We start from the raw sequence: 121,896 nt of genomic DNA, 5'->3' as shown, positions 1-121,896 counted from the left end.
AAAAAGCCATATGAGCCCATGTTATTCATGTTAATATCCAAAAAGGTACGTGGGAATTTGTAGATAATTTAATTTTTCAAAAATCAAAAATTAAAATGTAACAAAAATTGTCCGAAAAATGTGCATAAAATCACTAACTAATTAATATTTAAAGTAGTTCATTTAAGCTTCCGTTCAGAATTTTATTGTGAATATAGAGTTAAAATTTTAGTTAATCGGTCTATGTTAGATTCGTTCGAATTATGAGACCAACCCAGTGGAAACATGCAGTTCTGAGAAAAAACCGTTGAAAATTTTCGATGCAATGCGCATCCACCTGGAAGAAAACTAATTAAGAATATTCAGACATTTTCTAAACTTAATATTTATATTCAATCCATTTTTTAAAGTACAAACTAAGCGCATAATTAGTCATTCAATTTTATTTCTCAATAACTTCTTTAGTAAATAAAACAAAAAAAAATTATTTTGAGTGATGGAAATCTTTATTTTGGCCATTACGCGCTCCCTTGCTTGTCTGTTTGTATACTGCAGCTGACAAGTGTCAAATATTTTTAACGTACGACGCCGCTTTCAAATATTATATATTTGTCGGTGATTACTTTTGCACCACCTTGTACACGGGCATCTTGTAAGCAAGAAAAAAACATAAATTTTTTGAAATTTCTACAGTGACCTCACTTCTAATTTCAATTTAATTTTATTTTGCATAATACCACCGCGGCCCGGAATGGGTGGTGCGTGACTATCTTTCAGAAGTGCACAGGTTCGGATCTCCGGGCATGAAATACCAAATGATATAAAATAGTTTTTTTCTAATGGTCACCCTCTACAGCTAAAGCTCCTAAAAAAAACCATATTTCGTTCGGGCTCGGCATAAAAATGTAGGTCCCTCCACTTGTGAAACAACATCAAGACGAACACCATAAATTGGATGAGAATTCGGGCCTAATAAAGATTGTTAGCTCCAATTATATATATATTATTGGTTTGGGATTAAGTATATTCCACTGAAAGCCACAACTTTACTTAATATTTCAGGCAGCATACGGATCCCTCTGACGAAAAATTCGAGCTCTTTTGACTTGATTCATTCATTGAACTGGTTTGCGATGCTCTCGTAAGAATGAACCGCCTCCAATAAGGGCAGACTGACTGCATTGATCGGAATAGATGGTGATCCGAAGGTGCAATGTCTGGGAAATACAGCCGGTGGGATAAGATTTCCCAATTCAATCTCTCTAAATATTTCTGGACCGAAGTAGCAATGTGTGGTCTGTCGTTGTCATGCCGCAAAATCAGTTTGTCATGTCTACTGTCCCATTTTGGCCACTTCTCTTTGAGAGTTCGATTCAAATGTATTAGGTGCAGTCGGTAGCAAACGCCAGTGATGGTTTTAGAGGAGTTCATAATGGATGACACCCTTCTGATCCCAACAGATGTACAGCATAACCTTTGAAGCATGAATATTTTTTTCACTGTCGATGGATCTCGTTCACCTGGCAGGCTTCAACTTTTTCGACGCTTGATTTATCATAATAGATCCATTTTTCATGGCCAGTGACGATGCGATGCAGAAAACCTCTTCTTATCTGCCATTCAAGAAGCATCTCACACATCACCAAACGACTCTAGATATCCCTCTCCGTCAATTGATGTAGCACCCAGTTACCCAGTGTGGAAATTTATTCCCATACCCACCAATTTTTTTGTTTGTTTTATTTTAACATTTCATAAGTGCATTTGCTTACATTCATAATGTGATATTCCAGCAATTAATACGTGGAAGTGCGATAGCAGAAATAATTCCCGAAACTTATCTTTGTGGCGTTCCAAGTTACTCGACTCTTTTCAATTTAGTAGCGTAGTGTTATTTTTGCCACCAGTAGGGAAATGGCAAAACATTGCATTATTGTTTTTGTACACATTAAACATAATTTCTATTGAATAAAATATGACTGCTAAAAATTATTTATTCAGCTGAATATTTAATATGAAAATGAAAAAGAAAGCGTTCGGGAAGTTTTTGCGGAAATCCATGACATGGAAATATTTGTGTTAATCCAATGAAAGCGTGGCAGAAAGGTTTTACCATAAGTAGAAGCGTATGCGAATCTTCATCTTGAACTGGGTCTTTGCATAATCACCATTTGCTACTGCTACTGCTTAGTACTTTCAATGCGCACTCACTTTTTTGTTTTACGGCAAGTTCTTGGCATCAGACGACTTTACGTCAAACCCAGCTTCGTTGCTACCACAGCACACGCATGAATACATACATACATTTCCCACATTTTCCACACTGCGAAACTCAACACTTCCTTATGCGGGCAACAACTCAACAGCTGGCTGACTGATAAGCGCATGCGCTGCTGTCACAAGTCACCATCGTAATCCGCACCAGAAGTGGCAGCTAGTTGGAGAGTTGGTGCAACATGAGCCGCTGTTTCCTCTCTCACACTCGGGTGTACGACATGTGACCAAAAGTGGGCGAGCAAGCTGCCACGGCAATGCGTAGCAAGTGACGAGCCGACGTAGAATGGGCAGCAGCAGCAAGTACATACTTGCACACATAGATATAGGTAGTTTGGTTTTAGCGGCAGCAACTATTGCACCACCACGGCGGCAACTGGGAGCAAGCCATCTAACCATCTAACTATCTAGGCAGCTAGCCATCGAGCCACTTAGACAACCAGTTGAATGAGCTAGTCAGTTAGCCAAGTACTGGCTGTTGTTGTTGCTGTGGTGCTCCATCTTCGACATTTACTTGTTGTCTGCAGTTGGAGTAATTTGTGGAGTGGTGTGAAGCTAGGCTGGTGTCGCTTTGGCCAACACCGCTTCACTTTAGTTAGTTCGTGTCTGAGTGCGGTCGTTGTTGCAAGTGCGCGCGCGCAAATTTATAACTGCGTTGAATACCCACAAATACATACCTAGGAGTGCATGCAGACATACATGCACATACTACATGCATACATACATATATGTATTTGTACCATATATAAATCTGACCTTAGCGCGATTCTTCCTGAGGTGACTAAAACAATTAAATGCCGCCGCGGCCATGCTTACAACTTTGTGCGTGTGTGTATGTGACTAAGTGACTGATGACACCTCAATTAACACGGCAATAAGAAACGCCATAAACAACAATTACTTGTACTATGCGCTGGTAGCTATGAAAGTTTAAGGATCGTTCCGCTCACAGTTCGACCCTACATCGTAATTGCAAGTCATTGAGAGTGAAGTGGAAAGAAGTGAAAAAACTATAATTAAACAAATTCGAAAACTTAATCAAAGTCAGCGAGATTAACTACACCGTCAAACTAATTAGCGACATCAACTATAGCAAAAAAAGTAGTAAAAACAACAATAAGCAAATTTTGAAGCGCTTAGCGAATGTATGAAAAATGCAAATGCAATTAAGCGCGAAGGATACATTGAACCTGTGGATTATATTCATCTGTAATTGCATCGTTTTAAATGCCTCAAATTTGGGGTTCGTACGAGGCAAGTTTAATGATGGCACGCCGCCGTTTTGCACATAATTTTGGTTTTTTTTTTACAATTAAAAGCTATTGCTTGTTCAATTTTGAACGATTTATGCACATACATACAAATACACATGCATATATATATTGCACTGAACTGTATGTTTGTTGTTGTATGTAGTTATATCATGATCTGCACAAGCGCTTGTGTCCGCATTTATTTAGCGCGCACGCACTTTTATGGTCAATGCCACAACAACGGGTACGAACGAGCTTTTAGCACCCTCACCCCACTCTCCGCACTTCTAATGCCTCTTCATGCATTTGTGGCGCATCTCAAGCATGCGGCATTAGTGCTACCGCGATCATGGCATTGACCACCGCAATCACCGCAACCACCACCAACACCACCACCACCACTACATCCACCATCAAACGTTCAACACAATGTTGCTAGTGCTTATGTTGAATGATCCGTTAAATAACCTCATTTTGAATTAAATGGCCGCACATCTTGTTTGACTTTTTGCTCCTCTTTGTGAGCTTTATGTTGTTTTTTTGTTTTTGTTTTTAATTTTTTTACTTTTTGTTTGGTCTCTTTATTGTTTATAACTTTTTACATACCTACTTACTCGTATAAATGTGTAGACATACGCGCTCCGTTTAATTTTTGCTCTTATTATGACACCTTCATAAAAAAAAAAACAAAATACTAGCACCTTTTTAATAACTACTTTTTATTGCCCACCCAATTTGTGGTTTATTCGGTTATGAACCCGATTTTTTAAGTGCACACATTCACATTCGGGAACTACTTATACATACAAACATACATACATACATACAACCATGTTAAAGCAGGAAAGCATCGAAAGCTCACGTATACTCATAATATTTCGCCGCCGGCAAGTGGGCTGGTCTGGTCAATTTTAAAATATTTTTTTTGCACATTTTTTGAAGTAAATTCAAATTATGAAAATTGCATGTTGCGGTTTTTCACTGAAAGGTGCAAATTCAGGAAAACGCCAATTAGTGTTCAGAGTTATTGGCTGCGTTAAAATGACGGAAGTTGTATAAACTAGTACACAAAAAACTATAGACCGAGCCACTGAAGTGAATTGAATAACAACGATGGAATCCTGTGTCCAGCTGCAGCATCGTTTTACACAAAAGGGTGGCAAAAATATAAGTTTTTAAACAATTTAATTAAATTTGTATCGCCCGTGATCATAAAATCGAACAATAACAGTAACAATCCTTATATATATATAATTGGCGCTTACACCCTTTCTGGGTGTTCGGCCGAGCTCCTCCTCCTATTAATGGTGCGCGTCTTCGTGTTATTCCACAAATGGAGGGACCTACAGATTTAATGGTAGATAATTTTTTAAGATGAGCTTTTTCATGGCACAAATACACTTGAAGGTTCGTCATTGCCTGCCATGGGGCGACCGCTATTAAAAAAACAGTTTTCCTATCATTTGATGCTACATGCCTGGAGGTTCGAACCTGGGCGCTTCCGAATTTTAGTCACGCATCAACCCATTCGGCCACTGCAGCCACCTCACTGCTAGTAATACGTTTTATCCAATTTCAATTGAAATGTGCAATGTAATAAAATAATGTAATTTTCTTCAAACCCTGGTAGCGATCCATAAAATGTATTTTAAAATTTTGAAATTTCCGTGGATTCACTTATTTTTTACACACGATATGAGATTTAAGTTTTTATAGGATATATCACTCCGCCTTTTCAGGTACCTAATGTTTTTTGCCTTAAGTACGGCATTCGTAATTTATGTAATTAACTGTATGAAATTGCTATATGAGCTATATGAAGGTTTCATTCAGGTGAAGCACTACTATAGGGTGGGCCATGTAAAATTTGCTTTTTGAATCGGCTATAAAAAAAAACCTAATCAATATTTTTTCAAACTTTTTTTTTATTTTGAATATTTAACATTGTCATTTATGAATGAAAAATAATATCGTTCAAATGACTGCCACGACTGGCTTTACAGTAGGCCATTCGATCAACCCAATTTTTAAGCACATTTTCGATTGTTTGGGATCCAATTTCATGAATGGCAACTTCGATTTCGTGTTTTAAAGCATCAGTCGTCTCTGGATGGTTCGCATAGCATTTGTCCTTAACGGCTCCCCACAAAAAATAGTCCAACGTGCTTAAATCACAGCTCCGAGGCGGCCAATTGATATCGGAGTTCAAAAACGGTAGCCAAAAGTTCGAGTGTAACTTTGACAGTGTGACAAGTTGCACCGTCCCGTTGAAACCAAATGTCGTCCATGTCATTCTCTTCAATTTTTGCAAACAAAAACTCGTTGAGCATGTCACGGTAACGCTCGCCATTTACTGTAACCGCGGAAGAAGAAGAAGACTCACCACTTTGGAAATAGGTTTTCAATATTTCCCAATTTTGTTCAAGCGTAGAGCGTCCCATTTCGTAAATGTCAAACCTTTAAGTAAATTATGAACATATTTGACATGTCATGTGTGTTCCCATTCTCAAAAAAATAGGTGGTTCAAAAAGTAAACGCTATATGATAAATTTAAAAAAAATATATATGTATATAATAAATTAAATAAAATTGGATTTCTGTCTATTTTTTTATGACAATTAAGCTTCAATAAGAGGAGAGTAGAGCGGATTGTAGAAAAAGGAACGCAAAGTTTTTGCTATTGTTGTAGCAACAGTATATGAATGAATGAATGAAATGGCGGTTTGTATTTCGACTTTAGGATCTTCTTGCTTTCTTCTATTCACAATATCTCATCCCGACCCAGTTTCAGTATTGAACCCAGCACGGAGCTTCCTTAGGCTGAGTCTCTGTCTCTCTTTTCCTACCGTACAAGGTCGATACTTTTACTGCGACAACGCATTCGAGAATCAAGCGTAATGGTTTTATATGTTATGATAGATCGCAGAATCGACATTAATCATTAGACCATACCCTGAGCCTATACATATAATGGCGCACTCCGCAACGTGATATATGTCTTTAGAGAGGCTTATGAGATATTTATATCGCTTTGGTTATTACATCTCAGTACGGAATTATCCTCGCGTAACAGAAAAGTCGAGACGACTCCAAACACCGATGGCGAAGGGCCGAAAAAGGAACAGCCAAAAAGGCTCAGTGGTGCGGGCAAGAGAAGGCTTGTACACTTCCTAAAAAAAGGGCTAACCAGGGAAGAAGCTTATGCTAAGGCTCTGGAACCCATGTGCAAAAACACAGGAAAACCAACGACGGGGCCGAAACGACTAAGGTCGGTTGAGGACACACCACCCGAAGCAACAGCAAAAAAGCGGCCTAAAGATGATGGTCCGTCCACATCGAAAGACGCAGCTCTAAAGAGCAAAAAGTGGCAGCCCACTGCCACATACAAAGACATAACAACAGGAGTCAGGTTAGCAGTACTTGCTAGGGACTACCCCAACACGGTACTGACAACCGAGCAAATGGACTCCATCCAACAACTCCTGTTAGACAAAATACTGGCGGGGAAAAACATGGCCACAAAACCAGCGTTCTTGGGCACTACTTACAAGGCAGGATACCTTGTCCTGCATTGTAAGGAGAGCACTTCGGCGGAATGGGTTAAGGCGGCCATTTCTAATGCGTCGCCGTGGGAGGGTGCAACACTGTGGGCCACAGAGGAATCCAAAATTCCTCACTCTCGGATCGCAGTGGGGTACTTTCCCAACTCAGTCAAAGTCGAGACAGCCAAGATACTGGACTTTGTGCAGGGGCAGAATAAAGGCCTCAATGTTGATTCCTGGCGCCTGCTAAGAAGAGCCGAAAAAGGCTCCAACGTAACGCTAGTCGTAGCGGTAGACCAAAAATCAGCCGCCAGCCTGAAGGAGTACAATGGTAGGGTAAACTACCGCTTCATACAAGTGACCCTCAGGCTGAAATCTGAAAATATAACGACCGAAGAGTTAGTTGACCAAATGGAGGCAGTGGAGTTACAAGAAGAGGACGAAAGTCCTCCCAAAGACTCCGAAAACCAACCGGCGAAATGAGGTGCCTCCAGGCAAATCTTCACCATGCTAAGGCTGCCACCACTGAGCTTAGCAGAAGACTTGCCGGAGGTATCAACATAGGGCTGATCCAAGAACCCTGGATCTACAGAGGCCGTCCTCAAGGCCTCAATGTCCAAAACACACAGGTAATTTATGACAAAAGCGCTGTCAAACCTAGGGCTGCGATAATCATAGATACCAATATTAAATTCTTGCCATTCACAGAATTCATGGATGGCGACACATCAACAATACTGGTCGAAGCGGAGTCTGGCGGAAGCAAGAGAGAGGTCGTAATCGCCTCAGCTTATTTCCCCGGAGACGCCGACATAGTACCACCAGAAAAAATCAGAGGCCTAGTGGAGTATTGCCAAACCCACAATCTAACCCTCGTAATTGGATGCGACGCCAACTCCCACAATGTGGCATGGGGAAGCACGAATACAAACAACAGAGGTGAGTCACTCCTTGAATTTTTATTACTTAGTAATATAACAATAGTAAACAGGGGTAATAAACCCACTTTTGTAAACGCAATACGACAAGAGGTACTCGACTTAACTCTAATCACTAACAAATCTTTGAATATGATCAGTAACTGGAGAGTCTCGGATGAGGACTCAATGTCTGACCACAAACACATACTCTTTGACCTAAATGGGGTGGTAAAGTTCTCCACACTTTACAGGAGCCCAAAAACAGCAAACTGGAAAAGATACAATGAATGTCTTTCAGCTAAGCTTAATAACAGCGTAAGCAAAATAACATCAACAGAGGAACTAGAAGAGGCAGTAACAGAAATGACTGACTCAATCATGGCCTCATATCAAGACTGTTGTCCACTAAAAATCAAATCCTCCACGAAGAGGGTCCCCTGGTGGAACAACGAACTTGACAAACTTCGGAAAACAACGAGAAAACTATTCAACACTGCAAAGAAAACAAACAAATGGGACGAATATAGGAAATCCCTAACTAACTATAACAAAGAACTAAGGAAATCCAAACGAAACTCTTGGAAAAACTTCTGCGAGGATCTAAAAGATACTCCAGCAACAGCTAGAATCCAAAAATCACTTTCCAAAGGCGACTCAAGTCCCATAGGAACACTAAAAGGTCCAAACGGAACTAGTACCAACACATTCGCAGAAACACTAGAGCTTCTTCTAAAGACTCACTTCCCAGATTGTAAAAGTCATGACTCATCAATCGACAATAGTCTAGACATGGTAACTCACCATCAACGGAGATCTACGGTCTCATTTGTCAACAAAATCATAAATTTCGAAAGGGTAGAGTGGGCAATTAACTCCTTTAAACCCTTTAAATCACCAGGGCCGGATGGTATATTCCCAGCACTTTTATCCAAAGGCACTGTGGAACTGATCCGAGTCATGGTGAAAATCTTCAGAGCTAGCCTAATATTGGAATACATTCCAAAGATATGGAGGAAAGTGAAGGTAATATTTATTCCTAAGGGAGGTAACAAACCCCCTGACTCTCCAAAATCTTACAGGCCAATCAGTCTATCATCGTTCATGCTAAAGACAATGGAAAAACTACTCGAATACCATCTAAGAGAAGAAGTAATCTTCAAAAAACCCCTTCATAAGCTGCAATTTGCTTACCAAAAAGGGAAATCCACAGTCACAGCACTGCACACACTCGTTGTCAATATAGAAAAGGCCCTAAATCAAAAAGAAATAGCCCTATGTTCCTTTATGGACATAGAGGGAGCCTTCGACAACGCAAATTACAAATCCATGGAAACAGCACTCGAAAAAAGAGGTGCAAACCCAATATTAACACACTGGATAAGCCAAATGCTTAATCAGAGGATTATTAAAGCCTCGTTAGGCCAAGCTGAACTCAATGTCACAACAGTAAAGGGATGTCCGCAAGGAGGAGTTCTCTCTCCACTGCTATGGTCCCTACTAGTTGATGACTTGGTGCAGCACCTAAACAACAAGGGATTCATAACCATTGGTTATGCAGATGATATATCTGTTATAATAAAAGGCAACCATGAAAGGACACTAACGGACTTAATGCAAAATGCCTTGAATGCAACATGGGAATGGTGTAAAAAGGAGGGGCTGTCGATCAACCCTAACAAAACCACAATAATCCCCTTCACAAGAAAAAGAAAGATAAAGTTTCCTGCATTGAAACTAAATGAAACAGTGATAGAACTAAAGGAAGAGGTCAAATATCTAGGTTTAACCTTAGATAAAAAACTCACTTGGGAATCACATATAAATAACATAACAAAAAAAGCCACGAAATCCTTGTGGACAACCAAACAATTACTAGGGAGATCCTGGGGCCTCAGCCCTAGTATGGCCCTCTGGATATACACCCAAATGGTTAGACCAATCATACTGTATGGGGCACTAGTATGGTGGGGCAAATCTATCCAACAAACAGCGATAACCAAACTGGGAAAAGTACAAAGGCTTGCTTGCCTATGCATCACAGGGGCTATGAAAACTACCCCAACAGCTGGCATGGAAGCACTCCTTAATCTCCCACCACTTCATATAGCAATCCAAGAGGAAGCAGCTACGCAAGCACTCATGCTACACATGAAAGTAAATTTCAAATTGGGCAACCTCACCGGTCACCTAAATATCCTAAACAAAATCAAAAACACCATAAGCATGGCTCAAGTTTCAGACCACATTGACCCAACCCTCTGTTTCACAAAAGGATACTCAGTTACCTTTCCAGAGAGGATAGAGTGGAAAACAAACCCGAAATGGATGAATGATGATTCACAAAAATGGTACACTGATGGATCAAAAACACCTTACGGTGTAGGAGCAGGTGTAGTGGGACCCAGAATCCACAAATCATACACTCTCACCAGGGACACCACTATATTCCAAGCGGAACTATACGCAATAATGGAAGCAGTAAACATCATGCAACGCAGGAACCACAAGAGAGTAAGGATTAAAATACTCTCGGACAGCCAATCAGTCCTAAAAGCTCTAGATAGCTATACATACAACTCTAAAACCCTCTTAGAATGCCACAAGGCACTCAATAATCTGGCATCCAAAAATAATGTTTCATTAATTTGGGTACCGGGACATGAGGGATACGACGGCAACGAAAAGGCAGACGCTCAAGCCAAAAAAGGGGCAGATGAAAACTTCATCGGACCTAGCCCTATGTTCGGATTCAACAAAAACAACCTAAAACAAAAAATAAAATACTGGGCCAAAACTCTATTAAATCAGCATTGGAACAATGTAGAGGGTCTTAGACACTCCAAAAAGTTCCTAAGTTTCAACGCTAAAAGAGCCAACATGGCCCTCACGTTAAACAAAAAGAGCATTCGCACTCTCACAGGCGCCCTCACGGGCCACTTCACCTGCAACAAACACTTACATAAATTAGGCATAACTAACACCAGCACCTGCAGATTCTGCTGCGAAGATGAGGAGTCTATGGAACATCTCATTATCGAATGTCCGGGGTTGACGCATAGAAGGAAAAGGTTTTTAAACAAGTTCATGCTTACAGATGAAGACCTTCAATCACTCCCTCAGAAGGAGCTGGTACAATTCATAAGCATACTTCACAGTCAATAGACAGCATAGGGTGCACAATAGATCAACATGGTCGCAGTGCTAAAGGGCTACTCCTTAACCCTTTACAACCATTAACCATTAACCATTAACAGAAAAGTATGATGCAAGCTTACATAAGGTCGCTAGCTCAATTCTGAGCTTTTCCTTGACGCCAGGGGATGGCTGTAGTCTTGTTGGTTTCGAGGCATCAACCTCTCTGGTCAGTGCATTCGCTCCCTCACTCATAGGTATAGCCTTATAGCCCGGAATCTATATAGGCGCAATGCGATTGCTTGTTCCTAAAAAGTTTAATATTACTTTGCACTCCAATATTATTGAGCACTTGACCTCTAAAGAAAATATGGCTTTGTGTGCAGCCTGACTATGGGTCAAAATGATAATCCACTAACTTAGAATATTATTTTCTTGATAAAACTCTACTCATAGATAAATAACATACACTTCCACCTGGAAACTACCCATTGGCACTGCCAGTTTTGTTTGGGGTGAATGAATAATTATCATTTTATGGCTTGTTTGTATTTATTGTGCCCTGAAACTCGCAGCAATAATTAACTGAGCTAACTACTCGGATAAATTTAGCAGCTCTGGAGGTTTAGTAGCAATAATCTTGAACAAAATAGCAAGCAAACAATGAAAATCTCCTTATAAAATGCAACCAACGTATGATATTATTTCCAATTAATAATTTCATAAATTGGTTGAGAATTGCACAAAAATGCTATTGGTAGCATTAATGCCATAACACGATTAATGAACCCAAGGCGCAAGAGATCGATTGACTGGTTGACTGTGAGATATAATGCGTCTTCTTGCTCACATCAAAGGTCGCCATGTTTCGGCGATGACACTTTCGATAGTATAAGGTTGTCAAAAAAGTCTTGCGGTATTTTTATTGAATTTTCAATTGTTCATAAAATTGGTTATAATAATGCGATTTAAGTCAAATATGCGCCGTTTTGTTCGATGACGAGTTCCCAACGAGATGCCAACTTCATAATGCCCCTCTTATAGAAGCTCGCTTCCCTATTGTCAAAAAACTCAGAGAGCCAATTTTCACAGGACTCTCTTGAGGACAACTTCCGACTACCAAGCTCGTTCGCCATGGACAGAAATAGGTGGTAATCACTTGGTGCGAGATCCGGACTATACGGTGGATGCAAAAGAATCTCCCATCCGAGCTCCCGGAGCTTCTGGCGCGTCACCAAAGATGTGTGTGGCCTGGCGTTGTCCTGATGGAATACATTTCGGCCTCTGTTGATCAAAGATGGCCTCTTCTGCATGAGTGCTGCATTCAAGGGGTTCAGTTGTTGGCAGTACAGATCCGAATTGAGCGTTTGGCCATAGGGGAGCAGCTCATAGTGGATGATTCCCTGCCAATCCCACCAAACACACAGAAGAACCTTCCTGGCCGTCAATCCAGGCTTGGCCACCGTCTGGGCAGCTTCACCGCTTTTCGACCATGACCGTTTGCGCTTCACGTTGTCGTAAGTGACCCACTTTTCATCGCCAGTCACCACCCGCTTCAAAAACGAGTCGATTTTGTTGCGATTCAGAAGCGATTCGCATGCATCCATACGGGAAAAATTGTTTTCTTGCGTCAAGTCATATGGCACCCATACATCGAGCTTCTTTTTGAATCCAAGCTTCTTCAAATGGTTTATAACGGTTTGATGACTCATGCCCAGCTCTTGGCCAATGCTACGGCTGCTACTATGCCGGTCTCTTTCGATCAATTCAGCGATTTTATCGCAATTTTCGACGACAGGCCTTCGGGGCCGTGACGCATCTTCGATCACCTCTGCACCAGAACAAAAACGTTGAAACCATCGTTGTGCGGTGGAAATGGAAACTGTATCGGGTCCATAAACTGCACAAATTTTATTGGCAGCATGAGACGCATTTTGGCCTTTTTCGTAGTAGTACTGTAAAATATGCCGTATTTTCTCTTTATTTTGCTCCATGTTTGCGACGCTATAACTCACGAACGACTAAAAGCAAACAACAATTAATCAAACACGTTTTAGCACGTGAAAAGAGCTTTCCAAAAAGCTCTAGCGTGAACCGATGCGACGAATGCAACTAGAACTACGCGCTTGCAAAGACAAGCTTACGGAAATACCGCAAGACTTTTTGGCCAACCTTATACTTTATAATAGCTGTTTTTTAACTTATGCGTTTAGAATTCTTATGTGGCAGTAAGCGCACAGTTGTATATGCGCTTTTTATACAGTTAATATTATATAAGTATATACAGATCAGTTAAATTTTTTGAATGCTTGCGCAGAAGGTCCTTTAAGAAGACAAAATAAAATCCAGTTGAGTGAGTCTGTTCTGTTAGATTATGTCGCGGTACGCTTCCTCTCATGCTTTTGATTTTGGTGCTTCGTTCCTTTCTTTTCCCCTTTAACAGCTGTGGTATTTGCACCTAAGACCATGCGAATGTATGGCTTATCTTAGGTTAGGATAGGTTAGGTTTGGCAGCCGCATGGCACATAGAGACATCGATGCCACTTAGACCACGAAATGGTTCCGTTGTGAGTCGCGGGGGCTGGGCTACATTTCCTTCTCCATATTGAACCATTCTGAACTTTTGAAAGCGTAAAAGGTTGTTGATACCTAAAGTGTATAGATTACCTATATTCGTTAAGAAGTAGGATTTTAAAAATCGGTTCCTGCTTCTGGCTAGAGCTGGGAATGTGCAAAAAATGTGTTGGATGGTTTCCAACTCCTCCTCATTTCTGCAACTACGTCAGAAATCATGCGTGTAAACGCCTGATCTCCTTGCATGATTTCCTATGAGACAATGTCCTGTGAGAGCCCCTGATTTGAAGTCTATTCAGTTTTATAATACTCTTGGATAGACGTAAATTTAGCCTTGGCCATGTTTGCCTAGCAATTTCGCAGGTGTTAACGCTAATCCATCTTTGATTTACAGAACTGATTAGTGCGTCCTTAATAAGAAGCTTACAAGTTGCGAGAGGTATCTCTATAAAATTACTTATGCCTGGCATACAGGCACCTCTCTTGCAAGTTGGTCTGCCCTACAGTTCCCTGGTATATCTCTGTGTCCCAGCATAAGATTACGCGATATTGCTTGGCCATCTCATTTAGAGATTGGCGACAACATGCATCCAGGGCTCGTAGGGCAGCTTGGCTGTCCGATAGAATGCAGATATCCGTTGATGATATTCTGTTTATCTTTAACTATTTTAACCATTTAACGGGTGTGTTGGGTGTTGGATCTTCTTCAAGCCATTCCAGTCTAGAAGGGATTTTCATTAGGAAATTCCTTTCGAAGCAAAGAATATCCGTGTAAGAGTTTAATGTGGTTGAATGGTCATGTGTGACACTCCTCCATTGTGAGCTCGCTTTGAACCTTAAAGCGGAGCAGGCCGCTGAATATTTGCAGAAGAGATCTAGGGGTGGCAGAAGTAGCATGATGTCCAAAGACATGGATGGCGTGGTTTTCATGACGCCACATATTGCTAATTCCGCTGATCTCTGCACCTTATTCCTTAAATTAGAATACGTTTTTTTCTGCATAGCATACCACCAGACAACATTTCCATATTGAAGAATGGGTCTGACAACAGCAGTGTAAAGCCAATGAGCAACCTTAGGTTTACTTCCCCAGGTCTTACCTAAATCTCTCTTATAGGCATAAAAGGTTAGGTTCGCTTTCCTAGCTCTTTCTAAGATGTTTGACTTCCAAGTCAGTTTCCTATCTATGTTTAGTCCCAAGTACTTGGTTTATGGTTTACGGCTTATCTTACTATCGGCTTTGCTGTTGTAACGGTCTTTAGAAACGGGCAAATAACTTTGAACATAAGTGACACTTAGTTTACGAAGAATCGATTATGTGCTAAACCGCCCAAAATAAATCTGGTTATTTTCATTAGAAAGAGCAGTTGCATGAGTTCGTCAATTGTTAGTAATGCCCATCCCACCAATAATAGGTCAAAATTCAGCTTTTAATTCAATGACGAAGTGAATAGTCGGTCAGCTTCAAAGCTTTGTAAGGCAGCTTGTAAGGCTTCAAAGCCAGCATGCGATTATTGTGGGTAGATCCAATTATTAAGAATGTCGAAGAATTGGCACATTTGGAACTTCTTAAAGTATTATGAATTTCACGAAATGTAACTTTTACATATCTACCAATTTCATAATGGATTTTTATTATTTTAGTGCAATTTTCGAGCCAAATTGAATTCATTGTAACAATTGCCAAAGCTTCTACTGTGCATAGGTATATCAAATAGTGGAATATCAAAACTGTTATGATATTGCACTTTGCCTCTATTGAAAAACCAAGTTCTTGTTGAAAAACTCTGTATAAAGCATCGGGCCTGACACATAGAGGGATAATAGGCTGTGTGCGATAATGCTTGTATAGTTTTAACCTAACATTGGGCCGATGACCCGGTAGTCAAGTTTTCATCTAATAAGTATGGAAATTAATGAAATAGTTTGATTTTCATTGCACTTTAGTCGGCAATATCACAAGGAAGCGTCTTGACCTGTATTTTACCTTTCTAACATTTTATAGAATATGTAGCTATGGCCAAATTCAGAAATATACAGGGAGCCCTCATACACATATACAGGAAACCTTCTCATAAGTATTACTATATAAAATAATTAAATACGAGGTTTGTTCAAAAAGTATCGCGAATTTTGTGTTTTTTCAAAAATTATTTATTTATTCATTAATATCTATTTTGTCCCCTTCAAAGTAATTCCCATGAGATATTATGCGCTTGAGCCAATGTTTTTTCCAATCTTCGAAGCACTTCAAAAAATCATTTTTTTTTATCTTGTTCAGCTCCTCCTTCGATGCCGTCTTTATCTCGTCAATCGTAGCGTAGCGTCGTCCTTTCATGGGCCTCTTCAGTTTCGGGAGCAAGAAAAGGTCACAGGGGGCCAAATCTGGGGAATACGGTGACTGTGGCATCATTAGTGTGTTGTTTTTGGGCAAAAAGTCACGCACAAGCAACGATGTGTGAGCAGGGGCGTTATCATGATGCAAGAGCCAATTTCTGTTCTTCCACAAATCCGGGCGTTTCTGGCGGATTGCTTCGCGCATAACTTCCAGGTATTATTCCTTATTGACCGTTTTACCCTGTAGAAATAACTCATGATGCACAACGTCCCTGCAATCGAAGAAAACAATAAGCAAAACTTTTACATCCGACCGAACTTGGTTCTTTACATCCGACCGAACTCGCTTTTTTCGGTCTTGGTTCGTGCGGCAGCTTCCATTGAAATGATTGAGCTTTGGTTTCCACGTCATAACCACAAACCCACGATTCGTCACCAGTTATGACCCTCTGGAGCAAATTCGATTTGTCGCGAACAAAGTCCAACATCTCATTAGCAATGTTCATGCGATGCTGCTTTTGGTCGAAATTGAGCAATGTTGGTACGAATTTTAGGGCGACCCGTCTCATGCCCAAATCATTGAAAAAAATCGAATGGCACGAGCCAATCGATATGTCTAGATCCTCAGCAGCTTCTCTAATGGTGATTCGACGATTGGCCAATACCATTTTCTTCACTTCCTCACTCTTTTCGTCTGTTGTTGAAGTGCTCGAGCGTCCGGCTTGCTTTTCGTCGTTCACATCTTCTCGGCCTTCTGAGAACATTTTGTACCACCGATAAACGTTGCTTTGGTCCAAAGTAGCTTCTCCATATGACACAGTCAACATTCGGAATGCATCCGCGCACTTAATTTCGTTTTTCACACATTGTTTGGAATAACAAAATTTCAAACAAATTCTTTGTTCAACTTGAATTTCCATCGTTAAATTCGAAGAACACACTCGAGCTTGACTTGTTTACAGAAAACAAACTATGTGACATATCACGTTGAAATTTTCCATGTAAGCTTATAACAGTCCTACCAAAAAACAAAAAATGTATTTTTGCCATATGTTATCCGCGGGCCGTTTTATTGATACCGTCTCGTTCATATTTGAGTAGAAGGTATGTTTTCTTTCAATACTTTACTTGTACAAAGTGAGAAAAACTTAAAAATAGACACGTCGGCATGGGTGAGAGACATGAGTACCAACATATAGCCACAAAAAAAACGAAATTCGAATATACGCAACCTGCGAAAATTCAAAATTCGCGATACTTTTTGAACACACCTCGTATGTTATATGTTTTCTTTCAATACTTTACTTGTACAAAGTGAGAAAAACTTAAAAATAGACACACACATATTCAGGTAGATAACAGAAGATGGGCACATAAAAGGAAATAAAAAATCATATATTCGCATGAAAGTAAGAACAAAATACTATTATTTCATTTCAACTCGTCGCTTGACCCATTTTTCTAAAATTCTTTCCACCATGGGAGTATTACGCCTTCAGAATAAAGGTGTTCTGCCCAATTCAACCGCTCTTACCCAATCGTACTTTTTGAATATGTTTTGAATCAACGAAGTAATGAAAAGGAAATGATAATGGGAAGAAATGCTAGAATATTTCATAAATTACATCTGTATATTTTAAATATGGACCGTTTTTTTAGATCTAAAATTTAAACTGCTAATTGAAAACTGGCGGCAGTACTTCATTGAAGATAGCCGATATTTCATTTTGTTTTCTCGTTCACTACCGGACAAATACAGTTAGCTTATTTTTAAAAGAGGTGAGGTTATTGAGGTAATGATATTAATATTGGTGGCATATGTTAGCCATTGTACGCTTTTCAATGTTTTATTATAGAGAAGATAGTGTATTTTTTCTACCTCGACAAATCTTATCCACCAACAGACTAAAGGAGCCAGCCGAAAACGAGTGACTCTGTCTCAAACCTCGTTTGGTGTCGAACAGTTCGAAGGGCTTGTTCTCAATTCTCAGGTTGGTGGTATTACTTAAAATCATTTCACACAGTCTTCAAAGCCCTGGGAGGGTACCGAGAGAAGGTATTGCAGTTTGAGGGAAATTTTTTTTGTACTTTCTGAATTGTATTTCAAGTTTTAGTGTAATATGAATATGCTTTCTAGTCTATGGTCTAAGGCCAGTCTAATAAGTTTCATGAGTTCATCAGTGGTGAATCTAAGCCTCGATACAACCGTATAGGTATGCAATATTAAGAAAGCAGATTAGGCAATTATTGGCGTAGGTTATAGGCCCACCATGGATTGAACAAAGTACGCTCAAATTCCAATCGCCGCTGGTACACGCATAGCATTTAATATCTTCAAAAAAATTATGTGTAAAATGTCTTCAAAAAAATATCTGTAAACAGATTGTACGAGGGTCGTTTGAAAACTCAGTGCAAAGTCAGAAAGATGGCACTACTGGTGCGTATGGAGATTATGTTTAGTTAGTAACATCTTTTGGGAGAACACGCACAAAGTTTCATTTAGATCGGTATATGTATATTTGTGTTTGCCATTCATTTGAATCGAGGGAGTCGAGTGATATCCTTTGGCGTCACGACAGCACGCCAGCTCACGCCTCAGCAGTTGTGGTCGCAAAATTAATGGAAATAGGGTTTCAAATCGTTTCACATCCCCTCTATTCTCTAGACTTGGCTTCCTCGGATCCCTCAGACTATTATTTGCTTCCCCATTTGAAGATATGGTTGGCGGGAAAAAGACTTTATTCAAGCGAGGAGGTGATTGCAGCAACGAATCAAGAACAGCGTTTGATGAAGTGTATAAACCTAAAAGGATAAACCTATGTCGATAAATAAAAAAGGCTTACTTCAAACAACTAAGTAGTTTTTTTATACACGGACTTTTCAAACGACCCTCGTATACAACACCTGCCATTTTACACCCGTATTATGATATTTTATTTGATTTTGGCTTGGCTTACGGCCTTCGACAGCATCCAACGCAACTGCATCTGGAGAGCACTTGCAGATTATAAAATCCCACCAAAGCTGATTGCTATGATTAAAGTCCATAGAGTGCTACACAACGGTCGCTTATCAGAGCCATTCAAAAGCAACGAAGGCGTCAGGCAAGACTGCCTAATGTCGCCTATACTTTTCCTGCTAGTCCTTGACAATGTTCTGCATAAATCTCTCGATGGCAAACTTCGCGGCATCCAAGGGACTTTCTCGGAGCATCTCGAAGATCTCGATTATGCTGATGGCATATGTTTACTCTTAACGAAACACACTGACATGCAAAGAAAATTTAGTGACCTAGCAAGCGAAGCCGCACTATATGAATTGAAAATAAACATTCAGAAGACAAAGGCAATGAAAGCAAATGCCAATATATCCTCAAATTTGTAATCAAGGAGAGAAAATTGAGCTTGCCGACTCCTTTCAATACCTTGGATGTGAAATTACGATGGATGGTACTGCAAAAAAAAGACATAGACTCCAGATTAGAAAAAAGCGCTGGAGCTTTCGCCAGCTTACGAGAAATCTGAAACTCAACCAGTTTATCTGTGAAGACAAACTTGAACTTCTGCAAATCCAATGTGCTCACAGTTCTTTTATATTGTGAGAAATGGCTAGTTAGCGACCACCTCACAAGCAAACTACAAGCCTCTGTAAATAGAGGACTGCGTCGCATTCTCAAAATTTGGTGGCCCAACACTCTAAGGAACTCGTCATTATACCAATGCTGTAACATCGAGCTAGTCGCTACAATAATAAAAAGGCGTAAATGGGGTTGGATCATTACGGAAACCTGCCGGGGAAATCTGCCGCTACGCACTTGACTGGAATCCCCAGGGCAGCCAGAAAAGGGGAAGGCCTTAAACGTGATGACGTCGCACTGTTTTGAAGGAGATAGAAAATGCTAGAATATCAAGGCTGGAGATAACGAAGTTAGCAAAAACTCGAACTCGGTTCAAATGTTTCACCTCGGTCCCCCCTCTGCTCCGCCAGGAGTTAGAGGAAAAATGATGATGATGATAATGAAGTGGTAACTTCTGAACTGAAATATAGTATATTTTCAGACACACCAGCTATCCCATAGTTTCCATACTTCATTTAATAGCATCTTTGAAAAGAGTTTTAAGATCTCAATAATATCTTTATATTGGTTTACATAGCACAATTTTCTGCTTGCTCTGCTTACAACACAGCAATGCGAAAAAGAGCGCAATAAAATTTGGCTTAGCAGTTAAATGTTCAAGTTTTTCCTTTCAATTTTGTTACATGCTGGATGTTAGATGTAGATGCATTAGTACATATACTTATTGTATATTTTTGTGTGCAATACCGCTGTGGCCGCCGTACCCGAAAGAGTACATGCACATGTGCTCACATAATTAAGTCACTTTATCATTTTAGAGTATTCGGAATATTTCACACGCTAAATTTTTTCTGAAAATAAAGCTAATAGTATAATAAAATTTTTATAGATCAAAGTTTCATATTTTTAAAAAAATTTACAAAAATTTCCCATACAATTTTTAAACTTTTTAATCAGAATTTTGAGAAGTGGACAGTCTTATAGCCAATGCAATTTTAGGGCAATAAAGTGTAAGTTACGAGAAGCTCGAAATTTCCATCGATTTTAGACAATTTCTTTTTTGACAATTTTCGCTTTTGTTGAAAATTTTTTCCATATAACAAACTTCCCAGCATGAGCTTTATATGAAAGAAAATTCTCAGCATAGTATGCAAAAAAACAAATTATCAAAAATCAGGGCGATTTTTGAGCGGCTTCAAACTTACACTTTTTCATAGTAACAAACTGCAAAACTGTCTACCGGGTGTATAAAAATGCTGATTACAAACTTGAAAACTTTATTGAAAATTTTTTTGAGCTGAGCTGAATTTACTTGAATTTTATACAGAGTTTGGAACTGTCATTTATATATTATATTTTAAAGGATGATCAGGTTTTTAAAGGATTGCACCAGTGGATTGGCCACAAAAATCGTGTGATATCAAATCTTTGGACTTTTATTAAAGGGGACATGCAAAGTTACGAGATACCGACTGAAATCCTTCAGCGAGTCATTCAAAATTGGTATCTACGGGAGTATCTTTAATCGGAGTATTTCTATCGGAGAACAAGCCGCCAAAATGGGCATCCCTCACAACACATACTGTCATAGTTGTAAACAACCGCAGAAAAAGGAAACAATCTTCCATTTCTTCTGTGAATGCCCTGCCCTATGGAAGGACAGAATGTTAACCCTGGGCAAACCGCTGTTCGAGAGTCTCGAGCAACTGTCTGGCATAGACGTCAACAGCCTAATAAGGTTCCTAAACCGCACAGATTGGATATAGTCTTGCTGTAAGTAACTGTTAAACAAGTTGGTAACGAGGATGTGGCAACAAAATGGTGCGGAAGCGCTAGTTGGATTCAGAATGAATCACCACTCTAACCAACCAATCTTTAAAAAATAAATGTCATGGATGGTTACATATACACAAAAATAATGAAGATCGCCCAATCAATTTGAGTTTTCGTTGCTTTATTTCAAAATCTGATACCGCCTACTTAATCGCCCTTTGTAATGAACTACGTTTTTATAAAAAGTGTACGAAACAATTTAGTTAAAACTTTCCGAATATTAAACAAATGTAAAATGATTTAATTATGTGAGCACAATTGTGGGTACGTTAGAGCGGGTCGATTTAAAAATCGCTCATTGCTCTGTGAAAATCATATTCTAGGGATCAAAATAAGAAACTTTGCCAAAGGAACCATACCGAAAAATCCCACTTTGACCCATTTAGAGTGCTCCAATCGAGTCCAAATGTATGACCGACCCCCACTAACTTTGGACGGCCGATCCACCCCTGACAGTGGCACACCCCGTAAACCTCCCCTGGGGGGTTCCCCATACAATCATTTCAAAATATCACCATTTTTGGCCTTTACATGAGAAAAGAAACTAAAAAGTTCGACCCAAATTGGGGAACATCAGAATTCGTTTTAGAGGTATGTTTCCTTCGGCAAAGTTTCTTATTTTGATCCCAAGAATATGATTTTCACAGAGCAATGGGCGATTTTTTTGCCTCCCTACAAATCGACCCGGCCTAATGTACGTGTTGCCCATTTGTTTGATCCTGGACTCAATACTCTCTGCGGATGTATGTAGATGTATATATCGGGTGACTTAAATATATGAGTACATTCGGTCCAAAGTTAGTTTATGGTTAGATATTTATATATTTTTTTTTTTTAATTTTTATTTTAGTAATCTAAAAATACAGTATTTCGTACGGGCTATGAAAAACAGAATAATACTAAAGAATTCAATCAAAAATAATTTAAACTTATAATTTACTTATTTCATTTTGAAACTCAACACCCCGTGGAAGAAAAATCTAGGCCCATATGGTTTGAAAGTGAATTAAATTCTCTCAAAGTTCTAGAAATCTGAGGATTAGAAGCATAATTAGTTCTAGCCACCACTAATCCGCAAATATCATGATTTCATAAGCTTCGCTGAAAAACATTAAATTTATTTTTGTTTTGCGTAATTATGGACCCCAGTTACTTTAGGAAATCGCTGAGAGCCAGTCTGATGTTAGCCAAACGTCTGCATTCTGTGCATCCTTTTATAGCATGGAATTGGATCAGTGGGATGTAAGGAACGCAAAGCATAACAGAAAAAAACTTTCTGGACACGTTCAAGCCTACTAATACATATATCATGCTTAATATGGTCTCCAAATAAAGACAGCACATTCGAAACCACAAGAGAGGAATATAACAGCTTGTGAGCATATGGATGAACAAAGTCTGAACTAAAACGTCGAACAAAAGCAAGAGCGAAATATGACTTTGAAATGTTGTGATTCAAATGTCTTTGAAAAGAGAATTATAGTCAATTACCGCACCAAAATCAATAATTTCACTTGGATCGGATAATCTAGGTCGATTTTCACTTGAACAAAGTTAGGCATCATTCAAAGGGGATTAATCAGCTGAAAAGTTGACGGCAAATTGACCATCTAGAAGCCGCTATTTGACTACCTTAGATAATTTTTTGTACAGTGCCATTGAGGATGAATGCTACGCCTACTATTTAAAGGCGATTAAAGAGTTCAAGCATGACATGGAAGTTGCCATTGGCGAGATAAGTGCCCATAATCGCCAGAATATATTGAAAAACTGAGTGGAATTTATTTGAATAAAATTATGTTTCATATTTGATGGAAAAGTTCAGTATTTCCAATACAAAAAGAATTCATTGGAACAATTTTGATGCGTATTTTATTTATAAACGAATATTTTTTAGACTTCCAAACTACAGATGCACCCCCTGTATATACTTATACTCTTAATAGCGTCGCTATGTTTTCCTCGCCTCGTACATTAACATTCACTTGCTTAGTCGATTAACTGTTCAAAATTGAAAGCAAAATTAAAACTCTATTGAAAGCAAAAATTTAATGCCATTTGACCAAGCAAGCAAGTATCAAAATATGAGTGGGTCGATGGAAATGTGTGAGGGTATTTAAAATTAAAAGTCAAAGCTTGATAGAGTATTTAACTCGCGAGATATTGTTGCAGGAGTTCGTCATTTCCCGTATTATTTTCCGATAACACTTTGAGCAGACAATGTTTTTTCTTGATTTTATTCTTTATTTATGACACATGACGTCATTTTGGATTTATTTAATCATACATTTTATAACCCGAAATTACTTTATTTAAGCATAATTTATGCATAAATCAGCAAGTGTATCCATGGCGTTATGAACTGGGAGGTACTTAATTTTATTTATCCTCAATTATTATTTGAGCAGATTGATGGTGATTTATATTTTATTTTGTTCGTAAATCGTTCAGAGTTCTTAGAGAAAAGCGCAAGATAATTTTTCAAATTCATTAGTCTGGGTAAATTTTCATATTTAGCGGCACCAATTTCTACATTCCCTTCGGCTATGAAATGAGAAATATTTAGACAGTTGGCAAGGTGTTGTAAAGTGGCTTTTTTATAAATAGAAATTGAACAAGAATACAACACTTGTGAATGACTCTTGCATTTTACGTAGAATATATTCGTATTTTATTCAGCTGACAAGGATAAAAGGTTAAGAAAACAAAAATGTCGGGGGAAAGTAATAAAGAAAAGCAGTTGATTCCAGTAAGTAGTTTACTATTTTTATACATTTCATGACTTTATATAGGACATCCTCAGGCGACGAAGATCAAATTAATGAGCTTTTCTTAATGGACTTGCTCTTTGCCATACCAAGATATTTATATTGGGAGCAGAATGCCAATATCATGAATATCTCAATCCTAAAACCAATCCCGAAATTCCGTGACTATAATAACAAGATCTCGAAAATCCCGGGATCACAGAATAGTTATAATCATCCGTCGGTGCGCAAAATAGACTCTATTTTTGGTGTAGGGGATGGGGGTACCACTAAAAATGTTACCAAAAATGTTCTGAACTGTGTGTTATGTATCCGGGATTTTTCCGGCAGTGAGAACTATCGATATCAATAACTATGGTTTGGCAGCTTAAAATGGCAAACTGTGTTGACATTTCTGTTCAATAAGGTTTGACAAGTCATCATGAATCATTTAACGTCAGAAAAACGCTTCCAAATCGTGGAAATTTACTTTGAAAATATAAATCTGTTCGCGAAGTTCATAAAGCACTTCGTCTATTTTACATGAAGCTCATTTCTAGTTAAATGGCAACGTCAATATGGAAAATTGCCTTATATGAAGCAAAGAAAGTCCTCAAGCCGTTAAAGAGTCACCATTACATCTACTAAAATTGACTGTTTGATGCCGTTTACATCATCGCAAACATCTGGTGGCTTCATCGGTCCTTATTTATTTTGAAATTAGAAAGGAGCTGTTGTTACGTTGAATGGCAAGCGCTATCAAGCTCTGAAATCCTGACAGAATTTTTATTTACAAAAATTAATCATTTGGTCCCACAAGATGGTGCAACTTGCTTAAAGCGCGCTTAACAATTGATTTATTGCAACATTGACGACATACGGCCAGATTTACTGGAAAAAGTAATATAGTAAACATTTTGAATTACTTGTAGCCGCTGCGTACATATGAAAAATAATTACCATGAAATTATCTACCGGATTATTATAAAAAAATTCGTTCCAACAATATTTCTGTTTTGTATCATTTTAAGTTCTCAAGCTCTTAAAAAAACACGGAATACTAGTGCATATTGACTAATTTAACATGCAGTCAAGTCATCAGTTTTATTTGTTGCTTCGACTTTGCTATCCGTTTTGTTTGCAAACATAAAACAGCTGGTTCTATAAATGAATTAGCATTGATTCCGGCAGTGATGAAATAGTAATTTTGGATATAGAAGTTATCTATATTGTTCAGATGGCAACGAAGTGACATGAGCAATGCCTGCATTGATTTTTTCACCAACACAATCTCAGTCGCGACTGTTACGTTACGTCAGCAAAGCAGATGACTCCTTCAAAATCCTCGAGAGGCGGTTAATGATCTGATGTTGGTTGCACTTTCTGAATTTGAATTGAAATCGAGAATGATAGATAATAAGATTGCGACATCCGTGAGAATATATTTGATTGTGAGTACAACAAGTACGTACAAAGAAAGAAAACAGCATGAATCAATAAATTCGCTTGTTAATAACAATAAACATTTAATATAGTACAGCAATACAAAAATTAAAACAAATGTCCACTTATTACGTCAACGCAACGCATAATGATCATTGTTGGCTGAACAACCCTGATCGGCTCTTCACCGGCTGTAGCATATACCTCCAATGTCTCGTTTTCGCGCCTGTGTCCTCCATGCCCGAAATCCTAATAAGCTTGCGTCTTCTTCTACGCCGTCAATCCATCTAAGCGGCGGACGGCCCCTTCTTCTCTATCTTACCGAAGTGTATTTGTTGAGGTGGGTGTTATCCCGCACTATGTGACCAGCATAAGGATTCTGTAGCCGATTTCTGCGGAATTTTTGTTGTCATGATTAATGATTACTACAAGGTATTTAAATTCCTTCACCACTTCGAAACCACCGATTTTTAGTATTTGACTCACATTGTGTCTGATAGAATCCGATGTAGTTGAAACTAGCGCTTTAATTTTGGCTTCGTTTATTTCTAAACCCAACCATTTTGCTGCTCTTTCAATACCCGCGAAGGCTTCTTTCAAACTCGACAGCGAGGATGCGATTATGTCTATGTCGTCCACGTAAGCCAGCAATTGAACCGATTTAAACAAAATAGTTCCCTTTATATTTACGTCGAAGTCCCTGATATCCTTTTCAAGGGCAATATCAAAGAGGAGACATGAGAGCCCATCCCCTTGCCGAAGTCCGTTCAAGGTGACAAGCTCTCGCGACGGATTGATCTGAACTCTTACTACGTTCCTTACATTCTGCGTGGTCGAGCATGTTAAACGTATTAACTTATCGGGAATACGGTATTCTGCCATCGCTGAGAAGAGCTGGTTCCTAATTATTCTGTCGTAAGCTGCTTTGAAGTATATGGAAACATGATACGTCGTAATGTCGTATTCGCGAAACTTTTCTAAAAGCTGTCTTAGTACAAAAATTTGGTCAGTCGTTGATCTTCCCTTCTGAAAATCACCCTGGTAGCCACCAATGATGCGTTTAGCATGCGGTTTAAGTCTAGCGCTTAGAAAATTTGAAAATATTTTGTAGATGCTGTTCAAAAGAGTTATGGCCGGTAATTTTCACAAATCAACATGTCTTCTTTTTTATGAGGAGGGCAAATCATTCCAGATTTTGCAAACCAAACTGATATGTGGTAAGGAAGTTGTCATTACTCACGTGTTTAAAGAGCTCTGCTGGGATCTCGTCAAAGCCACAGGATTTGTTGGGTTTTTTGTTCTTTAATAGCCGCCATAAACTCCTGCAAGGTAAGTTCTTTCGCCATTTCTGAAGACTTTAACTGTGGGTGTTCGGGTTCAATACCTGTAATTTTTCTGCTTAGAAGCTTATCAAAATGTATTGCCCACCTTTTAAGCATTTGGGTTTGTCCCGTTAAGAGTGAACCATCTTCATTTTTACAGTAGTATGTCCTTGGGTTAAGCTTACGTCTTTGTTCGTTGACGTCTTTAAAAAATCTTCGGGAAGTCTGAAGTCTGCTTCCAGTTGCTCAAACTTTTCCTTATCAAAAATTCTATTTTTTTCCTATGCAGTTCCTTCTCCTTGCGTGTTAAATTTTCATATATTTCTGTAACGCAATAGCTTATTTTCCTTCATTTTCTGTCAGAAATAAAAGGACACAGGATTTTCTTAGGACGTGAGCAAAATTTGCACCCTGGAATGTATAGTACCTATGGTCGATGAATAATACCTATGGTCGATACATTACTGGGTACATGACTATCTCCGACTGAAATTGAAATTGAAATTTGAAAAGGTCGAGCCAAGGAGCACAAGGAGATTTGGTGGCTCCTATAACACTCAGGCTAAAAAGTCCATTGTATTTAAAACTCTGGAAAGAGGGTTGATAGTCAAGGAGGGAAGGAGAAAAGTATCAGAGAAAGAGATAGGAAAGAATAGAGACAGAGACAGAGGTAGTTGGTCCTGTGAGAATTTTCCAGATTCTTTGGTAAATTTGTAAATATCCTCTAGTTTTAGAGAACGAATACTACTAATTCCCATACCATCGGAACCCAAAACTCGTAGTCGTGCTCTAGCAAAGGCAGGACACTCACAGAGAAAGTGTTCGGTGCTATCCGTCTCCTCCAAGCACGACAGGCATACTGGGTCCTCAATGATTCCAATGGTGGTCATATACTGACCCCATGGATTGTCTCCTGTAATGATACCGACCATCAACAGAATGTCTTTCCTTCTAAGTTTTAGTAGAAAGTTTCTCCGACTAGGGATCGTTGAAAAGTAACACATATGTACATCGCCATCGATATGTGATCGCTTCTTATACCTGAAACTATGTACGAGCCCTCGATTTCGTTGTTTTGCCTCTCAGGTAACTTCCAAAAAGTAAATTCTATTTACAATATTTCAAGTCTCTAATATATACTCGTATGTGCGATTAGTCAAAGACCAAAACCCTGACTCAGTGTCATGAATACAAGACACACAACCTTATCAAATCATGCGAAGGCTTGCTCAAATATAAATAAGTATTTTTGGGTTATGTATAATGCATAAATTTCAAGACAGTTGCCATTAAATTTATTTATTTTTCTTTTTAGCTTCCACGTAAAAAATACAGATTAATGCCATTGTAGATATTGGCACATCTATCACTATGTGCATTTGTAAAATATGCTTACCTACAATATAGGATATATTTTTTGTACTCTTGGTTTTCTTTATGATACGAATGTATTTATATGAATGAATACGGAAGAAAAGAAAAATCTTTTGATTTCACCAGAAGTAAAGCATTTCATGCTAAACTTGCCGGAAAAAACGTCGGCAACTGATGGAGCGTCGCGTGTCAATCTGCATCGTGTTGCAAATGCGTTGCCAACAACATGCCGCAACTCACACTCTCACACGAGGTATGTGCAACAATTCTTCGAATGCAAGAGACAGAATGCTTTGAATAGATTAACTTAAATCAAAACCACAAATAGGGGGCAAAAAATAACAATAATTGTAGCACTAAAACAAAACCACAGCAGCTCTAAAAATTTCATCAACAACACCACTCAGTACAAGTGTACGTATGTATGTATGTAAGTATGTGTTTACATACATACAGTTTGCACATACCATATGCCCGTACTAATGCCCCACTCGCGCCATAAAGAAAATTTAGTTAATTATGTCATGAGGGTGGGAAAAAATATTAAAATACTGCACATTCAATGTGGCCGCTGCAGATTTTCTTGTTGCATGCTGCATGTATTCAGCATGCTGGTGTTGGCATTGTTTCGGAAGGAGTAGAGGAGACATATACGCACGCATATGTTGCAAGCCAATTCAACAAAGCAATAACAATACTAGCACCAGGGCAAACAAGAGTGAAAAACTATCGAGGAAAATTAACAGTCAACAACAATTTCATGAAAAAGTGGGCGCAAAAAAATTAAAAATTGCTATGTGCAACCACACGCCAGTCAGCCAGGTGTATTATTGTATGTATGTACTTATACAAGCCCTAACACCCCTCCACTTCCACTGCATCTTTGCGTGCGATTTATTCCCATCCAAACGGCTGCTCAGTACCCAGTATAAGCATAATATGGCATTGGGAGCACGTCCAATTTCCACTGAAAACAAAATTGAAAAACAAAAAAACACAGAAGGCACTAAAGGAAAGTTTTTGTCATTTCTGCAACTATTGTTGCTATTGCAGCAACAGTTAAAACATCTGTTGACACGTTGCAGTGCATTGCAAGAAATGTTGGTTGCTTTTAGATTTGTGAGGGTGTTGCAAGTTTTTCGCACGAACCACACTTTTATTGAAATTTTTTATGGCGTTTTTCGTAGATTAGAAACTAAGATGCTTGGTATTGCTGCCACTAATTGATAATTGCTTACGCAGAAAAATTTTGGACTCCTTTTTTTTGTGTTGTGGTTATAGCAAAAAATACTCATCACATTTCTTTAACACAAAAAAAAAAGAATTATTTCATACTTCGTTACCCGCTCGACAATAATTTCTCTAAAAAGTGTCAAAGCAGCTTAGGCGATTATGGAATCATCCAAGAAATGAGAAGCAGTTCAATAAAATTAAGCAATTTGGTGGACGGCTATAAAACTTCTGGCTATTCAGCTACGCGAATAGATATTTTACTTAAGTAAATAATACAGCATACTGGGTCCGGCACTTAAAGTCTAACCAACTTCAGACAGCTCGCGCAGCTGATGCACGAGCATACAAACGCCCGGAACCATTTTGCCAAGAGTAAGCGCGAAAAAATAGCAGTAATGCGTTTCAAACAGAATAGTGTGATTGCATTTATATTTGGCTAGAAAATCATAACCATAGATTGTTCGTGAGCTTCAGCGCCTTTAAATAAATAAAGGTTACTCGTCACAATGATACTGGTAGCTTCGCGAAACGTCATGGAGGTGGTCATCAAAAGACTGTAACGTCACGTAAAATGTGAATAAGCGACTTGAATGAAATCCCCAGCGAAGTGCCAATGAAATGGAAAACGATCTGAAAACATCTGACCTAGCATCCGCTAAATACTAAAAAATGATCTCAAAGTCAAGCTTCACAAGATGTTAAATGCGCATGATCTCACACCAAAGCAGCAACAAGTCAACCTCGACAGAGTGGTTAATTTCCGAACATTGTGTTTTCTGACGAGACAATTTTACAAATTGACCAATCCGTAAACTCCCAAAATGATAGAGTTTATTTAACCGACCGTTCATACGAGAATTTGAGTCATCACCGATTGGCCACCAGGAGGCAGCACCCGCCGGCAGCACAGATAATGGTTTGAGCCGCTGTAACCGCAGCTGGGCGCTCTGCAATCGTTTTCATCGAGCCTGGCGTTAAGGTAAATGCGAAATATTATCGGGAGAGCATTCTGGAGGTTGGTTTGAAGCCGTGGGCAGACAAACATTTCGGTGGCAGACCATGGGCGTTTCAACAGGACTCGGCACCGTCTCATAAAGCTCGAGTGAACCAAGAATTCGAATTTCAAGATTTCGAATTTCATAACGTCCATACAGTGACTCCCAAATTCATGTACCATTTTGGAGAGCAATGTCCGAACTAAAAGATTCATCAGTCTCGAGGCGCTGTCCGCGAGTGGGCCAAAATACCAGCAAATACATTCGGGCATCTTGCGATTTGTTTTTGGACTGTCTCAAGGCCATAGTCAAGGCAAAGCGTGGTGATATCGAGTGAAAGTAAATTAATTCTTAATTTTATATATTATTTATTATTTTCACACATTTTTTACTTTGAATTGAATAACAGTAATTTTCCAAACTAAATTTATGGCCCAAATTAAAAAGACCACACTTCGAGTGCCGGACCCTGCATATTTATTCAAACTAATACTGATGCAGAGAAGTGTCATAACAAAATGTAATTGGTAAAATGTATGCATATTGTAAAATGATTCTTAGGTTAGTTTAGGTTGTAGCGTTTATCATGTGGGAAACACTCAGGCTCATAACCCCCTTGTAATGCCGCGTGGGAGCTCGTATTTATTTCTGCTACAACCAGTGTGTACTTTTTAAGTATTTCAGAATATCTCTGATTTCTGCAGAACTAAAATCTTTCAATTTATTAAAAATTTGACTACCTAAAATAAGTCTGGATATAGCAGGGCAATGTCACAGAAGGTGCGAGATCGTTTCTTTCTCATATAGACAGTTTCTGTAGAAATCATGTGTTTCCACGCCCATCCTCTGGGCGTGCCCACTTATAACCGAAATCAGTGTGCTAAGACTGTGCTTATTTTGTCTTAGCAGAAATTCTATGCGTTTAGCATTCAGAGTCGGCCACAGTTGTCGGGCGATTCTCCAGGTGGTTTCAGTATGGCATCTCTCATTCACTGTTCTTACGATTTCCTCAAAGATAAGTAGCTCACATGTTCGTAAGGGTATGCCTATGCCATTGTCTGTGTACTCATCGGCAATTTTGAGCCGAGTCTCGCTAGTTCATCGGCTCTGCAGTTACCCTCAATGTGACAATGGCCAGGAGCCCATGTTACCTTTAAGGTAAATGACTCAGCCATCTCATTAAGGTGCTTCTTTAATCAAGTTAAATTAGAAATTAAAAATTGCTTATTAGTATCCTTTTATATACATACATATACATATTCATATACAAATACAAATAAAAATGTGGAGGATTTCTTCGAAAGAGCATCACTTAAAAACTATTGCCATCTGTTTGTGCTTAAAAAATTTACATAAATATTAGAGCATCGGCGGCAAGGCAAATATGATTGAAAGATTATATTAAAAAAAATAATTTTTACTTTTTCATTAGCGTTGCCACCTGAATTTTATTACAAAAATAGCAATTTATCAAACGTTTCAATTGAATAATAAAATATACGTAACAAATAAAAGATGCTTAATTGCGCTTTAGTAAAATAAAATATTTTAGCTGGGGTTGCCATCTATTTTTTAGAAATTAAGAATTGATTACAAAATTATGTATAATAATTCAAAAAAACTATATACACAAGTATCAATGAAAATCTAAAAGTAGGTTCAGTCTAGTAGCATGGATTTGACATCTATAAGTAATTTTGATGAATAATTTTACTCAGTAGCAAAATTTAATTAGAGGGCAAGATATGGTTGTCAAACAAAAAGTATTCAAAGGAATGGACAATTTATTTATTTTATTTATGTATTATTAAATGGTGCTATAGTTACTCCTACCGGTCACAGTCTTGACAAATTCAGGAATTGAATTCCAGGACATCACAGCCTTAATGAAGAGAACTGGGAATATTTGGAGGCAATCAGAGTTCAATGCCTGTTAGATCTCATCAATCTTAATTTCTCGTAAAGCAACTTGGGAGTTTCGAATTCAATTAGCTTATACACAAATATACATACAATTTCTAGCCGCTAGATAATCGAAATCGCTGCATCATGGAATGTAAGGTCAGTTATGTTGGCAAAAATTGTACAAATTTGAATTGAACAGATATTCTTCGCAAAAAGTGATTAAGCTAATAAGCCTGAATTGGAGTAATTTTTTGTGTTTTATTTAAGAAAAGCTCTATACAGCTAACAAACAACGCAAATATTGAGATATCAGATAACAGTGAAAGAAGTTTCTATTTTAAAACTACATATTTGGGTTATTATCGTGGAAGGAAATATGGGGTTTCTAAGGGAGTGGTCTAGTGTTGACAGACAGTGGTGATCATGTTTTTGACAGCATTTGTCAAATTTCCTCTTTATTGTTCAGCACTGATTCCAAATCAAGCAAAAGTGAGCAGCACACGCAAAGGATGCACATTGCACAATGCTATATCTCATTCGTAATGGCTTATATGAGCCTTTCCAATAAAAACCAAGAATAATTTTCTTAATATCTCCTATCGCGCAATCCTTTTTTTTTAATATTTTGTTATTATTTTCTTCCACACAGCTACACCAGGATGTGCTTTTCACATGTACGATGGCGTATCCGCCGAGAGTGAAGGAGTGCGTTTCATACGCTTGCGAGAAGACGCCGAGATTGGTAAAGAAATACTGCTTCTACGCGCCTATCCTCGCTCTACAATAGCGCTAAGAAGTATCGATAATTCTGGTGATCATAAGTATTTTGGTCTCACGGAGTTAAACACCACTACAGTGCGCATAACTCTTACGCGCTCGATTGAGGATCTAGTGGATCGCGATGTGCCACGTAATTTGCTGAAATTTCGGGTGATTTGCGCCGGTAAAAATGAAAAACTAGAAGAGGTAAGTCAATAACAATGGCGGAGAATTTTGTAAATTAACTATAACTTCGTAGAACACAATTTATTGATGTCTATTAAATTTAGGGCAGCTACATGTCGATCACCGTTTACATCGAAGATGTCAACGACAATGCACCGGAATTCCTCAACACTCCCTATATTATCGATGTGGATGAGAATACGCCACCAGGCACAATTGTCTTCGAAGGTATACAAGCGTTCGATCGTGACAAACCAAATACACCCAACTCGGAGGTGCATTTCAGCATGTCCACAGTCCCGGAGCAGCTTTCTGCTGATGGTAGTCCATATTTTTCACTCAAAAGCCCACATCGTCCTTTGCTCATACTAAAGAAAGATTTGGATTTCGATAATGGCATACGACTTTTCAAACTGCCGCTTTTCGCTTGGGATCGTGGTACGCCAGCCAATCAAGTTAACACGACAATCACAATTAATGTGAGGGATATCGACGATTTACCGCCAAAATTTACCGAAGGCGTCTATCGCACCAAAATTAATGAATTTTATCCAATGACGGTGAGTAGAGGGAGACTAATTCTAGAATGCGAACGAAATACTTTCGAGGTGCACACTTATTTATATTAACTTCAACTTTTTCACATTTACAGGGCATACCCATCCGCATACCACTTTACTTTTCACCTCCCATCATGGCGTTTGATCAGGACTCGCTTAACGCTACGCTGGTGTATGAAATCATTTCCGGTAACGAGCGTAAACTATTTCGTGTCAATCCTAACAATGGGATTATGTACCTGCAAAAAGAAGTGGATTTGGAGGAGGAAAGTTTACCAGGCAACACTTTTGTTCTACAAGTGGAGGCGCGGCAACGTGAAAATCCATTAAAGAAAGCCGTAGCAAGGTACGCTAAAAACGACTATTACTCTTATAATTATCTGAATATAAAATTTCCTGCTCTGCAGAATTGAAGTGGAAGTGCTCGATCTTAACGATAATGTGCCCGAATTTGAGGCTGATTTCTACAACATTTCGATTGTTGAAAATCTACCCACCGGTTTTAGTGTACTCCAGGTGAACGCCATCGATCGCGATCAAGGCGAAAATGCTGAATTTTTATACCAGCTCACCGAAGAGCCGGAAGCGGCTGATGCTTTTCGTATTGATGCCAGAACCGGTTGGATTACAGTGAACGACGACCGTTTGCTTGATCGCGAGCAACGGAAGTCACTGCATCTGATGGTGGAGGCAATTGAACGTAATCCGCCATACATAACTGACGCTAATCTGCGGAAGCCTGGGCCGAATAGAGTCAAAGTGGAAATTACATTGCTGGATACAAATGATAATACGCCGAAATTTGAGCATGGCAATTTGTATGAATTCAAAGTACCCATTACAGCACCAGTGGGCTACCAAGTGGGACAAGTTGTGGCGCTAGATCCAGATGAGGGGCCCAATGGTATGTTGTTGTATGAGCTGCAACGGCCAAAGGGCAGTGGCTACATACCTTTTCGATTGGATATGAAAAATGGCACAATATACGTTAATGGGCCATTGAGACGTGGACGCATGGCAGTATTCGTGGAAGCGAGCGATCAGGTGAGTTGGAGATGCCTTTAGGTGTCCAGCTTTCAACACTATATAAAAAAATATTCTGTATTTAGCCCACGAATCCATCGGAGCGACGTTTTTCGCTGGCCGTTATAACGATCGAAGTATATGCCACGATCGATGATCAAGTTATTGATTTTGTCGGTGCGCCATATGAATTTTGGGTAGGCTCCAATGCGCCTCTAGGTACTTCGGTGGGCCAGGTACGCACCACGCTTATATACGAGGGAGAAGATGAAATCATGTACGATCTGTTGCACACATATTCTGAAGGTGTGCCGTTTGCGATCGAAGAGCGATCTGGCATTATAACAGTGATACGCGAGTTATCTGAGTTTACGCGGAAAGTCTATCTCTTCGAAGCGGTGGCTAATTATGTGAGTGATTAAAATATTGTACGCGCAAATCATTTTTGTTAACCTTGAATGCTTGTAGCTCTTTGCGAATTCTACGCAGACACTCATTATGTCGCGCAGCGCGCCTCCCGCAACCACTGCACCATCGCCGGCTGAGACGACAGATGAAGGTGTTCTTATAACTAATGTCACCATTCACGTGGTTATGAAGCCCGAGCAAAAAGTTCCCCTACGACCTGTAATCGAGTAAGTATTTCTGGTAGGAATCAAGTATTTTAACTACCTGCTATTCTACTATCGATTATTACCATAGGGAAATCAATATGAATGTCATCCACTTCCACATTGAGGAGAATCTTGTCGGTGGTATTATCGGTCAACTTCTCTACAAGAATGGCATCAACGTTCTTAATAACAATATGGGTACCTATCGCCAGCTACAGCCTACCAGCAACATAACTATGGGCAGCCGTTTCCGTAGTCGTAGTCGCAGTCGGAATTCCGTACCAGCAGCACGCGTGCGCTCACCCCGTCGTCTAGTCAGCGACTCGAATATCAAATTGCGATATATCATCGCCAATCAACAGGAGGTTGTTAACAAAATTAGCATTACCGAAGATGGCACATTACTCACACTAACCGGTCTTGATCGCGAGGACAAGGATCAGTATGATCTTACCGTAATTGTTGAGTACACAACGGGCTTGGTGAGTGGCGCCGGTATATATCAGGTGACCATTGAAGTGGACGATGTCAACGATAATGCGCCCAAGTTTAACAGCTTGTCTTATGTTGGTCTGATTAACGAAAACAGCGCCAGCGGTACAGAGATCTCTGTCAGTCAGCCAATTCAAATTACTGATAGCGATTTGGGCAAGAACGCCGAGTTTCAGGTAATATTACAAGGCGACTATAGCGACCAGTTTTCCATTGACTTCCATAATGGCAGCGCTGAAGCACAGAATAGAAGTCGCCACGCTCTTCAAACACCAGCCACTTTTAGCGTATTCAACTTAACTGACCAGTGGAATGAGGAATTCAAATTTGTGGAAATGCAAAATATGCTCATACAATCCAACATTAAGCTGGCGAGTACTCCATATTTCCGTGTCACCTACAGTGGCAAACGGCCACTTGATCGCGAGAAAGATCAAATTTATAAACTCAAACTTATTGCCATCGATACGGGTGGCTTGTCGACCTATTCCCATCTAAATATTCTTGTAGCCGACGTTAACGACAATGCGCCCATTTTTGAACGTATATCTGTGTTCAAGGAGTCGAAAGTGGAGATACGTGAGTACACTACTGATATGGAAATTTATTTTGTGGACAATTCTGCTGTCCAAACGATGGACGCAATACAATCAGCAATGGTTGTACCACCTTATCACATACCTGGTTCTCCACGCCTCAGCTCGGAATTTGCCTTTAACAACAGTTTTTCCGGTGTGCGCCAGCAACGTGGCCGTCGTTCGCGTAAGCGCCTGGGTCGTGGAGCTGCGCAACTAATAATGAAGTGCCCATTATTTGCCATATATGAAAACACCCCCATTACTACTAAGGTGCTGCAGATAATGGCAAGTGATGAAGACTATGGCAGCAACGCCGTGGTGCATTACGAGCTTACCGCTGAGCAAGTGGAGCGTCCTGTAGTAGGCACACAATTTCCATCACGTGTGCACGGTGTGAAACATTTCGCTGTTGACAAGTTGAGTGGAGAGTTGATGGTCAATTATCCGTTGTCGGCCAATTTGGATATGTTACTAAACCTTACTGCCACGGATATCGATGGATTAAAAGATATTACCTGCCTACGTTTTACTGTTGTTGATGTAAATGATCATGCGCCGGTTTTCAAAAAATCCTGGTATAGTTTCGATACCGAGGAAGGCGAGTACCAGGATAGCGTGTTGGGTCAAGTATTGGCAGTGGACTTAGATTATGGTGAGAATGCAAACATTTCATATAGCCTTAGTGAAACGGACTTACCCTTCAAGATCAAAACGTTATCTGGTGTATTAAAGATCACTGGGATATTGGATCGTGAAGTGCATCCGAAGTACAATTTCCAGGTTATTGCGACCGATAACGCTGAACTCTTTTATCGCATGTCGAGCACAGTTGACGTGGAAGTAAATGTTATTGACATCAATGACAATAAGCCCGAGTTTATTGGTTACGATGATATGGTGAATGCAGAGAAGTATATCGCCGACTTGCCAGATCGCACCTTAACGTTGCCAATCTATAAAGCTTACTTAGATCGAAGTACCACAGCGGGCATGTTTGTGAAACAAGTGAATGCTATTGATAAAGACTACGTCGGTAATGGCAACGGTTTGGTGCTCTATTCCATACTGCATCAAGACATACACAACCCCATCTTCCAGATAGATTCACGCGATGGCACCATCACAACTGTGGCGAACTTTCGTAGCTATAACGATTATGAGCATCTTAATGTGACTGTAGTTGCATCCGATTTGGGTAGTCCGGCACACTCATCCACCGCTATCGTACTAATTAATCTGCAAGGACAAGCTGTTACAGAGCCCTCGGTCGATGAGGAGGATCAGCTTATTGACCAACGCAACATTACCATATTTCAACATCAGTATCACGAGGTGCAAGTTCTTGAAAACAACAATGCTCCATTAGAGCTCATAAAAATTAATCTAACTATCGGTCTAAATCCCGAAGTCTTCCGTTGGAGCCTAGTTATGGAAGGAGACGACGAACAGGATTTCGACGCCCAACCACTATTCGAATTAGATCCAAAAACCACTACACTATTCGCTGTGAAGTCTTTCGATCGGGAATTGAAAGACCGTTACCAGTTACGCTTGCGTGCCGATCGTCTTAATCGTGAGCCTCGAAACTATGCACATATTTCATATCCCGTTACAGATGAGCGTGTCGATGGTTTGGATCCGAACGAGTGTCGCATTGTTGTGAATATCCAAGACGAAAATGATAATGAGCCCCGATTTAAATCCTCTGGCCAAGCCATCATTGCAGTAGTGCCGCGCACAGCTACTTTTGGTTACCCAGTAACGGTTGTAAAGGCGTTCGACGCGGATGAAGGGCTAAATGCTGAAATACGATATCGTTTGCTAAATGAGCCATCACGTCTTTTTGGCATCGATGAATTAACAGGAAAAATACGTCTTGTGGGTGTTGTGCCAATAGCTGAGCGAGTCTATGGGTTCGATGTGAAAGCTACGGATCGTGGTGGCGCAGATGATGGACGTAGTAGTATTGTGAACGTTTTTGTGTATATCATCGATGAGGGGCGACAAGTGCGTATAGTAGTGGCTGGAAAACCAGTAGAAGTGGAGCGGTGCATCGACGCTCTAATGCAGGTGCTAAGTGATGCTATACAGATGGACGTACGTGTGCGATTGCTGGAGCCACATGTGGGCGGCCTGGAACCAGCGTAAGTGAAATTCTTGAGTCTAGTTTTATAAAAGTTAAGCAATTGATATGTATGTGTGGTTTTCACAGCACTGACGCCTATATTTATGCAGTGGACTACCGCACGAATGCCATTTTGGAAATGGAGCAGTTGCAGGAGTAAGTATTCCTAAAATAAGTTACTTCACTGTTGATAGTGCATTCCAATTATCGTAATCCGATTTAGTACAAGTATCCCCTTTATGTAAATCACACTAGTGCAACTCTGATCTCGATTCTGGTCGTATATTGAACAGTGTGGGTTCCTGCTAAAAAAACTTCTCTTATGTCCTTGATTTTCAGCACAATTGCCATGTTAAAAGAGGCATGTAGTACAGGGCATTGTCTGACGAGTGGCTTTGAAAAATTCATTTGATAGGATGTTTTTACACTCATTCATTATTATAATATTAAGTTCCAATCAAAAAATAGATGGAAAGGTAAATATTAAGAATACTACACTCGATAAATCTTTTGTTTCTGGCCTATGCTAAGTATAACTAGAGCTGACCTGAAAAATATAATAGCATAATCCCGATCACAGGCATCTTCTCTACGTCATGTAGATAGTCCAAGTTATTGTATATAAAAAAAGCTTTTTCTCAGAAGTATTGGAGACACCGAAGTCAGATTGCGGCCATGATGAAAAGATTTTTGGAAGTGTGGCCAAGATCAGACTGTTAACCGGCTCTCAACGAACTGGCGTAACCGAGATCCTAGCAGGTGTTTGTTTGCGATAAAACTGAGACTGTGTTGGTAAAACATTACTCATGTTGCTTCGCTGCCATGTGAACAACTATTCATGGGACGATTGGATGAATACGTATGAAATGAGTGTGCAGAATTACAAGGATGATAGATTTACCAAGTTTGGCCCTTACCTATCTCAGTTTTTTCGTAAACAAACCGGTGTCATAACCTCGGTGATGTTCGACAAATAGTTGATTCCTCCAAATCCGCTGGGTGCGAATTCTTTACACCATGCAGAATTTACTGCCAAGTACCCAGTGACGTGAACACCGAAGTTTTTCGCTCAATTTCGTTCTACGCCAAATGTTTCAAGCAGAAATACGCTCGGAGGTTTGCCATTGCCTGCCGAGGGGCGACCGCTATTAGATGTTTTTCTTAATTTTCTGTCAACGTTTCTGTCTGTGAATTCTGTATGGTAATCACGCACCAACCCACTCGTCTACGGCGGCCGCCGTGGAACATCATCAAGACGTATACCACAAATAGGAGGAGGAGCTCGGCCAAACACAAAAAAGGGTGTACGCGCCAATTACGAGGGGTGCCTTTTATATGTCGGGATTTGGCAACCCTGGTGTTGCAATCTGGCAACTGACAGCTGTATCGCACAGTTTGACATTTTTTGGCTTTTACGTACTCAGAACGTTTTGAAATACCAGCGCTATTTGTGTTGTTTACAGTAACTTAAAAGATTCATCTCGGTCCAAAAATGGAATTAAATCGTGAACATTTTCGTGCGATTATTTTTTACAACTTACGACGTGGATTAACTCAGCAACATTGCATGGATGAACTTAATTCATTTTTTGGCGATGAAGCTCCATCAAGGACCAGTGTTTATCGATGGTATGGTGAATTCAATCGTGATCTTAGTTCACTCCAAGACGAATTTCATGAAGGTCGTCCAAAATCAGTTGTTGTTCCGAAATCCACTGATGCTGTGCGCGAACTGATATTGCAAGATCGTCATGTGACCTATCGTGAGATTGAGACAATCTTAGGCATTAGTGGGACCAGCATACATTCAATATTGCATAAACATTTGACTGACTTTGTTCGCGTTGGATCGCACACAATTTGTCAATCGCTCAAAAAAAGGCTCGTGTCGATTGGTCGAGGGAAATGCTCAAAAAAAACGACATCGTGACAGGTGATGAATCATGGATTTACGCGTATGAGCCCGAAAGTAAATAGCAGTCGACTGTTGGGTGTTTCAAGATGAGCCAAATCCAACAAAAGTTGTTCGCGCACGAAGCACTTCCAAGCAAATGGTCGCCTATTTTTTCGGAAAAACTGGACATGTCGCAACTGTACCACTAGAACAACGCAGAACAGTAAATTCTGAGTGGTACACAACCATTTGTTTGCCAGTTGTCTTCCAATAAATTAGGAAAACCAATCGCCAAAGACGGATCACTCTTCACCAGGACAATGCGAGCTCTCACACATCGGCTCAAACAACTGCATTTTTGAGCACCCAAAACATCGAATTAATGGGTCATCCGCCGTATAGTCCTGACTAGGCACCGAATGACTTCTTTTTACTCCCGTTCGTAAAAAACAAACTGAGAGGTTTTCGACACCTGAAGAAGCGGTTGCCGCATTCAGAATGCATGTTTTGGAGATACCTCATTCAGAGTGGCAAAAGTGCTTCGACAATTGGTTCAAACGCATGCAAAAGTGTATAGAGCTTCATGGAGAATATTTTGAAAAACAATAAAGTGATTTTCGATGATTAAAATTTGTTTTTGTTCTCTAATCCCGACATATAAAAGGCACCCCTCGTATATATATATATATATGAAGGCCAAATGTATCAAACCTGGTAATCTATCATCTTTGAAGTAGAGTGAGTAGACGTCAAGCACACGGCGATTCTGTAAAATTCGCCGAGAACAAAGTAGCGGTCAGAGTCGCTCACAGGCAAGAATAATAAATTGCAAACAACAATGATAGCATAAAGAATAACGCCGATCAGATAAGATGTTTGATTCTAATTTTAGAGTGATACACACAGGTTCTAAAAAGCTAACTATGTACTATTCGGATGAGCACGTGTTCGAACCCACGGGCAGCAAGCACCAAATGATAGAAAAAAAGTAAAAAAGTTTTCTAATAGCGGTCGACCTTGGGCAGGCAATAGCAAACCTCAAAGTGTAATTTTGCCATGAAAAATCTCCGTATAAAACACCATCTGCCAAACTAGTATACGAGTATTCACCTGGGACATTGTACTATAACTATGGCCAGAACTTAAGATTAAACGTACAGGTCTCGCAACAGGTTGTGTGAACTATTAAGATAAGTTAAGTTACGTGATTAAGTCTAGACTATATGATCAGTAAATATATCCAATTATTAGCTTAAGGTATTTATGTTATTATAGAACGCTGGCTTTCTAAGAAACCATGCCTGCCGACTTATCGTACATACAGTCTGTCTACCAAAGTCGTGATCACCATAATTTGGAAACTATTTGACTAATTCGATTCAAACAAACCGCATTGTATGGGATTATAATATTTATTTATCGGCTCGAAATCAGCCGAACTTGCCTTGATAACTGTTTAAGCGTTCATATTTTGTTTCGTATAAGTTTTTGCTTAACTCTAGTAGAAACCTATGAAATGAGACTTTCAGCTATTAGTCCATAGGTGTCGCTAGGAGTATTCTTAAACCTTCCCAAATGTCTTGTTTTTTTCGTCTGTCATCTCTCAACAATATTCAGTTCATTGTTTGTTACCCTTCATACAACAATGAATTTTTGTCGCTCTTAAAAATGTCGAATTTCGTGCCTTCAAACTACGATTTGCGGACATCGTTGATTTTCTGTTATCAATTGAAGAAAAACGCTTCTCAAGCTCATCAAATACTTATAGGGCATCCTCTAAGTAGAACACAGTGTATCAGGTGGTTTGAAAAATTCCGAAGTGGTGATTTTAGCATGGAGAACGAGGACCGCGGTAGGCCACCGAAAAAGTTTGAGGACGCCGAATTACAAGCATTGTTGGATGAAGATTATGGTCAAGTCTTTTTTGCATCGAATCGTTACGGGTGATGAAAAATGGGTGTATTTCTCTAATCCCAAGCGTAAACGATCGTATGGTCCGCCCGGCCACTAGCCAGAAACAACGGCCAAACCAAATCGCTTCGGCCGCAAGGCAATGCTGTATGTTTTCTGGGATCAGCGTGGTATGATTTAGTACGAGCTATAAAAACCAGGTGAAACATTTGACGGTGCACGCTTCTTCAATTCTCACGAAGAAGCCAAAAAATGGCTCGATGATTGGTTTGCGGCCAAAGACGGACAATTTTTTTTGGTGCGGCATCCACAAATTGCCTGAGAGATGGGAAAAATGTGTCGCTAACGATGGCTATTATTTTGAAGATTAAATTTGTAACCATTTTTTGTTAATAAACGTTTGAAATTGAAAAAAAGTCTCATTTCATAGGTACCGGTACTTGGGGTTGTAGTAGTCTTGTAAAATCCAAAGTTAGCTAGTTCTTCCCAATATCTTCGCAGCTGATGACAGTGATGCTTTTTGGTACATTTTATTCATCATTTTGTTTGCTCAATTCCTTTCTGAATTTGTCTTATCCCATATGAGAATTTTTTCAATTTGGTTCGGAATTTTAAGTCTTCTGCACGTAAACATCCTCGAATCATGTCTTTTGATACATTAGAACTACTTTTCTATAAATTTGCTTCAGCTTCACTCACCGATAAGTTCGACTTTACCACAAACAAATCAATTATATATTTTTGGACCTCGTTCGACAAAGTCGTCAACATTTTTAAATTCGTTATAGCGTTGCACCCATTTATTTATGAAAGCATTCAACTTCTTCCAATATTTTGCTGTATATGCACGTGACATTTTTGAACCTTTAGGGTGTATACATAAGAACGATGTTCAATGCCATATAGACCAGTGTTGCAAGGAGAGTGCACAGGGATATGGGTTCCAGTCGACTGTGAGGTCCTGTGGGCCTTAGTCTAATGACTGATATATTTTCGAGTCAGGAAAGAGATCATTGGGAGCTTAGCAGGACTGTGAATGAAGTCTAGGCACTTCAGAAACTTTAATAGTGCTGTCATAAAGGCATGCCAAGAATTTCGTAACAGAGAGTTTTTAAATCTGCATCTAATTTAACTGCCTCCAGCGATTTGGGTAAAAAAATGTCCCGTGATAATTGCATGAAGGGGGCACAGTCAATCTTTGAGGTCGTAGTGCTAAGTGGGCTGTTTTTGATGTGTGTATCTCCATCTGGAAGAGCGATCTGTTCATTGTAGACGTGATATCGCAATTGTGCGTGTGAGATCAGTAACATAAGAGTTCGTGTGGGTCTATAATTTATTGAGATATTTTTCTCCATTATTTTGTTTATTTCGTCAGCGAACGTTAATTTGAAGATCTTTGCATGTTCGTGTGGTTCACACCATGGGGCTGCAGTACCTTACCGACATCATTCTAAGCATCTTGTATTGTACCTTTTGTATGGTTTTGATGCAGACCTGCGGTTCTGCAGCTGATGTAACTCACTGAAACTTTTGGTTTAAATTTTGGTATTATAGTTTGTACAAATTGTTGATGCATTTAAACTTATTTTAGGAGAGTTTAGAACGTAGGTAAATGTTAGCCATGATAGGACAGTCGCAACAACCTAGTAATCTGTTCGATGTTTATTTAAATATGAGGGTGTACATTTATTATTATTATATTATTATTATTATTATTATTTAGTGACTGGTATGAATACCAGTACTAAAATTATGTTTGAGCATTGGCTGCAGAAGCCATCAGCTCTGTGTCGTCTGTGTGTACATTTATATTGTTGGCCAAACAATGGAAAAATGAGCATTAGTGGATGGCTGAAAACTATTTTATTGTTTTTCAAAATATTCTCCATGATTATCAGTAGACATTGCATTCGTTTAAACAAATCTATGTACGAAGCAGGGCGTTTTTTAAATTCTATGAAGTCTAAGAGAGGTGTGTTCATACCTCTTTCATCACAAGGTGATCATACAATACATATCATCGATTTTGGCGCCCTGTGGCAGCCATTTTGTTTTGGTGACATCTGTCAAATCTTTTGTTTATTATTCAGTTGTTTATGCCAAATCATCATGGCAAGTTACACGATTGAACAATACGTTCAAATGATAAAACTTTATTATCAAAATGAGTGTTCATTAACGCAAACGTTGCGCCCATTTTTCGGTAGACGTGGTGGCCCTTCCAATTTCTTATGGCCCATACTGAACCATATGGAACTAGACGACATGTGGTTCCAGCAGGACGGCGCTACGTGCCACACAGCAAACGCAATTTTATTCCATTTCAACATCTACCCGCCCTTATTGAAAAACCCTTTATATAGGGTGATCAATCATGAGGTGCTTTTTTCAATAGTTAAAAAAAAACAAAAATGTAAATTATGTTCAAAACCTTTATTTATCATTTGAAAGGACATTCTTTGACATTTACTTTTTGAATATGACTTCATTCAAATGTTGGCCGCAACTACGCTTAAGGTGGTCCATTCTGAAGGTCCAATTTTCAATCACTCGTTCGAGCATTTCGTGAATAACACGCGTAATGTTGGCTTCCAGAGCTTCAATCGTAGCTGGTTTATCAGCCGTTGTTTTCTCTGGGTGTAAAGGTAGCTCTTGAACCTGTTCTGGTTGCTCTTCATCCCAAATACGGCAATTTTGCTTATTGACGTAACCATTGAGCCAGAAATGCGCCTCATCGCTGAACAAAATTTTGCTCGAAAACAGCGGATCTTCTTCAAACGCTGATTTTCATAATACAGTTGAACAATTTGTAGACGTTGTTGCGGTGTGAGTCTTTCCATGATGAAATGCCAAACGCTGTTCAACAAATCCACGATGACAGTTTGCCACAACTCGCGCGCGATCTGTAAAAAAAACGCAAATGAAAAAAACTCCTCTTAATTGATCACCCTATATAAAGGATGGCGGCCGCCGTAGTCGAAAAATTGCCACGTGACTACCATTCGGTAGTTCCCAAATTCGATATCCCAGGCTTGAAACACCTAATAATAGAAAACGTTTTTTGTTATAGCAGCCGGGTGTATTTCTGCCATGAAAAAGCTCCCCAAAAACATCATCTGCCATTCAAAGGCAGCGTGAACCTATAAGTCCGTCTATATATGGAAAAATTTCCAAGACGCACACCACACATAGGAGGAAGAGCTCGACCAAACACCCAAAAATGGGGTGTACGCGTCAGTCATATATAGGGACTTGCCCGCCCTCATAAAGATTTTAGATCTACGTATATAGTAAAATCGTGAAACTTTCCAATGGAAACGTCAGCTGCCGCCTGGCAACACTAAAAGTGTCCAAATATAAATAGCAACCTTCGTACGTTTCTATGAATGTACTTACACCCATAATATTTACACAAAGCTGAAACTGTCACACTATTTATTGGAAAGCCTTTGGTTTGTTATTCAAACAAGCGCTTGAATTTATGCCTCCTGTCGTCAAAAGTAATTACACAGCATTAAAACATGTTTATTATTACTTTTTTATGATAAAGTATGGTTGTTGTTGGACTTATTAGTGAGAAAAACTATTTCTTCAGAAAATGAAGTTTTAAAATGGTGAAAACAATGGAGCTAAACATTGAAATACGAGCGGAAATTTCAGAATGGCATTTCGTCTTCAGATTTGGCAATATCTTACCGAATTTCACGCAAAACCGTTCACCATTTAATACAAAAGAAGGAAACTAGAAATTCAGCAAAAAAAGTAAGGACTGGTCGCAAGCCAATTACTAACTATAGAGAGAGCAGAATACTAATGAGGGCTATCGCCTTTGCTAAGGAATACATAAATAAGCCAATTGATGTGTTTTGGCCAGATCAGTCCTCATTTCATTTTCAGGGTGCATTTGAAAAAAAAAAAAATCATGCATTTGACACAACGTAGTAGAGCCGTGCAACCTCTTAACAGATTCGGAGGCAGTTGAGTTATGATTTGGCGGTGCATGTCTTTGTACGAATATGGAGAGCTCGTACCCATTGACGGTACTCTAAACCACTCCGCTTACATAGGCATTCTTACTAATCATGCATTCGTATCAGCCAACAACCTTTTGACAACCATCGACATGATAATGCACCATTTCACTAGGTGCTACAAGATTTTTGAATGAAGTAAATCAAACTGTTCCACCTTGGCCACCTCAAAGTCCAGATTTTAACATTTTTGAAAATGTTTGGTCTTTTATCAAACAACAACGGGCAGTCAATAATAATACATGATACACTTGAAGAAATTAAGAAAATTTGGGATGAGCTGACAATACCATTTCTACACAAATTTATTCACACCATTCCTACCAGGCTGCAAGCAGTAATCGATGCCAAAGGCAATGAAACGGAATATTAGTCCAGATTCTTACAAAATACCTGTTGGTTTGCTTGTTTTTTCGGTCATGTTGATGTCATTGAGGGATTGTTAAAGATTAAAAACTCTTCTCAATCGGATGTTGACGGTCTTTCCGTAACATTGCTAAAAAATTGTCGCTCTATGGTGCAAACTTTTAAACTGATTTTTAATAAATAGCTGAAGATTTTGTTGTTTATATTTATTGATGAAGGAATATTTATTGATTTCAGTCACTCCAATTAACAAAAGCGGCAGTAAGAGCGATATTGCGAATTACAGACCAATTCCCAAATTATCTGCCGTTTCAAAACTTTTTGAATGTGTTGTCAAAGCAAGTTATATTTTAGCGTAAAACGTGGGATAAGTGCTAGACAGCATGGTTTTGTAGTTGCAAGATCTACTTTATCCAACTTACCAGTCTTTTCTGAAGATATCCCCACGGGCTTCCATAATGGACTTCTCTAAAGCAATCGATGAAATCTCCCATACGATTTTAGTAACTAAATTGGCATGTCTCGGTGTTCATGCGACTTTCCTTGATTAGATTGGATCCTATTTAATAAAGAGGTGTGGTGCTGCAGTTATCGATGGGATTTCTTCGAAACAGTTTATTGCCACCTCTCGAGTACCTTAGGGTATATTTTAGGACCTTTGTTATTTGTTTTGTTTAGTGATGATAACTGTTCGTGATGATTTAAAAGTTAATGCTGAAATAAGAAATTCTAGTGATTCAGCTGTCCTGCAGTCTAAGCTGAATAACTTATTTTCTGGTGCCTTATGATTCGTTTATTTATTAACATTGAAAAATGTCATAAAATCACATTTTCTAAGCTTCCAAACCTCCTTAATAACTCTTATCATATTAATTATACATATCTTGCTTCGTCTGGTGTGGTTAAAAATTTAGTGGTTTTCCTCTAAGCTTAATTTTATCACGCACTTAAATTATGCCGTTTCCATTTATCGCACTTCACTGACTCATATACTCTTAAGCTATTATACTCTGCGTTTGTTCGAGCAAATTAGATTACGCTGCATTTATTTGGAGACCTTATCATGCAGTCCATATAAATCGAGTGAAGGGGGTTCAAAAAATTTTTGTGCGCTTCCCACTACACTCACTCAATTTGTCAGACCGCAAACCATCATATGAATCTCGCTGTCGATTGATTAGTCTTTTCCCATTAAGGGACAGAGGTACTATCCAGGCAGTATCATTTATCTTTGATCTCGTTAATGACGAAATTGACTGCGCGGCTCTTCTGGAAAGAATAAAGTTTAATGTTCCTTGTAGAAATTTTCGTGGTTTAAAGATTTTTTGAGTTGGCTTTAGTAGGATATGATAAAGGGTGGTTAACTTTCAAGGGTCGATGTTGATTTCGAATAAAATAACAATTTTTTTAGGAAATTATTATCATTTCTCTTTATTATATAATATTGGCATGGCTCAATTACGTATGGAATAAAATATTGGCCAAATGGCCGCCGCGGCTTGCGCGGCACACCTCCATCCGATGGTCCAAATTTTCGATGACGCTGAGGCATAATTGAGGTTCTATGCCGTTAATGTGCCGAATTATCTCATCCTTTAGCTCTTGAATTGTTGCTGCCCTATCGACGTACACCTTTCCTTTCAAATAACCCCAAAGAAAGAAGTCTAACGGTGTCGTTGACGTTTAGGTGTGGGTCACATTCAACATCGGCCCTTGAAATTTAACCACCCTTTATAATGCTAATGCGCCATCCGTAGCCGAATGGATTGGTGCGTGACTACCATTCTGAATTTAGAGAGAATATAGGTTCGAATCTCGGAGAAACAGCAAAATTAAGAAAAGCATTTTTCTAATAGCGGTCGCCCCTCGACAGGTAATGGCAAACCTCCGAGTGTATTTCTGCCATGAAAAAGCTTCTCATAAAAACTATCTGCCGTTCGGAGTCGGCTTGAAACTGTAGATGCTTCCATTTGTGGAACAACATTAAATAGGAGGATTTGGTGATTGGATTTGTACCTTTCTAAGGCCAAGCAGGTGTTTCAAATGCAATTAAAAAAATACTTTCTATGTAAGAAATTAAAATAATACTTCGAAAATATTTGTCATTTTACTTTCATAATTATTAATTTTGTTAAAATTCTGTTTTAACTTGTATTTATATATTTTTAGCAATTTAATGGTTTCTCAGGTCGAGAATCTTATTGTTCTACACTTTTTAATCTTAAATATTTTAAAATTTGTATTCTAATTTTGAATTCATATCTTAAATGTCTGTTCGGAATTTTGTTAGACATTAATGAGTAAATAAATATTTATATAACATCTTAAAATATAATTTAATTTCACAAAGAAATAACCTTTTAATGCTGCGTAAATACTTTTGACAACAGGCGGCATAACTGGAGGCTCTTGCTTTCATTTGAAATATACCATTGTTTTGTTTGAATTTGCACGAGTTACCTTTGCATACTCTAAAGATTTCAACAACAAACACATTTTTAAATATAGTTATTTAACAATAACAAACAAAGGCTTTCTAGTAAATAGCTGTATGTTTTTTTGTTTTTTGTATAACTATTTTCGACTGCTATTGCATTCCTCTCCTTTTTTCTCTTCTCAGGTTACTGGCTAGTCTGCAACTAGACGCATTGCAGTTCCAACGGCAACAGCAACAGGAAGAAAGTGGCCAATACGACAGCAACAATATAATGCCACGCATTATAGAATTGGCTGAATTTGGACAATTGGCGCGCAAAACACCGCATTCGGCGAATTTCATCAGCGGCTTGGAGATAGTGAGCATTGTGTTGATTGTGTTGTGCGGCATTGGAGCGGCAATGACTGCGCTTTGCTTTTTGTGCCTACGTCAGAAACGGTAAAGAAACAATAAAAAGAAGCAATTAAAACAAATATTTTTATGAGAACTTTTACAATTATGCGCACACGTACTTTTACATGCATACATATGTGGAGGCATTATTACGTTATTGTAATTGGAAATACGTTAAGACTGATATGTGAGAAAAATATAATATTATTAAACCGAATAGTTTTAAAGATAGCATAGTCACCATTTAGAGATTTAGGTTAGCTATAGTCTATGTTAGTGCAAGTATTTAGTACAAAACAAAAACAAGAACACTTGGAACACATGGAATAATAAATGTGAAGTAATGGAAACGAGTTGGTTGTTTGTTTATTTTCTATGATCCAGCGGTCAAAAGCTCGTCAGCTAATTAGCACAGAAATACCCACATAAATATTGGCCTAAACTGTTTGCCATCAGTCAACAGGCGCTCATTAAAAATATTTATTGGCTCGGGCTGGTGAGCCTTCTTTTTTGTCACATGACAACTTGTTTTTGCCACTTGCACCTGCACACAAAAATTTATAACTGTAAAATAAAATCATGTGCATAAGGAGGTTTACAACAACATCACTCACATTGCATTACATAGCAAGTTCAGCATTACCACTAAACGGTGCATTGCTATATTAAACCCATATTTGTCGTGTTTCTTTTTAGCCATGACATTCCCAACCAACTCAGTAGCAACCTGTTATGCGCGATTTGAACAAAACTGACCAAAGTCATGTCTGAGGCCAAGTGTAGTAGAACAGCGTACAGAATTATTTAGAGGGGCAGAGTAGTGTAGCAAAAAACTGGCATTTAAGTAGAACAAATATTTATATATGTATGCATGTATGCATGTATGTTTATGTAGTAATTATATATATACATGTATTGTATGTATGTATGCACATGCGCAGATTACGAAGCATTCGTTTCAAGTCCTTGCGCAAATCGAGCACATCAATTCACATAAGCCAACAAAATCACGTACACGCGCATTTATTTCCCTTACTTATATTTTCTTTTATATTGCCATTAAAATACACATATAACAACAACAACAACAACCACTTTGCCGCCATTGACTTTGATCGCTGCCGTTCGCCTCATTAGCAGCACTATTTGGACGCAGCCGGAATTTCCCTCATCGGAAACCGGTCTAACTTATAGTGTCGCTCGCACAAGCCTTATGGCGGCCGGCAATTGCCGTACACATCATAGTCGCCAACGTCAATTGCAACACAAGCAACAGCAAAAGAAACAAGTGCAGCTGCAGCAACAGCAACAACACCAACAAGTGCAACTATGCGGTAAGTCAGTCAAGACCACAAGTTCTTTCATTCCAGAATCGGTATGCTCATCCTCGTCGCAGACACAATCGACCGCTGTTGCTGCCTCACCAAATGGCGATCCTCAGCATTCGCAACAACAACAAAAAGATCATCAACAACAGTCTCTTCACCAACATCATCATCCGCACAATCATAATCATGCACTTCATTCGCACTTAAATCATTACGCTCTCAATGGGCATGGGCAACAACAACAAACGCAACATCAACAGCATGTCGAGTAAGTTCTACAAGTAGTTTAAAAATATCTAGGTTAAATTCTTACTAAAAAATGTTGTCCACTACAAGCATTGTTACATATAGTAAGTACACACATAAATGGGTCACTCCGAAGTTGTTATGAGAGTTGCACCTTAAGTACATTGTTGCCTTCTTATAATATACAAGGTGGCGCAAAATCAAAGGAGCTATCGGATGATTTATAATTTTTACAAATTACATCGTACATCAATCCTATTTAGCACTTGTGAATATGACAGCTGAGTGAATAAACAAGTTGTCAAGGTCAAAATAAAGATTTCTAGCACTCAAAATTAATTTTTGTTATTTAGTAAAAAAGTTATTCAGAAATAAAATTAAGACTTCTATTTTTTTTTTTTTGTTGTATTTAAGACTTCTACATCGATCAGATTGATATATGATAGATATGAACATACAAGCTGGTTAAATTACAAATGTGTTTTCAAAACTTTTGTTATTTTTAATATATTTTAAGATTTTTTTCCTTCCTATTAAATTTTTCCCTCCACTGGCTAAGCCTGCATCCGCTTATCGGTTCTTTCTTTAGTTTATCTTTTTTAAGCTTTTAAAATAGTTTTCGGTACAGCTTACATCCCAGATTACTCTTTTATGGTATAAAGTAGGAAACTCTTAGTGAAGAATCGTAAATTCCAAATTTTATCAAGCAGCCATTTTTACTGTTTGTTCAAATTTCATTGCTGATTTTAATTAATTTCCATATTCTTTAGATAAGGTTAGGTTGACATGGCTGGCTGAAAGCCATCACATAGACCTATTGGTCCTTACTGTTACCAGATTGAGCTAGGCCTTTACGTTTCTTTGTAGTAGACATCTTGTAATATGTCTGCGTCTTTTGCGAATCTAAGTAAACTCTGAAGCTCTATCCCCGAGAGGCATTCTAACTTCTCATATTGTAAAGCTCACAAGCATTTTAATATGGTTCCAAGTAACGCAGGGCAAGAACATAGAAGGTGTTCTAGCGTTTCCCTCCCTTCCAGTTCATTGCAAAATCTGCAGCTATCGTTGTGTGTAACTCCTATCTTGTATGCGTGCGCCGCTAGCAAATTGTGGCCTGTCAGCATACCTACGATAGTTCTGCTTTCTTTTCTGAACAGAGCTACTACGAATCGGACATATTTATCTGCATTCTGTGTACAGATAATTTTCGATGATGAAATTTCATATGAGCTTATTGCTTTTATCGCCGCTTGGCTGTCAACGTATTTATTTATTTTGGCGTTGCTTGATGTCTTAGCGAATGCTATGCCGCAGCCTTACCTACAGCAAAGACTTCTGCTTGAAAGATACTGCAGAGATCAGGGAGCTTAAATGGCTGCCTGATGCCCAGCTCTGCGCAATACATCCCTACCCCTACTCTGTCTAACATTTTCGAGCCATCAGTGAATACATATATGTATTAAGAGTATTTGGGTTAGGTTTCATTCCTCTTTTCCATCCATCTTCTTCTATTGTTGTTCGGAATTTCTTCACCCAACTGCATTTTGGAGTCATATAGTCCGTCTAGACCCGCTATAACTCAAGCATATTGAGCTATGTCCGAATGTTTTACAGGTAAATTCGCCTGTCACGCTGAGTCTTACGGCCGATTTATCTGCTAGACATTCCGCCGCAATATCAATCGGTGACAAGTTGAGTATTCTTTCAAGCGCTGCACTGGAGTAGTTCTCAATGCACCTGTGGTGCAGAGTGCATAAAGACGTTAAATACTTTCCATAGGTTTTTTATATTTCGGTTTTCTTATCGCAGTCCACCACACCAGAGCACCGTTAGTAATATTGGCTTTACTATGGCTGAGTAGCCCCAATATATTATAGCAGGAGATAGACCCCATGTAACTCCCAGCATCTTTTTACATGCGTATAGTGCGCTACTGGCCTTTTTCTTCCTCTCTAATACTACTGTGGGCAAAAAGTAAGGTGCATTTATTTGTCAAACTTCACGGGATTAAAATTTCGCTCTAGTTATTTTTTTCATGAGTTGGCAGCACTGTTAATAACATCTGGGCCAACTTTTATGTGAATGTCATTATCAGTAATATATTTACGACCAAGAGTGCATTTTTCGATTTTTACAATGTCTGATTTGATTGAGCAGAGAAGTGCCATCAAATTTTGTTTGCGGAATAAAGTTTAGGCTGCGGAAACGTTTAGCATGTTGCAGAAGGCATTTGGTGAGTCGACCATGTCGCAGAAAAATGTTTATAAGTGGTACAAAGACTTCAAAGAGGGTCGAGAACGTGTTGATGACTTGGAGCGCTCCGGACGACCATCGACGTCAACAGATGACCAACACGTCAATAAAGTGAAGGAGTTAGTGCTCAAAAATCGTCGGTTGACTATTAAAGACCTTACTGATATGATCGGAATATCAGAAGGATCTGTGAAAACCATTTTGAAAGACCATTTGGGCCTACGAAAAGTCAAATCACGTTTGGTACCGAAAACTCTCAATTTCTTGGAAAAAAGTCGTCGCGTTGATGTGTGTGAAACAATGCTTTCAGACTATCAGGACAAGCTCAAATGCATCATTATGGGAGATGAGACTTGGATTTATGCTTACGACTCTGAAACAACCGAACAATCAAGCGAATATCGTGCTAAAGGCGAGGCCAGACCGATAAGAGCACGTCAAAGTCGTTCAAAAATAAAGGTCATGATGAGACTTTTGTTCGATTTTCGTGGTGTGGTGCACTATGAATTCCTTCCACCTGGCCAAACTGATAATAAGGAATATTATTTGAGCGTTATGCGTCGTTTACGTGAAGCAATTCGTCTAAAAAGACCAGAATTGATTTTTGCATCACGATAATGCACCGTCTCGCACTGCACTCGTTTTTCGTGACCATTTCTCCAAAAATTCCACGCATATCGTTCCGCAACCACCGTATTCGCCTGACTTGCCTCCGTGTGACTTCTGGCTATTCCCAAAACTCAAGAGACCACTCCGGGGAACGCGTTTCGAGTCGATTGAGGAGATTAAAGCTGAATCGAAGAAGGTGCTGATGGCTATACCGGAAATGGAGTATTTGGCATGTTTCGGGGATTGGAAAAATCGTTGGCATAAAGGTATTTCATCGAGAGAGGATTATTTTGAAGGGGATGAAATTGATTTACAAGAATAAATAAAGATTTTTCATTTTACAACCAAATTCACCTTACTTTTTGCCCACAGTAGTATATTGCACTTCTATGATAGTTTACTATCCGAAATTATTCTAAGGTACTTTGTGGTGTTTTTAAGAGTTAGTAAAAGAGTAAAAGTATCATATCCGTCTTATCAGCATTTATCCCTAGGCCTGCCTGTGTTACCCATTCGTACACTGCTGCGAGTGTATTATTCATTATGTCACTCACGGTGATTAGGTATTTGTCTGTCACTACTATGGCTATATGATCTGCATATGCTACTAATTTCTTCCTTTCGTACCTTCAAATTTCTTAAGTAACTCATTAAATGCGAGTAGCCAGAAAAGTGGCGATAGAACACCACCTTGTGGCATACCCTCGCATGCTACTGAGTTTAATTTCATTCCATTCCGCCCTTATTATTCTACAACCTAACAGGTTCTTTATCCATGAATAAACAGCGGGTTCTGTATACTTTTTAACAAATTTCAGAAAAAAGTAATTTAAAAAAAGTGGGCGTACAGCAAAACTATTGTTTTTAAATAATCTTTGACTTCAAATATCTCAACACCAATTGAGTTTTGAATATCATGTAACCAAATTAATAAGAAATGACCATATGTATCTAAAACGATTTTCCCAGAATTTTTTTGGGTGTTTGGCCGAGCTCTTCCTCCTATTTGTGGTGTGCGTCTTGAACTTTCCTGCAAACGGAGTGACCTACAGTTGTATGCCGTCCAGTGCCGTACCAATACACTGAGAGGTTAGCTATTGCCAGTCGAAAACCGACTCTATTAGAAAAAAATCATTCCCTCAACAGATTTCAAATTCCGCTCTACCAAATGGTAGTCATGCACAAACGACTTCAGGTACGGTGGCCGCTAAGTATCTTATTTCTGTAAAATTAGATGACTACGTAAATTCAAAGAAGTCATCCAAAGTTTTATAGAGACAGCTCGAAGCATAACACGGCCGATGATCCAAGACATTTATTCAGTCACTGCCAACGAACGTTCGCGAGAGACCAAACCGACGACGCTGACAGCGAAGTGTGCTCACCTGCAATCGTTCCGGACGTTCTCATTCTTTTTTGAGATATCGTAAAATCCTTCTGATTCGCAGCGCAACTCTCCCATTCATGGTAACTCGTAAACAATAAATAGTAAGTCGCGATTGATCACGAGAAAGAGCTTGTATCGATCGTTCACCAGCCCCTGCTTGTAAGTCGTAGAAGCCATTGTATTGAAAATAGTAAGGTGCTAAAAGCCCTTATTATTATTTTTTATGTCACCTACAAAAGTATTTCTTTCAACCGTGTCTCTAACAGTTTACTTAATAAAAATCCTTCATTCAGTATAGAAACTTACATACGTACATATGTATGTGCGCGCTCACATATTATATAAAACTAAAATGCATATTATTTTTGTTCTGTTCTTACACAGCCAACGACAACGCGAATACATCGATGTGCCACTTCCCAAATCCATTGCCAAGTCAGTGGCAGCTAATCGCTGTGCAACATTTGAGAACGAGCCCACGTCGCTGCCATTTGTGCTCAAATACAATTCATGCCAACCGGTCAATAATCTGTAAGTTCAAATACAAATCTTTAAAAGAAAAAAATGAAAAGCATTGATAAAAAGAAATAACAAAAATTTGAAAGGAAAAAAAAAATTTGTGGAACTACAAACAATGCATTGGAATGGAATGTTGTTGTTCAAACACAAACTGGGTTTTACCAGAATATTTTACACATAAAAAATGCATTATGTGCCACGTACATACCTACATTCATAAATTATTTTTTATAGTGGTACAAGTATTTATATGAAGGGTGTCTCTTTAAGGCCGCATATTTTAAATTTAGCGTAATCTGTTTTCGATTATAAAATTTAGTTATGGATTAGATTTCTTTCTTTGGGGTTTTCTGAAAGTGAAAGTCTATGATAATAACCCCTTTCTTGAAAGACGACGCTCAATGTGCTATTGATGAACTTGAGCTGATACTCTACCACAATATGTGGTATTTATGGCAACTATTAATTATAAGCATACAATTTTGCCTCCGCCGTAATTCGATAGCTGACCGTAGTAGTAAACGCTAGTCGAAATCGATAGTTGTAAATTATTACACAAAATGCTGATGTTGCTTTAAGAATTAGTTCCCGTTCAAAGGTATGAGTTGTTGTGCCGAATTCCCTGTTTTCGTTAATTTTCGACTTTCATTCAAGTAAAGCTCAGGCCCACTGAATGGTATTATGCAAATACTTACGGTGAGACCTTAATTAGTGAAAGCACGGGCCGTAAGTTGTATGACTGCTTCAAAACCGGTGATTTTAATTTCGCACACCGGCATAGAGGTGGAAAGCAAAAAATTTTCAAATATTCACTCTCTATAAAAACGAAGTGAAATCCCCATAGAGGCCGATATCGAATGCTATTTATGCATTTGAGCCAAGAACTGAACTGAAAAACGACCACAGTATCAAGGGAGATACGACAAAGTTGGCCTCCAGCTCAATAACGCTAAACAGCTTGCCAAAGGTATAAGCATATGCTTAGAAACACTGAAATGCGAGATCATCTTAACGTACCCTCCAGCCGTTGCTCCTTCCGAATACTATTTGTGTCGATCGACATTTTCGGAATGAAGAAGTCAAAACATGATTCCCCTCAAAAGTCGAGGAATTCTATTGTTGCGGAACTTGTACACTTCTCAAAAGACTGGAAGAAGTAGTGGCAAACAACGAGCAAGTTCTTTTAAATGTAAACATTAGGCTGGGCAAAAAGAAATCCATTATTTTTCGGTAGATGGCTGTGGTGATCAAAGTCGCGTAAATTATTTAACAATCAATTTAAATTTTATACTCGTTGTCAAGGGGACATTTCGCACTAAAAATATTATTTTGCTGTTTTTTGTTTATTCCATTCAGTTGTGAGTTACAGGGTGTTAACAATGGAAGTCAACAAAATTCGGTGCATTTTAAAGTTTTTCTTTGATAAAGATGAAAGTGCTAGCCAGGCCGCTGAAATTGTGAATGTTATTATGGTGCCGGTATGGTAACAGCTAATTACGGGCAATTTTGGTTTCGTCGATTCCCTTCAGGCATTTTTGATGTTAAATAAAATGTCGATAATGTCAAAAATGTAGATAAAATCACACAATTAATCGAAGTTGACCGGCATGTTAGTAGTCGTAGCATCGGCAAGAGTTAAAAATTGGCTATAAAACAGTTTTAAGCCATTTGCGCCAAAATGTTACGCAAAAATAATGGACTACTTTTTCTGTACACTACATACGGCGGCCGCCGTGGCCGAATGGGTTGGTGCGTGACTACCATTTGGAATTCACAGAGAGAATGCAGGTTCGAATCTCGGTGAAACATCAAAATTAAGAAAACATTTTTCTAATAGCAGTCGACCCTCGGCAGGCAATGGCAAACCTCCGAGTGTATTTCTGCCATGAAAAAGCTCCTCATACAAATATTTGCCGTTCGGAGTCGGCTTGAAACTATAGGTCCCTCCATTTGTGGAACAACATAAAGACGCAAACCACAACTAGGAGGAGGAGCTCGGCCAAACACTCAAAAAGGGTGTACGCGCCAATTATATAGTATATAACATTATTTAAATTTTATTTCTATTAACATTTTTATTATGTAAAACAGTTAAAGATTAGTTACAAGCATAAAACTTAAAATCTGTGTTATATGCAGTTTATTACAGGGTCCGGCAATCGAAGTGTAACCAATTAAAAAGGCCATAAATTTAATTTGGAAAATTACTTCTATTCAATTCAAAGTAAAAAATGTGTAAAAATAATACCAAATTAAGAATCAATTTACTTTTGCTGGATGTGACCACCTCTTGCCTTGACTATGACCTTGAGAAGGTCCAGAAACGAATCGCAAGCTGGCAGAATGTCACTTGCAGCTATTTTGCCCAAAATGGCCCAATGAGAATAATCCATCGGATTCGCCTCCGAAGACTTGCAAGGCTTGACTTTGTCATCAATTTTGAGTATGCAGCGGATGCTACGGTCAGATATTTTCAGTTCTTTCGCCATTTGATTGGCACTTCGTCGGGGATTTCGCTCAAGTCGTTTCTTCACGTTTCGCGATGCTACCAGTATCATTGTAACGAGTACTGGTGCGATAAACAAAACCTTTATTTACTTAAAGGTGCTGAAGCTCACGGACAATCGCTGGTTGTGCTTTTCCAGCTAAATATCTATAGGGTGGGCCATGTAAAATTTGCTTTTTGAATCGGCTATAAAAAAAAACTTCAAACTTTTTTTTTTATTTTGAAGATTGAACATTGTCATTTATGAATGAAAAATAATATCGTTCAAATGACTGCCACGACTGGCTTTACAGTAGGCCATTCGATCAACCCAATTTTTAAGCACATTTTCGATTGTTTGGGCTCCAATTTCATGAATGGTAACTTCGATTTCGTGTTTTAAAGCATCAATCATCTCTGAATATTTCACATAGCATTTGTCCTTAACGGCTCCCCACAAAAAATAGTCTAACGGGCTTAAATCTGTATAATGCAATCACACTATTACGTTTGAAATCCATTACTGATTTTCTCTTTTCGCGTTTACTTTCGACAAAATTCTTCCGCGCGCTTGTAAACAATACTCTTGACTGTCATTTAGCCAACTAACAGACAGCTGATGCCGAGGGCCGGACTTTGTAGTATATAATAAAAGTCCAAATACTCGTAATATCTCTCCACCTTAATATACGAGCACACACTTTGCCTAAAGAGCAGAGCAGCACATACTGGTTATTTGCTACTATATTTATATGTATTACTCCTTTTTTCACCCAGCGGATATGAGACCTCCATGTTTTCGTTACATTCAAATGGTCAAGATTCTGGAGTTGACTTCCTTAGCAGCCGTGAGTTATATGAAACTTCGCCGGATTCTTTTAAAACCAGCTCACAGCACTCACAAAGTTTGAATAAATTAGAATTGCTATGTCCCAGACATGCCAAGCATAAGCATAACGGCAACAGTAACAGCAACGGCAATAGCAACAACAATACGAGTGGTAGTGGCGGAAGTGTGACAGCAACGATGGGAAACGAAAGCAGGTAATTAAGAATTTCGTTAAACTTACATGCTCTAATATGCTCGTATATCTGGCATTTTTATTCTATCCCAAAATATTACAAACCAAATACTCTCTCCTTCATATGATCAGTGACAACTACGAAGACTCACTTAAGAATGATGAGCCATTGGTGGCATCCAATTGTCGCAATTCGCATGCCATGCATAATTCACTATGCGATCACCATCGGCACGACTATCAAAATACGAAATTCGAAAAGCACTCGTGCGCACGACACTCCTTCTCCGGCGTGAAAGATGACTTGGTGCAGAATTCGCCGCAGATTTCTTTGCGTCCTCGCGGCCATATACTACGCAACTCCATGAATGATCTGGAAGAGCGACTACATAATTTGGAGCAATCGTTTCGACGACCGATGGACTATGCAAAGTCTAGTTCGATTTTTTAAAAGATTTTAGTGAATTGCAAAAAAAAAAAACGAAATACTAAATTATTAATATAAATGTGCGTATGAATGTAATTAGTATTTAAATTGTAATTTTTATTTTATTTACGAGTACATAGTAGCAAAGTACCTGTTGCAAGAGTATTTTAAAGAGTAAAGAGATGTGCAATAAATAAGAATTTTACCAAAAAATAGTATAAACATTAAAACATACTAGTTATTATTTGACATTACAAACTATTTTTGAACTGCTTTTGAAAATTTCTCCTTGAACTCCAAACAGCCCTGCCAGTTCTCATCGAAGCCGGGCACCTCCTTCTTCGCATTCGCATACCATTTGTTCACATTAGCATGTTTGCTGAAATCAAAATTGAGCACTTCAAATGAGGACACAGTGGAAACAACAGAAATGTCGGCTAAACTGAATGTGTCACCAGCCACATAGGTGTGTCCCTCTAGGAAGATGTCTAGCAATTTGAAGGCATCATCGGCTTTCGCGTGTAGCTCGGGAAGAGGAGGGGAATTGCCAAACATTTGCGGAAAATAGTAATCAGAGAAACTCTTATACAACGTGCCCACATCGAAGTACAAACGTTGGTTGATCACGGCCTTCTTCTTAGGACACTTGGGATACAGGGAGTCGTCTTTGCCGTATTTCTCAACCAGATAGATCATAATGGCGCGTGATTCCAACAGAACGAAACCATTGTCCACCAAAGTTGGAACGCTGTGTTGTGGATTCAGTTTCAAATAATCAGGTTTGTATTGGTCGCAGCTCGTGAGATCTAAATGCTTCTTATTCAGCTCAATATTAAGTGTTTTCGCGGTCATAAGGGCACACCGGCTGGGAGCGGAACCGGCAGCGTAATAAAAGTCCATATTTGCAGTTACTGAGCTGTTTTAGTATTTGCTGAAAAAGAAATCAAGAATTATTGCGTGCAAGTAATGGAGTGAAGAGCCCTTTATTTTGTTTGACTTTTGGGCAAATATGTACAAATCCATATACAAGGTGGCCAAAATGTACGAACCTATCGGAAGATTTATAATTTTCGGAAATGACGACGTACGTCAATTTGACACTTGTGAACTTGACAGATGCAGTATAAAGAAAGTCAAAATCAAGATTATCATTACTAAAAATATTTATTTTTTGTATTTAGAAAAAAAGTTATTGAAACACAAGATTGGTTGATTAATTTTGCGCCACCGTGTATTTAAAAACTGCTACATAGCTTTCGGAAATGAAAAAACGTTAAATTTTAGCTTTGCTTCCGAAAAAAGTCATTTCGGGATATATGATACATAGGCCGTCTACCCGGAAGAAGTGATTGTATCGTGCGAAATTAAAAAAAAAAAAACAAATATTGAGCTTCAAATAATTAGCGTGGACGAAAATAAATTGTAAATACCTGTGTAGTGCGTAAAGTTTTTCAAGTGGTACAAAGAGCTTACGTGATATCAAGGCTGATTGTGGGCTCAGTTTTTCTCGGGCCACTTTCAGTCGAGTTTTAAGGCCTTCGGGTTTTAAGTTCTCCAAAACTTACGGCTGAGTACAAAATGAAATGGAAAACCTTCGCTCGTTATAATATAGATCGTAATTGGAATCTGGGAGTTTAAAATAAAAAAACAATTTCCAAATTTTACCAATTTTTTTACGCTTATCTTAACTGATGAAAAGAAATCTAACTTAGAGGGATCAGATGGATTTTAAAAATATTGGAATGATTCGCGTGTTTTCAATTCCTAAGAGAACATAAGCTTGAAATTGAAATTTGAATTGGTCCAGCAAAGGAGCGGCAAGAGATTTGGTGGCTCCTAAAACACGCAGGCTAAAAAGCCTATTGTGTTTAGAGCTCTGGAAAGAGGGTAGATTGTCAAGGGGGAAAGGTGAAAAGTATCAGAGAAAAAGATCGGAAAGAATAGAGACAGAGACAGAGGTAGTTGATCCTGTGAGAATTTTCCAGATTCTTTGGTAAATTTGTAAATATCCTCTAGTTTTAGAGGCCGAATATTACTCATTCTAACGATATCGGAACCAAAACTCGTAGTCTTGCTCTAGCAAAGGCATGACACTCACAGAGAAAGTTCTCAGTGCCTCCGCCTCCTTCCAAGCTTACTTTCGGACAAATTGCTGCCATTTCCCAATGTGAATTCGGGCGAAAAGCTTGTTTTCCAGCAAGATAATGCGGCCTGTCATACATCTCCTCGCACTTTGAGTACACTTGCTGAACAATGTATTGACTGACTTTTCTAGAGTGGCCTGCAATTTCTTCAGATCTCAGTATCACGGAGAATGTGTGGTATGCAATGGTTCGAGCAGTTTATGAAGGAAATAAGCAGTACTCTACAAAGGAACAGTTGAAAGGTGTCATTATTGGTTCATGGGACTCCCTTAGCACACAACTAAAGCAAAAGTCATTCGATTCAATGCCAAACAGAAATTTTGAAATTATTGAAAAGAGTCGAAATTCCACGCATTACTAGGGGGAGTAAATAAAAAATATTTTGGTCGAGTTCCCAAAAAGCGTTTATTATTTTGCAACAGTTATATTTGTCTACTCTCTTCTTGCCTAACACAAATGATGATGTTTTTGATGCCTGTAAAGTGAACTTGAACTCAAAGCGCTTGCCCAAACAGTGCATGTAAAAATAATATCTCTAAAGCACAATAAAAATAGAAATAAAATTATTGTGCGTTTATAACGGGTGTATATGTAAGTATGGGGTGTATATTTAAGTATGGCCAGCCAAGCTTGGTTTCTGTTTAATTAAAAAAAACCTTCAAAATGACCGTGAATTCAAATAAGCTATATTCGAAACTGTTATTAGTATTTAGCAAAGAGCCCAATTTCCGGCATTTAGGAGAAGGACTGGCAATCGAATAGCATAGATTTGTAGGCTTACATTTCAAATTTCCAAGTCGCCCGATAAATAAGAAGTTCACGAAAGGAAGAAACAAAACTCGCTTAAGGGGGAACGCCAGTGTGAAAATTCAAAAAAATCGATTTTTTTTTACATAAATTGATTGTTAGTATAACTACTCAAGAAAATGTGGTAAAAATTTTAAAGCGAAATTCGCGTTATTCCCGATTCTATGTGCACTTAAGTGAGTGCCCGTCGGTTTGATACGATGCTTTATTTCGAACGCGTTTTTCTCGAAACGACTTTTTTTTGATACGGTGGCAACGATTTCTCGAAGACTAATGAACCGATTTTAATTTCTTTTTTTCCAAAATTTTTAGTTACCGCATTGGCTATCGTTGTACGTAGTCGTAGCCTGTTGACAATAAAAAAAAATGGTGAAAACCACACATCGAAATTCCAATCACCACCATTTTGTCAAAAAAAAAAAAACAAAAAAAACAGGCTACGTACAACGATAGCCACTATTGTGTACATTAATAAAATTTTTGGTTTTTTGATTTCAGATGATTATTCATTGCTGTATCGCTGCCACCAGATGACGTCATTTCTTTTAACTCGTTATGTTTATTTACACAAGTTTGTCAATTTTCAATATTTTTTAATAAAAATTTACCTCAACATAAATAATTTAATACATATACATACATATAATAAATTGCCTTTTGTCTGATCCTCTAATAATCATTCCTACTTACAAAAACAAATTCCCGAAAATCGAATATTTTTTGACCCCCTACAGTGCCGTTCCCCCTTAATCCTTATATACCATTCGGATGATAGTTCCTCTTAGAGAGTTATTACTAACAATACTAAAAATTATTAAAAAATAATATTCTTTGAAATATTACAGAAGTCATGGAAATAAACAAAATGGAAAATTACCAGATTGAAAGCAGCGGATATTGTAATGGGAATACAAAAAAAAAACTATATCGGATCTATTCGACCCGGGCAGTATACAAAGGGTTATACTTTCATCTTGAGTTTTAGATAAAATCTTTTTTTGGACTACTTTCTTACATAAAAATCTTTGTTCATAGCCGAGTGATCCTGTACGTGCTCACATTTTGATTTGTGACAGATTACACTCGTATACCCGCTAAGTGTATGAAGCAATGGAATGAAGTTACAATTTTTTTCTAACTATAGGGTCACTTATCAGCAGCCAAACTCCGAGAGCAAGCGGTAAGGTGATAAACAGTCCCAAAGATGAAGTGTAATTCAATGTTCAACAGAGCGATAACCGAACTGGTTTAAAGAGCGAAGGAAGAAAAGATTGGGTGAACTGCGTGGAAAAGAAAATATTTCACACTAGTTGTGATCTACATACATATATAGGATTTCTTATACCCAGAAAAGTCGTTTGTAACAACAGCATTTCGAACAACAGTAGTTTCTTCAATTTCCAATTTCAGTTCACTTCAACCTTTAATAGTGCTTGTCTATTATTGGCGTATTATTATTGATAAGTTCTTTTTATTTCTTATTTAATTTTAAGAGTTTTTTACGAAAATATAGTTCATTCTCCCCAAAAACCACATTAATCCAAAGTTTGAAACTTGATGTAAATAAAAAAAAAATTTATCAAATTTTTATAAAAGTTTCACACATTTTAATGAATATTTTTACAACTATTTACGCAGATTATATATATTTTGATATAATAGAGTGCAAATTCGAAGTTAAATTTTTATTTATTTATTTTTTTTGCGCAAAAAGTCTTGGGTATTTTTTCTATATATTTAAATAAAACTCTCGAGCATTTGTTATAGCGAGAAAATGAATAAGTCCGCCAGTAAAAGTGAATAATCAGCGTGGTTTTTGCGTCACTTAAAACCTACACATAACTATATTAGAACTCAATTATTTTAAAAAATTCTAAAACTTCTTATAAAAAGAGTGAAATTTTTATGAAAATTTTTTGAATATTTTTTTTCACAAAATTTGGAAATCAAACTTATATGGTTTCTGTTGGAGAATAAATTTATTGAACTAATGCATGATATTTTCATAAAAAAATTGCTAAAATTAAATAAGAAATAAATAAATTATCAAAACTTACAATAGAATAGAATAGAAATATTATCGCTATACGCTAAGCCGTGGTGCTATAATTATTTAATGCACTGTAGTTACATATACATATGCAATATGGTCACCCTTTCCACTTCAAGTCTGTTTGCCCTTGACAGCGGAAAAAGAAATATAATTTTTCAATTCAAATTCATTGCTCACTTTTCGACGTCTCGGACAGCCTTCATAGTTTCTATGCTATTCAAAGTGTTGCAGCAGCTGCTCAGTAAAGGCTCTCTGCAAATACTGACCGTTACTTCAGTTGTGGTCATTTTGAGTGGGTGCAGAAGAACACTCTCTCATTGCACTTTACATTTGCGGCATTGATTACAATTTACATATGTACGAAGGTGATTTTATTACAAAATAACTTTTTTGCAAATTTTCATCATAGCGCCAAAGCCCAAGGTTCCCCTCACTTACTAAATGAAGGTTGTTTTTAATTACAACAATGAATGTATGCCGGTGCGCGCTCTCTAAATCAATTAACGATTGAATCGATGTAAGCTAGTTTTCTCTCTATATGAATAAAGCTTAAAATTTTTGTATTTTCGCTTTAATGGTAATCGTGTAAAGAATATAGTTAAGGGTTCATTAAATTGCCTAATTCTTTTCAAGAAACAATGTAAACAATGACAACGAAATTATTTTGTTGGTATTAGATTTCTTCTACCGGCACTTCGCTAGAAGCTACGAACCGAAAGCACACTCAGCCTTGTTTATTGCCTTCAATAATATGCAAATAAATTTTTCTGTTAGCAAATTTAAATATAACCAGTCTATGTACCATCACGCCCTTTTTCTTTCACTTTATCTAATTAACGTTTTGAAAGGCATGAAGCATAGGTCTATATTATACTTTTCTGTACAAGACACTAATCTCCAATCACTGGCATTTCAAATACATACATACACCATTGGCCGCCCTCTTCAATATTTCCAACTTACCTTAACGTTAAAAGCACCGAACTATTGTATTAGTAACTGATACCGCAGCATCGACCTCTTACTTTTTATACTCGTATTAAACTTTAGCTTGCCTTGTTTCTTTAACGTTCGATCACTTTTCGATAAGCCGCTCTAAGCAAATGGTATGAAGTGAGTCACTCCTTTGTAGAGAATAACATTGGGGTTTATACGAGTAATAAGAGAACCTCCATCGCTGAGTTTCTCTTCCACTATTTCTCTTTTACAACAAGCCAACATAATTTGATTTAAAAGAAATATGTAAGCTCATAGTTAAACATATCATACTTATGTATAATGCATACACAATACTTATGTACTGTAACCATATCAACATAAAATGACGAATAGCATTCATCTTATAAAAATATATTATTTATGGTATTTTAAAGTAACCACAAATATTTTACGAACGAAAAATAAGATAAGCTGGAAAGGCCTGTATGACACACACTGTTGAATGCTCAATACCCAACCAGGAGTCCGTTAATAATCCCGTTATTGTCCTATTAAAATAATTTATTTTAACTTACTCAACAGATAAAATTGAGGATTTCTTCCAATTCAACTTCTGTTATTTCTGTCAGAGCAAATAAAAACACATAGTACCTGAGACGTTACAACTGCAGCTCTGGGCATTGTCAGAGAAAATAATAAATAAATATCATTCCTATTCATTTTGACAACTTCTGTAGAGAGAACTTATAGGAGTATTGATACAACAGCACTTCGCCCAGGGATGAACTCTTATGGCCTGATTATGCATACTTCTCACAACTTGGAATACCGTTTTACAACCTCACACAACTTAAGAAGACTTAAGGCTATAATCGAATATAGACATTAGTATTTCTTAAAAAAAATAATCATGTTATATTTAAAATGTTCGTACATTAATTAATATAATATAATAATATGCGTTTTATGCAAATCTCTAAAAATATGTATTCCTACTGGTGTCACTGTATTTGAGATGTTGTTAAGCAACTTTCTAAATTCAACAGATTCTTACTAATTTCCCGGTAATCAGGCATATGCAGAGGCATATTTTAATTGACAGTTTAAAATTTATGCGAAAATGGGCGAAGTATATATAGTCACACATTTACTGTAGTTTGGTTAAATCTCGGGAGTACAAACGACCTTTTCAGATTGAGACTTTACCATGAATACTTTAAAGCCTTACAGTTATCGTTTTTGTTCTCTGTTCTTTAGATCGCTTATTACAGCTATGGTAGAAACATAAATTATGGCTTGAAAAAGAGGTTTGAGTATCTGAGCCATGCCTTCCCATTTCAATCGCTATTTCTTTCTCTTCAATTTTGTTGTAGCTGCAGATCCAGCAAAGATTGTGCGACCTGTTCTTAACTCGCAAATGAAAGGCTGGTAGCCAGGGTGTTTGGCGACTTACCGTAGAGCAGTTATTTTTTTATGCAAATCATTTACATAGTTTGGATATGCAATGTTGTATGGCGGGCTTTAATTTGTAAGTGTGTTTGTTCCCAGAAGCGTTTTTCAAAATATCAAATAAAGATCTATTAGTGGAGGTCAATACCTTCGGAATGAGCCTTAAAGTAGTCATTTGTACATTTCGAGGATTTACGGCAAACATAAATTTAATTAAATACAATAGATTAACGTAATTTCAGGACAAATGTCTTATCGAGGCCCTATGCTCCCGAGAGGAGTGAAAAAGGAAAAAAACCTAATGCGGACAGCTCTATTCTGATTATTGATTTTGTTTTGTATTTCTTACACAGTATTTATCGTATAATTTGTTTACGACAACTGATTTCCTTTGCCTTAAGCACGCGAAGGCTGCAGAGATTTCTCAATGCACACATACATATGTACATATGTACTTGTGCCAACATTCTTAATAATATTTTTATTTCTGCACATAAGAGTCAGTGACTTTTAGTTCATGGTTGTATACATACATATGTAAGTATGTGTGCACCTATGTTAGTGCTGGGCTATCACTTAGTAAAGCTCCACACTCATCGCTGACTAAGTAAATGAAACATTTTATGGTTTTCCCACATTTTAGGTATTCCCATTTGGGTATTTCCAATATTATTTTAAACCTCATATTTTTGCACAAGGAATTTAGGCAAGATGATTCAGTGCATTCTCGTTTCTAATCAATAGCAGGCGTCAAAACTAAAATTCGATCAGAGTGCAAATGCTATGCGATATAGTTCCCTTACGAAGCTATAACATCTTTTTCTTGGTTTTGCTTTCAATTGGATGAAATAGTAAAACTATTTCCTCTCTCTTCTCCATATCGAAATTAAATTGAAAGCAAGAAATCGTCTACTCTCTTTCAGTGTGACGTATGCCGTTTGGTTGACCGTGAAATTCGCGAAAAAGCACTAAATGCTTTGTGAAAGTTTCTCTGTGAAGATGTCGCACACAGTTATTACACATTATACATGTACAGCTGTTGACAGCTAATTAGAAACGACACTCATTTCAAAATAAATTTTCCATTTTCCTTTTAAACACGTATTTTCATAACTTTTTGCCAATTTTATTTAAACATACGATAAACTTAAAAACTAGTGGAAAACAATTTAATCGTAATTTTTTTATTAAATACATACATATATACATTTTCTTTAAAGCATGTGAAATGCACGATTTGGATAGAAACAGTAATGTATTATCAGATCAACATAAAGATTATGTTAGTATTTGGTTCCATAACCCTTTTGCTTCAACACTGCCTCACATCGATTGCGCATTGATGTAATGAGATTCTGACAGCGCGCCACAGGTATTGCTTGCCATGCCGTTTTTACTTCGGCAAAAAGGACATCCATATTTGGGATATTTTTGGCACTCACGGCTTTTTTAACGTCACCCCAGAGATTCTCTATTGCGTTTAAGTCCGGACTGGATGATGGCCATTCCAAAACATTGATGGAATTTTCGTCGAAAAACTGTTTCGTCAACTTTGCCGTGTGCTTTGGATCATTATCCTGTTGAAACTTCCATATAACAGGCAAATTCTCCTCAGCCCACGGCAACATTACATTTTTTAGTATATCGACGTATTTCTCCTTATTTAAAATTCGATAAATTCTATGGATTGGGCCAACACCATTCCACCAGAAACATCCCCATACCATGATTGATCCTCCACAATGCTTCACTACCCATGAAACGTAGCGAGGATTGAATTCTTGGTTGATTGGCCGTCGAACATACCTTCTACCATCTGGGCCTATGCGATTTATCTTGGTTTCATCGCTCCAAACGATATATTTCCATTGATTTGGAGTCCATGACCAATGGGATCTCGCAAAGACTACTCGCCGTCTCCTTTGTATCTTGGTTAGAAGGGGCTTCTTGCGTGCTGCTCTACCATGCAGTCCAGATTCGACCAGACGCCGAGCAATTGTCCTCTTGGATATTTCGAAACTATATTGATCCTGAATTTCCCGTTGGATGTCAGTGGAAGTCTTTTTTGGGTCTCTTTTGGAGATGATTGCTATCTTGCGGTCAATTTCTGCTGAAGTTTTCTGGGGCCTTTTCTTACGTGGAACATTGTCAAAAGTCATTTGACTTGCTTAGAAATTTCACTGTGCGACTTTCCAGCTTTACAATTACTATTAAAATTATATTACTATATTATTAAAATAACACAACTCGCCGAATATGCTTCCATTGAACAACTGTTTCTAATTACTCGTCTCACTGCGTTGGATAATATTAACGGTACTTCAATTTCACAACTACAAAACTAGGCGCATTGGGTAGTAAATAGAGTAACAAAAGCAATGCAAATGATTTTAAGAGAAAAAATAACGGTAAATTTAAACAGTTTAATATTATGCTCATCAAGCGTTTATCAAAAGGGAGCGTTTCTAATTAGCTGACAACAGCTGTATGTAAATATGTACATACATGTAAATGTAAAACATATCGCCCCCTCATGCTTGAATGTGTAAAAATGGCAAAAAACATACACTAATGTATATTATTGTTGGGAAATCAAGCTTGAGAGTTAAATTTTCTTGTAAATTAAAAACTTAGAAATTTAGAATTTGTGGTTTCCTTGTACGCCTGGTATTCTGAGTCTTGGTATAGCATAGGTCAAACAATTAAAAACATTAGAAAATATGCATATTTTTCCTTCTGGCATGAGAGGGTTGCCAATTTTAGTGTTTTTTTTTTTGTTTTGACTCCGTGATTTCGGCATATTTCTTATGTTAGCCCGAAATGGCGGGATTCGTCAATAATCAGTGGTTTTTATAAACACTAGATATACAAGGTGGTGCAAAATTAATCATCCGATTTTGTTTTTTAATAACTTTTTTCCTAAATAAAATCAATATTTTGAATACTAGAAATCTTTTTGACCTTAAGGGGTTACATGAGTTTCGTCGGGTAAAAAAAGGCCTATTTTCAATATTTTTTTTCTATGTAAAAAATATTTATTTAATTCAAACCTTTTTCTGTCTTATAGATACATATTTAAAGAATAATTTCTGATATTTTCAAAAAAAAAAAATTACAACTCCTCGATTGTGATGTCATTTCCGGTGACCCCTCGAAAAAAGGTGCGCCGCGTTGTCAGCATAACTCCTGACAGGATCATCCAAATGAAAAAACAAAAATAAGTGTTTTAGCTAAGACCATAAACTCGTGCTTGAACGAAGGAAAGAAAAAAAGTAACAATTGAAATTTTGGCAGATATTTTTCCAAAAAAAATGAAAATTTCGGTCAAATTGGCTTGACATTTTGTTTTTTTTTTTAAATAGTTGCAACTGAAAAAAAAATCCTTCGTTCAAGCACGAATATATTGTATCTCGAATGCCTGTGTAAAATTTCATCAAGATCGGTTGAGTAGTGTTCGAGAACATTTGACAACCGACTTTGCAAACACGGTTCCGAGATAAACGCGTTTAAAGTTTTGAGTAACAATAAAAGTGGAAAGAAATGTTTTTTGTAACTAACAGTGGGCCATAAAGTAAAGATCCTTCAGCAGTTGCAATGTCCAGGGCATTCTTTTGCTCCTGTCGATGACGGATTCTGGCTGGCAGATTTTTTTTCCGGCTGTGCACACACGGTTTTCATCCGAAATTCGGGCATATTCATGGGAGTTTCGGCCTAATTTTAAATCCATACCGTGCATAATCAATAATATAGCTGAGATTGCTTCATTGAAGATACAAGCAGCGCCCAATACCGCAATATTAACAATCTTTGAACCACCAGGAAGTATTTTTGGAGTCATTTTCCAGATCAACTGGTTGAAGCTCTCGTTGTTATTTTGTGTGAAACCACCAACACACCGTTCGAAGAGCTCATCCTTACTGAGATCATCATATATTGGTTTCATAGCAATAAAACTTCATCTGGTAATGGATCGCACCAAGAGTCTGGACCTTTTGGGCAGTTATCGTAATGAGGTTTTGTATCTGTAGAGCTAAAGTGATAATAGGTAGCCCATATAGCGTCTTTCATTTTTTCTACTGACTCACAGTTTCTTCTTATCGCCAAACCATAGTACACAGTTAATTTGTTTATTAGTTTACTGGTCAGTTTACCTTTGCCAGAAAAAGTTTTTTTTTTTGTTTTGTGTTTCTTAACCTTGTATTATTTTTTTCTCAGTTGTTTTCTTTACTAACTCATGCAAGTGAGTCCCCATTCTTTTTTGCACGTGCCCAACGCATTCTTTTTTATTAATAACAAAATCGTCACCGTATGGTTGGGCTTTGAGAAGACCAGAGTAGGTTTTTGAGTCCCCATCTCCTATATAATTTACGAACCTCAGTCCATATTTGGCAATCGAGCGTTTAAACATTTCAATAATCGATAGAACTTCCATGTTTCCTGATGGTCCAGAGTGATTGGCGATGCATTGATTTGTTTCAATGTGTTCTTCTTTCCATTCTTCATATTCTGCAGTATCTATTTTTTTTTCAGCTTTCACATAACTTACAATAAGAAACATCCAACCCTTTTCCCGAATAATATCCGATTAGTGAACTCACACCATATAGTGATGAGAAAGAAAATGGACAAATTTTGAAAAGAGCAAAGATCATTATGGACTCCGTGAATGTTGTGGAGTTAACTATACTTTTGTTCCATCAAATATGTACAAAAACCAAAAAAAATGTTTGTAGTCATTATTTTTTAATACATCGAACATGGAAGATTACACAAATTGATGGATAAGCAATAAAAATTACATATGTGCGCGCGGAAGCAATAGTGAAAAAATTAATTATTGTAAATGATGCAGCCGAAAGGTTAAACAATTTTGTAACAAATTTCAACAGGTGTTAAAGTAGGCAGATTGGTAACTTTTAAGATATGATACATATGTACATATGTAGATGTAGTAAAAACCCAAGTACGCCATTCAGTTAAACGGCTTATTTTAGATAGGCCTAGACATGTTTTTTCCATATAGGAACCCAAATCTATCGCAAAACATTCTTTTCTTTGAATTTCGTTTGGTTTTTAGTATACTATTTTCATATTCTGGAGCCCACGGGAGGACCTCTACGTAAGCAAGAAAAGCCAACAATTATATGCATATGTACATATTATACATACATATGCCCCCGATGCCTTTACTCGTATGCTGTTATAAGTTAACACAAAATATGTTGAAAACTCTTGATATATCTTGGCACATATGAATTCAAGTCATATTCATATTTGTTTCCCAATATTTAGTTTACACGCGCGGTCATAAAAACTATGTTGTCAGCGAACATCGTTGACAAGTGTGTTGACGACATCCGCTGCCCATATTCTCAGACAAAATTAAAACGAAATTTGAAAACGCATTTCCGTTCATAAAACTGCAGCGTCTGACTTACAATGCGAAAGCATTAACTGCAATGCTTTCGCAAAATTCCATGGAAATCCGAATAGACAGCTTATGGCTCAGGTAGTTGATAAGTTTAACATATTGTCTAAAATTAAGTCACTCTGTATTTGAACTTTAAAGAATAAACTTCGTTTTGATAACGGAAAGCATTTTTATTTCAAACATTGTCCGCGATCTTTTTCGAGAAAAGTTCGCGTTAGTTGTATTTTTTTTTTTAAGATCTTTGTTTAAAAAGATCTAACTTATATGAGCAAAATTGCAATACCATTGGACACAGTGGGCGTTAATTGATTGGTGAATATTTCTCTGGAGAGTCGAGACAGAGCGAACTGACTTGTCAACCAACCAAATTGATTTTTTTCATTTTTTTCATTTGAAGGAAAACAATAACTTTATTCTTGGAATTCCACCTTAAAACTAAACCTACAATGCTATAAAGAGCAAAAACAAAGTGCATGAAGAAAAATAGAGATGACAAGGCACATCAACAAGGTAGCAGCAGTAGAGCAAGAACAACAATAGCGTGTATTTTATTGCTTGCTTGAATTCTCTTTTACACAACAACAGAGTACAAAGTAAACAAAGTGAGGGAATTTAGAGAACACATAAAATTATAAGAAAATTCAAATTAACTGCTCACAACTGCTTCTCTGCTGGTACCTTATTTACATACATATGTACATACATTGAGAAATTATATCAAATATAATATGAACTGGTTTGCCTAAAAGTGGTTTGATTTCGACGCCCTTATGTACTTGTAAATGCGCAATGTGTACAGCCTGTATGTTGGATTATAAAGTGAATTATCATATGTACAGTTGGTCAAGGAAGTGTTTTGACATCTACCTTTTGAATGTTTTTTACAACTTTTTCTTTAAATGTACCCACAAATTTTCTTTTGGATTAATATTCGCGCTTTGGGCTGGTGTATCCAATACTTAACTGATATTAAAAAGAAGCCGAAAGCCTCAGTCACTGGTGCTTATCTTCAAACAAAAAAAAATAATTGTATTATAATTATATTATTTTCTCTATCTTAATAATAATAATAATAAATAAATAAAAGCCAGCCACATTTTGATCATTCTGAGCATTACATTTCGGACCATTGTCCTGGTGAAATTTAAACTGAGGTTTGTTTGCTATTGCATAGCAGTGCAGAATATTCAAATATTCATCTTATATTCTATAAACACCAAATCATCCATTCTGCTGGATATGCATCTCCACACCATGACTGAAAGTTTCCAATATTTCACTGTCAGTATAATATTCCGCCTTTCCAGTGCTTTTAACGGCTGCCTCCACACGATATTTGGCCCATCGTTGTAATACAGCGTGATTTTAGTCTTATCGCAGAATATCATATCACGCTAAGGTGCAAGCAAGCAAACCCTTACATGCACCTATCAACAATCCCTTACGTCAAAAATAAACACCCATTGGGGTAGCCATGTACATACAGATATACTTTAGAACTATGAGTTAATAAAGAAAGTATTTTTAAGCTAAATATAAATATACATATTTATACATTAAACACATTTATTAAGTTACATATGTATAATTCGAGTTTTTAGGAAATTAAAACATTTCCATGATTATTCAGTCACAAGCACTGGAACAATTTTACCAATATTTCTTAAACAACTCACAACCTTCTTTATTTTCTTCTGCGCCGGGCAGAGTTCTTTTGCAATGATTGTACCATTTAAGTAGGTGAGGATATTTACACAAACCAATGCCGACCGCATCGAAGGTCGAGATGCTAGCAAGTAAAGAGAAATCGGCTATAGACAAAGTATTATTAGCAGCGTAGGTTTGCCCCTCCAGAAAAAGATCCAAAAATACCAATCGAGTTTTAAATTTTGCCAAGCGGTCGGGCACAGGTGCCTCCTTATCTCTAACAATAGGGTAATAGTAATCAGCAAATAAGGAATACATGTTCAGATCGAAGAAAAGTTTCTGGTTGATCGCTGCCCTCTTTTGTGGGCATTGTGGGTATAACTTATCATTTTTGTCATACTTCTCAGCCAAGTAAATGAGAATAACACGCGCTTCCCAGATAACGAAACCATCGTCCACTAAAGTGGGAATAGTATGCTGAGGGTTGATTTTCAAGAATTCAGGTGAATAGTGCTCTTTCTCCTTCAAGTTCATCAACTTTCGATTGAGTTCAATCTCCAAAGCTTCAGCGACCATTATTACGGAGCGGCAGTGCGGCGATTCGAGGATATAATAGAAATCCATCTCGATTTGATATTTATAAATTCTGTATGGAAGTTTTTCAAATATTTACATTCCATATTAACATTGAGTGCGGAATAATCAAAAATATGTGATATTTACCAGTGGATTCTGTTGACTTGTTCTCTACTTTCAGCTACTTACAGTCTATCGAGCGGTAAAAAACTAAAAGCGGTATGACAAAATGTGCAAAATTAAAACAGTCAACTTAAATAATGAGTGTATATGTGTGTATGTGTGTATATGACGGTCTACATTAGGGCATATATAAATAAATGTGCATTCTGTCATGAAAGTTCCTGAGTATTGATCATTTAAAATATTCGTTTGGGGAAAAAGAAATCCATTATTTTTGTGAAAATTTTTTGCACAAATTATTAAAAACTGTTTCATGGTTGATCTTTAGCTCCTGGACGGTGCAACGACTACTAACATGCCGGTCAACTTCGATTATTTCTTTAATATCGAAATTGCCTGAACGGAATCGACGAAACCAAAATTCCGCATAATTGGCTCTTACAGTATATACAACATAAACACCATTCACAATTTCAGCGTGGAACAAACAAAAACCGAAAAGAACTTTTTTAGTGTGAAATGTCACCTTGACAACGAGCATAAACTTTAAACTGTTTGATCGATACATTACGAGTTATCGATCACTAGAACCACTTACCGAGAAAATAATACATTTTTTTTCCAAATCCTTTTATTTCAAATTTCAAAAAGATACACGAATGAAACGGTAAATATAAATATGATCTTGCCCAACTTTTCAGATAGCAAATGTGTTTAAAAAAGTTAATTTACAAGAAAAAATAAAAAAAACATGCAGAAACACTTTTTCTGTTGCCAAAATTTGAATTGAGGCACCTGTTTTATTACTTTGATTGATGGAAATCTTTATTTTAAAGTTTACTTCATTGCTCCTTGATACTGCAACTACCAAATTCACAAATGTCAAACGTTGTTGTTAAAAGTATATATTTTCCGATAATCGGATTAATTTTGTATAAAAGCAAGTTCGCGGCAAGAATCGAAGTTGATTTCAGAAAATGAGTTTGAAAAATATGTTGTCTAAAATTATTGGAACACTCATTCATTCCGAAACGGCCCACTTTGAAGACGACAAAATAAATGAATAAATATTTTGTGTTTTATTGACCAAATCCCAGTACTTTTTTGACAGAATGTATACTTCGCTCTCTCAAAGGACCAAACTAGCACTCCACAAAACACTGATCATTCCATACATGGACGATGTCAATGACAGATAAGAAAGTTTTGGAAGCCTTTGAGAGAAAAATTCTAAGTAAGATCTTTGGTGCCCTCTGCGTTGGTGAGAAGTATCGTGCACGGTGGCACAGTGAGCTATCATATATGAGCTATATAGGGACATGAACCTAGTTAAGCGCTTGAAAATAAAGCGGCTACGATGGCTGGACGGGTATGAATGAAGACGCTCTAGCGAGGCGAGTCTACGACACGGTACCTCAAAAAGGAAGACGAGGAAGAGGAAGACCACATCTCCGTTGGAAGCATCAGCTTCAAGATCAAGTGAGAGTTCTTTCAGCTCTCGAGATTTTTAGCTGGCCCGGCGACACACGGTTGTAGCGCCACATAAGTAAGTAAGTAAGTACAGGGTTGGCCATCTTAAACTGACCCATGTGATTATTAAAAAAATATGGAAAAAGAAACATTTTTTTGTGTTTCATTGTGAAAAACATTTAATTTAGTTCAAGGAGATTCGTTTACATCACTTTTTGAATATGATATCGCGCAAGTGGTCGCCCTTAGCTCGTATAGCGTAATGTGCCCGTTTTTCGGCGTTTTCCATAGTTTTGGCCAGCTTCTCGGCCGATATGGCGGCTATTTCCCGTCGGATATTGGCCTTAAGTGCGCCTAGTGTCTTTGGCTTGTTGACGTAAACCTTAGATTTCAAATAGCCCCAAAGAAAAAAGTCCGGTGGCGTCAAATCCGGTGATCGTGGCGGCCAGTCAAAATCGCCGCTTTTTGATATCAAACGGCCAGGGAACAAAGTCTTCAATAAGTTGACGGTGGCTCGTGCTGTGTGTGGTGGTGCGCCATCTTGCTGAAACCAGAAGTGCTCCATACCATTTTCACGAACAATCGGCATCACAAAATCGGTTATCATGGCCCGATAACGCTCTTGATTGACGGTCAATGGTTGGTGTTGACCATTTTCAAAGAAGAACGGCCCAATGACCATATCAGCGCAAATGCCACACCAGACAGTAACTTTTTGGTCGTGGAGAGGTACCTCTTCAATAATTTGAGGGTTTTCAGTGGCGTAGAAACGGCAATTTTGCTTATTTACGGTTCCGTTCAAGGAGAAATGGGCCTCATCACTCATAATGATTTGATGCCAAAAATCCTCATCAGTTTGGGCCATTCGGACGACAAAATTGGCATATTCCAAGCGACGAGGCTTATCGGCCGGCAACAGTTGTTGATTTAGTTGTATTTTGTACGGGAATATCCCCAAATCCAAACGAATGATACGTCGTAGAGTGGTCCGAGGGATGTCCAACTGAGCAGAACGACGATTACCTGACGTTCGCGGCGATGACTCGATACTGGCTCGTACGGCCGCGATATTTCGATCGGGTATTAGCCACAGTGCCGGAAGACAAAAATCTTTTGTGCATTTGCTTGATTGCGTTCTTTGACGGCGCACTTTTCACTTTATTTTTTTTTCTCCACGCACGTTGCGTTTTTACAATCGAGAAGGAATTTTGAATGTACAGCTGAACAATTTCAGCGCGTTCTATTGGGGTGTACTGTTTCATGGTATAAATCTCCTTCGACTGACGCTTCCAACGCGGTATGTCATTAGCTGATCTGAAATTACAGTAAAAAGTTATAGGGTTACTCAATGGGCCAGTTTAATATGGCCAACCCTGTATACTTCGATGAGGTTAAGTTGACTCCTTTGTGGATCAATCAATATTTGCGGTCAAAACAAATCTGAAAATGTTCTTTTAACTCGAATTTCAGCAAAAAGTGCGTATTTTCGTTATAGATGAAAATATTCGGAAATATTTGGGAACGAAACTTTCCATTATTATCACTTTTGATGTGTTGTAAAGTAGTACAGAAAATCTGGTAGCTATAGCATTTAAGTACATGTATTAATAATTTCAATAATATTTTCACTGATAATAAGTTTTTTACTTGTTCACTCCGCTCGGGAGCATAGAGCCTCGACAAGACTCTTCCATCGGGCTATTGTTTGTGTGCCATCTCATGTGATGTCAGCATGTGCCAGCTCGCGAGGCATCGACCTTCTTCAAGTATTCTTTGGCCGACCGCGACTTCTGCTCCCTTGCGGGTTCCAGTCCAGTGGCATTCTTGTGATACTATTTGGTACTTTTCTAAGCGTGTAACCTATCCATCACCACTTTCTAAGCTGAGTCCCAGAGATTTGCGAACCCGCCCATAGGTAGGTAGGTAGGTGGGGTGGTTGTCATGAAGACGCACTTAGACCTTTCGCAAGTCCATTGTGATACCACTGGAGCTTATCCTTACTCTACGTGTTCCTTTTCAAACCCTCCGGTTGCTTTAATAAACGAGCAGAGCTTCGTTAGTTTTAGATGGGCTATGTCCGCTACATCGGTTAGAAATGTTGTATCAAGAGTGCGCAGCCTTCTCATAGCTTCACAGCTTCTACAGAAATCGAAGTACGGGAGTCCTAACCTTCTAGCGTGGCTGCCTATTAAACAATGACCATTTAATAAACCTATCATTTTTCTTATAGCTTCTCTGTTAAATCTTAGCAAGATCTTCGATCGACCTCTGTTTCAGTTCGGCCATGTCTGTCTGCTTAGTTCGCATGTTGTGAGGTTTTGCCAGCTTGTATTTACCTTTTTAATGGTTTCCCTGTCTATAAGTAATTTACAAGTGGCTATGGGCATGGGTATCAGCGCCTTATCCGATTCGCCCATACTGTATGCAATCGCACGAACGCCGCTATTGTTTTGTTCAGCCTGCAGTTGACATCTTCATCTACTCTGCCGTTTGCCGTGATATTGCAGTCGAGATAGCAGACGCTTTCGACAAATGCCACCGGGCCACCATTATATGCATTGATAATAAGTAAACGTAAGTAAATATAAATGAAGGACGATGTCAAAACCGATTGTGGGCGCGCAAAACTTAATGGCTGAGGCACAATTTATTGTAGGAACGTACAATTTCTGGCTTATGTCGAGGACGGCCTTAACAACGGCGCTGTTATTTCCGCTTATTCTAAGCAAAGCGAATTGGTCTGGCAATGAAAGAGGGCAAGTTGAAGATGACCACCTGCCATCAAACAAGCACCCGGCGCAGTCGCGCGTCGGCACCCACGTCCCTGTCGACAGTTATGATTTTGAAGTTGTAAGAGACTCCATGTATTCAGTAACCAGCATTCTTTTTCTTCTATTATGCCTATACGATTTCGAAGCTTAAGCGATCATACAGATTCCATTTCTTAAATAAATAAATATAAATTTCAAGGATAATAATTTCAGCCCTGAAATCCAGCGCAGAATCTATCTTGCAAACAAATGCTACTACATATAAACGAAATATGTACCTAATTGAGTAGTAAAGTTTAACGAGCAAATCTAAAGTTCATAAGTCTCTTATCATGCACGTCCTAACGCAGAACCTTGGCCAACGATAACAGCCGATGAGGCGACGCTTGAAGTGTGTGAGAGAAAGATTCTGCTTAAGATTTTTGGACTTTTGCACGTTGGCAACGGCGAATATCGTAGACGATACAACGATGAGCTGTATGAGCTTTACGACGACATAAACATAGCGTGGCGAATAAAGATCCATTGGCTTCGTTGGCTGAGTCATGTCGTCCGAATGGAAACAAACGCTCCGGCTCTGAAAGTATTCGACGCAGTACCAGTTGGTGGTAGCAGAGGAGGGGAAAAGCGTACTCTGCGTTAGAAAGGTCAGATGGAGAATAGCTTGAATACTACTTAGCTTCTAATTGGTCCCGGTTAGCACGAGAAAGAAAGCACAACGGAAAGCCGTTATTGCACCAATCGAGAAGAAGGAGAAATAAAAACAAATAAATTGCATAATACTTCAAGCGGTAAACACAAAAAAAAATGTTTGAGTTTGCCGTTTGTTTCTTTTTTAATTTGAAGCTACCAAAATTGTAAGTTAAATGTGTATAATTAAACACAAAAGGGCTAAATAAGGCCACTCTGAAATGATCATTGTCCTACTGACAATTTGTTGGTTCTTATAAAATTTGATATTTTGAAAGTAAAAACATAATTTTTTGCTCCTTTTAAGATTATGCAATACGGCGGCCGCCGTAGCCGAATGGTTGGTGCTTGACTACCATGCGGAATTCACAGAGAGAACGTTGGTTCGAATCTCGGAGAAACAGCAAAATTAAGAAAAACATTTTTCTAATAGCGGTCGCCCCTCGGCAGACAATGGCAAACCTCCGAGTGTATTTCTGCCATGAAAAAACTCCTCATAAAAATATCGGCCGTTCGCAGTCGGCTTGAAACTGTAGGTCCCTCCATTTGTGGAACAACATCAAGACGCACACCACAAATAGGAGGAGGAGCTCGGCCAAACACCCAAAAAGGGTGTACGCGCCAATTATATATAATATATATTATATATAAATATAAATATTAAATCTTCTTCTCCCAACTCTTCTTAAGATTGAAAACCTTTCTACAAATTTTAAAGAGCGTTTGAATTTACTGAATGCGAACTAAAGCCATCGAGGTGTAATCGATTCTTCCGGTCATCAATCCTTAGTGGCACAGAGGGCATGAAGAGGTGTATTCATAATAAAAACAAGCAACAAAATACCAATAAATACTGAAATAACCATAACGACATTTTTACATAAAGAGTACTTTATGTTGTTACATAACCTAAAATATAGCAAAAAAGTCGTTCCTTTAACAAAAAACTCATAAATTAAATTGTATATAACCATAACACATTTATTTAAAAAAACGCACATTTTAAAGACAATTTTTCATGCATACAAAGTACTTTAAGTAATTCAACACAAATTTGGTATTTCATTTTCTCTAAATGGGCATTTTAGTGCGTTTTTATATCCAAAGCTAGGCAACACTGTCGTAGCGAGAGAGAGATTTGACAGCTGAAAGGAGAAGAACATTAACAATAACCGCCATCGCGAGCAATGCGTCCAGATGTTAAAAAAAGCAAAGCTAAATAAAACTGAGTGAATTATTGAACTAACTTTAAAAGAATGTATGTTTTACAAAATTATAATCATTACATTATAATTAGAATAGGCTAGAAAAATGTCATAAAGAGAAAAGTAAAGCTCCGAGACTAAATAACAAAAAAATGCTAAATCAAGTTACGAAAATGGTAATCTGGACATACTGGTGCTAATACGACGTCACTCATTGTCAAACTTGCTGAGAACAAAGCAACGGTACCACGATAGGGACCATCTCATTATTCTTTCCGTCATATATTACTCCCATAGCTGCTATTTGAGCAGTGTTCGTTTTTGCTTTGTTAGAATAATTTATACGCGTTTTGTGTATTGTATACATCGTCTTCTCGAAAAGTCCTTGGGCCATATTATTGTTTTCTTACGAATCGAAAACATCACGCGAGTCTAATATATCGTACATGCGCCAAAGAATACAGGAGCACGGCCAGTAATATTTTCTCCCAGTGCCTTTTTAGTAATTTTTTGTAAGACACGCGATTCTTTAATTAGCAATTGTTATATTTCTTTTGTCGTGATGGGAAAAACTCCCAATTAGCGCTAGTAAAAAATTAGATTGTAATATTGCCTTTGCACCAAAACTACTGAGCGCAAATCCACTCCACTACGATGGCCACTAAATATTCTGCTTTCGATAACTTTTGCTGAGTGGGTAACTAAGATGTTACGTAGTCGTAGTCTATATTATATACATATTGTTGTTTAATCAACACACGTGAGTTGATAACCAAATATGTATTAGGGGTATTCATCTAGACGCTTAAATGCTGCGCAAATCACGTAAACCTCATCAACTCCGCAGATTAAAAAACTATCAAAATTTATATGAGAATTGGTAACCGACGATTTAAATTTAACCATAAATGTAACCCTTTGTATACCGGCCGAGTTCAATGGATCCGAAAGAGATTATATTGTATTCGCATATCATCATCTGATACTTTTCAGCTCTGTATCTCTGTAACTCATTCACTTAGTTCATTTCTATGTCTTCTATGTAATATTCAAACAATTCGAGTTGCATCTTTTTTTGTTAAATAATTGGTATTTCATTCGCTGCAGCCGAATGCGTTCGTGCTTGTGCCTAAGAGCACAGGCTCGAAAGCCCGAGCATGAAACATCGAATGATAGAAACATTGTTTTCTAATAAAAGTAATAACAAATCTCCAAGAGCATTTCTGCCCTGAAAAGCTCCTAATAAAAAATCATGTGCCGTTCGGAGGCGGCATACAACTGTCTGTCTTTCCATTTGTGGAAAAGTACAATATCAAGACATCTTTGAAAAACACTTAATAAAATAGCTCGAACCTATAATTGCTCAAAAAAGTCATATCCATCGATTTATGTAGAATCAATGAACATAATTCTAGCACCGAGCAGAGTAACTCTACATATAATTTCGCCAGAGAAGCACTCGAAAATGAGAATACTGTGTGGTCATCTTCCTAGACAAAAGCTAAGCATTTGACAAGGTATGACAGGAGAGGCCGCTGTACAAACTAAAACTTTATCTTACTCATAATTTTCTTGCGCTACTAAAATCATACTTACAAAGTACATATTCTCGAGTTAAAATAAATGAAGAAGCAGGTGTGCCACCGGGAAGTGTCCTGGGACTAGTACTTTATACGCTTTTCACTGCCGATTTACTTTTAACAGTAAGCACATATACAGCTACATATGCAGATGGCTTTGCATTAATGACTAGAAATAGTCACACTTCTACTGCATTTAATCTGCTTCAACAAAACCTCAATAGCCTTAGCAAATGGCGTATAACAGCAAATGAAACAAAATCAGGGCAAATTTACTTTTCCACTCTGCAAGGATTCTTGTCCCTCAGCGCATCTTAACAACTGTCAGATACCACAAACGCACCTCGCTAAATATTTGGGCATTCATCTTGATCGACGTCTTACGTGGCGAAATCATAAATTTTCAAAGCGGAAGCAGCTTGGAATAAAACTTCGTTTCCTTTATTTGCTACTTGGTTAAAAATCAGTGCATTCACTAGACAATGAGCTGCTCATTGATAAAGCAATATTGAACCAATATGGACATATGGAGCGCAAATCTGGAGCTTAGTTTCAAAATCAAACCTTGACGTCATACAGATTTCAAAAATATAATTCATCACCAAACCAAACTCAAAACGTGTGAGCCTACTGATCTACCACAAAGATTTAAAATATAAACTTGAAGCAATGAACTCTAATGGCAGTTATTACATATTCCATCTTTTCAAAATAACTTATCTGTCAATTCTTTCTTTGTTTACAAGCCATTTAGTATCGACGAGTCCGAGCATTTTCTACAATGGAAAAAATCAAGTATCGTGCAGTGATTGAATTTTTATATTTGGAAGGTTTAAAAGCAAAGGAAATTTATGAACGAATGTTGAAAGTGTATGAAGACTTTTCACCATTAATTAGTACAGAAGAAAGATGGGTTGCTGAATTTAAACGTGGTCTTCCGAGTCTTGAAGACGATCCACGTCAAGGGCGTCCAAAAACAGCAGCAACACCAGAAAACATAAAAAAATACAGGATCTCGTATTGGAAAATCATGAAACTGGTAAAGTAATGAATTCTGAATATTATTGTAGCCTCTTATGACAGCTGAATGAAAAAAGTCGTTAATAAAAACCCCAGTTTGCAAAAGATGAACATTTTTTTAATCAGAACAATGCACCGTGTCACAAGAGCATTTTGACAATGACTAAAATCTATGAAATAAAGTTCGAATTGTTGGAGCATTAACCGTATTTGGCCCCTAATGACTTTCATCTGTTTTCAGACCTAAAAAGATGCATGCGTGGAAGCGTTTACCATCAAATGACGAGTTCATAACAGCTTTGGAAGCGTATTTGGCAACTCTTGCATATTCTCACTTCAGGGATGGAATTCGTAAATTGGAATCTCATTGGAACAAATGTATTGGTGTTCAGGGAGACTATACTGAATAATAAAGTGTATTTCAAAAATTGTGTTTTTCTTATCGAACCGCAAAACTTATTGTACAACCTAGTACAGGTACACATAATATTAATTTTCTAGGGGGAACTACCATGCGAGCGCTAGGTAGTGCTAGTTTTTTTTTGAGGTAGACGAAGGGCTAAGCGTAGGCAGAAAGCTAACTTGCCTGATGGAATTAGACAACAAATTTTCGGGATGCGTTCAAGTAATAGGGCGGGTAAAAATTTTAACATCAGCGTTTCATAAATTTCGACGCTTAGATGAATACCCCTATTATATGTAGTATGTATATATGTATTGTAAAGGGTGATCAATTAAGAGGAGTTTTTTTCATTTGCGTTTTTTTTACAGATCGCGCGCGAGTTGTGGCAAACTGTCTTCGTGGATTTGTTGAACAGCGTTTGGCATTTCATCATGGAAAGACTCACACCGCAACAACGTCTACAAATTGTTCAACTTTATTATGAAAATCAGCGTTCTGTGACAAATGTTTTTCGTGCGCTTAGACCGCATTATGGTCAACATAATCGGCCTGCCTTAAACACTATTCGACATACCATCAACAAATTTGAATCCGAATATTCATTGGTGGATAATTCTCGACCGAATAGACCACGTCCAGCAAGAAGCATTGAGAATATAGCGGCAGTAGCAGAGAGTGTACGTGAAAACCGCGATGAATCGATTCGGCACCGTTCTCAGCAACTTGGACTGTTGAATGGAAAAACTTGGTCAATTTTACGGAAGGATCTTCATTTAAAAGCATACAAAATACAGCTCGTACAAGAACTAAAGCCAAATGACCTTCCTGCACGTCACCGTTTTGCTGATTGGGCTCTTGAAAAGATTGAAGAAGATCCGCTGTTTTCGAGCAAAATTTTGTTCAGCGATGAGGCGCATTTCTGGCTCAATGGTTACGTCAATAAGCAAAATTGCCGTATTTGGGATGAAGAGCAACCAGAACAGGTTCAAGAGCTACCTTTACACCCAGAGAAAACAATGGTCTGGTGTGGTTTATGGGCTGGTGGAATCATCGGTCCATATTTTTTCAAAAATGATGATGGCCGCAACGTAACTGTGAATGGTGCTCGCTACCGTACCATGATATCGGACTTTTTGCTACCTGAAATTGAATCTAGTGATCTCTACGACATTTGGTTTCAACAAGACGGAGCCACTTGCCATACAGCTCGTGAAACAATGACTTTATTGAGAAGTCATTTCGGAGAGCAGCTGATTTCACGTTTAGGACCTGTGAGTTGGCCACCAAGATCTTGGTGGTCCTTTGGACTTTTTTCTTTGGGGATTCGTGAAGTCCAAGGTCTATGCTGATAAACCAGCTACGATTGAAGCTCTGGAAGCCAACATTACGCGTGTTATTCACGACATACCAGTCGAAATGCTCGAATGAGTGATTGAAAATTGGACCTTCAGAATTGACCACCTTAAGCGTAGTTGCGGCCAACATTTGAATGAAGTCATATTCAAAAAGTAAATGTCAAAGAATGTCCTTTCAAATGATAAATAAAGGTTTTGAACATAATTTACATTTTTTTTTTTTTATAACTATTGAAAAAAGCACCTCATGATTGATCACCCGTTATATACCGGTCATACTTGGAAAAACAGGCGGTAAGCAATTCTATAAATATACAAATTGATTATCATTAATTATACTGAATGATAATAATTAATTATTCCGTATATCACCTGCTATGAAATTAATCAAGTTGCTGATATCAGTTTAGATACGAGATGAAGTAAGTGAGCAAGTATTGTACTCAATAATTGCATTTCTCTGGAATTAAATAAATTTCATTAAATGCAGTACCTTCATCAATATAAAGGGTGGTTAAGTTTCAAGGGCCGGTGTTGATTTTGAATAAAATACAATTTATTTAAAAAAATTATTGTCATTTTTCTTTATTATGATAATATTGGTATGGCTCAATTACGTATAGAACAGAATATCGGCCAAGTGGCAGCCGTGGCCTCGGCGGCACACCTCCATCCGATGGTCCCAATTTTCGATGACGCAGAGGCAAAATTGAGGTTCTATGCCGTTAATGAGCCGAATTATCTCATCCTTTAGCTCTTGAATTGTTGCTGGCTTATCGATGTACACCTTTTCTTTCAAATAACCTCAAAGAAAGAAATCCAACGGTGTCAAATCACATGATCTTGGCTGCCAATTGACATTGCCGCGACGTGAGATTATTCGGCCATCAAATTTTTCGCGCAAAAGAGCCATTGTTTCGTTAGCTGTGTGACAAGTGGCACCGTCCTGTTGAAACCACATATCGTCCAGATACATATCTTCCAATTCGGGCCATAAAAATTTCGTTATCATCTCACGATAGCGAACACTATTCACAGTAACTGCCTGACGGGCCTCATTTTGGAAAACATACGGCCCAATGATACCGCCGGCCCATAAACCGCACCAAACAGTCACTCTTTGTGGGGGCATTGGTTTTTCGGCAATCACTCTTGGATTATCATTCACCCAAATGCGGCAATTCTGCAAAGTACGTATGGCTGAAAAACTTCTACAGAAGCGTTAGGCTTCTAATAGTATCATAGAATGTATGTATGAATGTATACACATCAAGGTGACATTGGTTTAAGGTACGATATATAGGGTTTTCCAAACAGAGGTGTTCATTATCAAGAGGAAGGCATGCCGTTAATAGCGGAAAATAACATCAGGCAAATGACCACCACGACCACGCTTACAGAACCATATCCTTTTGATGGAATTTTCCATAACCGAATTGCAAAGTGGCTGCCCTATTTCCTCGATAGCCTCACGAATTCCATCTTTGAGGTCTTGAATCGACCCTGGGCTGTTGGCGTAGACCTTCTCTTTCACGTGGCCGCAAAGAAAAAAGTCACAAGGTGTTAAATCACAAGATCTCGGTGACCCCTTCGAGAGATAACTCGGTCCGGAAACGTTTCCTTTAAAGTAAAGAAATTACAATAAAATTTTTCGCTATCCACGTACCTTTAAATTGAAGTGTTAGTTGTGATTTTGAAATTAAAAACATGTTTAAATTCATATGAGCCAGTAACCAAAACTAAAAAAAAAGTGATTTTGTTGGAACTGTTACTAAAGGTCATACAAAGGGACGCAAAATTAGTCATCATCAATTTTGCTTTTGAATAACTTTTTTACTAAATAAAAAATGATTTTTGTCCTTTACGCCCACTATTGATTGCCTGTTTGTATGCTGCAGTGCTGCGAGTTCACAAGTGTCAATTATGATTGACGTACGACGCCATTCCCAAAAATTATAAATATTTCTGTAGGGTAGCTAATTCTGATAATTATTATTCTTCTTCTTATTGATTGGCGCGATAAACGCTTAAGCGGTTTCTTTTCGCGCTAACCGATGCCAGTTGAATTATTGAATTTATTGAATGCGAATTAAAACCATAGAGGTGTAATCGTTTCTTCCGGTCATCAATCCTTAGTGAGACATAGAGTTATATTCATTGTAAAAATAAACAAGAAAATACCAGAAAATACTAAAGAAACCATACTGACATTTTTACAAAAAGAGTACCTTATTTAGTTACATAACCTCAAATATAGCAAAAAAGTCGTTATCTTAACAAAAGAGTCTCGCTTAACAAAAAAACCTCATAAATTAAATTGTACATAAGCATGCCACATTTATTTAAAAAAACGCACATTTTAAAGACAATTTGTCACGCATACAAAGTTCTTTAAGTGATTCAATAAAAATTTGTTGGGTTATTTTCTTTGAATGGGCATTTTAGTGCGTTTTTATATCCAAAGCTAGGCAACACTGCACTAGCGAGAGAGAGATTTGACTGCCGAAAGCAGAAGAACACCAACAACACCTGCAATCGCGGGCAATGCCACCAGATGTTAAAAAAAGTAAAGCTAAATAAAACTGAGTGAATTATTTAAATAATTATTAAAAAATGTATATTTTACAAAATTATAAACATAACATTTTACTTAGAACAGCTAGAAAAATGTCATGAAGAAAAAACTAAAACTCCAAGACAAAAAATAATAAAAATAACAAAAAAAATGATAAATCAAGTTACGAAAATGGTAATCTGGCCATACTGGAGCTAAAATCACGTAACTAGTTGTCAAATTCGCTGAGCGCAAAGTAACGGGACCACGATAGGCGCCACCTCATTATTCTTTCCATCATGTGTTTTCATGCCTAAATCGACAACTGCCGTCTGTGTCCGTTTACCATTTACTTTATTAGGTACACCTTTGCACACTAGAGAGACTAATAAAGAGTTAGTTTTGATCGTCGAGAGAGGACTTTGCTACTCAATTGCCTACTTAGTAAAAAGTAGCGCTAGTTCGCAAGAGAGATTCTGTGTTGGTTTCAGGGCTGGCATTGTTATCGGTGTTAATGCTCGGTGTTAATTAATTATCTGCTAGAAAAATGGTGGCGTCATAATATAAAATTAAAAAAAATCGTATTTTATACACCATTTTTTGTTTCAGTAGTACTTACCCATCAGATCTTAGTTCCTACGACCCTAACGTGCCACCTTATTGCCAGTAAATTAAAGCTCGCTAAAAATCATTAAACTTTATCTATTTTATTTTTACGCACGGCCTTTTTTAATATTATTGTTTTATCCTCGACATTTATATTTGAATTTTGAGGTATAATACAAATATCGACGTTTGAGCTTCAAGAAGAGTGTTTTCTTTTTTGGTTCAAAGTTCCTTCAAGCAAATACTCTTTTTAATAAAAGGCGTGCCTGGATGTTGTTTTAAAATAAAAAACGTAAAAATGTAGATTATTTTAGGTTGCACAATTTTTATTCAAAATATGTATGGCTCCTAACAATTATATGTGAAAAACAATATCATTGAAATGTCCACCATAAGCACATCTGCTGGTAAAATCCGCCAACAGCCGATTCATGAATGCTTAATAGTTGATAACGTTGAGATATCGATGTTGAATCTTGTTTAGCAACACTTGGCACTACAACAGCAATATTCTTAACAGAACGTCCAGTTTTTGGTCTGCCAGTCTTTTCTCTATTCTCGACAGAACCAGTTTCTTGAAATTTGTTCACCACCCTTTGAATCGTCGCCTCATTCGAATGAATATTTCTGCCAAAAAAATTTCGCAATTAGCGATATGTTGTTCTTAAAGATCGACTATTTTCATAATAACTTTCAATAATTTTAACCCGTTGTTCTATCGTGTAAAATTGTACATCAGTCTACAGGATAAATGTCGAGTACTACTGACAGCTAAGCGTCACTTTTAAAAGACTCTTTACTTACCTTCCATGATTCAATGATAAAAGGTTTACTCACTAAGCAGCTTTCTCGTTCTCTCTAGACACTGGGTTGCTAACTCTAGAAAGTGGAGGAAAAGTAAAATTTGTAGAAAAAACATTTCATTTTCAAAATGGTCTGCTTACGAGCAACAACTCGCTAAAGAGTTTTCATCGATATGTTCAGGACTATGATAGTACGACATGAAATACATACCGCTTAAGTCAGGACATGATAGAGTTATTGACGCAATCCGAGATCGATGAGTGGAGAATTTACAAAGCTTTATCTCTTATGATGTGGTGATTTAGACGGAATTCATGTTTTGCAAAGAGCTAGCGTTTGCTAAAGAGTTACGGCAAGGAGAATAATTGGATAGTCCCGACGCGACCGATAACATCATTATAAATAAGTTGGGATTGACGGAACTTGTTTCCAAGGAGCCCACCTTACCATGGATGGATGAAGTGTCCAGAGGAGACTTAGCAAAGCACAGTACCAACATGAGAAAATTCCTCATAAAAAACCATCTGCGTGAATCGGCTTGAAATTGTAGGTCCTTCCATTTGTGGAACAACATCAAGACACGCGCTACAAATAGGGGGAGAATCTCGGCCAAAGAACTAAAAGAATTGTACGTGCCAATTATTTATTTATTTTTAACAAAATAGTTTCATATTGGTGAAGCACGTAATTTCGCGATGGGTTTTAAATTGAGTAAATAATTCACAAAATAAAATCTTGGAATAAGTGAAATCATTTCTTGTTTTAATATTAGACTTAGCAATTTCCGCTAATAACTTCAAATATTAATTAAAATTAATTTTTAAAACCGTTCGTTCCGTTTGTTTCCAAGGTAGTACGGTCTAGTGTGCACCTGTACATATGTATGTACATATGTGCATAAAGTTTTTTTTTTTTTTTTAATTGGAGAGCAAATATGAAATAAAATTCAAAAAGTACTTCTCGAACTCTGAAACATGTTTTTGTTTTTGTTTTGCAGTTACACTAGCACCACTTCTTGCACTGTTCATATCATTGCCTATATTTGCCCGAGAGAAAACAATTGGCAATTGGCAAGAGTTAAAATTTTAAATCAAGCCAAAGAACTGAACATACTAATATCACCTATACTCGTAGAAAAACCATCTCATCCAGAATGGGTCATACCAAGCTATTTAGTCATAAATAATTTACTGCACCATCAAAAAAATTCTTACTGCTCAATCTTAACAGCCGAAGTTGCTGCGTTTCTTGAAGCCGTACACTTCGCTTCCCATTAAAAACCATGAATACATAATATGCAGTGACAGCAAACCGGCAATCGAGGCTATTCTGAACCAAACTCCCTAGTAATCACTCAAAATGCGCAACATGCTCACACAACAAAAAGGTTCAGTCTAACCTATGTGGGTTCTGGGTCACAGTGGCATCAAAGGTAACGAACAGGCCAATAGTAGATCCTGCAAGATCCCACGCTCTTCAAAATTATTTCGAAAATGAAAATGAAATCGTTGATAGTTCACTCGAAGAAGGGATAATTTTATGTTGTATGCTGTATGGCGGCCGCCGTAGCCGAACGGGTTGGTGCGTGACTATCATTCGGAATTCACAGAGAGATCGTAGGTTCGAATCTCGGTGAAACACCAAAATTAAGAAAAACATTTTTCTAATAGCGGTCGCCCCTCGGCAGGCAATGGCAAACCTCCGAGTGTATTTCTGCCATGAAAAAGCTCCTCATAAAAATATCGGCCGTTCGGAGTCGGCTTAAAACTGTAGGTCCCTTCATTTTGTGGAACAACATCAAGTCGCACACCACAAATAAGAGGAGGAGTTCGGCCAAACACCCAAAAAGGGTGTACGTGCCAATTATGTATATTATATTATTATGTATATATATTATATATAATATATATGTTGGACGTTGCAACTGAACGACGCCGAAGAAGAATACAAAATATGGATACTGAGATTTCGATTGATGCAGGCTTGAGTGCCATCGAAGAAATGAAAAAGGTCTTGAAAGAAACAGTTGGTCGAATATTTCAAGAAATGAATGGTTGAATGAAATCGATAAAACATTTGGATTCTTTCTCCATGTCAAAGGTCTTATTTATCAGGAAAAAGAATACGATCTCAAAAAAAGTGCAACGAGCTAGGTCAATTCTACGTGAGTGATATTGATGGAAATGAACTTTACGAAGAAATTCTTGACTGCAGGATGTTGCTCATGAGCCGAAAAAGCACCATTTCAAGTCCAGAAACACTCCTCGAATTCATTGTACAGTTCGGAGATGAAAGCGTGGTCCCGAATCTTCGCGTCGCAATTCAAGTTTACGTTATAGCCTACCTACAACATCAAGCAATCGTCGGCATTAATATGAATGAAACGACGGGACGCCTGGAGACTAACGGCAGCCATAACTGGCTTCTGGTCTGTGGGAGAACAAGCAGCCAAAATGGGCATCCCTCCCAACACATACTGTCACAGTTGTAAGCAACCGGAGAATAAGGAAACAACGTTCCACGTCCTCTGTGAATGCCCTGCCCTATGGAAGGACAGAATGTTAACCCTGGGTAAACCGCCGTTCGAGAGTCTGGAACAGCTGTCTGGCTCAGATGTCAACAACCTAATAAGGTTCCTGAACTGCACAGACTGGATATAGTCATGCTGTAAATAACCGATAAACAAGTTGGTGACGAGGATGTGGCAACAAAATGGTGCGGAAGCGCTAGTTGGATTCTGGAAGAATCATCACTCAAACCAAACAGCCAACCTTAAACGTGTTACGTAATTATTGAAAACCTACATCCTGAAATAATAAATTATCTTGAAAATGCAAATTTAATTTCCATTCTTTAGTATTATGATAATGAAACAAATTATGAAGTACTTCTCATTAAATTATTATACTTTTTTTTTAATTCATAAGAATTAAAAATGAATTCTACTGAGTAAATGCAACACATTCATAACTTTATAGAGAAGGGAGGAGTGGGGGCCGGCATAATTTTCGCTACCATGGGCGCAACGTCCTCCAGGTACGCCTCTGATCCACATACCTTCGATTGTACTAGCTTCATCTTCCCCAGTATAGGTATAATATATTATTATCTTAAACCTAGCATCTAGTAAACTTAATATAATATAATTATTTCTTTCTTTCTTCTTTATCTATATAATTTACCATTTAAATCAATAGCCGAAAGCCTTAGCAGTTGTTCCTTTTTTTCTTACCTTTTAAGTGGAATAATTATTTATAATTATTACTCTTTTCAATAAATAAATAAATAATAAAAAAAATTGCCGTCGCATTATAAAGAATAGGAACTCTGGAAATAATTTATGTAAAAAATAACTTTTTTTCTGCTTTCAAGCCAATGATGCTTGGATCAGCATAAAAAATGCTGAGATATTCAGCAAAGAGCAAATCCAAGCACTCTTAATAACACAACTGACATAGATTTTTTCTCTTTTCTACCTGTCGACACTCATATCTTGAGCTTTAATATGAGATGGAATCGATTAATATTTCGACACACAACCTCTTAAGAATTAAATGAAAAAAAAAAAAAATTATCCGAAATATTGTATGTATTATAAATAAAATATAAGATATCGCTCATTTGCTGCAAGCGTCATAATCCGAAAAAAATGTTTAGTTAATTATGTAGAAATGACCACTAATGACTTCTTGTTCTATAAAATCTACAAGGAGTGGTGGAAAAACTTCTTTTCTAAATAAAAAAAATTTGGAAATCTTTATTTTGACCATTACGCGCTCCAATGTTTGTCTGTTTGGATACTGCAGCTGTCCAGTTCACAAGTCTCAAATATAATTGACGTAATGGGCGACTTGTATAATTAATTTTCCTACAAAGGCATGTGGGGGCTTTGTTATTAAAATTTTATAATTTGAATTCATTATAGCGGCATACGAAATATTCTGTAAGTTTCAAACCCTACTCACCTCTAAAGTAAGAGAAATCCGAATGCATATTCAGAAAGTCACAATTCTAAATTCTTATTCTGTTTCGTAAGTTTCAGCCAAAAATCAATTGAAATTTTTTTATTTATTAGGGAATTATTATTATTTTTTTTTTCTTTATTTATCTATATCTAAGTTAAACATTAAATAAATTTGTGTACAAAATATTCTTTTAATTTTAATTTTATTACTGTTTTCGTATAAGATAAATCTAAATCCAAAAAAATTGTTTGCTCTGGTTGTGTTATGCTAAATGAAAAATACTACAAGTAAAATTTACTTTACTTTAATTTATGTACCAAAAAAATGAAAAAATACATACTAAGTTATCAATTAAATTTATATCAGAGTAGATTATCACTAAAGGTGTGTAGAGCATTTTGCGCCACTGCGCTTGCAATTATACGAGTACATATCATGCCGGGTGGTCATTGTCAATTATATACATGAAATTTCACATACATATCCATATGTATACTAGTAAGCAATCAACACATTTTTCACAGAGACTTATTCAGCTAAAGAGAGTGTAAAAAGAGTATAAACTGTGTGTCCTAATAACTACTTTATAAAAGCAACAGAAAATGTACGTTTCATTTCTCACTTAAACAACACAGTAAAAGAATTCAAATACTCATTGGCCACTGAAGAATTTCTTAAACTCCAAACAACCTTCGTAATTCTCTTTGTATCCAGGTGTAACGGCCTTCATGTTCTCATACCATTTTTTAATATTCGCATACTTCTTGACATCAATATTGGCACCTTTCGCGAATGAGCTAACATCTAAAGTGCTGATTGTGGCCAAAAGTGACAAATCAGCCAGAGTGAGTGAATTGCCAACAGCAAAGCCATTTCCAGCCAATAAAGTGTTCAGAACTTCCAACTGTGCTTCCAACTTCTTAAGCTGCTGTGGATCAAATGGAGTTTTCTTCATTACAGCTGGATAAAAATATTGACCGAATTCCATATACAGATTCATGTCGAAGTATAAACGCTGATTGATGAGTGCACGTGTTTCCGGATTTTTCGAGTACAGGGAATCGGTCTTGGCATACTGCTCCACCAAATAAATCATAATGGCACGTGATTCCCATACCGCAAAGTCATTATCCACCAGGGTAGGAATTGTGTGTTGCGGATTGAACTTCAGAAATTCCGGCTTCAAGTGTTCACCAGCACTCAAATTCAACAATTTTTTATTCAAATCAATGCCAACACATTGAGCTGTCATTAGAACGGCACGACAAGGTGCAGAGCCAGGCAAGTAATAGAAATCCATGCTAAAGTGGGGAAAAAAACAAAATTGCTTTGAAAATAAAATATATGAAAAGTGTATGTGGCAGTAATTGCTATACCCGTAAAACAACCAGACAGATGTTTACATTTAATTGCTATAATCACAGTCGCAATAATATTAGGAATTGTTGTTGATTTCTCTAACCATTGTTATTTCCCCTTAACATACCTGTTTTCGAATTGATCTTTTTTTATTGTGCCGCCACAAAAAACCGGTATTCGTGCCCACACTCAGCTGTTCAACGCTCGACTGAATTCTTTTTATGACTGTGTGTCTATTTAAGCCATTTTCGGTAAAAATATAAAATCATTTCTTTACTGTGGAGAAACTAAACATAAACTTATTTAAGAATTAGGCACGTAGGGTTATGATGAGAGCAGAAATAATGGAGAGAAGCTAAAACATTGCTTCTGCTTTTGTGAGTGCAAAAAACTGATGCATTCGAAGTTCGCGGAGTTAACTCTACGTTAGTAAACACATTCAGATAACGAGGAATTGGAAATTATTTATTAGAGTTAATGCAGTATTCGGTATTTTACGGTGCATAGTAAATTAATGGATATGTAGACTAGATATGTAAATATGCTTATAGACCACTAGTAGTACCTGGTGAACTACGTACGAGAAATGATGCAGAAGTCGCATTCGCATTTCGCATTCGCGTTAATCAGTGTGGAGCTATTGCGAACGCGAAATTTGTGCAAGTTATGAGGCGACAAGAATTTGGGGGCACTAATTACCCACAAAGAATTCCAATACTACTCTACTTTAAAAACAATTACTTATTGTGTAAATTTAACAGATTGTACAATAATTTGAAAATTGACAAAAAAAAAAATACACATCAAACATCAAGACGGACACCAAAAAATGTGTAAGTGCCAATTATATATAGGGTTTGATTGAAAAGTAATGAGCCTTCCCGCGCGGAGCGTCTGCCAAGCGATCAACCGAATCGGTCCCAGTTCGCTGGCAACAGCAGTGCAGTCAACATCGCTTCGCGCGTGAAATCTGTTTTAAAAGTCTGTTAGGATTTTGCAGTGGCGAAAATGCAGCGATCGTTGAAGCAACGTTACTCGATCAAATTTTGCATAAAGCTAAACAAAACGAGTACCGAAATCATTGGGCTAAAAAGGCTTACGGGGACCAATCTCTGTCCAGTGCCCAGGTAAAACGGTGGCCAGTCGCCACGACCCAAGAAGGCGCGCATGTCGAAATCCAAGGTCAAAACCATGCTGATCATCTTTTTCGACTCTCGAGGCATCGTCCACAAGGAGTTTGTACCTCCAGGAAGCACTGTAAACGCGGCATTTTACAAAGAAGTGCTCCTTCGGCTGAAAAACCACGTCGCCCGGGTTCGACCCGACCTCGTCAACAATTGGACCCTTCATCACGACAATGCGCCGGCGCACACCGCCTTCCTCTGCACCTCTGCATTGGCCAAGATGGGGGTTCCGGTGCTTCCCCACCCTCCCTACAGCCCACTTTTTCTTATATTTTAAATTATGTGTGTCTGAAATTCCACTTTCCACTAAAATTTATTCATACCACATGATGTGAATTATCGTAGCAAAAATAATGTATGACGCAGCTATTAAATGATAGGGCCGACATTGAAGGTACTTGTGAATGAAAGTAATCTGAAGTGGATATTTGCATGAGTGCTCATTATCGAAATATAATATTTATTGGTTTCTTATAAAATTTTTCTGCAAAACACCCATTTCGTTTTTTTAGATTTTGGACTTTGAAGAATTTGTTTAGGGCTTCTCCGATTTTTATTTTTTCGCCTAAGCCTATTTAATCCACCAAAGAAGTCGCGGCTTTTTCTTATGTTTTTTCCACTTTTTGTTTTCCAGCCAATCAAACTAAAAAATAATCATTCAAACCGGCTACCCCGGCAATTTATTTTTATACAGTCGACTCTCGTTAATTCGAAATTCGAGGGACTCTTAAGGGGTTAGGGGTAGTCAGAATTTTCAAAAAATCGATTTTTTTTGCATTTTCTTAAAGTATAATGTTTTAAAAATATTGTGTAAAAATTTGAAGTGAATCCGACAAATACTTTTCAAGTTATTCAACAATTAACAAAGGGCGCTCGGCCGCTCCGGAGCCGATAGCAAAACTTTAAATGCGTTTTTCTCAAAACTATGTTTTTCAAACTGGTGAACACTGTAACTTAAAAACCGCTACGTAGATTTCAATAAAATTTATACAGCTTTTAAAAAACATAAAAAACTTGTGCCTGATCGAAGGATTTTTTTTTCAAAAATTTCGATTTTTTTTTAACAATTAACTGTTGGTTTTTCCTTCTAAAATCTGGAAAAAATTTTCTGAGGCCGCCATTTTGTTCATTTTGAAAAAAAAAAGCTTCGATCAGGCACAAGATTATCTATAAATAAAACTAATTTTTCTTGTCCGATTGGTTTTGGATGAATCTGCAAGGACTTGTGATGTTCACCGCAAGGGACTTCTGGAGAAACGGGCTTCGCACAAACAGCGATAACTTTTGCAATTATTAATTTTTTTTTTTGAAATTTTGGTGAAGTCAAGTTAAAACATGATGTTTTTATGCTATGTTTTTATTTTTGTTAAATAAATTAATTAAGTAGCAAAAAAAAATTCGTGAAAATCATCATTTTTTCGGGCCTCTGACTACCCCTAACAACTTAAAATATTGTATTACGAATTATCGAGTGTTTGAAATATTAAATGGTTCGAAAGTTTTCAGAGTTTTTTCGGGCCTCTGACTACCCCTAACCCCTTAAAATATTGTATTACGAATTATCGAGTGTTTGAAATATTAAATGGTTCGAAAGTTTTGAGAGAAAATAAATAAAACTTCGAATTATCAAGTGTTTTTATATAACTGCTAATGCTCTACATATTCATAATGTGTATTAGTTAATCTTTGAAAATAACTAATTTATACGTGTTTGCTCCGAAGCACATTGCTGCTGCTCAGACGTTTCAATAATTTTTTGAAGGAGAAAAAGTGCCTGATGTGCTATTTCATCAGTTTCGTTTTGTAGACAAAAGCTTTGTAAGTTATCGAATGAGTCTCTTGCCACCTTAACTGACACCACTGCCAAAGGTTCTGATGTATCGCCTTCATCTTCATCGTTTGCACTTTTCATTCGTATTTGTTGCAGATAAAATTTCGCCATCGGTTAGTGATCCTGACACAGCAGCAACTCCATCCACTTGAACTTAGTCAGAAAAATTCACACCGCTGATGTCAGCTACTGGTACCTCTGATGGCTCTTCATCATCCATAATTATATGGGAATTGTCCTGATCTTCTACGAAACCCGATTTTTTGGAGCAGTTGGTGCCTCTCTATGCCTTGTCAATCAGTAAAAGAGCTGTCAGAAACGTGACATATGTATCAAACCTTTATATTTTCTAGGACTCGTATTTAATACAAATTTTTAATCTGTATACCAACGAAGCGATGCGTGCGGAAGCGTGTTTTATGCGTAACACGCAACCACGCACAGTAAAGGTATTTTCAGGGGAGTCCCAAAATTCAAAGTTCTTACTAACACACCAAGAAACTTTGCAAATTTGAATTGTCGACTGTTTGACCATATGCATTCGAATTACCGCATCGAAGCAATGATTTTTTCGTTCGAATTACCGAGTGCATAAAAATGTATGGACATAATTCGAAATATAAATAGATTTTGTAGGGGACTCGTGAAAACTTTGAATTAATGAGCAGTTCGAAATATCGCAGGTTTGAATTAACCAGAGTCGACTGTTTATCCAATATTTGTATATAAAGATTATATGGCTATTTGGCAACGTTATCTCGTGAAAGCTTCAACAAGAAGCGGCCGGCCAAACCGCTCGAGCATTCCATACGACGCCTGCACACGACTGTATGCATCTGTGTTTCAAGCGGAGGTGTATGCTGTTCGAGAAGCGATGAACTTTGTTGTGGAAAACAGATGGAGAGGCAGATCTATGTATGTGTATCTGCAGCGATAGCCAACCTGCACTCATGGCCTTAGACAGTCCCCCAACCACATCAGGGGTAGTCAAGTCCTGTAAATCCATAAACTACATATATCGGTAGATATAATAGCCTCATGCTAACATGGATCCCGGGACACGTGGGTATCAAGGGTAACGAGACCTCTGACTCCTTAGCTAGAATGCGCTCTGAGGCCAACGCCGTCATCCGCTTCAACTTTCTGTTGCTTTTGAGAATATTGCTGCTGTAGCTCAAAAAATAAAGCTGAACAACCTGCAACATCGTCAACCGATACCTTGACGTTCTCAACAATTCCGTATTCATGAATCGACTGTTTGGCGGATTTTACCTGTAGACGCGCTCATAGTGGACATTTAAATGATATAATTTTTCACATATAATTACTAAGAGCCATATTTTGAAGAAAAATAGTGAAACCTGAAAGAAGAATATTTTGAAAAACCCCTTATATACCTAGAACTCTGCAAAAATTTAAATTTAAATATAAATTTAATTATTCACAAATTTGTTGATGCTAAAATAGGTAAACAATTTTTTATTCATTTACATTTTTACACAAATATATATTTTTTTATTTAACTTAATTATTTTCTATGCCTTAACATAAAATCTCAACAAATTTCTTCAATGACTTTAACTTAAATATAAATTTAATTATTCAACATCTTCTTATATATTAAGCAGCCTTCCCAGTTTTCCTCCCAGCCAGGCGCAGTTTTCTTCAAATTCTCATACCATCTAGTCACATTCGCATATTTACTAAAGTCATATTTGGCAACGTCGTATGAAGACACAGTTGCCAACAAGGAAATATCAGCCAAAGTCAATGAGTCTCCAGCAACGTAGGTTTGTCCCTCTAGGAAAGTGTTTAATAACTCAAAAGCAGGAGCAATTTTATTGTATGTCTCCGGCGCAACAGATTGTTTCAGGATATACTGCAGCACATAGGTGTCAAAGAATGCCTGATATATAGTACCCATGTCAAAGAACAAACGTTGGTTTACAACGGCACGCTTCTTTGGGCACTTTGGATATAACGAATCGTTTTTACCGTATTTCTCGGCCAAATAAATTATAATAGCATGGGATTCCCAAATGGCGAAACTATTGTCCACTAAAGTCGGAACGGTGTGCTGTGGGTTGAGCTTCAGGAATTCAGGCTTCAGATGCTCCCCAGCAAACAAGTTCACCAGCTTTTTATTCAGTTTAATGCCCAAAGCTTGAGCGGTCATGAGCACGGCACGACAAGGAGCAGAAGCAGGCGCATAGTAGAAATCCATTTTATGACTGAAAAGAGAAAAATAAATACTTGCAATATTTAATTATTTTTCATTTGCGTATGTGTTTGTGTGTTTACTATTTTGCTTTAAGTACTAAGTAGTTTAGTGTTGTATTTGTTTATTAAATATTTACATACAAATATAAGTATATGCCAATCAGAAATTTTTATAGAATATTTATAGCATTTATTTTTTATTGTTTTTATTTAATGGATATTTGCATACAAATATTTTCTGATTAGAATTGTTTTGTATAATATTTGCAATTTTGCTGGTGAAAAATTTGTATTTATTTTTTTATTTGCATTAGTTACTACTTCCGTAATGAAGTGATAGACTCGTAGCAGGCTGTAGAAGCATGGGCCGTATTATACCGTGCGACAGTAAAAGTTATCCAAGAAAAATTTGATATGCAAGTGAAATTATAGATTTTACATACAATAGTATGGTGCATTCTCAGTTTCTAATTTCCGCAGCAATTTAATCTTTTAAAGCACTTTAGAGTTTTAAAGGGCAAAATTAAAAAAAAATGTTTTTAAATACTTAAACACACTAAATGATATTAGTAATGATATCAAGTGAAAGAGGATATATGCAGCGATTAAAGAAATTATGCTTTCTTTTCAGCTTCGTTCTTCTAACTGTCTTATTAAAAACATAAACAAAATAGTTGAATTTTCTTCATATGAATTAGACAAAACTTGTTTTGCTCATATCTCTAGCATTTGCAAAGAAAAAATGGGCCAATGAGAATATATAGGCTTCTCGAGTAATACGTGCGAGATGAAAATGCACTTCGTCAGAACATTAACTTTGGAAATTAAATTGCATTTACAAATATTGTTCAAACGTAAAGCAACCAGAAGTGTACTTCTTGAAGATCAAAGAACAATAACTATCAACTACCAGAAAAATTGGAAAAAAACGAGCAAATGTGTAAAGAGCATAGGGCGTAAAATGCCCACAAAAACACAGAAAAACTTGCAACTGCAAAATCGAAATCAGAAATATTATAAAAACGAAGAGTCGATTCAAATGAGGGATAGATGAATAATTAACTCGAGCACCTGAATGGATTCTAAAGAAACAACGCTAGAAGCGTAAAGCGGACTCATCACCAGAAATAGCGGAGGTTCTTTTACCGCCCAAAGCCGCACAACAAAATGAAACGTACTCTTCGCCTACAATCTTAACTCCAAAGCAACCAAGACCGCCTCCAATAGTGATAATGCACCATTACTCACTAGCATACATCGAGTTGAAAATCAATTATCTTTGTTTGCGATCTGGTTTCGATCTTATAACCGCAGAAAGCTCAGAAAACCTTCCACACAAAAATTTAATTTATTAAACACGACTTATACATTCTGTCAAAAAAATATGGGGAATTGTTCATTTAAAAAGCGTGCATTCACATATGTCTAAATTTTTTTGCTGGAATGTTGGTACAACTGTCCTCTATAGTGTCGCAGAGCTTGAGCGTGACCTGTCAATTTGCTTGTTTTTGACATTTAATCATAACCACAGGTGTGCTCTGCGATTTTCATTATGGATAAAATATCGAAGAAAGAATTTTATTACATTTTGTGTTTTGAACGGGATTTCGTGTGCCGAATCACTGAAAATGTTGCTTTAACCTTTATCAAAAACACGGGTCTACATGAGGTATAAGGCTTTGCAGAGCGCCGGGAAGTCGTGGAAGATTTGCCCCGATCTGGTCGCACATCAACGTCTTCAACGGATAAAAACGTCGACAAAGTCAAGGAAGTGGTGCTTGAAAACCATCATTTAAGTTTGAAAGAGGTAACTCGTGACCTTAGCGTGTCTCACGAATGAATTCGCAACATTTTACACCATCAATTGGGCATGACACGCGTGGCTGCTCGACTCGTTCCAAGAAAGCTCGATTTCTTTCAAAAAATTCATCGGAAGAAGGTGGCTGAAGACATGCTTGAGCAAGTGAATTCGGACCCAACGTTTATCCAGCGCATCATAACAGGTGATGAGACATGGGTATATGAGTTTGACATGCAAGCCAGTCAACAAGCGGCTGCATGTCGAAACCCAAAAAACCACGTCAAAGGCGGTCAAAAGTGAAAGTCATGCTACTCGTTTTCTTTGATTATCATGGTGTTGCGCACTCGGAATTCGTTCCACTATCGGAATGCATGCGAGTTGAAAGCACTCTATTATTGTTTTTGGAGCCACTAGAATAGACCATGTCTAACAAGTAAACCGCTTTGAATGAGCTCCAGGCTAACATATAAAGTAACTGGCGGTGTCCCACAAGGCTCGGTGCTTGACCCAACACTTTGGAATGCTATGTATGACGGTATCCTCAAGCTTGAGCTTCCTGAAAATGCTACCCTCATTGGAAACGCAGACGACATTGCGTTGGTGGTAGTGGGAAAGCATCTGGACGTGTTGCAAGCGTTATGCAACGATGCAATTGTAAAAATTAGAAGATGGCTTAAAAATGTGAAGTTAGAACTTGCAGCTCAAAAAACTGACAACACGACGGGTACATGAAGAGTTAGTGATTACGGTCGCAGCCATATATCAAATTTCTGGGAGTACTCATTGACTCGAAAATGACCTTTAAGCACCATTTACAGTCAGTCAGGGAAAAACCCGTAAGAATAAATAACACGTTGACTAGACTAATTCGTAATATTGGCAGCCCTCGTGCAAGTATACGGAGACTCCTGTTAACAGTCACAAGCTCAGTGATTCTGTACGCAGCAGCAATCTGGGCAAACACGCAGCCATCGTACCTCCAACACATACGAGCCATATACAGACTTCGCTCCCTGCGAGTAGCCAGTGCCTATCGCACGGTCTCAGATGACGCAATCCATGTGATAACGGGAATGGTGCCTATCGACCTTCTCGCGGTTGAGATGTATAGGTTACATAATACCATTGAATTACCACAGAAGAAAAGCTGCGAATTGAAGAATTGAAGAATGCCAGATATGATGAGAGCAATCCGAGAAAGGTAGATGGACCTTTGAACTGATTCCAAACATTGCAAGGTGGATTGAGCAAAAACACGGGGAAATTGATTTTGTATCACACAGTTGCTGACTGGACGCGGTTGCTTCTAAGTATACCTACACAGGTTCCATCTTGAGAACGACCCGTACTGCCCGCAGTGCCCCGAAGAACAAAAAACGGCGCGGCATATATTGGTCCAATGTCCATCAATACGCGGAATATGCACGTAGGGCCCTGGAAAGAGCTCCTTAACACAATGTACAGAACAAAATGACAATAACAGACGATTGAGTAATAATATACTCACAACGGCCTCCTGTCGTACTACTTAACGGTGAAGTTCCAGGAGGGCATACCGTAGGACATGAGGAGGGGTTTAGTTGGGTTGAAGTCCCACACCACGGCTTCGCCCATAGGCTTTTGATGCTTCCTCTACTCCACAAAAAAAAAAAAGTGTACAACGGAGACACATGCATAATAACATAAATGTATCTCTCAATAAAGTCAGAATTAATTTGTTATTTCACACTGTTGCTGTTTTAATTAAATTAATTTCCTATTGTTCTTATCTGATTTCGAATTGAAGAGCTTTTACATGAAGCATATCCCAACAGAGAGAGGCTGCACAACTAGACTAAGTTTAATAAATTATGATGCCATATACAGTCGTCATAGTAGAAATCAGAATCAGAAAAAACTCGTAAAGAAATCAACTATTTTGTAAATTTCTTCGAATTCGGATCTCACATCTATTGGAATCAGTTCAAGTAGAAATCAAGAAACACAACACAAATTTAGGAAGAGGCTCAAGCTGTGGGGTTTTAATATGACAAGTTATATTATTTTTATTGCTATGAACATAATATAGTTCTCGGCCAAATAAAATAATATTTAGCAAAACAGGTTTTGCATGCAACTTAACCCAATACAAAGCCTAAAATCAAAGTTTCTGCTTACTGCTCCGGATTAGCCGTACGCTTTCACTAAATATTTAATCTATATATTTGACTTACCTGTTTAAAAGATTTGAAATTCCTGTATTTCGTAATTCTTTATTGACTTCAACAAAAATAAAATATAAACTAAACGCTCCTTCTCAACCTACTCCCTTTTATACCTACAAATATTTAGCCGGTTATAGGTATGTATATATGAGTGCATATATTTATTAGAATTCCATATCAGCAAGGCAGAAAAGAGCATACTCGTAATAATAATTTTACTCTCTGTAAATAAATGGCGTTTGTTTACTAACAAAACTGTGGAATTAAAACGCAAAGAGCAGACGGCAAAGCAGATTCAAATCAGAAAATATATCCAAGAAACAGAATAGCTGACGAGAGAAAGCTCTGTATACATACGTACGCACATATATATGCATACGCTGTGTTGAATGTACATACATACATGTTATTGATATTACTATGCAATACTCGGCAAGCAAGGGGTAATCGTCTAATTTAAAATGTTTCGTATGTATAGCGCTTGATTAAGCATAAATAATTTTCAACAGCGAAACAGATTAAAATAAGCAGAAGATGCACCCTGATTCTTATACGCTTTCATTTCTATTACAAAATGAGTTAAAAATTGTTAATAACTGGGTTTTCAATAGAGCTGATTTATCTTTGTATTGTCATACCGGGCATATCTTTTACAATATTTGGCCTGAAGGTAGTTTTTAGCGCATCTTTTCAGAATAGTTTGAGAAATCATGATGAATTACAAATTATTACGGATCGCCAAACTTATGGGGAACTTCCGTTGTGACAGTACCCGAAAATCGGATTTGCGTTGTGATTTGTCAAACTGGGAGCCTATTGGTTGTAGTCTGAGCGTCTAATCGAATAACGATTCCACCTGGGGTAAATTGCGCCTACTAAAACTTCCTAAATAAACCTATGCTGCACGGGTAAGAACTGAAAGTTGTACAAAGTGATCGTTAAATTTAGTCTCCTGTATGCGATGGTAGTAGGGTTTGCTGCAGTTGGATAAGCTCAATGTATGCACTTTCTAGAGTGCAAACAAATGGTATGAGTTTCCTAAGTAGAAGCTTGGAAACACATCAGGCATATTTGCAACTTCATACCCCTAGGATATCAGATGATAGCACTTCGTGCTGGCGCATAAAACTCTTTGACACTCGCCCATACAGACAAATTTTAGAAAAATAACAGAGAGCCAAAGATCAAGAGGATCAATGACAAAAAGTCGAAATCTCTTTAAACATATTTGACCGTTCCGCCCTTGGTTCAGTGGTAGGTAAAATTACAGAACACTGTGTAATGGGAACTCACAATACGCGAAGATGTTTCCCAACGAATGAATTCACTCTCAGCCACAGAGATTATTCTTGTGCCATTGTCACCATCGCCCTAAAACAGTGCTGTCCAAAATGAAAAATGTGAGTGTATAAGTGAGAACGAGAGAATGGGAGCAGCCCAGTGGGAAATTTAAACCAAAATAAATAAATATTGGATTGGAGTAGAAAATTTTTGTGGGAGGAATCGAAATGCCTTTTGATATTACATCTATAGCTTCCTTTGAACGACTTGTAACATAAAAGGCCTTGCAAGTCGCCAAAGGCATTTTCTAGCATAAAAAAGTTCTCACAGGGCATTGTATTGCATACATTAAGCGTCGTGGACAAACGTGGTGTTTATTCGTTGCTGGTTTGCTAACGACTGAACGATGGAGAGTAAGAATACGTGTCATCAATTGATGTATGGGATGGACAGCACTGCCCTAAAACAAGAGAACGCATTTCTTTGAATTCCTAGCAGACTGTCACACAGTGGGTATTTCACCACAGCGTGAAATGATATTGTCTCATTATCTTGGGCTACTAATCTGCTATTGTAATCTAAATCAGCATATGGCTATGTCTATGTCATGTCGCTAAATTGAATGACGAGGATGTCACTGTTGGCATAAATCAGTTTAAGAGGGCCTAGGGGCCTAGAGGGTCTAGAAATTTCAAAAATCGATTTTTTGGTTTTTAGATATTTCGAAAGTATAGTAGCTTAAAAACATACTGTTCTTGCGGAAATTCCCAATATTATAGCTTCTACAGCCCATTAACTAGGTAGAGAGCGGTCCGCGCGCTCCTGTACCTCAAACTTTAAACTCATTTATCTCGAAACGACTTTTTTCGGTCTGGTGTTGTCAAAAAAAAAAACAAAAACTATTCAACCGAATCGTCTGAAATTTTAATAAGTTGTTCACAACGGGCTACGTACTGGTACAATTACTTCGTTTTTTTTTTTTTATTAAAAACTGATAAAAAAAACCCGATTTTTAAAGTGTCAAATTCAAAACTGCGACATTTTTCCACTTGTTTTTTTATTTATGTACGGGGCACATTCATACTGATTAATATTTTTTTTGAGGTTTTTGTGTTTCTGATAAATAGAAGAGCCAAAATGGACAACACTGGCCAGGTTCAATTTCTTGGGAAGGTCAACTTCAGCGCCATTTTTAAAGTTATTATTAAAAAACAAACGTTTTTTTCATTTTTGTATGTAAAAGAATTTAAATAATATAAAAAGCCAAAAAAATTAAAATATCGTTTTCCATTTTTTTATTGTAAAAAAAATTCCTGAAAATACCCTAAATTTTCAATCTTTCCACCACCGGGACCCCTTAAGCCATCCACCAGTACCGATGTTGATGGTTTATCGGTTATATATACTAATTAGAAGTTGCCCTCTTTCATTACGCCTTTAAAGCACATTTTCAACATCCCACTCTCTGCCGGAGTTTTTTATTGATGACCGGAAATTAACTTTTATTACGCCTATCCTTAAATGTGGCAATAAAAATAATATTGAATATTATAGGACGATTTCCAAACTATCTACAGTTTCGAAATTATTTGAGTATACTTTGCTGTTAAACATTTGTTATGTCGCAATCAACATGGGTTTATTCCGGGCAAATCTGCATTAACAAATTTAGCTGTCTTGACGGAGGACTATTATGACACATTTCAAAGAGGTTTCCAAATGGTAGGCAGGTAGGTAAGTAAGATGGCCAGAGTACCCCAGGTACAATTCAAGTAGCACTTACGTGCCGTTTTGATACCATAATGTGGACCACTACCTGTGAAAAGATTTAGGGGAGAGGAAAACCGTCTACAGCCATCCAGCGCTGTTGATGTAGTGGAGGAGAGAAAAGGGATCTAGGCTGGAGAATTTCTTCAAGTCATCCCCAAAAGGCACGCTAAGGAATCTCAAGCACCTAGCTGCCAGAGCCGGACATTTGCAGAGAAAGTGTTCCACAGTCTCTTTCTCTGCAGGGTTCCACAGCTTCTGCAATAGGGGTTGTATGGAATTCCTAGCTTCTCCGCATGAGTACCGATCACCCAGTGGCCAGTGAACACCACAATGAGTTTGGAAATTGAATGGCGGAGGATACCCATCACCTTAAGCGTTCTGTTTCTATCGTATTGAGGCCATAGTGTTTTCGAAATAGCACACGATGAGACAGACCTCCATCTGTCTCGCGTTTTTTTTTAGAAAGAAGTAGTTTCCCTTTAACGACGGCCAACTGGACACCGATGTCTGAGAAGGAGACAGCTGGAACCGGTTCTGCTGACCCCTTCCTGGCAAGCTCATCGGCAATTTCATTTCCCTCTATATTCCTGGGTCCAGGAACCCAGATAAGGGAAATGTTTCCTGCACGTTCGAGACGTTTGAGTTTCTCCTTACAAGAGTTCAGCAGAAGAGAGCTGCAACACGGCGACGACAGGGCCTTGATCGCCGCTTGACTTTCGGAAAAAATATTAATTTCTCCCTCCCAACAGCGATACCGAAGCATTTTGCATGCCTGCAGGATCGCGAAGACCTATGCTTGAAAAACGCTGCTTGTTTCCGACAGTTTAAAGGAGACCGAGATGCTGGCTGATTTAGAGTAAACCCCGCTCCCACTCCAGACTCCATCTTGGATCCGTCAGTGAAAGCAGAGGTATCTATATCCGTACCGACTCTCCCCTCTCTCCAATCTTACATGCTCGGAAAGATAGCCCTAGCACAACCCTCAAAGCACAGTTTGCGGATGGCGAGGTCAGTGCGAAGAACAGATAAGGAAGGGGAGATCTGTTTCAAGATGCTACTTGTTGTCCCCAAAGGCCAATCTCCTTCAACCTAATAGCACTCTGAGCAGCAACCCTTCTGAAGAGCTACCCACCAAACTAGGCAACCGTATGTCAAAATTGGCAGAACCAGTTGTACATCCAAAGTTGCGACACGTGGCTTGAGACCCAATTTTTTGGCGAACATAGATTTACAGATCTATACTTCGTATGCGCAATTTTTTTATATTCCTGCAATAGCTTGCTACATCTCAAACTCACCGCAAAAGTAATTAGTGAATAAAAAGGCTTGGGTGTTAATTAACCAAGCTCAACTTCACCACCCACATAAACTTTATTCTTTCCAAATCATTCGCAATGTTAGCTTTTATTCGACGAAATAGTTATTCGTTTTCTGATCCCTATACTCTTAACCCGTTGTACTCGTCCTTAGTTCGGTCCAGGTTAGAATACGCGGTATTCGTTGGAGACCGTTTCATGCAGTTTATTTAATAGATTAGAGTCTGCTTAGAGAGCTTAGATCTGCTTTGCTTTGCGCTCGATGAAATTCGTTGATCCCATTCCGTCTTATCGCTTTATTAATAAATCTAATGCCCTTAGAGTCTAGGCGTGTTCTGTTGCCGATCTGTTTTGTGTTTGATATTTGTGCGGGCTCAGTATATTGCCCGTATCTGCTCAATAAAATTTATTTAAATGTTCCTTCACGCATTTTCCGCTGTAATGAATAGTTTTTTGTGGGTATTGCTAAAACTGCTCATGAATGAAAAAAAACGTTAATGTATAAATATGTATGTATATTAATTGTTGTGTAAAGAAAAACAGTCAAAGCCTATAATAAAAGATAAAGAAGAAGAAGAAGAAGAAAAAATGCATGCTTCGAAGGATATTCTCTGAAGTAAATACAGGGTGGCTGATGAATTTTGCTACATTAAGAAACTCAAATAACTTTTTTTTTAGTGTATGGAATTCATTTATTTTTTTTTTTTCAAGTTGAAGGTCATTAAATTTTATTAAATGTAGCTTAACTAGTTTTAAAAATAATTGAATCTAAATGCCCCCCATGCTCGTTGACACAAGTGCGGCATCTTAGTAAAAAGTTGTTCATTGCTGCTTTGAGAGTTGCGACAGGAATAGCCGCAATTGTTGCCCGAATGGATTGTTTTAGTTCATCCAAATTTGTTGGCTTTGTTTTATAAACTTCTTGTCTACATAAACCCCACAAGAAAAAGTCAGGTGCAGTAAGGTCAGGCGACCTGGGGGGCCAACGAAATTCGGAGTTTCTTGAAATCAGTTTATTGGGAAATTTTCGTCGCAACTCTGTCATAACAGTCTGGGCTATGTGAGACGTTGCCCCATCTTGTTGAAACCACACAGAGTTGAAAGGAATTCTCTTTCGGCGTAGTTCTGGATAGAAAAATTCTTTCAGCATTTTCAAATAACGGTCTCCAGTAACCGTAACGGTGTGACCATTTTCTTCAAAAAAATAAGGCCCGACAATACAGCGTGAAGAAACCGCACACCACACTGTCACGCGAAGAGGATGCAATTCCGTCTCGTGGAGCATACTCCATATTCGACAATTTTGTTTGTTCACATTGCCGTTTAAATCGAAATGGGCCTCATCAGACATGAAAAGGCAGTTTAACATGTTTTGGATCTTCTGGCAAAATTCCAAGCGAATCGGGAAGTCTGCTGCATTCAGTTCGTTAACCATTTGAATTTTGTAGGGAAATAAGTCTAAATCTTTGTGCATTATTGTTTGCAAAGACTGTCGGCTGACACCAAGTTGAGCAGAAAAGCTTCTTGTTGAAAACCTTGGATTGCTTTGTATAGCTGCAGCTACAGCAGCGATCGTTTCCTCCGTCCGAACTGGTGGGTTTCGATGATAAGGCCTTCTTGCGACTGTTCCTTGCTCAGCAAAATTATTCACCAGTCTCATTATGGTCCATCTGCTCGGGGGATCGCCGCCAAACATCCGCCTGTACTCTCTCTGTACCAAAACTACGGACTCCAGTGCATGATAGCGGCGGACTATCCAAATTCTTGTTTGCGTGTCCCAGTTATCCATTTTAATAAATTTTAAAGATCAATCTGCAAATTAAAACAAAAATGGAACAGATAACTTAAAAAGAAAAAAAGTTATTCAATTTTTTGTTGGTAGCGGCTTTCATCAGCCACCTACAGGGGTAGAAGTGTAAGCATTTCCTTCTTTAAATTGGGAGAATATCCTCTATGTACAAGAAAAGTGTACACTTCCCTATTTCATGCTATAAAAGTCCTGTGAGATAGAACCTGATGCTTAAGTTGATCAAAACATGGTTCAATCGATACTCTTTGTTTTTTATATTTTTCCTCCGTGCACGACGTAGGACTTCCTCCAAATGGAGTCATGGTTCACGTCTCTATCCTACGGATAATCAAGGAACACAAAATTACTTCCATTTCTTAATTTTAGGAAGGCTCTGCACATTTCGCTTTTTTTAACGAGGCCTTAATCCCAACAAACAATTGAAATTCTTATAATATAACTTTCAAAAATCTTAGTTCCCAATTTGATATTCTGCTATATTTATCATTTGAAACTAAACATTTTCTTACATTTTTCTCAAAGGTTTGTTATCAGCTTTATTACGAGTACGAATTGAGAAAGTCTTGAAAAAATATCAATACCCCTAACGCATGTAAGCGATTAATTCTCAACTCAATGATAATATAAGGTAGTTCTTTTTAACCATGTCATTTTGACAGGGCCAACTCTTTCCCGGCGGAAAATTTTAAATAAACCCAGTAACATCTCCGCTGAACGACATGAGTCGTTTTAAGCAACAAATCGAAATCGTCGAAAATCGACGATTTTGCGCGAAAAAGTATCTTTTCTGACGAAGTGCATTTTTGTCTTGGCGCCTATTTTAACAAGAATAAGTCCGCACTAGGTTGTCGGAAAACTCGGAAATTGAGAACCCAATACATCCTTATTGAGCCATTTTTTTCGATGAGCACTACGGAGAGATGATAAACTATTTTTGGTAGCCGGACAATCTTTGATGCCATACCGCACATCCCGTGCCGCAATCGATCTTTTGCTAATCGTGTTATCAATTGGCCATATTCGAGCTGCGATTTGATGACGTTGCACTTTTTTGAGAGGTGCCGTGAAAGATCGATCTTATATAGGGTTATTCAATGGGTGCGCTTCAACTTTTTCCGATAGGGAGGGCGAACGACGCAATATTTTTTTATTTTTCGCTTGTCATTTGTAAACTTCATTAGTATACATTTCATTATGGAACGCTACACACTTGAGCAACGATTGCAAATCGTGCAAATTTTTTATGAAAATAATCGTTCTGTTGCTGCTACTTTAAGAGCATTACGGCCATTTTACGGTCCATTTAACAAGCCGTCCCGTTTTGGGGTTATGTGAAGTCATTGGTCTACAGTAACAAGCCGGCGACGATTTGTGAGCTCAGAGCCAATATTGAACGCGAAATTGCTGGAATTTCGGCCGATTTATGCAAAAGAGTGGTCGAAAATTGGGTTCAACGATTGAACTTCGTAAAACGTGCACGCGGTGGTCATGCAAAAGAAATCGAATTTCATACTTAAATGTATATGTTCAAACTCGTACATGTATATATATACAATATATATGTATATATTCAAAAAAGTTCAAAAGTTGAAGCGCTCTTACTTAAAAACCCTTTACTAACAATCCATTAACGATTCATTTCGAATAGCTAGCAAGTCATTCATGAGAAAGAAACAGAAACCGCAATCTAGGTCTTGGAATATTGGGTTTAGGGGGTGCACTACTTTGAAGCCAGCCAAGATAGCCACATGAATGAAATCGTATTCTATAAACAAAGGGAGAGGTTCTTCTTTAAAAAAAAAAGTGTACGGTATCCGTATACACCCATATACATGCATATGTATCATACATCTGTGATAAACTGTATAAGCCTTTAACTTTTATGTCAACTCATTGTAATTGGACTGACTTAGAGTAATAAACAATTCATTTGATGACGTGTCTATTCAATTTCCATGACTGTAAGTAAGTCTAAGCAAATGACTTAAACCAATAGAAAAGCATAAATGGGAGAGAAAACGGCATTAAACGAACCAGCAGTATAGGAGAGCAGAAATGCGTGTATGTGTACAATCACTACTCTTGAAAGAGAAGAGTGTTCTATGTTAGTTCAAAACAGTGAAGAAGATTATTTTTTTGCATACACACGCATACATTCATACAGGCATATATTAGTAATTATTTGTAGAAATATGTATGTATATAGATAGGGGTACGCTAATGAGTCTACTACTGAAAAGATTTTTGTTTGCGATGCCTATTTTATTTAAGGGGTAACACCACTGTAGAGATTTCAAAAAATTGATTTTTTTTTTATAAGCTTAAAAAATTCTTTGAACCTTTTAAAATACAGAACAAAAAGTTTTATACGTTACCGAAGTCTATTTCATAAATATTTTAAGCTTTTAACCAAGCGTTAGTGACTGCTACCTAACGACTTCTCCAAATTTCCAAACTTTAAACGCGTTTTTCTCAAAACACGTTTTCTGAAATTGGCACGCAGCATAACTCAAACAATTTTAAATATTTTTAATCAGGTTTTTCACTACGTCTGTATAATAACCTTCTTAAGAGAAGAGCGTAGGGGATTTTCGATAGATTAATTTAAACGATTGTTATAATTATTTAAGTGCCGTTTTTTTAGTCCAAAATAGAGTTTTTTCCTTCAAATGCTTGCTAATTCCACAAAAATAAATATTTTTTAAATCCCCTACGTGTTTCTCTAGCTATTCTTATCTAGATTAAGAAAAAAAATGTTTCTTTGTTCCAGATTAAAATTTGCACCCTCTGTGCTGCGTGCCGCGGAGCTCCTTCAAGAGAAACCACATTACAAAAATGTCTCCAATGCCGCCATTTTGTAAAAGTTTTCGATCAAATTTTGTAGTTTTGTATTTTAGTATATAAGTAATAACTTCCCAAATCAGAGTGATTGTTTCCCCTTTCCTTATATACAAAAAAATTCTTTAAAAATCGTGTTTATTTTACGCGTGTACAGTGGTGTTACCCCTTAATGCCTTAGGTGAGAGTGAAATATATGAATTTTTATCAACCAACAGTTTGAACATTAAGGCTTAGGACTGGTGACAAAATGGTTTTGCATTATATTTTGAGAACATCTACAACTGCGTTAAATCAAATATTGGAAAACGATCAATCGAATTAAAAATAAAAGCAATTTTGACCAATGACTATTATTTATTGGTTTGGATGTATGTATGTACATACCCTATGATCTGAAAGTACCGGGAATGTTTAAATAAAACAAAACAGAGTTAAATTTCAGGCAAATTTATTTTATCTCCTTCAAAATATGACCCGTCTGAAGCAACACGCATGTGCCAACCGAAGAAGGGATGGCCTTCAGCTGCTTCGTCGCATTCTCTTTGATCTCCTCTATCGACTGAAATCTCCTTCCACGAAGAGGTAACTTCAACTTGGAAAACAAAAAAAAAAAGTCGCACGGGGCCATATCAGGTGAATACGGTGCTTGCACGATGGTATTTACTTGGTGTTTGGTCAAATAATCCAGAACAAGAATTGTTGGCCCACATTTCCGGCTAGCCAGGCAGACACTAATGATCCGATGGCGCTAAAAAGTGACAGATGTGTGTCTTACAGTCCTACCAACATAGGGCAAAAAATATGGACCCGTACCCACGTGCGCGGTTCGTTTAAATTAAACATTCCCGGTACTTTCTGATCGTAGGGTATATCAACTTGCGTCGAATAATGAATAATACATACGTACGTATGTACTATTAGTCTATATAATAGAATATGGCAGCTACCCAAATTACTGTAAGTCAGGCGATTGCAATTAGTTAATGGTTTTGTCGAATGGTAATCATTATGAATTAAAGTATGAAAATGTAATGATTTGTGGTTGATTGACATACATTTTTGATAAATTATAATGTAAGTAAAACAACAATTTCTACGCACATAAAACGCCGAGGCACGCAAACCTAATTTTTGGTATTCTTTTTCTGTAACAGGTAATTTTCTCTAAATACTTCGATTTTAAGTTTGCTTTATTCCGACTAGGAGCGATATAATATGCATTACGATGCATAACTAACTAGTTTTTTAGTTTCAATTGATAATGTCATCTAAATGTATAATTTAACAAGGAATAAAAAAGCTTTCATTATCTCTCTAAATTATACGGTGCTAAAAAATAAAAAGGTTCGAAAAACTTTTACGCCACAGCTACAACATCTACAGATTACGTTAAAACAGTTCTGTTAAAAGTGAAATCTCAGGTGGAGGCAGCGAATTACGCTGTTAAGCCAATTACGCTGTCTTGCCGCATTTCTAGAGATCACTCTCTTAACGCCACTTGCCATTTCACAGTTTGACAACTCAATTGCCCGACTACAGCGATCTGATTTGCTTGACGCCGTTTTGAAAATGAAATGTTAAGACAGCGAGAAAACGTGATAAAGTCAAAACAGGATGTTAAGACATATTTTGAAGAGACTGTAATATAGCGTTAAGTTGGCAGGTTAGACGCTGTAGATCTGTAGTAGTCGAGTTCAACACAAGATCATAATTTAAAATTTCCGCATATCCCCTGAAAAATCTAATTTCTCGATACTTGCTGCATGGAAAAATGTATAAGTTCGCTCTTTTTTCACCAATTTAAGATTTTGGGACGATGTTGTAAAGATAAAGGCGTATATGGTAATTTAAAATTGTACTTTTTTTATGGAATTGTATAGCAATGAAAAGTCGCCTTTATAAGTGTTAATAATAGAAATCACAAAATATTACCTTTTTATAACTCGAAACTCGAGACATATGTTCATAATATTTCAACATAATATTTCAAAATCTTAAATTGATCAAACAAAAACAAAATTAAACTTTTTTTACAGAAAGCACCGAGAAATTACCATTATTATTATAAAAATTTAACATTTTTTTAATGAAAGTACCGAGAAATTACCTTTGTTATTGTAATAAATAAAGATTTTTGGAGTATGCGTAAAATTTGAGGGAAAAATCGGTTTTTTCAACAAAAAATAAAAATTCTGAAATATTTCAAATATAGTATGTGAATATTTTGCGTTTATACTCGGCGAGATCTATATGTCTACTACCTCATCTTAAAAGTACATAATTATTTTAGTACGGTGCTATTTTTTTTTTTAATGATGATTTTTTAGAAACTCAGCACTTATGTATATGGAACGCTGTCCATTTTCAATGGATTAGAATTAATTTTTTCCATTTTTGGGTACGTATTGGCATATTTCTACCAAATTTTGGTATTTTTTATAAATTTTCTGTAATATATTTTGAATTTCTTTTTTTGAATTAGTTATTGTTGTAACAGTTCACTAGTACAGTGTTTTGCATTATCTTTGTTGGAAAATCATTATATTTTCCTTTTTATTCTTCAATTATAATCGATCAACAGGAATCCGCAAGCTTAGACTCAATTGTGTTCCCAGCAACTGCGACATTTTGATTGAAAAGTAATCAATAAATCGCTTGAAAGGCAATGTAAACTGAAAAAGGCAATATTTTGAAGAAATGACCTGGTCTAGAAATACAGAACACAGATCCGTAACATTTATTCTAAAGTGAAGTATACATGTATCTTCTTTTTATGTATAGTTTTAACGTCCTTGTAGTGATATCGAATTATACATTTGTTCCCTTTATTGGAAAAAAACCAGCCCTTAATTTTTTTCTAAACTCGCTAATTTTTTTCTAAGCATCAAATTCAGAGTTAGTTGTTGTTGTTGTAGCAGCATAAACATTTCCCATATATGTACGGGAAATGCTGCTGGAGTGACAGTCCTCGGCCAGATATAAATCTAGGTTGTAGCGGTAACGTAGAACTGACTATCGTGAGAACCTGATTCTGATTTAGTCGTGGTATTCGAGTTGTTTGTACGTCACTACAATTTAATTGGTCCCGGACTCGGAGTTCACTGTAATCATAAATCATCAAATTAGAGAAAAAAAATTTGTAATAGCAATCGCAGACAATAACAACGCGCGTAGTACATTTCCGCCATGAAACAATTTTCTTACGAAATTACCTTCCCCAGGTCGTCCCATTTGTTAGACAACTTCAAAGAAACACGCCACAAATTGGGGCAGCACATTCGGCCAAATGCTCAACAAGGAATATTCGCAGCAACTTTAATCTTGGGGATTATGACAAAGGAATTGAAAATGCTCAAGGCTAAACCTCCTATGGGTCAAAAAAAGGGAAAACGTCTTAATAGATTTAAGATCATTTACCTATTTCCAACCAACTGTTTTTTATGCACAAACAGAGCAAAACCAAAAACCAAATTTTAATAAGAAGTCTTTAATTATACCTAAAAAAGAAATCTAGAGGATTTACATCAGGCGATCTTGCAGATTACATTTAGGTCCGCCACGTAAATCCAATTGTGGATGTAATTCTAATGAAATTGTGTTTCATGTTTAAGGTTTATTATTGCAATAAAAAAATTGGTTGAAAAATATTTAAGCATAAGCTAAAGCTAGAACCACCCTATATATTATAACTTAATGTTTCTGACTCAAGTGTGTGTCATTTGAAAAACGCTGGTCATGATGATATGCAAGATTACGCGTAGATACATATGTATTTATATATGTACGTACATATGCATATGTATGTGTGAGAACGTAATAAAAATAATTAAAGTTTAAATAAATTAACCAATTTTGAACAAAGAGAGCAAAATGTAGTTCCTTATGAAATTTCAGATATACAGACAGATGTACATATGTATGTAGGTACATTAGGGTGAGTCGATTTTTATTTTTGTTGCTGCATTATTTGGTATTTTTGAATTCTACATATAATTTTAAAGGAAAGTAAAGAAAAGAGAAAGTAAAGAAAAGAGAAAGTAAAGAACTTTGGACTAAGTAGGCAACTGAGCAGTAAAGTCCTCTCTCGATGATCAAAATTAACACTCTACAAGACTCTCATCGTGCCCGTCCTAACGTATGGCGCAGAAGCTTGGACGATGACAACATCCGATGAAGCGACGCTTGGAGTGTTCGAGAGAAAGATTCTGGGTCAGATTTTTGGACCTTTGCACGTTGGCAACGGCGAATATCGCAGACGATGGAACGATGAGCTGTATGAGCTTTACGACGACATAGACATAGCGCAGCGAATAAAGATCCAGCGGCTACGTTGGCTGGGTCATGTCGTCCGAATGGATACAAACGCTCCGGCTTTGAAAGTATTCGATGCGGTACCAGCTGGTGGTAGCAGAGGAAGAGGAAGGTCTCCTTTGCGTTGGAAAGATCAGGCGGAGAAGGACTTGGCTTCACTTGGTGTGTCCAATTGGCGCCGGTTAGCACGAGAAAGAAACGACTGGCGCGCTTTGTCAAACTCGGCCAAAATCGCGTAAGCGGTTATCGCGCCAATTAAGAAGAAGAAGAAAGAAAAGACCATAGATCGGAAACGAGTTTTGGGCCTACTTATTTAAATAAAAAAATCATATTTTCACAAAACTATTATTTTTTTTCATTCCTTACCTGTTCTACAATGCATGAAGCTTTTCTTACAACTTATGCTTAGAAAACATCTATATTTTAGTTTATGGTATTTATTTTACTTGTTTATTTGTTCATTAGACCGTTTTGCACAACAATTAGTCATCCCTTTCAGCCATTTTTTCATTTTCTTGTCATTTAAAATTCTGTTTAGAATCAATGCGAGGTAGCATTATTATTAAGCCCTGAACTGTGGTTTCAAACATAGCGAGCTTTTTGTTAAAAATAAATCGATATGGTCTAAATAAATCGATACGTCTATATTATTAATATAAAAATTATTGTCATGAAACTTAATAATGTGCTCAATAAATATCACAAATAGCCTTAGAGCTAAAGTTCAAAACTCTGGCATACTTACAGCGCATAATGAGAAATTACTTACGATACCGCAAACTCGGCTATACAGCCCCAGAGGGTTCTCGTTGTATAGACGTAACATCCGGAGTGGCACAAGGAACAATTCTCGGTCCCAACTTGTGGAACATTAGTTAAGACGTGGTATTCAATATGGAAATGCCCGATAGTACCTTTCTAATCGGATACGCAGACGATATCGTAGCAGTTATCACAGTACGGAACCTTGAAGAAGCTCGTAGAAAACTTAACCAAGTAATGATACGAACACAAACGTGGCTAGTTTCTCGTGGTCTCAAATTATCCACAGATAAAAGGGAGCTAATACGTCTAACCAAGAAGCACATCCCGTTAGAAATGAGCATGCAAACTTGCTCTAATACGCTAACCACACAAAAAGTTCTAAAGTACCTAGGCATAAGACTGGACACAAGACTAACTTTCTGGACCCAAATAAAGCACGCAGCAGAGAAAAGATTATGAAAGAAGCTGGCATCCCTATTCAGTAGACTGATGGCAAACATGGGGGGGACCAGCCCAAATGGAACGGGAAATAATAATGGCTACCACGATAGCTGTTCTCTTAAACGGAGCTGAACTGTGCAAATGCTAGCAGCCCTGAGAGTTGTGTCCACCTACCGCACGGCATTGAACAAAGTAATAAGCGGCTCAATACCGATAGATTTACTAGCTTTTGAAAGGAAGAAGTTATGGGCAACAAAGAAAGATGGAATGGAAGAAAGAGCTAATATAGTTAACCTGCTGCGCACGAAATAAGAGATGAAACGCTAAGGCTATGGCAAGACCGTTGCATCAACGAAACTCGCGGCAGATGCACGGCTAGACTCACAAAAGACGTCGCCAAATGGAAAAGCAGAAACTTCGGTGAAGTCGACTTTTATACAATCCAAATGTTTTAGGAGCACGGGTATTTCTAGAAATACCTGTGCAAAATAGGGAAATGAAAACACCTCACATGCATATACGGAGATACCGCTGAACACACATTCTTCCAATGTATGCATTGGGAACAAGATCTTCGAACGCTGGAGAATGCAATCGGTCACATAACCAGTGAAAGAAATGTGGGAGATCACATTGCTTTCGAGGAAAGAATTCTCCGTGTGAAAAAGCGGGGCACGTACGCAGGCATAGACCTTGATAATGAGGAAGATGGAACGCCACTCTAAAGTAATGTGAAAGCGGTTCCAGGGTGGGAGACGGTTCCAAACGAGAGGGAGTTTTTAGTCCCCAGACATACTATTGCTGCGACGGCAGTTTCGACGATGCATAGGCATTTTAAACTCCCTCATCCGCAAAAACAAACAACAAAGAGATTAAAAGTAAATAATCCCATTTAGTGGTTTTACCAGATGCGACGTTGGTTGAATTTTTTTTTTTTTTCATTATTATTTCGTCCTTCAAGACCTAATTCAAAGTAAATTTAATAGCACATAAAGATTTCAATGTTTTGGAGAATAAAAATAATTTTTCTTTAAACTTATCAATATTTTAGAATTTTTTTTTTTAAATTAGATGCTGAATATTCAGAAAATATGGAGCTTGATTTTACTTCAATTAAATGGAAAGTAGATCCAATTACCCCCCATTGAAAGCAGACAAGATTTTAAATGCAAAAAGAATATATTTTCGCATGGTGGATATGGCAAATCAATTAAAATTGATATAAAAAAAACGGGAAATACATTTTAATAATATATAATGAAAAACTAAATAAATAAATTTTTTTGAAAAGGTAAATTTTTCTTTAAAAAATGCGCAGGCTAGAAACTTATTTCCGACTCATAGTTTCTTCTAAACTGTCTTCGAATTTTCTATAGAAACCGAAAATACCGTAACCATACAAAATTGCTTCCGAACAATTTGTCCCACCCTTATATACATATGTATTAGGGCGGGTCGATTTAAAAATCGCTCATTGCTCTGTGAAAATCGTATTCTAGGGATCAAAATAAGAAACTTTGCCGTAGGAACCATACCTCTAAAACGAAATCTGATGTCCCCAATTTCAAAATATCACCATTTTTGACCTTTACATGAAAAAATCAGCTAAATGGCTATGTTTTTTTCTTTATTTTTATATATTTATTTATAATAATATCTATTTTTTCTCTTAAGAAATTTATTTAGTCAGAACATATGTAAATGAAAAAATTAATTTAAGTGAGTTATAGAAAAAAAACTAAAAAGTTCGACCCAAATTGGGGGACATCAGAATTCGTTTTAGAGGTATGGTTCCCTCGGCAAAGTTTCTTATTTTGATTCCAAGCATATGATTTTCACAGAGCAATGGGCGATTTTTTTGCCTCCCCACAAATCGACCCGGCCTAATATGTATATAACAACAAAGTGTTAATAGCACCGCAGAGCGAGCATAAGAAATAGCTGAAATTATCCACACTTTTTTCCAAAAAAAACTGAAAATTTAATAAACCTATTTTGCTATCTTTTAAAAATTTATTAATCGAATTTTCGCTCGTTTGAACATTTAAAAATCACTCTAAACAGAAATTTTGCTCCACAATGATTTTTTATTTATTATTTCTTTTTAATGGATAAAAAATGTTACATTCATTTAAAAACCAATAACTATAAGAATATACGTCATAACCGCATTGACGTGACAGTAAAGCTCGTGAGGAATGATGGATTTCGCTAATTCAGAGCTCGACTTTTTTCAGGGGGTAAGGATCACTCGCGCAAATTAGATTCACGATTATAGGAGATCGTTGTAGTATATCCAATGTATATTGGTTTCCCAGGCAACGAGCGAATGTGCGAAGAAAGGAGACGAGAAAAAATTTAAGGAATCGAGTTCAAGCAAAAAATTCCCTTTGGATTTCCTGTTCTCACAAGTGGAGGAGGCTGGCAAAGGGACTAATCTGGACATCCGCAGAATATTGCGTTAATTTTGTATAAAGCTCGATGCACGAGAATACTCTATTAACATATGTTCATATATTTCTTTGTTATAGCTGAACAGTTCGTATTCTATACTTGTTAAAAGCTGCTTTCGATTCACCAAGCATTTAGCGAATATTAAATAAATCGAGAAATTTCCCTTGAATCCCTTGAATAGTTTTGACAAATCCCACCTGAAAGTATTCAAAATATAATATTATACAAAAAAATATGCCTTCTTATTATTGGAAGCGCTAGCCTAGACATATAGCTTATGACACAATATAAACGGCTAAAACCAAAGTTTAAGGGCGCTCGTGTGCCTCAAGTTATTAAAATTTCGTTCATATAACGATTGCATGCGGCAGCATAAAGATGCTTAGAATTATGAGAAAAATCGGTGAAAAAATACGACGAAAGTAAAATTTTGGAAAATGAACGGTGCCAGATCCAATGGGTAAATGCCCAAGTTAGATTAAGTATTATTGACATGGTATTACAAGCTGTAACTGAGTTTGTTAATTCTAGGAATTAGCAGCCATCCAAAATAAAGATTTACTAAATTATGCGCGGTTATGTAAAGTTCGGTCCTTACCGAATTTAAGACTTCCTTACTTGCTCAAGTTAA

At 37.6% G+C, this 121,896-nt stretch overlaps 5 protein-coding genes across 6 annotated transcripts; 1 reads left to right on the top strand and 4 right to left on the bottom strand.

Moving 5' to 3' along the window:
• Positions 1-7,527: 7,527 nt before the first annotated feature.
• Positions 7,528-60,158, top strand: LOC129236738 (cadherin-89D). The gene is made up of 15 exons (XM_054870934.1): positions 7,528-7,600; positions 7,757-7,987; positions 33,090-33,406; positions 33,490-33,945; positions 34,038-34,291; positions 34,353-34,989; positions 35,055-35,378; positions 35,437-35,603; positions 35,671-38,796; positions 38,865-38,933; positions 49,600-49,854; positions 50,947-51,405; positions 56,017-56,163; positions 59,414-59,680; positions 59,791-60,158. Exons 1-15 carry the CDS (start codon positions 7,528-7,530, stop codon positions 60,107-60,109), a joined length of 7,101 nt encoding a protein of 2,366 aa, XP_054726909.1. The 3' UTR covers positions 60,110-60,158.
• Positions 60,159-60,189: 31 nt separating this feature from the next.
• LOC129235727 (glutathione S-transferase 1-1-like) lies at positions 60,190-66,700 on the bottom strand. 2 transcript variants are annotated; one of them, XM_054869734.1, is made up of 2 exons: positions 66,604-66,700; positions 60,190-61,016 (listed from the first exon to the last, which is right to left on the bottom strand). In XM_054869734.1, exon 2 carries the CDS (start codon positions 60,983-60,985, stop codon positions 60,344-60,346), a length of 642 nt encoding a protein of 213 aa, XP_054725709.1. In that variant the 5' UTR covers positions 60,986-61,016; positions 66,604-66,700; the 3' UTR covers positions 60,190-60,343. The 2 variants fall into 2 exon arrangements, with proteins under 2 accessions (XP_054725709.1, XP_054725708.1); XM_054869733.1 differs by lacking the exon at positions 66,604-66,700 and adding an exon at positions 66,053-66,180.
• Positions 66,701-74,454: 7,754 nt separating this feature from the next.
• LOC129235737 (glutathione S-transferase 2-like) lies at positions 74,455-75,383 on the bottom strand. Its single transcript, XM_054869746.1, has 2 exons — positions 75,279-75,383; positions 74,455-75,201 (listed from the first exon to the last, which is right to left on the bottom strand). The coding sequence occupies exon 2, from the start codon at positions 75,177-75,179 to the stop codon at positions 74,559-74,561; it is 621 nt and encodes a 206-aa protein (XP_054725721.1). The 5' UTR covers positions 75,180-75,201; positions 75,279-75,383; the 3' UTR covers positions 74,455-74,558.
• An 18,582-nt stretch (positions 75,384-93,965) lies between these two features.
• Positions 93,966-95,250, bottom strand: LOC129235726 (glutathione S-transferase D1-like). The gene is made up of 2 exons (XM_054869732.1): positions 95,164-95,250; positions 93,966-94,978 (listed from the first exon to the last, which is right to left on the bottom strand). Exon 2 carries the CDS (start codon positions 94,975-94,977, stop codon positions 94,330-94,332), a length of 648 nt encoding a protein of 215 aa, XP_054725707.1. The 5' UTR covers position 94,978; positions 95,164-95,250; the 3' UTR covers positions 93,966-94,329.
• Positions 95,251-99,499: 4,249 nt separating this feature from the next.
• Positions 99,500-104,362, bottom strand: LOC129235725 (glutathione S-transferase D1-like). The gene is made up of 2 exons (XM_054869731.1): positions 104,286-104,362; positions 99,500-100,282 (listed from the first exon to the last, which is right to left on the bottom strand). Exon 2 carries the CDS (start codon positions 100,273-100,275, stop codon positions 99,646-99,648), a length of 630 nt encoding a protein of 209 aa, XP_054725706.1. The 5' UTR covers positions 100,276-100,282; positions 104,286-104,362; the 3' UTR covers positions 99,500-99,645.
• Positions 104,363-121,896: the final 17,534 nt, after the last annotated feature.

The sequence above is a fragment of the Anastrepha obliqua genome, chromosome 1 (assembly GCF_027943255.1).
Source record: "Anastrepha obliqua isolate idAnaObli1 chromosome 1, idAnaObli1_1.0, whole genome shotgun sequence".
In the NCBI taxonomy this organism is placed as follows: Eukaryota; Metazoa; Arthropoda; class Insecta; order Diptera; family Tephritidae; genus Anastrepha; species Anastrepha obliqua.
The sequence above is the reverse complement of the archived record's forward strand: the minus strand, read 5'-3'. Positions and strand labels throughout refer to the sequence as shown.

Coding starts and splice junctions, on each gene's coding strand:
- LOC129235725 (XM_054869731.1), bottom strand. CDS start 100,275: ATGGATTTCTACTATGCGCCTGCTTCTGCTCCTTGTCGTGCCGTGCTC.
- LOC129235727 (XM_054869734.1), bottom strand. CDS start 60,985: ATGGACTTTTATTACGCTGCCGGTTCCGCTCCCAGCCGGTGTGCCCTT.
- LOC129235726 (XM_054869732.1), bottom strand. CDS start 94,977: ATGGATTTCTATTACTTGCCTGGCTCTGCACCTTGTCGTGCCGTTCTA.
- LOC129235737 (XM_054869746.1), bottom strand. CDS start 75,179: ATGGATTTCTATTATATCCTCGAATCGCCGCACTGCCGCTCCGTAATA.
- LOC129236738 (XM_054870934.1), top strand. CDS start 7,528: ATGAGGTGCCTCCAGGCAAATCTTCACCATGCTAAGGCTGCCACCACT. Junction 34,292..34,352: donor TTAAAGAAAGCCGTAGCAAG/GTACGCTAAAAA, acceptor CCTGCTCTGCAG/AATTGAAGTGGAAGTGCTCG. Junction 34,990..35,054: donor TCGTGGAAGCGAGCGATCAG/GTGAGTTGGAGA, acceptor TTCTGTATTTAG/CCCACGAATCCATCGGAGCG.